Source organism: Nicotiana sylvestris, chromosome 11, assembly GCF_000393655.2.
Source record: "Nicotiana sylvestris chromosome 11, ASM39365v2, whole genome shotgun sequence".
NCBI lineage: Eukaryota > Viridiplantae > Streptophyta > Magnoliopsida > Solanales > Solanaceae > Nicotiana > Nicotiana sylvestris.
In genome coordinates this window covers 58,953,474-59,097,652 of record NC_091067.1, presented here as the reverse complement: position 1 = coordinate 59,097,652, position 144,179 = coordinate 58,953,474, and the positions used below count along the sequence as shown (strand labels likewise).

The 144,179-nt window shown below is 39.9% G+C and overlaps 4 protein-coding genes and 2 long non-coding RNA genes across 11 annotated transcripts in view; all 6 read right to left on the bottom strand.

The window, feature by feature from the left end:
* The window catches only part of LOC138882101 (uncharacterized), an 8,800-nt gene extending 5,351 nt beyond the window's left edge, over positions 1-3,449 (bottom strand). Inside the window, exon 1 of the long non-coding RNA XR_011403602.1 lies at positions 2,914-3,449. This is a non-coding gene — a long non-coding RNA (uncharacterized lncRNA). The remainder of the gene's footprint in view (positions 1-2,913) is intronic.
* A 39,347-nt stretch (positions 3,450-42,796) lies between these two features.
* LOC104245330 (subtilisin-like protease SBT2.4) lies at positions 42,797-68,047 on the bottom strand. 6 transcript variants are annotated; one of them, XM_070162524.1, is made up of 10 exons: positions 66,769-68,047; positions 66,559-66,651; positions 65,540-65,934; positions 64,990-65,085; positions 64,763-64,832; positions 51,372-51,654; positions 49,697-50,034; positions 49,343-49,610; positions 48,992-49,264; positions 42,797-43,422 (listed from the first exon to the last, which is right to left on the bottom strand). In XM_070162524.1, exons 2-10 carry the CDS (start codon positions 66,568-66,570, stop codon positions 43,013-43,015), a joined length of 2,145 nt encoding a protein of 714 aa, XP_070018625.1. In that variant the 5' UTR covers positions 66,571-66,651; positions 66,769-68,047; the 3' UTR covers positions 42,797-43,012. The 6 variants fall into 6 exon arrangements, with proteins under 6 accessions (XP_070018625.1, XP_070018626.1, XP_070018628.1 ...); XM_070162525.1 differs by having other exon boundaries at positions 67,611-68,047; XM_070162527.1 differs by having other exon boundaries at positions 66,282-68,046.
* A 19,001-nt stretch (positions 68,048-87,048) lies between these two features.
* On the bottom strand, positions 87,049-87,939 carry LOC138881081 (uncharacterized). Its single transcript, XM_070161281.1, has one exon. It carries the CDS (start codon positions 87,937-87,939, stop codon positions 87,049-87,051), a length of 891 nt encoding a protein of 296 aa, XP_070017382.1.
* Positions 87,940-89,626: 1,687 nt separating this feature from the next.
* LOC138881080 (uncharacterized) lies at positions 89,627-90,751 on the bottom strand. The gene has a single exon (XM_070161280.1). The coding sequence runs from the start codon at positions 90,749-90,751 to the stop codon at positions 89,627-89,629; it is 1,125 nt and encodes a 374-aa protein (XP_070017381.1).
* A 41,314-nt stretch (positions 90,752-132,065) lies between these two features.
* On the bottom strand, positions 132,066-134,345 carry LOC138881079 (uncharacterized). Its single transcript, XM_070161279.1, has 2 exons — positions 134,051-134,345; positions 132,066-133,981 (listed from the first exon to the last, which is right to left on the bottom strand). Exons 1-2 carry the CDS (start codon positions 134,343-134,345, stop codon positions 132,066-132,068), a joined length of 2,211 nt encoding a protein of 736 aa, XP_070017380.1.
* Positions 134,346-134,748: 403 nt separating this feature from the next.
* LOC138882310 (uncharacterized) lies at positions 134,749-136,530 on the bottom strand. The gene is made up of 3 exons (XR_011403840.1): positions 136,236-136,530; positions 135,822-135,878; positions 134,749-134,972 (listed from the first exon to the last, which is right to left on the bottom strand). It is a non-coding gene; the product is annotated as an uncharacterized lncRNA (long non-coding RNA).
* Positions 136,531-144,179: the final 7,649 nt, after the last annotated feature.

Genomic DNA, 144,179 nt, shown 5'->3' with positions numbered 1-144,179 from the left:
AAACAACAAGCATGTTAGAATAAACACTCACTTTCTTTTTCCTTTTTTCTTCTTTTTTTTTTTGTTTCTTTCCTTTCTCTTTTTTTTTTTGTTTTTCTATCTTTTTTTCTCTTTTTTTCTTTTTCCCTTTTTTAAACCATTCGATCGAACCTGAAGTGGGTTTCCTACGTATCATGTGAGAACATGAATCAGATCTTGCGTAGTTCGGGAAGATCAGGAATAAAGTAAATAAACTAAATCTTTTTTTTTTTGGATTTTGATTTTTTTTATTTTCCGAAAGAAAGACTTATAAAGAAGAAAGAAAATATTTTTTTATTTCGATTTTTCTTCAAAATTTTTGCAAAGAAAGACTTCTAAAGAAAAGAGATATTTTTTTTGAATATCGACCTTTTTTTGAATTTCGAAAGAAAAACTTCTAAAGAAGAAAGAAAATATTTTTGGAATTTTATTTTGAACTTATGAAAGAAATGTTTCAAAAGAAAAAGAAAATATTTTTGAACCTTGAATTTTCTTTTTGATTTTTTGAAAGAAGAATGAAAAATATTTTTTGAATTTTGAGAAGAAATTAAAAGAAAATATTTTTGTATATTTTTTTTTTAAAATTGGGGTCTAAAAGAAAGACTTTCTAAAGAAGAAAGTAATGAAAAATATTTTTGATTTGTTTTTTTTTTAAATTGTGGGCCGAAACCGATGAGGGTTGTCTACGTATCTCACATCCGGTGAGAATCAGACCCGTGTAGTTCGCCAAGTTTTGACGGAACAAATGAAAATATGACTTATTTTGAAATAACTTTTCTTTTTTTTTCAAAATTTCAACAGAATTTCAGGGTAATTCAAATACCTACATCTCACTCTCTTTTCTTTTTTCTTTTTTTCTTCTTTCGATTTTCATTTTTTTCATTTTCTTTCTCTATTCTAGAAGCCAGTCAGTATGCAAGCTTAAATAGATAGATACGCAAGTAGCACATAAGATGTATCAGGATGGTCTTTTAATTTAGGTGCACCTGTCCTAGACGGACCCAATCCCTGTGTTGAGTCCCCAAAGTCAAATGCAAATGATACAAACAAACATTCCTACTAGGGATCCAGCATAAGGCCGAGTTATTCTAAGCTAAAAACTTGGGTATATTGTTCTATACTTGTATACCCGAGCAGACAACTCGAGCCGAGGAGGGGGCTACGTACCAGGAACCAAAAGGCCATCCGGCTTTGTAACTTGTCCGAGCCTCTTTCTTATTTCAAGGTATGACACTAACAGAAGGAGGAGTCACGTCAGCGTGCACATACCCGAAGATGAGAAGAGAAGGGTTTCGTTACAGTTTATATACAGTTTAAATAATATCAAAGCGGTAAAAAGTGACATTGAGCACATTAGGCTCAAACAAGCAAAAAATCAAATAATAAATAAAGCCAGTTATAACAATTATTCTAAGCTTTAATTCTGGAACCCTAAACCAAAAGTTATGGGTTCTTATCCCCAGCAGAGTCGCCAGAGCTGTCACACCTCCTTTTTCCTACACCCCCGAGAAGGGTATAAGGGAGTTGTTTTCCAACTTAAAGTGACAATTGAAAAACGGGATTACTTTTTAAGTTCAGAGTCGCCATTTGGGATAATTTATGGTGTCCCAAGTCACCGGTTTCAAATCCCGAATCGAGGAAAAATTGACTCTGTTTTACAGTCTGCGAACACAGAAATTCGGGTAAGGAATTCTGTTAACCCGGGAGAAGGGGTTAGGCATTCCCGAGTTCCGTGGTTCTAGCACGGTCGCTCAACTATTGTAATTGGCCTATTATCTGATTTTTAATACATGTTTTTACCTATGGTTCGATTTTAACTTTATAACCGCTTTTATTTAAATATTTTTTAGAAGATTCAACGTCACATAAAATGCGTCATGAACCACGTCACATAAATACACCCGCAGTCCGCAATACATTTTATCTAACGTTGTTGAGATTTGGATTTAGGTCACATAAATGTGCACCCGAGTTTAGGAAGGTAAATTATTAAAACAACGCGCCTAAAGCAACTCCGCACTTTCAAGTTTGCGAGGGCCATGGAAATTCAAGTAAATGGCACGACTCGAGTTCTAAGGATTTAAAATTAATTAAGTGAGAGCCATGGATTTTGGGATTTTAATTGGCATGGCATGCCTCGAATCATTCCAAAGGGTTTTATTATTTGAAGCTGTTATAATCGGGTTACATGAAATGCACCTCGAATTGAGATTCACTTATTGTAACCATGTCATGGGAACCATACTCATGGCCACAATGGTTTATGACTAAACAAATGGAATAGTAAACCAGCGTGAACTACAAATTAACATGGGAAAACAGATTATTATTTTTTCCTACAACACACTCATTTTAAATTTGTTGTAGCTGTACACAGTGAATTGATAACAGCTATGACTATGGTGCATTATCTATGCAAGTTCCTTTTCTTAACCTTATCCAATTATTAATCTAAATTCTAACAATCATTACCCTTTAACATTGAATAGATCAAAACCCACATTGGTCCAAGCAAAAGTAACACCTAGATACAGCAGCTATTACCGTGAAAATAAAAAAAGAATACACAGCCGCAGTACCCCAAAATACTTCGATGATCTCTTTTCAAAATGAGAACCAGTGACAACTCAATTTCATTGAACAACTCCGACTTTGCAAAACTAGTATTTTTCCTACTAGTGGACTAGAAAATTCATATTTTCTTGAGCTCTTTTACTAATTTCAGCTTCTGGGTATTGCTCAACTTGACCGAAAAACTTTCCAAGTTCAACACATAATAACACAGAATTAACTGAACAGAAAAAGGAAGGCATTCGAATCATAGAAAATATCTCTTTTCTTCATTTTTCTTATACTTTATATATCTTAACTGAAAGGTGAACAACAAAAACAAACCTTAATTATTGAAACCACTGCCTTGGTCACAGATATAGTATCTCCTCCAAATGGATAGCGTGCCGACAGAATTGAATGTAACTGTTCGTTAACAAAAAAGACACCAAACTTGGCCGCGATCTACAGCTACGACCTCGACGGAACCGGATTCGAATGAACGAGAACCTCTCGAAATCGCACACGAACAGCTCGTCAACTTGACTCGCACCTGTGGTGTCGTTTTGGACGATTTTGAGGCTGTTTTTGGGGTGGTTTTCAGCTGATTTAAGGATGGTTTTGGGGCTGATTTCGTATGAGTTTTCAGCTGTTTTTCAATGGTTTCATAGCTGATTTTCCTTTGTGTTTTGGCTGGTTTTTGTAGATGGTTAAATGGTGCTTACAAGCTACAATTTAATGGCTGAAAAAAATGGTGTAACAATGGCGATTTTGAAGAGAAAAGGGAGGTGTTTTTGGTGGTGGATTGGCTACTGTGAGCTGATTGCTTTTGTTCTCGCCAAAGTAAGAATGATATGTAATTGGTGATTTCTTTTTTGTAAAACGGCGGATTCCTCTAGGTGTTAGGTCTAGGTTGGTAAGTACTATTATACAGGGGTAGGGATTAGGTTAGGGGTATGTGCGTAGGAATTATGGGCTTGGGAATTATGTGCTAGGTCCAAAATTAGGCCTAAAAATGGGTTGCTCGAGCCCAAGTTTTATTCTTTCCCCGCGAACGAGATTAAAATATGATATCATTTATTAATTAGTTTTACTTAAGTAAAATAGCTGTTAAAATAAGATTGACCATTAAAATAAATTATTTTTTGGTATTTTTCAACATTAAAAATGACTACAAAACATTAATGGAATAATTTTGTAATTTTCGTTTTTCTTGTAATAAAATAAAGTAAAAGAGTCAAAATTAATTAAAATAGCTATATTATGCCTAAATTAAATATGTACGTGCTAAAATATGAAAAATCTTGGGGAGAGTCAAAAATCACATGTCTACACTCGTCACTATGCCTATATGTCGTACTCCACAATTAACACATAGCAAATAAGACACAACTCCTAATCCCTCATGCTAAGGTTAGACCAAACACTTACCTCAAACTTTCACGGCCAAATCAAGCCTCAAACACCGTTTTTACTTTAGAATTCGCCTCCAAATTACTTGTATCTAGCCCAAATTAATTTAACAACATCAATAAATGATAAAGAATTCATACCCAATGGTTAATTATAGGTTTTCTATCATTTTTTCCAAAATGCCAAAAATCAGCCCTGGACCCGCTTGGTCAAAACTCGAGGTTTGGACCAAAACCTGATCACCCATCCACCCATGAGCCCAAATATGCAATTAGTTTCGAAATCCGACCCCAAAATGAGGTCTAAATTTCAATTAATCAAAAAGCCCTAACTCTACCCAAATTTCTAATTTCTACCATAAAAACCCTAGATTTTTGGATGAAAATTGATGAAATGTAATGGGAAATCGAAAGAAAAACATTTAGAATCATATACCAATACTTTGGGGAAGAACTTGTTTTTTGAAAATCGCCTCAATGCTCCCAAATTTTGAAAATATGAAGTAAACGAGTTCTGCCCGTTTTTGCTACTGTTTTAAAAATGACTGGGCAAGCCTTCATCGCGTTCGCGATGGGCCAGTCGCGTTCGCGATGGGTCAGGCCCAGCTGACCATCGCGTTCGCGTTCGCGGAGCTTCAGCTCCTAGAGCCTTCGTGTTCGCAGTCAGATGACCGCGTTTGTGTAGAACAAATGTGAAATCCCTCCCCCAGGCCACTAACCTTACGCGTTCGCGAGTGCCTTAACGTGTTCGCGAAGGGTACTCCCCCCACAGCTTCGCGTTCACATCCTAAGCTATGCATTCGTGAAGAATAAACTGGCACCTGAGGAAGTTTGCCTTACGCGTTCGCGAGTGGAACCACACGAATGCAAAGAACAAAACCTCTGTGCACCTGAGACAGCAAAACCTACAACTTTTCTAAGTTTAAAAACATCTCGAAATCCATCCGAAACTTACCCGAGCCCTTGGGGCTCCATACCAAACATGCATACTAACCCAAAAATATCATATGGACTTATTTGTGCGATCAAATCACCAAATTAACACCTTTAACAACGAATTTAGCATCAAAATCAAAGGAAATCCTCAAGAACACTTAAGTTTCAAATTTCACAATCGAGGGTCCGATTCACATCATTTCAAGTCCGTTTCTTACCAAAATTTAGAGGCTCAACTTAAATCATATATAAGACCTGTACCGGGCTCCGGAACTAAAGTACGGGCCTGATACCATCAAATTTAATTACGTTCAAATTTCCAAAAACTATAAAAATTTTAGTTAAATAATTTCCTTCAAAAATTTATTTCTCGGGCTTAGTACCTCGGAATTTGATTCTAGGCATACGCCAAAGTCCCATATTTTCCTGCGGACCCTTTGGGACTGTCAAATCACGGGTCCGGGTCTATTTACCCAAAATGTTGACCGAAGTTAACCTAAATTTTTTTAAAATGCAAAATTCATCATTTTTCACAAACTTTCACATAATGGCTTTCCGGATACCCGCCCGGACTATGCACGACAATTGAGGTGAGACAAAAAGAAGGTTTTATGGCCTCGAAATATAGAATTTAGTTCTTAAACAAGTCATCACATTCTCCACCTGTAAAACAATCGTTCGTCCTCGAACGGACATAAGAAGGAAGTACCTGAGTCAGAGAAAAGATGGGGATAGCGGCTCCGTGTATTGGGTTCGGACTCCCAGGTCGATGCCTTAACAGGCTGACCTCTCCACTGAACACGAACAGAAGGGAAACTCTTCGATTTCAATTGACGAACCTGTTGGTCTAGAATAGTTACCGGCTCCTCCTCATAGGATAAGTCCTTGTCCAACTGGACAGTGCTGAAGTCTAACACGTGGGATGGATTGCCATGATACTTCCGAAGCATGGACATATGAAATACTGGATGCACGGCTGATAAGCTCGGTGGAAACGCAAGTTTGTAAGCCACCTCTCCCACTCGATCAAAATCTCAAACGGACCAATGAACCTAGGGATAAGCTTGCCCCTCTTCCCAAAAGTCATCACGCCCTTCATGGGCGACACCCGAAGCAATACCCGCTCGCCGACCATGAATGCCATATCACAAACCTTACGATTAGCATAACTTTTTTGCCTGGACTGAGCTGTACGAAGCCTATCCTGAATGATCCTGACCTTGTCCAAGGCATCCTGCACCAGATCCGTACCCAACAACCGAGCCTCTCCCGGCTTAAACCATCCAACCGACGCCGCCTACCATATAAAGCCTCATAAGAAGCTATCTGGATGCTCGACTAGTAGCTGTTGTTATAGGAAAACTCCGCTAAAGGCAAAAACTGATCCACGAGCCTCCAAAGTCAATGACACAATCTCAGAGCATATCTTCCAAAATTTGAATGGTGCGCTCGGACTGCCCATTCGTTTGAGGATAAAATGTTGTGCTCAACTCGACCCGTGTGCCCAACTCATGCTGAACTACTCTAAAAAAATGTGAGGTAAACTACATACCTCAGTCCGAAATGATAGACACGGGCACACCATGAAGATGAACAATCTCCCGGATATAGATCTCAGCTAACCTCTCAAAAGAATAAGAGACTGCCACATGAATCAAATGTGCTGACTTGGTCAGCCTATCAACAATAACCCACATTGCGTCGAACTTCCTCTAAGTCCCTGGGAGTCCAACCACAAAGTCCATAGTGATACGTTCCCACTTCCACTCGGGAAGCTCAATCCTTTGAAACAAACCACCAGGCCTTTGATGCTCGTACTTTACCTGCTGATAGTTTAAACACCGATCCACATACGCAATAATATCCTTCTTCATCCTCCTCCACCAATAATGCTTCAACAAATCCCGATACATCTTAGCAGTGCCTAGATGAATAGAGTACCAGGAACTATGGGCCTCCTCTAAAATTAACTCTCGGAGTCCATCCACATTTGGCATACAAACTTGGCCCTACAACCTCAAAACCCCATCATCTCCTAATGTAACCTGCTTGGCACCACCGTGCTGCACCATGTCCCTAAAGACACACAAATAAGGATCATCATACTGCCGATCTCGGATATGCTGAAATAAAGAAGAACGAGTGAATGTGCAAGCTAATACACGGCTGGGCTCAGAAACATCCAACCTCACGAACTGATTGACCAAAACTTCAACATCCAAAGCAAGCGCTCTCTCACCGACCAGAATATACGCAAGACTGCCCATACTAGCTGACTTCCTACTCAAAGCATCGGCCACCACATTGGCCTTTCCAGGATGGTATAAGATGGTGATAACATGGTCTTTCAATAGCTCCAACCACCTTCTATGCCTCAAATTTAGCTCCTTATTCTTGAATAAATACTGTAGACTCTTGTGATCCGTAAATACCTCACATGCCACGCCATAGAGATAATGCCTCTAAATCTTCAACGCGTGAACAATGGCTGCTAACTCCAAATCATGAACAGGATAGTTCTTCTCATGAATCTTCAACTGACGTGAAGCATAAGCAATGACCTTGCCATCATGTATCAACACCACACCAAGTCCAATACAAGATGCGTCACAATAAACTGTATATGGCCCTGAACCTGTGGGCAAACCCAACACTGGTGCCTTAGTCAAAGTTGTCTTGAGCTTCTGAAAGCTCGCCTTACACTCGTCTGACCACCTAAACCGGGCACCCTTCTGGGTCAACCTAGTCATAGGGGACGCTATAGATGAAAACCCCTCCACAAACCGATGGTAGTAGCCTGCCAAACCCAAGAAACTCCAGATCTTTATAGCTGATGCGGGTCTAGGCGAGTTCTTGACTGCTTCTATCTTCTTCGGATCTACCTGAATACCCTCTGTTGATACGACATGACCCAAGAATGCAACCGAACTCAACCAGAACTCACACTATGAAAACTTAGCATACAACTGACTATCTCTCAAAGTCTGAATAACCACTCTCAGATGCTGCTCTTGCTCCTCCCGATTGCGAGAATAAATCAAAATATCATCAATGAAGACTATCATGAACAAATCCAAGTAAGGCTTGAACACTTGGTTCATCAAATCCATAAAGGTTGTTGGGGCATTTGTCAACCCAAATGACATCACCAAGAACTCATAATACCTGTACCGAGTACGAAAAGCTGTCTTAGAGATATCGGATGCCCTAATCCTCAACTGATGGTAGCCAGATCTCAAGTCAATCTTCAAAAATACCTTGGCACCCTGAAGTTGATCAAACAAATCATTAATCCTCGGCAATGGATATTTATTCTTGATTTTAACCTTGTTCAACTATCGGTAATATATACGCATTCTCATCGATCCGTCCTTCTTCTTAACCAACAACACCGGCGCACCCCAAGGCGAGACACTAAGTCTAATAAAGCCCTTTTCAAGCAAGTCTTGCAACTGCTCCTTCAATTCTTTCGACTCAGGCGGGGCCATACAATATGGCGGAATAGAAATGAGCTGAGTGTCCGGAGCCAAATCAATGCAGAAGTCAATATCCCTGCAGGTGGCATACCCAGCAAGTTTGAAGGGAATACCTTAGGAAACTCACGAACAACAGGCACATAATCCATAGAAGGAACCTCAGCACTTGAATCACGATCATATGCCAAATAAGTCAAACACCCCTTCTCGACCATACACCGAGCCTTCACATATGAAATAACACTAAGGGTAGAATGACCATGAGTCCCTCTCCACTCTAAATGAGGCAAACCCGACAAGGCTAAGGTCACAGTCTTGGCATGACAGTCCAAGATAGCATGGTAAGGTGATAACCAGTCCATCCCCAATATGACATCAAAATCAACCATATCCAAAAATAACAAATCTACATGAGTCACAAGACCCCCAATCATAACTATACATGAATGATGGATATGATCTACCACAATAGAATCACCCACCGGTGTAGACACATATACAGGGCACTCAAAGAATCACTAGGCATGAACAAATACAGTACAAAATAAGATGACACATAGGAGTATGTAGACCCTATATCAAATAGCACCGAAGAATCTCTACTATAAACCAGAACAGTACTTGTGATAACTGCATCAGAAGCCTCAGCCTCAGGCCTGGATGGAAGAGCATAACATCGGGGTTGGGCCCCACCACTCTGAACTACATCTCTAGGATGGCCTGCTGCTGGCTGGCTTCCACCTCTAGTGGCCTGAGCTCCACTTCTAATACCTCTACCTCTACCTCTAGCACCCCTACCCTCACCTTTAGCTTGCTGCACGGGCGTTGGAACACTCGGTGCCTGAACCATGACACGGGAACCCTGGTGCTGAGAACTACTCGATGCTCGAGGGTAAAATCTAGCAATATGCCTCATGTTTCCATAAGTAAAATAAGTCCTTGGCTGCTGCTACTGACGACCCTAAAAACTCTGAAGCGGAGGTGCACTGATAGGAGCTGGCGATACACTATAGGACTACTAATCAGAATACTGCATGTGAGAACCACAGCCACTTGGGGCACCATGAGAAGCCTGAAGTGCTGACTGAAATGGCCTGGGAGAATGACCCCTACCAAAAGAATCCCTACTTCCAGATGAGGCACCACTGAACCTGCCCGAATGATGAGGCCTCTTATCAGACCCTTGACCACTCCCCTATGATAGAACTATCTCAACTCTCCTGGCCACATTGGTCGCATCCTGAAAAGAAATCTCATTCCCCGTGTCCTTAGCCATCTGCAATCGAATCGGCTGAACGAGTCCCTCAATGAACCTCCCATCTCTCTCTCTCTCTCTCAGTAGGAAGTATAAGAAGAGCATGTCGGGCCAAGTTAATAAATCTGGTCTTGTACTGAGTAACAGTTATAGAACCCTACTGGAGACGCCCAAACTGCCTCCAATAGTTCTCCCTCTAAGTGATAAGAAGAAACTTCTCCAGAAATAGCTGAGAGAACTGATCCCAAGTCAAAGCTGGTGGCCCAAATGTTCTAGACAAACAGAAATCTCTCCACCAAGTCTTGGTGGATCCAGATAAGCAAAAAGTAGCAAAGTCGACCCCATTGGTCTCCACTATTCCCATGTTCCTGAGAACCTCATGACATCTGTCTAAATAATCTTGGGGATCCTCAGAAGATGCATCGCTAAAAGTGGTAATGAAGAGCTTGGTAAACCTGTCCAATCTCCACAAGGAATCATCAGACATAGTTGCTCCATCACCGGTCTGAACTACCACACCTAGCTGAACTGCTCCAACTGGCTGAGCTGTTGGAGTCTGAAACTGGAGAGCCATCTGCTCCAGAGTGCAAGTAGCAAGAGTCTGGGCTCCTCCTCCAGCCTAAGAGATGGATGGTACTACAGGAAGCAAGCCTGCCCAGGTGACACTCTCCATAAGGCCCACTAGACGGACCAAAGAATCTTGGAGTACTAGGGTAGCAATGAACCCCTCTGGGACCTGAGCTGGGCCCACCGGAACTGCCTGAGCTGGAACCTCATCATCAAACTCAACCTGAGGCTTGCCGCTGGTGCTGCTGCTCTGGGCTGAGCTCTGCCCCTACCTTGGCCTCTAGCATGGCCTCGGCCTCGCCTTCAGCCCCTCGTGGAAGCTACTACTGGGGGCTCGGGCTGCTGATTAGTTGATGAGGAAGTGCGTGTTCTCGCCATCTACGAAAGAACAGAGTAGAAATTCAATTAGCATAGAGAAACCAAATCGCACGACAAAAAAAATTGATGTGAAGTTTTTCCTAACTCTGTAGCCTCTGGGGATAAATACAGATGTCTTCGTACCGATCCCTCAGACTCTACTAAGCTTGTCCGTGAATTATGAAACCTAAGTAACATAGAGCTCTGATACCAACTGTCGCACCCCTTTTTTCTCCTTTTTGACGGGGAGAAGGTCCGGGTATCGACATTACATGGGGGTAATAACTCATTTCCTTTTGGGAATTTGGGTTTTGAAGAGTCACCACTTAATGAATTATGGTGCGTTAGGGAACCTAGAGCGATTAACTCACGGATTGGTTTGCATTACCAGAGATTTAGGGTAAGGGTTCGAGATAACCTCGAGGGGAAGGTGTTAGGCACCCCCTCTTGGTCCACAACGGTGGGTCTCGGTCAAACATATACTTGTGAACTAGTCCATTAACAAATAAATAGTTTTAAACACATAATTGCAAATAACAACAGGTTTTGGACATTACATGACTCAAATAATGAGACAACGTATTTGAACAAGTTATGTACATATAAAATTTTAATCAAAAGGAATTTGGGAAAGAGGGGTCCTAGGTTGGTTAGCCTATAGGATCACCCCACGCAATGCCCGGTAAACACTCATCAATGAGGGGCTACACATGAGATTAGCACGTAGTCATCATATCCCATATCTATCCTTTCCCACCACTTAGCGGTTATTAAAGCGAGTGTTGGTTAGCGATCTCTATTGTGTGCTGTTACCCGTCCCTTCTTAATGGTCCTAGAGGAATTTAAGACCTCTACCTATAGGCAGTTCTGGACAGGCCCCTAAGGTTTAAAGGAGAAAATACTAAGGCGACAAGCAAGAACACATAGGACTTCAACAGATAAAAGCATGAAATAGCAGATAAGAGGCTCAAGTTCACCTCCATAGATAATGCATGTAAAAAACACGACTCAAACACAAATAAGGGCAATATTATTAAACATTATCCTAAGACATGTTGTCTAGGCGAATATCAGAACATATGAGATATGCAGTCTTTATTTTGTAACCCAGAAGCAGGGCCCTAATCATTTCACCTACTGATTTTAAGCTCATTAATCATTAGGCAGTACACAGAAATAGCAGTTTCCAGTTTTATAAGAGTTGAATACCTAAGGCTTGCCTAGGCGTGGGATAGTGCACAGTCGTTACCAGAACAATTAGAAGTTCAGAAGTCGTTTTTGCCCAAGAGCATGTTGTTCTAGGTGTTACAAAGATACTGGGTTATTACTAATTTGTTTAAAGCAGGATGAGACTGTTTATATTCCTTTTCTTGTATTAGTAGTTTAACTAGGCGTAGCTGAGTGAGGATGAACGTGAACCTATACATGGTATCTAATATACACACATAAGGTATAGAATGATTGATATGCAAGAATCCTAAAGCAGGATTTCTAAATGCATAACATAGTTGTAGAACTTCCTAGAAAGCAGGATTTCTACATGCATAAAGGTCATAGCATTGTAGAGCATGCTGTCAAGTGTGCAGGAGCAACAATTTTATGTTAGTGCTATTATTTAGCCTAAATCAGGGTTTATAAGTGATAAAACAACGTCAAGCGAAATGCTGAAATAGTAAACCTAAGAACATGATATCTAATACATGGCATGCTTGGAATATATTTGTCCTAAACATGGATTCTAATGCACATATGGGAAATGTAAACTTAAGCCACTGTTTCTACCAATTGATATTGATAACATATATGACTACCCTCCTCTTTTCACTAGCCAACCCCCAATATTTATTTACAACAAATTATTACAGACCAATACTGCATGAATTACATAAGTAGAAAAGAAAACAAGAAGTAAAGCTATAGGAAGCCTGAAATGGGCCCAAATGATTTTTCCAATCCTCCAATAGCCTCAAATGCCAAATTCCATAGACAATATCATTATCTAGGTGCATCAGAGTTCCCTAGAGACCTTAAGGATCCCGAGCAGTGCGCACACTTAGACTTTATAACCAGAATTGAGTAAGTGCAGTGTGGAAGAGACAACTCTAGTATATCAGAGTTCAGAGGGATCTCATAGGGATCCCAAGGCAGTCACACACTGGAGGGGCAAAACTTAAGGATCTAAGAATGGAGTGAGAGTGTGTGACATAGTTTTGAAAAGGTTTTAGCAAAAAGGCAGTGTAAAAAGAGATTTAGTGAAATAATTTTGTAAACAAGAGAGTTGTTTAGTAAAACAGCTTTTAAAAACAGTTGTGTAATTAAACAAACAGCAGGTCAGTCAAACAAGTTCAGCAACACTCAAATAATAGTCCTTCACACAGAGGAATGGGAATTGGGGACACATAGAGCACATAGTATATAGGAGCATAACATTTCTTGTGGGGGTTTAAGGGATTAGGGGATAGCTATTGGTACCAACACAGTAGGAATTTCAGAAACAATCATAGAATCAACCATTTAAAGTGACAGATCAGCTTGCATATCAAAACTGGATAAAAAGTAGACAAGCATTCAAAACAGGGTAGAGTCATGTTGAGATAGACCACTAGGGGGGGGGGGTAGAACATGTTCTGAAAGGCCCTAAGAAGGTTAAGCATGCTAGATGAAGCAGTAATATAAACATGTCAATTGCATGTTGAACAATAGAACCATAGATAAAAACAAATTAGAAACATGATAAACTGAAGCAGTAAAAGAAACATATTGGTTTTGGGACTTGAATTGAAATCAGGACATACCAGTAGAGAGATAGTAAACACAAAGTAAGGAATATGAGAGCATAATAATTAGCCTTGGCTTGCAGCTGACTAACTCAGAATAATAACAAGTAACCAAAGAGAGAGAGCAGAAAAGTTTTGAGTGTGATAGAGTTTTGAACTAATGTGTTCGTGTCTGTAATGAAAAGAGAAGAGAGTATATATAATAGTAGCTTGAAACTAGATAAATTAAGGCAAGAATAACAATTGTACAGTAATTATGGAATTCAGAACTAATTAGAGCAAAATCAGTACAAGTACTCCATTAATTAAGGGAATTAGTTCAAACGATAAGAACATGTAGCAAATAAGGAAAGAAATCAATGTGTAAATGGAGCATATCAGACAAGTAAATAATTCAAACATAGTAGGCATAGAGTAAACATTAGTGCCAGGTTCAGAAAATTCTAATTAAGGAGATAGTCGGTAAGAATCAAGTAACAATGTAGACAAGGTAAGGGAATCAATCAAATTGAGTAGAAATGTAGGAATCGAAGGTTTAAAGGAAGATGTTCAAATCAGACAAAGAAACAGGGAATTCAGAATCAATCAAAGAGAAAGTCATGAAAAGAGTTAACATTTAGCATATAAATAAAGTAAGACATGGATAGTCAAGAGTCGACATACAACTCTAGTAAACATGAGAGTCAAACAATACTAATTCAGTGAGAAAGATGCAAGTATTGATGTGAACAGTCAAGATGACCATAAGCATATAGAATCAGTGTAAATTCAGGCTAAGAAACTCAGTAGAAACATATCAAGGCAAGATAGTCACGAGAAATCACAGAAACTCAAAAATGAGAACCAGTCAGTCATGCTGATACACAGAACCAAACAAAGAACCTTAAAAAATTAGGGCTTTTAACATAGACGAGTTAAAGATGTAGTAAACTCATAGAATCAGTCAAGATGTGTGAGAAATAGAAGTTTAAACACAAAGAATCAGTTAAACAAGGTTTTTTAAAAAGAAGTTTCGAAAACCCTAGTTTTAGAAGAAGATGAAAAACACTTGAAATCACATGATTCTTGTAAAGAACCTCAAGGACAGTGTAAAACATTCAAGAAACAAACTTAGATCGTCCTAGATCTGTACAGATCTTGGAGGCATAGAAAAGAAATTAGGGTTTCGGAAGAACTCATATAGAGATGAAGAAACCTATCCAGAAACTCAAAGATCGTAGCAAATATAGAATGATTTTGCTTGAAATCACACTGGAATAGCCAAGAACAGGCAGGAATGAACCCTAGATGCAAGTCGGCATGGCCCTGGGCCCTTGAAGACCTTAGAGAAGGCAAGCATAGCATGAGAGAAGCCATTGGAGGCTTAAGAGACGATGAAAGGTCACCGGAGATGACCGGAGATGGGAGGTCGACAGTTGAAGATTTGGGTTAGGTTGAGAGTATTTTGAGAGAGGAGAGGATCTTAAGGCGGCGGATGTGGAGAAATGATTAGGGTTAGATGGTCGTTGGAATTAAAAAGGAAAGAACAAACGAGGGTCTTTGATCTTTTAGATCAACAGCCAGGATCTGATGGGTTTTGGGTTGGGTAGGATGTGTTTAGGGCCTGGGTCAGGTAATTCAATTAGGAATTGGGCTGGGGTATTGGGTTGAATTTAGGCTAAAATTGAAATACAATTTGGCTAAGTTTTAAATAGCCAATTTAACACTATATAATTTATAATAAATAATAGATGATTTCTAAAAATATAATTTCATGTACTAAAATGATTTTAAATAGATATTTAATATTTTAAAAATATAGAAGATCATTTTATGCATATAAACGTAATTATGCATTAATAGGGCTATTATTGCAAATATATGCAAATTAGTTTTTAAAAATACAAATGCAATTATAAAAAATGTACAAAAAATATTTAAGCACTATTTAGGCCTATATATAGGATTTAGATGGCTAAATTACTACAAAAATAATTTGAAGGATAATTATTGGAAATTTTATAAGTAAAAGGGGAAGAATTAAATCATTTTAAAGCCTTAAAAATTATAGAAAAAATTATAAAAACCTCGTGCATGCTTATATAAGCATTTAAATGCTATTTTGAAAGTATATATGTCTATTAAAATATATAGAGAAAAATTAGGTATCAACAGCTGCCCCTCCTTACCCGGGAAGGATGAAAGAGTTTTCAGGTAAAGAAATGATGGCCAATTTTGACCGGACGGGATGTTTGGAAAGACCTTCGGACTCCTGTTTTTGAGTTGCCTACATATCCCTGGTCTTACAGGAATCAGGCCATGTGTAGTTCTGGATTCATCGGCGGAATATGCCGATGAAGTCATTGCAAGAACGGACATGAGATGCTGAAGCGACTATGGTGAGCAGTTAAGGTCCGAGACGGTTGAAGGAACTAGATCGAGATCTCTCCTGCTAGGATAGCGGTTGCTTACTGGTTACCTGCAGATAAAAGATGCTACAAACATGTATTTGCAAAAATTTAAACATGATGCAGATTCCCTTCGGACCATGAAGGTTGTCTTTAGACGGTTAAAGATGACGCCCTTGGACCATGACGTCTTGGGCCATGAATTTTTTAGTGAGGGATTTACAGGCCATGAAATAATGTTCTCGGTCTATGAAAATGGTGCCTCCGAACTATGACGCCTTTGAATAATGATAAGCAAATTTGAGAGATCCTCAGGCCATGGCATGGTGTCTTCCGGCTATGAGGATGATGCCTACGGATAGATTGGCGATATTTCAGCCCATGATATGCAATACTATGATGTTAACAAGACAAGGCTTAGTTTTGTGAAATGGAGGGCATAGTTTAGCCCGCTTGGAAAACAAATAGATAGTAAAATAGAGCAATATTTGTGCGAAAAGGGATAGTGCTTAGTCCCATGCGAATGTAGAGGCAGGAATTAGCCTCATGCAGATATGGAGGCAGGGATTAGCCTCATACAAATGGGGAGGCAGGAATTAGCCTCATGCAGATATGGAGGCAGGGATTAGCCTCATGCAAATGGGGAGGCAGGGATTAGCCTCATGCAGGTATGAAGGCAAGGATTAGCCTCATGCAGGTATGGAGGCAAGGATTATATGGAGGCAAGGATTAGCCTCATGTAAATAGGGAGGCAAGGATTAGCCTCTTGCAAGTATGGAGGCAGGGATTAGACTCATGCAAATATGGAGGCAAGGATTAGCCTCATACAGGTATGGAGGCAAGGATTATCCTCATGCAGGTATAGAGGCAAGGATTAGCCTCATGCAGGTATGGAGGCAAGGATTAGCCTCATGCAAATAGGGAGGAAAGGATTAGCCTCATGCAGGTATGGAGGCAGGGATTAGCCTCATGCAAGTATGGAGGCAGTGATTAGCCTTATGTAGATATGGAGGCAGGGATTAGCCTCATGCAGATATGGAGACAAGGATTAGCCTCATGCAAATAGGGAGGCAATGATTAGCCTTATGCAAGTATGGAAGCATGGATTAGCTTCATGCAAATATGGAGGCAAGGATTAGCCTCATGCAGGTATGGAGGCAAGGATTAGCCTCATGCAGGTATGGAGGCAAGGATTAGCCTCATGCAGGTATGGAGGCAAGGATTAGCCTCATGCAGATATGGAGGCAAGGATTAGCCTCATGCAAATATGGAGGCAAGGATTAGCCTCAGGGATTAGTCCCATGCAAAGAGCGAGTAGCAAATAAGAGTAGTGTATTTCTTAGCTGGAGATATATTCAATGTCTGATGGCCGGATGAATAGTGAATTTGCTTTTGCGAGCGCTGTTGTTACGTCAAGTGTGCATGCTTTCAAAGAAAAATTGTAAGTTTTGTCGGGGGAGGTTGGTTCGTGTTTCTGTCCACTGGCTTTGCTTTGCTCTGTTCTGAAAGCCTTTCGAGTTCCCCTGGGTGACACCTGACTGTTATGGAAATAGTGTTTTTGAGATATGCAATTATTGATGAAAATAGAGTTATTTAGAAATATGTTGATACATTAAGTTATTTTTGATGAAACAGTGACTATAACATATGTCAAAGGCATTGCAGCTCTCTTATATCGGAATTTGAGGGTCCTCCTCAAAATTCTGCCCCAGTTCGGTAGATGATATTTGACTATTTGCGGATAATAGGCCTTGTTGAATCTTCTTTAGAATTTTGAGAATCCTTCTCAAAATGCTACCCTAATTTCTTAACTGACTTTCTGGCATGCGATGGCATTGGTTGTACTTGCTCCGGAATTTTGAGGGTACTCCTCAAAATTCTGCCCCAATTTCTGAACTTGGGGGGAAATGAAAATTTTATTATGATATGACCGGACCCATAAGGCTTCCTACGTATCCCCTTTTAAATGGGAATCAGGTCAAGCGTAGTTCAATTACATTATATGAAAAAATGTAGATAATCTAAACATAGTATCTCTTGACTGTGTCTCAATTGATTGATTTTGGCCATATTTCTCCGTCCATTTCTGCAAGTATGAGTGCTCCTCCTGTTAGTACCCTGTGAACCATGTACGGACCGTGCCAGTTGGGAGAGAATTTCCCTTTGGCTTCATCTTGATGCGAGAAGATTTTCTTCAATATCAGCTGCCCTGGTGCGAACTGTCTTGGTTTGACTCTTTTGTGGTAACTTCTCATGCCATTGTTTGTGGTTCTCTACCATTTTCCTTAGTATCTTCTTGATGTTTTTGTTGGCGTCTTCTATGGCTCCATTCATCTGCGGTCTATAGGTTGTGGAATTTTTGTGCTTGATTTTGAAAGTTTCACACATAGCTTTAATCAAATCTTTGTTGAGGTTGGCGGAATTATCAGTAACAATGGACTCGGGGACTCCGAATCGGCAAACAATTCGATCCTTGACAAAATCTGCGATAACTTTCTTGGTTACAGCTTTGTAAGATGCAGCCTCTACCCATTTTGTGAAGTAATCGATGGCTACCAGAATAAACCTGTGTCCGTTTGAAGCGGTGCGCTCAATCGGACCAATAACATCCATTCCCCAAGCGGCGAATGGCCAAGGTGAGCTTGTTGCATTGAGCTTATTCAGCGACACTTTTATCATATCGGCATGCACTTGACATTGAAAGCATTTGCGAACATACTGGATGTAATCTGTTTCCATGGTCATCCAAAAGTAATCGGCCCTAAGTATCTTCTTAGCCAAGAAAAACCATTCATGTGCGGGCCACATGTCCCGGCATGTACATCCTCAAGTAGCTTAGAAACTTCCTTTGCGTCTACACGTCTTAGTAAACCTAGATCATGAGTTCTTCTGTATAAGTTCCCTCTGCTGTGGAAGAAATGATTGGACAATATCCGGAGTGTGCATTTTTGAGTGTGGTTTGCATGCTCCGGATATTCTCCCTTCGATAAGTACTCCTAGATGTCATGGAACCAAGGCTTTCCATCCGTTTCTTCTGCAACATGAGCACAATATGCCGGCTGATTATGGATCCTCACTGGAATGGGATCAATGTAATTCTTATTTGGGTGTTGTATCATAGACGACAAAGTGGGCAATGCATCAACAAACTCATTCTGGATTCTGGGCACATGCCGTAATTCTATTTTTGCAAACGTCTTTCTTAATTCCCACACATGGTGCAGGTATGGCAATATCTTGGAATTCTTGGTAGCCTACTCTCTTGTACCTGGTGCATGAGCAAATCTGAATCGGTGATCACCAACAACTCCTGAATGTTCATGTCGACTGCCATATTGAGTCCTAGTATGTAGGCTTCATACTCTTCCATGTTGTTGGTGCAGGGAAATCTGAGTTTAGTAGACACCGGGTAATGTTGACCCGTTTCTGATACCAAAACTGCTCCAACGCCTACTCCTTTAGAATTTGCAGCTCCATCAAAGAACATCCTCCAACCGTCATATGCTTCGGTAGTGTCTTCACATACGAATGATACTTCTTCATCAGGGAAATATGTCTTTCAAAGGCTCGTACGCTCCTTCTATCGGATTTTCAACAAGATTATCTGCCAATGCTTGTCCCTTGACCGCCTTTTGAGTTACATAGACGATATCAAACTCACTTAATAGTATCTGCCATTTAGCTAACTTCCCAGTAGGCATGGGTTTCTGAGATAAGTACTTCAAAGGATCCATCCTGAATATGAGGTATGTAGTGTAGGCGCAGAAGTAGTGCCTCAATTTCTGAGCTATCCAGGTCAAAGCACAACAAGTGCGTTCAAGTAGAGAATACCGTGCTTCGTAAGGTGTGAACTTCTTGCTCAAGTAATATATGGCTTGCTCCTTTCTTCCTGTCTCATCATGTTGTCCCAAAACACATTTGAAGGCTCCATCTAATACAGATAGATAGAGTAGCAAAGGTCGTCCTAGTTCTGGCGGGACCAAAACTGGTGGGGTGGACAAGTACTCCTTGATCTTGTCAAAAACTTTCTGACAATCCTCTGTCCAGCTTGTTTCAGCATCTTTCCTCAGCATATTGAAGATGGGTTCACATATGATCGTGGACTGTGCTATAAAGCGACTGATATAGTTGAGACGTCCTAGAAATCTCATCACGTCCTTTTTGCTCTTAGGTGGTTGTAACTCCTGAATAGCCTTGACTTTAGACGGGTCCAGCTCAATCCCTCGATGACTGACGATGAATCCCAATAATTTTCCTGCGGGAACCCCGGATGCACATTTTACAGGATTCAATTTTAAATTGTACCTCCTTAGCATGTCAAAGAACTTTCTCAGGTCCGCTATTTGATCTGTGGCCCTCTTGGATTTGATAATGACGTTGTCCACATACACCTCTATTTCTTTATGGATCATGTCATGGAAGATGGTTGTCATGACTCTCATGTAAGTAGCCCTGGCATTCTTCAGACTGAATGGCATCATCTTGTAACAGTATACACCCCGCGGTGTGATGAAAGCTGTCTTCTCTGCATCGTCTTTATCCATCCAAATTTGGTGATAACCCGCGAAGCAATCTACAAAGGATTGGAGTTCATGCTTGGCGCAATTATCGATCAGGATGTGTATATTTGGCAGTGGGAAATCATCCTTGGGACTTGCTCTATTTAAATCCCGATAGTCAAAACATACTTTGACCTTCCCATCCTTCTTCGGAACTGGCACAATGTTAGCTAACCAGGTTGGGTACTCAACCACCCTGAGAACTTTGGCTTTGATCTACTTGGTAACTTCCTCCTTGATTTTCAGGCTCATGTCTGGTTCGAACTTTCTGAGGTTTTGTTTTACCGGCAGGTACATGGGATTAGTAGGCAACTTGTGAGCCACTATAGACGTGCTCAAACCGGTCATGTCATCATATGGCTATTCAAACATGTCCTCATACTCTTTTAGGAAATAGATGTACTCTTTCCTCTCTGTTGGTGACAAGTGAATGCTGATACAAGTCTCCTTGACGGTTGCGACGTCTCCCAAATTTACTGCCTCAGACTCGTCCAGATTGGACTTAGGCTTGTTCTCAAAATTTTTAACCTCCCTGACAATTTCCTCAGGTATCTCATCTTCTTCCTCTGAATCACTATTCTCATGTTGCATTGCCTCATTATATGTCACAGTCACTAGTTCATCAGGAAAAGTAATAATAACGTTGTAGACAGGAAAAATGTACAGTTAGTAGTGAATAATAAAGAGCAAATGCATTTGATTAAAACTGAAAAATCATCCAGACAAAGTACGGCTCGATGAATCGAGCATTTATTTTGAAACAAGTAAATCTTAAAACAAAATTACGGGAAATCTTAAATGCCTAGAATGGCTATAGAAGTAAATTCTGCCAAGCCACCCAGGGACTCGACGGGCTCGGGATGGTGTGGCGGTCCAGTTTCTAAGAACAACTCCCTTCTTCACGGTCTGAATAGTGAGGCCTTCTTCTTCTTCTTCCTCCTCCTCCTCCTCCTCAATTATGTCATTGCAATCCATGTCTTCATCCTCCAAGAACAAATTCTTCAACCTAGTGAGTGCTTCTTCTTCTGCGATCCCCCATATCGTATTAGCCTGGTGAAAAGCTTGTTCCAAACGTGGCACTGGCTGCTCAAGAGGGTAATACATTCCACTCCATGGGGGTGACCAATCATGTACTCTTGCCATGTGTACTAGTATCCAAGTCCAAAGGTGGTACCATAAGTTTTCAGCTGTATTGGTTTAGTGATACCTTGAAGGTTCTTTCCCAACCCTTTGCCAGGTTCATATCCAAACCATGCTAGTGTGCTTTCTATTTTTATACTTCGCCACTTATCCTTTACGACGGCATTGACCTGTTCAATATGATGATAGGTTTCCCCTCCTAGCCTTCTTCTATGTCCAATGGTCGGGATAGTTTGACTAGTATAGATGGGGTTACTTCCATCTCCGTGGATGATTACCTCCTGGCGGTTCCATTCAAACTTCACAACTTGATGTAGTGTGGAAGGCATGGCTCCAGTAGCATGGATCTATGGTCGGCCCAACAAAAGGTTATATGAGGCTGGTATGTCGAGTACCTGAATTTAGACATCGAACCAAGTTGGCCCCATCTGCAAGCAAAGGTTGATTTTCCCGATTGTGGCCCTTTGGGACCCATCGAAAGCTTTCATGTTCATGCTTCCTACCCGTATTTCATGGAAACCTTTGTCCAACCTTTTCAGAGTGTCCAATGGACAAATATTTAGGCTTGAACCTCCATCAACCAAGACCCTGGAAATGAATGTCTTCAAATTGCACTGTAATATGCAATGCTCGATTGTGATTCAGCCCCTCAGGTGGTAGCTCATCCTCATGGAAGATGATCTTATGACTTTTTAGTACTTGCCCTACCACATTGTCCATTTCTCTACCAGTGATGTTATTGGGTACATAAACCTCGCTCAACACTTTCATTAAAGCATTCTTGTGTGCCTCTGAATTCTGCAATAGTGTCAGGATAGATATCTGAGCGGGGACTTTGTTCAGATGGTCGACAATAGAATACTCCTTTGCCTGTACTTTCCTCCACAGTTCATCTGGCCCGGTCTCAATGATAGGCTGCCTAGTAGTGGCATCCTTACTTGATCCTCCCAAATGTTCCGGTGTATAGACTCTTCTAGTTCTAGTCATTCCTTGTGCGGCATCAGATTCCTCTACCTTGGCCTTCCCTTTTCACCAAGCCTCAACAACATAATCTCAGGGTATTGCTTTTGAGTTGAATGGGGGTGTGGTTGATACTGTCATGGTGAAAGGTGTGACCACTTCTACTTCAAATGGAGCGGGGGTGACCGCGGGCGGAGCCACCTCTACCTTGAATGGAGCTGATGTAGTTACCTCAACCTCTATTAGTTACTGAGTCTGTACCACATGTACACCATCACCTCTGTGATCAGGGAGGGGATTGTTGCAGACATTAGGTGCGTTTTCCTTCGCCTATATGACCTTATTATCAATTAACGTCTGGATCTTATTCTTCAATGTTCGGCACTCAGCCATGGTGTGCCCCTTCATACTGGAATGATACGCACAAGTTTTGTTTGGATTGACCCATTAGGATGGGTTTTCTAATGCCACAATAGAAACAGGAGTGACATAACCCGTGTCTTTCAACCTTTCATATAGATGGTCGATGGGCTCAGAAATGGTGTTGTATAGTCTAGGTGGTTTGCGGTCGAAGTTAGGTCTTGGATAATTTGGGCGAGTTGGTGGTGATTGGAAGTGGGATGGTTGGGAGTTATAGGTGTGATGGACAGTGGCTGGTTGGGAATATCTGGGAGATGAAGGTTGATATGTAGGCGGTGATGCTTGGTATGTGGGTTTTTGATATGTGGGTGGAGGTGTTTGATATGTGGGTGGAGGTGTTTGATAGACAAGTGGAGATTTTGGACCCTGGGCCATTGCCCCAACATCTCTTTTCTTCGATATGCCACCTGATTGTAGTGCCTTATTGTGGCTTGCAGTGCCTCAAAGTTCGTTACCATCCCGCTTTTGATTCTTTCTTCGATTCTTTCTCCAAGTTTGATGATGTCAGAGAATTTGTGATTTTCGATAACCATCAACCTCTCATAATATTGCGGATCTTGTGCTCTGACAAAGAATTTATTCATCTGTTCTTCGTCCAAAGAGGGACTGACCTTGGCGTCTTCCAACCTCCAACAAGTATTATATTCACGGAAAGCCTCAGTAGGTTTCTTCTTAAGATTCTAAATGTAGAAAACATCGGGTGTGTTCTTTATGTTGAACCTGAACCAGTCCATAAAATCCGATGCCATACTTACCCAATTGTACCATTTCTTGGGATCTTGGCTGATATACCAAGATAAAGTATCCCCAGTAAGACTCCTCATAAAGAGCTTCATCCGGATCTTTTCATCTTTCTCGACCCCGACAAGCTTGTCATAATAGGTCCTTAGAATTGGTTGATGGTGATGTTGTGGCGGAGTTGGTAGTGGATTGAGATTTTGGGGTGGAGTTGTGTATTGATTTGGCGCGGGAGGATTTTGGTTTTGTGTGTTCTGAGAAGGTGCTGGGTTCTTTGTGTTTTGTTGGTGGATGTCGGGGATATTGAGGGTGAGTGACAAGTTTTCCAAGTTGCGAACTTGCTCAAGTTCTCCTTGCAATTCCAATATCTTTTGTTCTAGTCTCAAGACTAGATCATTTGGGGCCGGAGTACTACGACCATCTGAGGTTTCTGCGTTCTCAATATTCTCCTTTCGGGTGCCACTTAAGTCGTCCATTTTTACGTTTCCTTTGCTTTTTGTGTTGCTCGGAGGAGGAGGAAGTGGAGGGCCTCTGGATCTGGTATGATACGCTGATGAGGCCAGTATGAGTGAACCAACCTAAAGGGATATGAATAATAAAATATAAGCAAAGACAAAAGGTAACAAGTCAGTGAGGATCCTAAAATGTTTGTAGTATTTAAACACATATTGCGGAAATGTAAATTCGTGTCCTACTTTGGGAACCTTGTTGTGCCCGAAGTAGGCCTAGCGATAAATAAATTTGGAAAACTTTTAATGCCAATAAATGCTTCATTTCATTATATAAAAATAGACGAATCCCAAAACAACACCACGACAATAAAAATAAGTCACTACTGCCACTTGGCCTTATTACATTTTTAGGAAAAAACAAATAAATCTAGCCTATTTGGTCCTAGAAGGACCTTTCCCAGATTCGATCTTCCGGACTCCATCATATAGATCCCCCAGTTCGTGCAGCCCCAGCAGCAAGTAGGCTCTGGCCAGATGTCCTCCTTCAGCTCCTTCAGCGTTCTGGCAATTTTCAATCCTCTTTATGACTTTACCTTCCAGCTCCACTATTCCTCGCTCCAGATATTCCAGTTTCCTGTTGGAAGTGACTGCCATTTCTTTCCATTCCTCGATCAACCTTACATTCTTCTCATGTATTTTCCGGTGCTCATTCTCAGAGTCGTGGACCCTCTTGCGCAGCCTGTTGTATTTGACTTGAGCTTCAACTTCTTCATCTATGATTTTATTCCCTTGACCGGCCCCTGGTGTCACCATTCCTTTCAGATTGTCCTCTAACCATGCCGGGTAGAGAGGCTCGCACCCTGCATGATACCTGTCCGGCTCAATAGTGTTTTTCTCCACAATGATTTTGCAGTGCCACATGTGCTGAGCTTGGCATTTGTAAGGGACGTCTTCATCTTGAAAGTCTGCCCTGAAATGACTCATCTTGACAACCCTTGGTACAACCTGTTTCCTGCCTGATTGCCTCATAACTTGGATAGGGACATAGGGGTATATCCCCCTCAACCCGATCAGCACCAAGTGCGGAGCATCCCTGGATCTGATGATGAATTCGTCTGTTGGGAACCATTCAAACATCCATTGCACCTGTTTCTCGATCAAATTGTTGAAGAACCCTACCCATTCTTTAGAAGTTTCCGGCTGAGCAAACCTGTCTGGAATGTAAGTCATCCGCTTGGGGTGATGGAAGGCAATATGGTCATTCCAAGCCCTTTGCGGAAATTCTTGGCGATAATGACCCTTTTGGAAATGCTCCAACAACCACAACTGCAGCAACAAGTTACAACCCTCGAAATGCTTTACCCCTCTTTGACAGCACTCCAGAGCCCTGTAGATGCCAGTTAAGATCATGGGAACTATGGTATATGTCTGTCCATTAATCCCTTCCACCAAGTCTTGGCGACCATGGCCAACCTAGTGTGGATTCTTCCCTTTTTTTTATTGGGAACACAATCAGGCCTAAGAAACATACAATGAATATGAACACTCTACAATGGATGTGACCCAGAGAAGTGACAGAGATCTCATTATGGTAGGTACGGAAAGACTTGCTATGGCCATACCATCTCATAAAGGTATTCGAAAGGTATGTAAGATTCCTTCAAGCACACTAGGTCGATATTCTTCTTCAGCCCCATCATCTTTAAAAATCCCTTGCAAGTACAGTTTTCTGGTACCAATAGCCTGGGACTATCCCAAGTCAATCCCGCAAGCCCTTCAATTTCTTCTAGAAGCAATGTCATTTCTATGTCGCCTAAACGAAACACAGCCCTTTCACTATACCAAAATAAAGTGGCAGCCTCGATCAACTTGTTGTTTGGCTCAATATCTAGCAAGGAAGGCAAGTTACCCAGATACTTTCTCATATGTTTCTTGTCACTTGAGGAAAGGTCCTCCCACCAATCTAGCAGCAATGGTGGGATGTTGCTAACCGTACTGAATCTGGGGACCTCGTGCCTCATTTTCTGCAAAACAAAAGGGTTAGACCTTACCCCCACTAGACTCGACTATTTATACATTTACGATTAGTATATCGGCATTTAGTTCTTTAAATTAATGCACAGAACGTGGTTGTGTCCGTTGGGATTATGGAAAACCCGATGGACTTTTGGATAAGGCTTATCTTAAAGGATCATTATATGGACATCATATTGATCCGGCTATGTTTGACCATGATGCATGCACAATTTTAACCAGAGTAACGCTACTATGGGGTTTTAGACTGGTACCCTCAAGCGGATAAATTGAGGGGGAAGGCACGGAACCGCGACTGCACCACTGATCGATTGGTTTTACCACAAATAAGCCTTTCCGACTTTAAGGGTAATAAATAGGAAGAGCGCAACCACTCATTTAAGTGTTGCTATAGGATTTGATACGCATGAGTGGAATATGATATGGAGCATGATTTATGCAACAATTAATAACATGTAGTCAAGTATTTGCACGTAGAAAAAATAAATACGGTATTTAAATAATTGAAAGATAGTAACAGGAAAAGAAATAAAAAGACAAGTCAGTTTCATGGATAAAGAATCATAAATGTTTAAAAAATGGACAGTTAAATTCAAATAAGGGAGAAGGGTACGGGATAAAGCATGTTTGGACTAATTCATTAAAAAATAAGTTCATTATGGTAAGAGCCTAAAGGTATCCCCAGCAGAGTCGCCATGCTGTCGCGCCCCCTTTTTTCTCATTTTTTACTGGGAGAAGGTCCGGGTTTCGACATTACATGGGGGTAATAACTCATTTCCTTTTGGGAATTTGGGTTTTGAAGAGTCGCCACCTAATGAATTATGGTGCGTTAGGGCACCTAGAGCGATTAAGTCACGGATTGGTTTGCATTACCAGAGATTTAAGGTAAGGGCTCAAGATAACCTCGAGGGGAAGGTGTTAGGCACCCTTTTCGGTCCACAACGGTGAGTCTCGGCCGAACTTATACTTGTAAACTAGTCCATTAACAAATAAATAGTTTTAAACATATAATTGCAAATAAGAGCAGGTTTTGGACATTACATGACTCAAATAATGAGACAAAGGATTTGAACAAGTTGTGTACATATAAAGTTTTAATCAAAAGGAATTAGGGAAAGAGGTGTCCTAGGTTGGTTAGCCTATAGGATCACCCCATGCAATGCCCGATAAACACTCCTCAATGAGGGACTACACGTGACATTAGCGCGTAGTCATCATATCCCATATCTACCCTTTCCTACCCCTTAGCAGCTATTAAAGCGAGTGTTGGTTAGCGATCTCTATTGCGTGCTGTTACCCGACCCTTCTTAGTGGTCCTGGAGGAATTTAGGACCTCTACCTATAGGCAGTTCTAGACAGACCCCTAAGGTTTAAAGGAGAAAATACTAAGGCGACAAGCAAGAACACATAGGACTTCAACAGATAAAAGCATGAAATAGCAGATAAGAGGCTCAGGTTTACCTCCACAGATAATGCATATAAACAACATGACTCAAACATAAATAAGGGCAATATTGTTAAATAGTATCCTAAGACATGCTGTCTAGGCGAATATCAGAACACATGAGACATGCAGTCTTTATTTTGTAACCTAGAAGCAGGGCCCTAATCATTTCACCTACTAATTTTAAGCTCGTTAATCATTAGGCAGTACACATAAAAGACAGTTTCCAATTTTATAAGAGTTGAATACCTAAGGCTTGCCTAGGCGTGGGATAGTGCATAGTCGTTACCAGAACCATTGGAAGATCAGAAATCATTTTTGCCCAAGAGCATGTTGTTCTAGGTGTTACAAAGATACTGGGTTATTACTAATTTGTTTAAAGTAGGATGAGACTATTTATATTCATTTTCATGCATCAGTAGTTTAACTAGGCGTAGCTGAGTGAGGATGAACGAGAACCTAAACATGGCATCTAATATACACACATAAGGTATAGAATGATTGATATGCAAAATTCCTAAAGCATGATTCTAAATGCACAACATAGTTGCAGAACTTCCTAGAAAGCAAAATTTCTACATGCATAAAGGTCATAGCATTGTAGAGCATGCTGTCAAGTGTGCAGGAGCAACAATTTTATGTTAGTGCTGTTATTTAGCCTAAAGCAGGGTTTCTAAATGATAAAACAATGTCAAGCGAAATGCTGAAATAGTAAACCTAAGAACATGATATCTAATGCATGTCATGCTTGGAATATATTTGTCCTAAACATGGATTCTAATGCACATATGTGAAATGTAAATCTAAGGCATGATTTCTACCAATTGATATTGATAACATATATGACTACCCTCCCTTTTTTCACTAGACAACCCCCAATATTTGTTTAAAACAAATTATTACAGACCAATACTGCATGAATTACATAAGTAGAAAAGAAAACAAAAAGTTACGCTATAGGGAGCCTGAAAATGGGCCCAAATGATTTTTTCAAGCCTCCAATAGCCTCAAATGCCAAATTCCATAGACAATATCATTGTCTATGTGCGTCAGAGTTCCCTAAGGACCTCAAGGATCCCGGGCATTGCTCATACCTAGACTTTATAACCAGAACTGAGTAAGTGCAGTGTGGAAGAGCCAACTACAGTGTGACGACCCGGCCAGTCGTCTCAGGAGTTACCGCTCCATTTCCCCCATTTCTGCTTTGTTATCCGTGTTTTATGTGGTTGATTTGAGTGGTTTTCGTTTGGTGTGGTTTTGGTAAGAAATGAGACACTTAGTCTCTTTTAAGAAGGCTTAAGTTGGAAAAGTCAACCGGATGTTAACTTATGAGTTAGAGGGCTCGAATGTGAGTTCTGATGATTCGGTTAGCTTTGGGAGGTAATTTATGACTTAGGAGTGTGATCGGAATTGGTTTTGGAGGTCCAGTGTAGAATTAGGCTTGAATTGGCGAAGTTAGTATTTTGGCGATTTCCGGTTGATAGGCGAGATTTTGATGCGAGCATTGGAATGGAATTCCGAGAGTTTCTATAGCTTTGTTATATCATTTGTGATGTGTGTGCAAAATTTCAGGTCATTCGGACGTGGTTTGGTTGGGTTTTTATCGAAAGCATATTTCAGAAGTTTTTAGAAAACTTAGGCTTGAATTCAATATGAATTGATGAATTTGGTATTGTTTGAGGTGTTTTGATGATTGGAACAAGTTTGAATGAGGTTTTAGGATGTGTTGGTGCCTTTGGTTAAGGTCCCGGGGGCCTCGGGTGAGTTTCGGGTGGTCAATCGGACCATTTTGGAGTTTGGGAAATTGCAGAAATGCAGGTTAAGTGTTGCAGGGATTTATCTCTTCGTGTTCGTGAAGAAGGAATTGTGGAAGGCCAGGGTTAAGCCTTCGCGTTCGAGGGTGGAGCTTCGCGTTCGCGGAGGGTTGGCAGGTTGGGCATCGCGTTCGCGAGAGGGTACTCGCGATCGCGTAGTGTAATTTGAGATTAAGGCCTTTTTGTTCACCGCATTTGCGTAAGGGGTTCGCGTTCGTGAAGGTATATGAGGAAGAAGCATCGCTTTCGCAATGGGTGAGTCGCGTTTGCGAAGAGGAAAAGTTGGTCAACGCGAACTTGTGCTTCATGAACACGAGAGGTTGACCGCGTTCGCGAACAAGGAATATCAGAATTGGGCAGTAATTTTATAAAACATTTCATTCGCGATGTTGAGCCATTTTTCCACCATAGTTGATCATTTTGAGAGCTCTTTGAGGGAGATTGAAGAGAGATTCAAGGAGAATTGATTGGAGGTAAGATTTTTGAACCTAAAACGTGATTCTATTGTGAAATTAACCTAGAAATTCATGGAAATTTAGCTAAAAATGGAAGAACTAGGGCTTGGGATTTTGAGATTTTAAATTGGGATTTGAAGGGCCATTTGAGGTCGGATTTGAGAACTCTTGATATGTATGGACTCGTGGAAGGATAAGGAACCCGTTGATGTGAAAATTTTTCAGTTTCGAGAAGTGGGCCCGAGGCTCAGGTTTTGCTAATTTTGGGATTTTTGATATTTTTCGATTGTTTTCGCTTGGGCTTTGTTCCCTTAGCATATTGTGATGTATTCGTTCTGATTTTGGATAGATTTGACGCACGTGGAGGCCAATTTGAGGGGCAAAGGCATCGCGAGCTAGAGATTTTGCTGGTTCGAGGTGAGTAATGATTGTAAATGATGTCTTGAGGGTTTGAAACCCCGGATTGCACATCGTAATGCTATATTGAGGTAAGGCACGCGCTGGATGATGAGCGTGGGGTCTTTTACTACTAGGGATTGTGACTTGGTCCGTCCCGATTGGTGATTTTACCGCGTATTTGATTGAAACTTAAATGATATTTCTACATGATGTTTTGGGCTAAGAACTACTGTTTTACTAATGCCCGAGGGGCTTGTGATGATTTTCGGACTAAGTGAGGCCGAGGGCCATATGTGAGGATATGCTGAGTGATATGTGGCCGAGGGCCTGAGATACTTTATATGCCACGAGGTGGCTTGAGTGACGTGAGGCCGAGTGCCGAGGGCCTGAGATACTTTATATGCCACGAGGTGGCTTGAGTGACGTGAGGCCGAGTGCCGAGGGCCTGAGATACTTTATATGCCACGAGGTGGCTTGAGTGACGTGAGGCCGAGTGCCAAGGTATGTGAGGCCGAGTGCCAAGAGATGATGCCACGAGGTGGTTTGATATAGCGCTTGGGCCGTAAGGGGGCCCCTCCGGAGTCTGCACACCCACAGTGAGCGCGGTTACCCATTTGATCTGAGAGTGAGCCCGAAGGGCTGATACTATACTGAGAGTGAGCTCGAGGGGCTGATACTGGTCTGAGTGATTAATACTGTGCCCGAGGGGCAGATTTCTACTTGTTATTTACCTGCTAAATTACCTGTTTTACTTGGTTTAAAGGGATTTCATTTGACTTCCTCACTGATTTACTGCTTTAAGTGATTTTACTGCTTGATATAGAATTGCCTTGTGCATTTACGTGTTTTCTTGCTTTCAGCCATTATTTATGATTATTACTTACCAAGTCGGAGTACTCACATTACTCCCTGCACCATGTGTGCAGATTCAGGCATCGCAGAGTCCGCTCCTGAGTGCTGATCCTCCCAGTCCAAGCAGTATTTTCGAAGACCACGAGGTAGCTGTTGGCGTCCGCAGCTCCCGTGCCTCCCTTATCCTGCTATTTTCATGTTCTTGAACTTTTGTATCGGATTTCGTATCTAGTAGACTGGTATCCGGATTTATTAGTTGCTCATGACTTATAACACCCCGATTTGGGCTGTGTCGGGATGGTTTCTACAGTTGTTATCGTTAAATTCTGTAATTTATGGATATTATATCATGTTTTATTACTGTTTATGATAATTAACTGTTTAAAAGAGGTGTTCTGTTTTGGTTTGGCTGGCCTTGTCTTCACGAGAGGTGTCATCACGACCGGGTTCGGGAATTGGGTCATGACATACAGTGCATCAAAGTTCAGAGGAATCTCATAGGGATCCCAAGGAAGTCACACACTGGAGGGGCAGAACTTAAGGATCTAAGAATGGAGTGAGAGTGCTTGACATAGTTTTGAAAAGGTTTTAGCAAGAAAGCAGTGTAAAAAGAGACTTAGTTGAAATAATTTTGTAAACAATAGAGTTGTTTAGTAAAACAGCTTTTGTAAACAGTTGTGTAATTAAACAAACAACAGGTCAATAAAACAAGTTCAGCAACACTCAAATAACAGTCCTTCACACAGGGGAATGGGAATTGGGGACACATAAAGCACATAGTATACAGGAGTATAGCAGTTCTTGTGGGGGTTTAAGGGATTATGGGATAGCTATTGGTACCAACACAGTAGGAATTTCAGAAATAATCATAGAATTAGCGATTTAAAGTGAAAGATTAGCTTGCATATCAAAGCTAGATAATAAGTAGACAAGCATTCAAAACAGGGTAGAGTCATGTTGAGACAGACCACTGGGGGGGGGAGAACATGTTCTGAAAGGCCCTAAGAAGGTTAGAATAGCATGCTAGATGAAGTAGTAATATAATCATGTCAATTGCATGTTGAACAACAGAATCAAAGATAGAAACAAATTAGAAACATGATAAACCGAAGCAATAAAAGAAACATATTGGTTTTGGGACTTGAATTGAAATCAGGACATACCAATAGAGAGATAGTAAACACAAAGTGAGGAATAGGAGAGCACAATAGTTAGCCTTGGCTTGCAGCCGACTAACTCAGAATTATAGCAAATAACCAAAGAGAGAGAGAGAGCAGAAAAGTTTTGAGTGTGAGAGAGTTTTGAACTAATGTGTTCGTGTCTGTAATGAATGGAGAAGAGAGTATATATAATAGTAGCTTGAAACTAGATAAAATAAGGCAAGAATCACAATTGTACAGTAATTATGGAATTCAGAACCAATTAGAGCAAAATCAGTACAAATACTCCCTTAATTAAGGGAATTAGTTCAAACGGTAAGAGCAGGTAGCAAATAAGGAAAGAAATCAATGTGTAAATGGAGTATATCAGACAAGGAAATAATTCAAACATAGTAGGCATAGAGTAAACAATTAGGGCCAGGTTTAGAAAATTCTAATTAAGGAGATAGTCCGTAAGAATCAAGTAACAATGTAGACAAGGTAAGAGAATCAATCAAATTGAGAAAAAAGGCAGGAATCGAAGGTTTAAATGAAAGTGTTCAAATCAGACCAAGAAATAGGGAATTTAGAATCAATCAAAGAGAAAGTCATGAAAAGAGTTAGCATATAGCATATAAATAAAGTAAAACATGGATAGTCAAGAGTCGACATACAACTCTAGCAAACATGAGAGTCGAACAATACTAATTCAATGAGAAAGCTGCAAGTCTTGATGTGAACAGTCATGATGAACATAAGCATATAGAATCAATGTAAATTCAGGCTAAGAAACTCAATAGAAACATATCAAGGCAAGATAGTCACGAGAAATCACAGAAACTCAAAAACGAGAATCGGTCAGTCATGCCGATGCACAGAACCAAACAAAGAACCCTAAAAAAATTAGGACTTTCCACATAGATAAGTTAAAGATGTAGTAACCTCATAGAATCAGTCAAGATGTGTGAGAAATAGAAGTTTAAACACAAAAAATCAGTTAAACAAAGTTTTTTAAAAAGAAGTTCTGAAAACCCTAGTTTTGGAAGAAGATGAAAAATACTTGAAACCACATGATTCTTGTAAAGAACCTCAAGGACAGTGTAAAGCATTAAAGAAACAAACTCAGATCGTTCTAGATCTGTACAGATCTAGGAGGCATAGAAAAGAAATTAGGGTTTCGGAAGAACCCATATAGAGATGAAGAAACCTGTCCAGAAACTCAAAGATCGTAGTAAATATAGAATAATTTTGCTTGAAATCACACTGGAATAGCCAAAAACATGAAGGAGATGAACCCTAGATGCAAGTCGGCATGGCCTTGGGCCCTTGAAGACCTTAGAGAAGGCAAGCATAACATGAGAGAAGCCATTGGAGGCTTAAGAGACGATGAGAGGTCACCGGAGATGACCGGAGATGGGAGGTCGGTGGTTGAAGATTAGGGTTAGGTTGAAAGTGTTTTGAGAGAGGAGAGGATCTTAAGGCGGCGGATGTGGAGAAATGATTAGGGTTAGGGGTTCGTTTGGAATTAAATAGGAAAGAACAAATGAGGGTCGTTGATCTTTTAGATCAACGGCCAGGATCTGATGGGTTTTGGGTCGGGTAAGATGTGTTTGTGGCCTGGGTCGGGTAATTTAATTAGGAATTGGGTTGGCGTATTGGGTTGAATTTAGGCTAAAATTGAAATACAATTTGGCTAAGTTTTAAATAGCCAATTAACCCTATAAATTTATAATAAATAATATATGATTTCTAAAAAAATAATTCTGTGCACTAAAATGATTTAAAATAGATATTTAATATTTTAAAAATATAGAAGATCATTTTATGCATATAAACATAATTATGCGTTAATAGGGCTAGTATTGCAAATATATGCAAATTAGTTTTTTAAAATGCAAATGCAATTATAAAAAATGCACAAAACATACTTAAGCACTGTTGGCCTAAATATAGGATTTAGATGGCTAAATTACTACAACAATAATTTGAAGAATAATTATTGAAAATTTTATAAGTAAAAGGGGAAGAATTAAATCATTTTAAAGCCTTTAAAATTATAGAAAAAACTATAAAAATCTTGTGCATGCTTGTATATGCATATATATGCTATTTTGAAAGTATATATATCTATAAAAATATATAGGAAAAAATTGGGTATCAACATCAACTTGTCACGACCCGGATTTCCCACTCTTGGGAGTCGTGATGGCGCCTACTAGTGAAAGCTAGGCAAGCCAACTATTCCGTTTTAATTACCCTTTTCAAGTCATTAAGTCTTTATAATTTCAAAACAACATATCAAAATAGTAATATCAATAACAAAGCGGAAGACGAAATCTGATAATTTAACATAATACAAACTGTGGAGGTCTAAATACAACTCTACCTAGAATTTGGTGTCACAATTCCACAGACTGTCTAAGATTACTACAAATAAGGTCTGAATATAAATACACGAATCTGTCTCTGAATAAGTAAAAATAGAAAAGAAATGATAGAAGGAGACGCTAAGTCCCGCGGACGCCTGCAGGAGTACCTTGGGTCGCCTGTTGGACTGAAGACAACAACCTCACTACGGTCCAAACGCTCCGGTACCAGTATCTGCACACAGTGCAGAGTGTAGTATCAACACAACCGATCCCATGTGCTGGTAAGTCCCTAGCCTAACCTCGGCGAAGTAGTGACGAGGCTAGGACCAGACTATCAAATAAACCTGTGCAGTTAAATCATATACAACAGAAAGTAAAAGCAGATAATCACAGTAAAGCTGGGCGGGGGAAACATGCTGCAGGGAGTAACAGATAACAACATAATACTCAAGAGGAATGTATAGAAACCAAAATCCAATTGCTAACAAGGATAAGGAAAACAAACACAGAATTCACTTTCATTTCTTCCTTGTTGCAGGTGTGCAACCTGATCTCATTTCACATATCTCGTTGCAGGCGTGTAACCCGCTCCCATTTCATATATCTCGTTGCAGGCACGCAACCCGCTCTCATTTCATATATTTTCGTGGCGGCGTGTCACCCGATCCCATTTTCGTGGCGGCGTGCCACCCGATCCTATTTCATATATTTCCGTGACGACATCACAAAAGAATCCTGACAAGGGAACAAGAGTATAACAATAACATCCCGGCAAGGGAGACAATATCGTAAATAATAATATCCCGGCAAGGGAGACAATTTCATAATAATAATATCCTGGCAAGGGAGACAATATCATAATCAACATATTAAGCATGAATAAATCTCAATAGAGTCACACAATTACAATAGTAGACCCACGAGCATTCTTGACACCGATGTATAGATACTCGTTACCATGACTATACGTCGTACTCCACAATTAACACATAGCAAATAAGACATAACTCTTAATCCCTCAAGCTAAGGTTAGACCAAACACTTACCTCAAACTTCCACGGTCAACTCAAGCCTCAAACACTGCTTTTCCTTTAGAATTTACCTCCAAATTACTTGTATCTAGCCCAAATTAATTTAATAACATAAATAAATGCTAAAGAATTCATACTCAATGCATAATTATAGGTTTTCTATCATTTTTCCCAAAAAGTCAAAAATCGGCCCCGGGCCTGCTTGGTCAAAACTCAAGATTCGGACCAAAACTCGATCACCCATTCACCCACGAGCCCAAATATGCAATTAGTTTTGAAATCCGACCCCAAAACGAGGTCTAAATTCCAATTAATCAAAAAGCCCTAACTCTACCCAAATTCCTATTTTCTACCATAAAACCCCTAGATTTATGGATGAAAATTGATGAAATGCAATGGGAAATCGAAAGAAAAAGGTTTAGAATCATATACCAATGCTTTGGGGAAGAACTTGTTATTTGAAAATCGCCTCAATGCTCCCAAATTTTGAAAATATGAAGTAAATGGGTTCTGCCCGTTTTTGCTACTGTTTTAAAAATGACTGGGCAGGCCTTCACCGCATTTGCGATGGATCAGGCTCAGCTGACTATCGCGTTCGCGTTCAATGACTCGCATTCGTGGTTAGATGGCCGCATTCGCGTAGAACAAATGTGAAATCCCTCCCCCAGGCCACTAACCTTACGCGTTCGCGAGTGCCTGAACGCGTTCGCGAAGGGTACTCCCCTCACAGCTTCGCATTCGTGTCCTAAGCTCCGTGTTCGCGAAGAACAAACTGTCACCTGAGGAAGTTTGCCTTATGCGTTCGCAAGTGGAACCATGCGAACGCAAAGAACAAAATCTCTGTGCACCTGAGACAGCAAAACCTGCAACTTTTCTAAGTTTAAAAACATCCCGAAACCCGTCCGAAACTCACCCGAGCCTTCGGGGCTCCAAACCAAACATGCATACTAACCCAAAAATATTATATGGACTTATTCGTGCGATCAAATCGCCAAATTAGCACCTTCAACAACGAATTTAGCATCAAAATCAAAGGAAAATCTCAAGACCACTTAAGTTTCAAATTTCACAATCGAGGATCCGATTCACGTCATTTCAAGTCCGTTTCTTACCAAATTTTACAGGCTCAACTAAGTCATATATAAGACATGTACCAGGCTCCAAAACTAAAATACGGTCATGATACCATCAAATTTAATTACGTTCAAATTTCCAAAAATTCTAAAATTTTCAGTTAAATAATTTTCTTCAAAAATTTATTTCTCGGGCTTGGGACCTCGAAATTTGATTCCGAGCATATACCCAAGTCCCATATTTTCCTACGGATCTTCCGGGACCACCATATCATGGATCTGGGTCTGTTTACCCAAAAATAGTGACCGAAGTCAGCCTAAATTTATTTTAAAAGCAAAATTCATCATTTTTCACAGATTTTCACATAATGGCTTCTCGGATATACGTCCGGACTGCGCATGCAAATCGAGGTGAGACAAAAAGGAGGTTTTAAGACCTCATAATACAGAATTTAGTTCTAAAATAAGTGATGACCTTTTGGGTCATCATACTCTGTGACGTTGGGTGTTCAAACCATGAGTGCATTATGATATTAAGTCAGTTTTAGAGGCTAGGATTGTTATGAACATGTTATTTTCATTGTGAATATTTCTTTTGAAGAATGGCATAAGTAAAAGGGAAGTGTATGTGATTGCATATGCTCTAGCTTTATTGTTGCTATCAACTGTGGTCATTTGTGTAGTGTGCTTCAATTGTGTAAATGTAAAGTACTCAAGAATAGTATAATCTATTGGTTGACTCGAGGACGAGCAATGTTTAAGTGTAGGGTAGTGATATTTGGCTATAAATGTATATCTTTAGTGCATTGATTACCTTACATTTTAATGTTTTAATTATTAAATATGCAACATGTGAGCTTAATTGTGTCATTTTTATGTGTAGGATTGTTGAATGATGAAAATGCGTGAAGATTGTACACATGGATGTCAAAGATACACAAAAAGAGAACAAAAGGCAAAAAGTCGGACCGAGCGTCAGAGTGGGCGACGCCAAGTCCCAGGCGTGCTCCACCAGGCAACAGAGTGGGCGACACCAGCTCCCAGGTGTGCTCCACACCAGGCCTCGCGAGCTCTAAGGTCTGGTCCCTTGCCAGTCCATGAATTAAATATTTTCTACTTGGAATTGGACTTAGGGATCCCGACCTTAACCAATAAATACCCCCCCAAACGTGATTATTGGGGGGCTAGTCAATTTTGGAGGCGAAAAAAGGCAAAGAAACACAAAAGGAGCACGGAATTTATCGATTTTTCCATATTTCATCTAGTATTCATAGCTTTTATGTTTAAAATAATATTTTGATTATTGTCATGAACATGAGTGGCTAAGTACCTCATTATTTTTGGGCTATGAGTCGTTATTGACTATTGTAATTTGATGGTTGATTGTTTTGCTTGACTTAGCATATGAATTTGTTTATTCAGTCTTGTACTTAATTATTCTATTGCATAGCTAGCAATAAATTACTATCTACGAATTTATAATTGAACTCGAAAGTGAAAACTATAGATTGCATATAAGATTGAATAGAGTAAGTTCTTGAATCCGGGCATTGGAGAACGGATTCACGATTAGGATAAATATATTCTAGTTGCCTTGGTTACTTTTGCAGGAAATACACATGCATTCACATTAATTCTAATTTTGTATACATATAATCTTAGGTTGTCTAGAAAAGGCGAGTGAAGCGTCGAAAGAACTTCACGAGTAAAACAAACCATGTTAATTAACAAATAAGATAAATCAAGTGATTAAATCAATATGAGAATGTAATAAGAGAGACATTAATCCCATAACCCCAGAATATTCACATCTCATTGAATTCTTTCTATGTGTTTGTTTGTTTGTTTTGCACCTTTAATTGTTAGCTTGTTTAGTAATTTCGTATTAATTTTTAGCCATAAAAATCAAAATCACCTTCTTCACAACCATTTAAGTAATAAATTTATAAATAGTTTAGATTGGACAATAATGATGATAAATCCTAGTGGAAATGATACTTTCTCATCACTTTATTATTTGTCGATCGCGTATACTTGTGTGTACGTTTGTACCCAACAGTTGATTATTGTAATGTGATATTGATGCACATGCGGCGGTATATGAATAGGAGTTGATGTGCATACGATAATATAAGGTGAGATTTATACGCGTGTTGCTAGCAAGGGAATTACTTGAAGCCACATGGTGAGATAAGAGGGCTAAAACGCGTGTAGCTATTTCGGAAAAGATGTTTTTAAAAATAAATGCAAGGCTCGCCCGGCGACATTAGAAAGATTGTGATTGTGACTTGTGAAATGTGATTTTGAGGCATGGTACCTCGGTTGTGATTCTTATTGTACATTCTATATTGGAACGACTCGTTGATTGGATGGTTATTGTTTTTCCTTAAAATATTTCACTTTATTTTGATTGTATTTGTTTCTTTGTTGATATTCTTGTGTTGGAACCATTGTGACTTCTTGTGCGAGTTATGCATTCAATGTAATTTGTTGTGTTTCTTTAATATGCCAATTTGTGCCTCAGTTGTTACTTGGTAAATCGATTGTCAAGATAAATTTACTTGCGTGGAGTCATTATCGCATATTCTATTGAGTTGTTGGTAGCATAATGACTTTAAATAAAAGAATTATTAATATGCTTTATTTTATGTGACTCTTAATATAGAACTCATTATCTCTCTCGATGCTTTACTATTTTTAAATGGTTATCATATTTTACCTTAATTGAGTTCTCAAATTAAATTCACTACCCCATTTGATGTTTTACTTTACCTAAAATTGTTATCACGCTTTACGTTAATAAATTGTATATTTAATTCATTAACTCATTTGATATTTTACTTTATTTTTAAAACGTTATTTCACTTTGCCTGATTGATTTCTAAACTAAACTCATTTGATATTCTATTTTTGTATAAATTATACTTTATTTTACTTTATCTAATTTTAAAATAAACTCATTATCTCACGCCTTACTTTATTCAAGATTGTTTTTATGCCTTATTGTATTTAAATAAATCTCTCGAACATTTTATTTGGTATTTGACATGGATACAATGAACATGGTTGCACATGGACTTTGTCATGCGAAGGTGACTGATAATTTGGGCACGATATGCCATGTGTGTATGATTCGGAATTGTGGCTTATGATATATGATTATGAGGTGTGGTGCCCCGGGGTAATTCTTGTTGTAAGTCATGTTTTGAGAAGGATTTGGTTACTTGAACAGTCATTTGCTCCCTTAATTGAGTTCATTCATATTTCATCTGCATTATGATTATGTTGTCGCTTTATTACTCGTCTACTTCTTGCTGCCATTTGTGTTTCTATTATTCCATTATTGATTGTATATCAATAATATTTCCAATGTTAGCATTACATTGATGTTATTTCCATTGTTAGCTTTATGTTAATATCTTGTTTAAGTTTCTATGTCTAGTAGATGTCTTAACCTGGCCTCGTCACTACTCTAATAAGGTTAGACTTGATACTTATTGGGTACCGTTATGGTGTACTCATGCTACACTTCTGCATTTTTTTTGCAGATCCAGGTACTTCGAATCGTGTTTGATTTAAGAGTTGTGTCTGCACGGTTGGAGACTTCAAGATATACTTATCGTTTCATTCGCAGACCTCGGAGTAACCTCCTGATATTATCTTTGCTACTATTTATCTTCGTTCCAAAGCAGTATTGTAGATTCTAGTGTATCTCAGTATAGCTTATGACTCTGTACTACCGGTTTTGAGGATTGTATAACTATTGTTCGGCTTTACTTACGTTATTTTATTTATCAGTTTACTTCTTATATAGTTGAATTGGTTATTTCTGTTAGATCTCTTCATGAATTAGGCTTGCCTAATCTTAGAAACTAGGTGCCATCATGACATCCTAAAGTGAAAATTTGGGATCGCGACAGTTCACAAGTTTGACTGGGGGTTGACTTTGGGGCTACCTGGGGGTTATTGTTCTGGGAATTGGAATAGGTCATTTCATCATTTGGTATTTGTGTGCAAAATTCGAGTTCATTCTGGATTGGTTAGGCTTGAATCGGATGCTTGGTTTGAAATTGAAAGATTGAACTTAAGATATTGTTCTTCATCGACGATTCTTTGTTTTGATGTTATTTTTAGTATTTTTAGCCTTTGGATAAGTTTGGAATATGTATTTATATTGGTTGGTATAATTAGACTGGGTCTTGTAGGGCTCAGGTCATTTTTGGGAGTGGTTTATTGCTATTTCGGAGTTTGCATTAATTGTTGGTTCTGGTACACCGCATCTGCGGAGGATTGGTCGTAGATGCGAAGTCGCACTTACACATGAGGTATTCAGCTATTTTATTCATTGCTTATTGATGATATTCCATTTGAGTTGTGTTATTTGTTTTTTGGCTTACCTAGCGAGTTGAATTAAGTGTCATCATGGCTTGGCGGAATTTGGATCGTGACAAATTGTGCAAGTGCATTTTTTTAGTTTTGTCTGTTACTAAAAAAATTATTGATACTAACATTTTTTATTTTAATTTTTTATTCTGATCGATCGTCTCTTTCATTATTCAATCTTATTAATTTGTATGCTTGATTAATGATACTTTTTTTTTTCAATTAGATTTATTTGTTATATAGTAAGTCTATGAACCCAAATTTAAAACTGAGAAATAGTACATGATATTAAAAAAAAGTCAAGAAAGATACGAACGTTGAGAATATAAAGGTGTAAAATAAGCATTTTAAAAAACGCAATTGAGATAGGAGGGGAATAATGGTGCTATTTGTACATCATGACCCTTTACAATTTTGAATTTAAGAAAATGACTCTTTTAAATCTCTTATGTGTAAAAGACAAATTTCTTACGTGTAAAAGTAAATCTCTCATGTGTAAAAAAAAAATAGGCTCATAAAACTAAAAACAAGTTTGTAAAAAGTCAAAAAACCAATTGTCTATTATTCAAATTTGGAGCGAGGGTTTATGTATTAAAGCAAAGTTCGAGATTATAAATTATTTTCACCCATTTTCTTTTTCCTTGCTCATAAATACTATTACTTGTAATAATATGACATTATTTGTTAGCAACAATTGACGGAAAGCATAAACGTTTTAACGTGGTTTATAGACGCGTGAATTAATTTGACCCAGAAATATGAAATAAACAAGAAAAGAAGTAAGATTATGAATTAAATTTAAAGAAAATACAAGTCTGACTATGAACTTAGCCTCTCCGTTAACAGAAGTGAGAACAATATTCAAGAATAAAGATGAAAAATAGTATTATGAGATGAGAGCTGACTTAAGCTTTTGTGTACCGAATATTTTGTGTCCACAATGGATGCTAATTCTCCTATTTATAGCTTTATTTTGGGAGACAAGATCTCCTAATCAAGCTCCTCTTAAATGAGAATAAAACCGTCACTGATGAATGCATAACAATTGGTTATAAATGCAAATATTCTCTGTAACGGCTGCTCATTAAATGCTAATCGATGTCCATTCTTTGAATCTTTATCATCGGCTACACTGTCTTCGGGATTCATCTAACATCGGTCACTTGCTTGCAAACTGGTATTTACTATTTGCTGACTCACGTCCTACTTATCTTCAGTTCCATGTGTCACCTCTTTATTCCTCCAACTGGCATTAACTAATTTTACCACATACAGTTTCTAATTATGAATAATATTTACTTCTAATTCTGATCACTATATGATGAGCCTTTCCAATTGAAATGACTCCTCATTGCGAGGCAATGCTTATTTTTTGCATATGTATTTAATTAGTGCTTAAACATTTTATTTTCCAACTTCTTTAGTACTTTTCCCCGACTTACTTTAATTGGGTATAGTTGATATTGTTGTATGACTAACATTATATAATTTTTTATATTATAAACTATATTATAACTTTTAATTACTAAATTTAATCAAAGAATATTTGATCGCACCTATTAACTAGTTACTAAAATATTCAAAAGGAAAGCTTTCATGGACGCAAAACTGCACTTTTGACCTTTCTTTTTTTTTTTTTTGGGGGGGGGGGGGGGGGGGGGTTGACGGAGCTATTCGACCGATTCACGCGTTTGCCATTTTGTTCAGGAAATTCAATAATTCACAAACCCAAATTATGATACACTCATATATGCGTACAATTCCAACAAAGAACCGATATGAAGTTGGACAGACGGCAATTCATCAATTATGGATTTGACTGTTTCACTCAATAAATTGCATCTCCTAATGGTCAATAACTGGAAAATACTAGTAATAGAAAGACTTAATACAATGTCTTATTTTTGAAAGTATATAGGTAATGTCGACAATGAGAGGCAAACTACAAAGGTACTTGGCACAAGATAAGAGTATATAACTATATGATCGACTATCAAGTTAGTCATTGCCTCTTCTCATATGACGTTGGGGAAAATTGATAGTGGCATCTTGACGACGTGATCTAAAGATCCCGTTAAAACAATTTCACCAAAAGTAAATTCATCAAGAGGTTGGGTGACATTGAGTGTAATGTGCAAATGTTGGGTTTCTTGTGGAGCTATTTTAAACCAAGATGGTTGTATATCAACCATCACTCCTTTCGGTGCCAACACTGCACTAACATACGTCTCTGCTTTGCTTCCAACATTCATGACTGTCCGACGTACTAGTCGCGATCCATTAAGGGATGTTATTGTAATCGAAGGCAAATTTAGGTCCGATGGATTGACAAATAACTCACCACAAACTCCTCCTGTTGCACTTTTGACTATTGCAGTATCAATATTTGGTAAAGAACACAGGAAACTGATGTAATCCTCGTACCCTGTCTCAATAAGAATAAATAAATGAGATGAAAGATTAGCACTTTTGGTAACTCAACTTAGAATTTGTCATGTCAAAATGTTCCTTAAAAAAAAACCATCAACTTCAAATTGTTTACGTTCTAACTAATAAGACAACATAATTATTTCTGTAATATTTGATCCCTCATCTTCAGCCAATTAGTGGTTGTGAATTGTAATTTTCTTTTGCAAATTAGTACTTAGAATCTGTATTGTCCTTTTCTATCTTGAGCAGCTTCGCTCGTACCATCCCTGTCTGTTATCATGACTATTGACGAAACTTCCGCAGTCAAGACCTCAGCCCCAACCAGCCATGGCGTGATCAATCATATCACTCAAGGTGGACAGTTGGTCACCATTAATCCAGCCACTGCTCATGCAGCTTGGACGAAACTTGCTCAACAATACGCAAATAAGTGCCAATCACAAGTCTATAGATTTCAAAACTCTCTTGCTCGCCTTACCAGGTCAATAGCTCAATATCTCAATGAGATCCACACTATTGATGAACTAGCCATTGCTGATTTGAGAACAGAAGCACCTCTAGCTCAAGGCCCGAATAAAGCTCAAGCGGGGCATTTGCATCTATACCCGCTTTTTGTGTCACGTTTTAACTTGTGCCTGCTTTGTAAAAAAAATTGCAAGCGTACCCGTTTTTCGCATAACTTTAGCATACGAGGCTGAAGTAGCAAAGACAATCACGCAAAACTTCAGCATTCTAGTAGCCGGGCCTGAAGAGTTTTTGTTTTGTAACTGGCGAACTTCAGCTCTAGAGCTGAAGCACCACAATTAGCAGTGATTTTTTAAGAAAAATAGTGTACATCTTCTCAACTCAAACACGAATAAACATACAAAAACTCCAAAATTTTAAAGCTCATCTTACTGGTAACTTAAACTTTTTCCTAAGACTAATTTGCTGTAAATTTGGAGCAGAAGTACAACTGCCGAACTGTTCAATTAAAAAAAATTGACCTTATAACTAAAGCACCGTTGCTTCTGGAGATAAATACCAGTTTGTTTTGTAACTTGAAGAAGAAAACGAAGGAGGAGAAGGAGGAGGAGAAAGGGGGCTGGAGTTATTTAAAAAGTGGGTACAAGTTAAAAGTTTTAAAAAAAATGGGTATAGGTTAAACGGGGGCGATCAAATAGGGCGCCCCGTGCAATTTTTACAGCTCAAGCTTAGAAATGGACTGGATCCTCACCACATGCAGCCTACCTTGCTTCTACATCCACTCGTCCTTCATTTACACTTTGGCATCGTCGTCTCAGACATCCTCATTTAAAAATTCTGAAGTTTGTTATTTCACAATTTTGATTACTAGTTTTCGATTTCTATCAAGATCATTGTAACTCATGTCTTTGTAATAAAAGACATCGTTTGCCATTCAATCAATCTACAATAAGAAGTTCAAGACCATTTGAACTTTAATATACTCATGTATGGGGATCCTATCCCGTCAATTCCACCGAAAGGTATCACTACTATGCCATCTTTCTTCATCACTTCACAAAATATACATGGATTTTCTCATTGAAAAAGAAATCTAATGTTGTCTCCATCCTTGCTGCCTTCAAATTATATTGCTTGTTAAAAAGTTTTTTAATTGTTTAATCACTAGTTTATATTCAAATGGCGGTGGCGAATATTAGAGCTTTACAAAGACACTTTCTATCAATGGGAATTCAGCATCTCTTCTCAACACCACACGCCTCAAAGGGTGAGTGTTGCAGAAAGTAGTGCCATAGCCACCCTATACCAAGGATGGTCAAGCGTACACCGTTCGCCGAAAAATTATATTGTGTATATAAGTTGAATATTACTTTATATGGCTATATATTATATTTTAAACACCCTTAACACAGTTGAGTGAGTCCAACGCTCAGGGTGTTCAAAGTGACGTGTTGTTCACGGGTTTAAATTACAGCTCATTTTATTTGCCAAAATAAACGGAGACCACCATATATGGTCTATTTGATTCTTTTTCACTATAGTTTTTTTTTAATAAAATAAATGTTAAAACTTAAAACTTGTGTAGAAATAAACAACTAATCTTAAAAGTAATCTTTTAACTAAAAGTTATTTCTTAAATAAATTTTATAAAGTTCTACAAAAATTTCTTCAACAAAAGCTCTCTACACAAAATCCCCTCGACTCTCTCTTTTCTTTGGTTTTATGCTTACTTTTATTAGTAAAATTTCTAATGTTGTGTAAAGTTTTTTTTATTGTTTAGTTAAATATTGCGTAGTTTGATCTTAAAACTTTGGTACACCATTCATCGACAAAAAATTATTGACTTGTTTAAAGTTTGAACACCCTTGACGAAATTCCTGGCTACGCAACTGGCAAAAAGACGTCATTGTCATATCATGGAAACGGCCTTAACCCTCATGCATGAAGCCTCAGTACCCCTAATTTACTGGCCTTATGCTTGCTCTACGGCCGTTTACCTAATCAATAGAATGATCACTCCCATCATGAAAGGAAAGTCATACGAGTCCCTTTTTCATACCTCACCACATTATAGTACACTTTGTACATTCGGCTATTTGTGCTATCCTTGGCTACGTCCCTATTCTAGTCATAATCCTGATCTTATGTCCAAGCCATGTGTTCTTTGGGTATTCCACAAAATTACCAGTGTTTTGATCCATCCACTTCCAAAGTTTTTTCTTATCTCGCTATGTTGTTTTTATAGAAAATAATTTTCCCTTCTCTACTATGTTTCTTCTCCTACCTCGGGTTTCCGAATCCACTCTTCATTCTTCACCTGTACCTAATCAATAGAATGATCACTCCCATCATGAAAGGAAAGTCATACGAGTCCCTTTTTCATACCTCACCACATTATAGTACACTTTGTACATTCGGCTATTTGTGCTATCCTTGGCTACGTCCCTATTCTAGTCATAATCTTGATCTTATGTCCAAGCCATGTGTTCTTTGGGTATTCCACAAAATTACTAGTGTTTTGATCCATCCACTTCCAAAGTTTTTTCTTATCTCGCTATGTTGTTTTTATAGAAAATAATTTTCCCTTCTCTACCATGTTTCTTCTCCTACCTCGGGTTTCCGAATCCACTCTTCATTCTTCACTTGATGTTATACCTATTGACCACACTCCACCCTCATCATCAAACACCACTACACCTATACCCACTCTTGATATCTCCCCAGTTCCCGTAATATCTACTCCCGTATCCATGCCATTGGATGTCATAATTTCACCACCCACTACTCCAGCTCCGCTCACTACAACAATATCAACAGTCTCATGTCCAACTGCTCCTATTTTGAAATTGAGCGAAGATGCCTCAAACTATTCTTTGCAACAGGTAAATAGTCCACTTCATCCGCCAGCTCATGTAGTCACTCGGTCCCAGCACAATATCTTCAAACTGAAGAAACCACTTAATTATTCAGCTCTCTTAGAATCAGCAGATCCTATTTGTTAGGATTTTGCCCTAAATTTCTAATCTATTAGGATTCCCTTTCTTGAAGGAAGGAAAAAAAACTCCTAGAAGGAATAAATCTCATTCATATGCATTATTCTTTTCTTGGAGAAGAAGTTTTGTACTTCTACAAATTGACGTTTTCTTCTCACAACAAGAACAACAACAATAGCATCCACAATGTAGTCATTAAAGAGTCTTGTTTAGGGGAGATTTTTCTCTCAATAGTTTTTATATTTTTATACTAGTTTGCATTGTTAGCTTCCGCATGCGTCATGTTATTTAGATCCCAACACTATTGTGGCTCCTCGCACATATACAGAAGTACGTAGTCCAGCATGGAAAGATCCAATGCATGAAGAAATTGATGCCCTTGTCCGCAACAAGACTTGGTCCCTCGTTCCTCCATCTGCAAACCGAAATATCATTGGCTACAAGTGGGTTTTCGGGTCAAACAAAAATCAGATGAAATCTAGATCGATTCAAAGGTTGGCTAGTTCCAAAAGGATTTCATCAGCCCTCTGGTATTGACTTCACCTCAACTTTCTGTCCAGTGGTAAAATCAACTACTATCCGTCTGATTCTCACTTTGGCCACATACTCCAAATGGTTTCTTTATCAACTTGATGTGAATAATGCATCTCTCCAAGGTAAACTAGAGGATGAGGTTTACATGGAGCAACCCCCTAGTTTTGTCAACTCTAAGTATCTTACTTATGTTTGCAAACACCATAAGGCAATTTATGTTCTTCGCCAAGTCCCTAGTGCATGTTACAATGAATTCAAGAAATTTATTTGCTCGAGTGGGTTTGTTGGTTCTAAGTCGGATACTTCACTTTTTACAATGCATGGTCTGACCTATGTTGTGTTTCTACTTCTCTATGTATATGATATTATATTGACAGGTTCTTCTGATGCAAACGTACTTGAAGTGAATACAGCTCTAGCAGCCCGGTTTTCTCTGAAAGATCTACAGCCTCTTAACTACTTTGTGTTAAGGTTTGTCATACATCTGCTGGTCTTCTCCTCTCGCAAAGAAAGTATATTGCTTATCTTCTTCATCGATTCAATATGCTTGATGGCAAAGGAGTAAATTCCACTTGCAGCATCGCTCCACTCACACTTGATGATGGCACTGCACCCACGGATCAAAAGCATTATCGTCAAGTTGTTGGTGCTCTTCAGTATCTTTCTATTACTCGTCCAGGTATATCCTTTGCAGTAAATCGCCTATCTCAGTTTATGCATCGTCCCACTCATTCACATTGGCAAGCTAGCAAGAGGGTTCTGTGCTATCTGAAAGCAACTGATTCTTATAGTCTGCTACTAGCACCTCATAAACCTCTCAATCTAGTAGCATTCTCTGACTCTGACTAGGGAGTTGATCCAGATGGCTGGTGCTCCACCGGATCGAGCTTATATCGTGTTTCTTGGGGGTTTTCCATTTATATGGTCATCCAAGAAGCAACTACAGTAGCTCGTTCCTCTACTGAAGCCGAATATAAGGCGCTTGCAAATGCTGCAGGTGAAACCAATTGGATTGTTAATCTCCTGAAAGAACAACACTTCTCCATTTCAAACATTCCCATGGTCTGCTGTGACAAATTAGGTGCAACCTTTTGTCTCAAACCAAATCTTCCACAGTCGCATGAAGCATCTTGTTCGGGAGCAAGTCAGGGACAAAACACTTGTTGTACGACATGTTCCTTCTTTCTCACAACTTGCTGATTCTCTTACCAAAGTGGTGCCTACAACAGATTTTCGTTGTGATCGGTCCAAGATAGGCGTCGTTCCCTCACCGCGTATCTTGCAGGGGGCATAATAAGGAACCATAATCACCTGCAGATTCTTTTTCTCAACATTATTTTCTGCAATCTGTAATTCCCGATCTTCAGACAATTAGTGATCGGGAATTGCATTTTTCTTTTGTCAATTAGTGATTAGGATCTGTATTTGTCTTTTCTATCTTGAGCAGCTTTACGATAGTGTAATGGAATAGCATAACCGTTTTTATCAAACTCTTTACTAACCAGTTAATAACGGTAGAAATTTACCATTTGCTTTCTTCAGATGGAAATGAATAAAGTACTACACTTATACCTGCTGAAAAGATGAGACCGGGATCGAGAGCATGAGAGGGATTGACAAGGCCAGCACCAAAACCAAAAGGAGCAGAAGTGTATAAGGTGTAGAGATCAAATCCATGAGCCATAATGGGGTCCCCAAGATTGTCATAAGTGGTGGCTGTGGTTGACATTGCTGAAGCTACCATTGATGGTGTCCATGATGGATTATATTGCTTTATTAGTGCAGCTACTCCAGCAATATGAGGTGTTGCCATGCTTGTACCAGACAATAGGGCAAAATTATGTCCTGCATATATGATTATTAACTTTATACTAGAAGAGTAGTTATAAAAAAATTTAGCTAGAAACATATATATATATATACCCGAAAGAATGGGATTTAAAACACTCATGGGACTCCAAGCTGCCCAAATTTGGTGTCCAGGAGCCAAAATATCAGGCTTGAGTACATCAGTAGGATTTTTACTTTGATCAATGTAATCAGGACCCCTTGATGAAAATCTGCTAACTATAGGAGCTCTACCCTTGTAAGAAGCAATTCTTCCTTCACTTATGGCTGCTCTACCACCATATCTTACCACAAAACCATTCTTGTCCCTTACAGTTACTCTTTCATAGTACTGCAATATATTCTGCAAATACAATAGATGAAGTTATATATATATATATATATATTTGAAAATCTATTTGTTATTTAATTAGGTACAGACAGACAGACCTGGGTATCAATAGTTGTTGGTATCATAATGCCAGGAGTAGCGAAAGGAATAGGCTCCGCTATGAAATCTCCATAACTTGGATTTGCAACAAAAACAAATGCTTTGAATCGAAGAAGATTGGCAGTATGTATGATGCCCATAAGACTGGAATTCCCATTGTAGAAACCAGCTGAAAACGTGCAAATCACAACACTGTCTTGCACAACAAGAGGGTCAAATGCCTCTGGGTATTGGCATTCATCCGCATTGAAAATTCTTGGAAATGTGCTATTTTTTTTTACTGCATCCTTAGCCAAAACCAGCTTATACTGAATCAACCCACCTCCAAATGTTGGTCCTACAAAAATACATACTAGTTAATGTGAAAACATATTGTTTACAAGCCCTCAAACAAAAATCATACTTTTTCTCTTTAATCATCTTCGAATTATATATTCCAACGTTAAATAAGCTATCCCACTAATTTTTCTTTTTTAAGTATCAAGTACGTCGCTGAAGTGACCAAATATAGACTATCCAACTTTTTTAGAGCAATCACTATGTCTACAAGTAGAGGCATATTCCGTATTTGGAACATAAATATATGATCTTTAAAGTTCTTAATATTAAACTTGTACGAAATTATGAGTTAAAGAATCTCATATACGGTGTTGCAAAAACTAAATTTAATTGTACCCATAGTGAAGCACATAGGCTCCATCTGCCTTGTTGAAGTTTTCTCGAATTAGCCAGTCTCCTATTTCAATCCTAGTTTCTTCTTTTTCTTGCTGTAAAGGTGGCCGGGCCGGTATGTGGGATCTCACATCTATATATATAAAAACATAACATAACCCTAACTTTCTCTTCAAGTTCCTAGAAAATAGGCCTACACATATTACAACATTTATTTACCGTATTTGCTATATACGGTCAATACCCCTCCTCATGTTGTGTAATGATGATTTCGAATGCCCAAAAGTGTTCATACTATGATTTCCTAATGCCTTCGTAAAGATATCTGTCAACTGATCATGAGAAGGAACATAACTGGGATGTATACTGCTGGCGACTAGCTCATCTCTAACAAAATGGCAATCTACTTCAAGATGTTTGGTCCGTTCATGAAAGACTGGATTCCGGACTATATGCAATGCTGCTACGGTGTTGGTTGGGATACATCGACCAATATTTCTTTCTCATCTGATTTCAGTGTGATCTGAGGTTTAGTTCGTTAAAAATTATTTACGTTACCAACAGTAAAAATAAAAGAATAAACTGTAATTCGTGGAAACAACAAGTTTATAAAGACATCATCAAACTTAACCTGATCGGTCGCGGGGACAACTACTGACATAACCCTTGTTTATGCCCTAGCCTTAAAACATTACTCTCAGTAATGCCGTAATATATTTTAAAAAATAAAGCGATAAGCTAAAATCATTTTTCTCAATCACGTTTAATTAATAATCGTTCCAATGACTGCGTGAACATTTTACTAAACTTCGTTAGCGGTTAGCTTTTGCCTGGTGAAATTTTTGAATAAAATAATTCCTAAGAAATACGTTTATACTAGTTCGGAAATTATTTAAAAAGTTGTATTATTTTCGTAAAATGATTGAAATAACGAGTTACTTCGACAAAAATGCCATAAAAGTAATATAGACTTTTAAATAATAATTATGTAGCAAAACTAACCTGATAATCCTACACCCCCAATTTTGAGACCGTTACCAAGAATAAGAGTGGCAGGATAGGTTCTATCAATGTCACAAGCAGCAACACCTACAGCCCATGGACTATAAGAGATGACAGAGTAAGGAGAAGGACCCTGGTTCCCAGCTGCTTGAACAACAAACGTTCCAGCCTTGTGTGCAGCTAACATGAATATCTCAAACAGGCTCAAGAAAGTCAGTGTGCCTTCTGGTGGTTCATCTGGTCCTATTGACAGAGTCAAGATATCAACCCCATCTAATACTGCCTGCAAATTAATTTGTCAAACTGGGTCAACCTCTTGAAAATTTTAGAATTTGGTTGAATGAGAAATGCTAAAACGATATTAATTACTTCTTTCTAATAGTCGTGGTGTTCGAGTCAACTTGCACGCATTATACTAAAACAATAATTACTTATATAATAAGGGTGAAATTGCAAAGGAAAAATAACTACTCCCTCTGTCCCAAAAAAAGATGACACTTTTCGAACTTCGAGAGTCAAATGAGTAGTTCTTTGACCACGACTTTTTCATATACCTTTCAAATATTTTGAATCGTTAAATATTGTGATTCACAATATAATTTATATAATATTTAAATTTTACATAAAAAAACATAAAGATTCTATGTCTAAATTCATCGCCAAATTTAAGAGGTTTGACTCTCAAGATCCGAAAAGTATCATTCTTTTTCGGACAGGAGGGAGTAATACTTCTAAAGGATTTTGAAAACCCAACCTCTTAAATTATGTATTTCTTTCCAAATAATGTTTTGAGCATGTGTATAAGTTGCTAATACTACTTATGACTTGTTGGTATTGTTTAGGTTGAGACTCGAGGTGTCAAAGCATGTTCCAAATCAGTTTTAAGTTAGAGGAATTACACCAGTAATTTTCTAGTGATCATGATCGACCGGATTGACTTGTACAATTGCAAAGGAGCTAGTAGTGATCGTGAAGAAGGATTCACAAATGCAGTTACGCTATTGTGAGGATTTATCCGCGATGTTCAAGCCCAATGGAGTCCGCAATTTCGGAAGAGATATTGCGATCACAAAGGGCTTTAGTATTTAACTAAGTTGCTCGGACACGGGTGCGGGTGTCCGACACGGGTGCGGATCTAGAGGTCGGATCTTTCGAGATGTAAATTCTAAGATTCAGGAATACGGATCCTAGTACGGATACGGGTGCGGGGATCCGGCTAAAAATAATTCAAAAAAATAAAAATATCTCTACTTTATGAGAAATTTTGTGGAATACTTAAGTATAGCTTGTAAAGTATGGATTTCTTTTTTATTCTTAAATTGTAGATAAGTAAATGATTGATTTCCTAGATAAGGTATGCTATTTTCTTCAACTTTACCCCAAGTTTGGTTTTAATTTCGGGAATCAAATTGTATCTCGCCTCAAATTTTTCCGTCCATCGTGGTAAAAGTACCCAAAATTGTTTGACCATATCCGGTATGGATCCCATACCCACACCCATACTAGTGCCGTGTCGACACGGGTGCGGCACCTAAACTGCCATGTCGGAGCAACTTAGGTATTTAAACCCTAGAAACGAATTGAAGAATCAATTTTGAGACTTCTGAGGCAAGGAACCCTCGGGTGGATTGATCATCCACATGAGTCACGGTTTACAATCGCCTCATATTCCAGTGTGCATCATGTTAGTGTACACGGAGGCCTATTGTAACAACTCGATAAGTCCGGGGTGGTGGTCAGGCCATTAAAGGCGGAGTCCTGCCAGGGAGAGGCCATCCGAGAAGTGGAGGTCAGATTGGTAGGGCTCAACCACGTTGCTATGCATTTTCAGCTAGAACTAAGGCGGAGTCGTCTGATGCGGTCATCACAGGTATTGTTCTAGTTTGCCATAAAGATGAATTAATTTTATTTGATCCGAGTTCCACTTATTCATATGTGTCATCCTATTTTTTTTTTCATATTTGGATATATCTCGTGATTCTTTGAGTGCCCCTGTTTATGTGTCTATGCTTGTTGGGGATTCTATTATGGTGGGCCGGGTCTATCGCTATTGTTTGATCACGATTGGGAGCTATAAGACTAGAGTTGACCTTCTATTACTTGATATGGTAGATTTTGATGAGATTTGGGACATGGATTAGTTGTCACCATATCATGCTATTTTGGATTGTCACGCCAAGACTGTGGCGATAGCCATGCTTATGTTGCCTTGATTGGAGTGGAGAGTGACTCTTGGTCAATCCACTAGCAGGCTCATGTCATATGTGAAGGCTCGGCGTATGGTCGAGAAGGGGTGTTTGGCGTATTTGGCTTATATCCGTGATTCTAGTGCGGAGTTTCCTTCCATGGATTCGGTTCCGGTTGTGCGTGAGCTCCCAGAGGTGTTTCCTACAGATTTCGGGGCATACCACCTGACAGAGATATCGACTTTTGCATTTTACTTGGTTCTGGGCACTCAGCCCATTTCTATTCCACCATACCGTATAGCCCCAATTGGGATTAAAAAATTGAAGGAACAGTTGCAGGATTTCATTGATAAGGGATTCATTAGACCTAGTGTCTCGCCTTGGGGTGCACCGGTGTTGTTTGTGAAGAAGAAGGACGGATCGATGTGGATGTGCATAGATTATCGGCAGTCGAACAAGGTCACTATCAAGAACAAGTATCCGTTCCCGAAAATCTTGACCGGCTTCAGGGGGCCAAGGTGTTTTCCAAGATTGATTTGAGGTCTCGCTAGCATCAGGTAAAGATTATGGCATCGGATGTCCCAAGACCGCTTTTCGAACTCAGTATGGTCACTACGATTTCTTGGTGATGTCATTTGGCTTGACTAATGCCCCAGCAACCTTCATGGATTTGATGAATCGGGTGTTCAAGCCATATCTGGATTCCTTCGTGATTGTATTCATCGATAATATTTTGGTTTACTCATGCAGTCAAGAGGAGCATGAGCAGCACCTACGGATCGTACTTCAGACTTTGAAGGATCATCCGTTATATGCCATATTTTCGAAGTGCGAGTTCAAGTTGACACGGTTGCCTTTTTAGGGCATATCGTATCTTCTGAGGGCATCAAGGTGGATCCTAAGAAGATTGAGGCGGTTCAGAACTGGTCTAGACCTACTTTAGCTATAGAGATTCGGAGCTTCCTAATCGCCGATTCATGAATGAATTTTCATCTATCTCAACCCCATTAACCAAGTTGACCCAGAAGGGTGTCCTTTTCAGATGGTCCGACGAGTGTGAGGTGAACTTTCAGAAGCTCAAGAATGCATTGACTACAGCCCTAATATTGGTGTTGCCTACAAGATCGGAATCTAACATTGAGTATTGTGATGCATCACATATTGGGCTTGGCATGGTGTTGATGCTGGACGGTAGGGTGATTGCATACGCGTCTCGGCAGTTGAAGGTTCATGAGAAGAATTACCTTGTGCATGATTCAGACTTGGCAACCATTGTTCATGCGCTAAAGATTTGGAGGCATTATCTGTACGGTTTTCAATTTGAGGTCTATACCGACCATCGAAGTCTCCAACATATGTTCATTATAGCAGAAGGACCATAATTTGTGGCAACAGAGATGGTTAGAGTTGCTGAAAGACTATGATATTACCATATTATATCATCCGGGGAAGGACAATGTCGTGGACGATGCATCAAGTAGGAAGGTAGAGAGCATGGGCAGTTTGGCATATTTACCGGTAGTGGAGAGGCCACTAGCCATGGATGTTCAAAATTTGGCCAGTCAGTTCGTGAGGTTGGATGTTTCGGAGCCTAGCAGGGTTTTTGCTTGTGTCGTGGCACAGTCATCGTTGTTGGAGCGTATCAAGCCTCGCCAGTTTAATGATCCTCACTTGTTGGTGTTGAAATACACGGTGCAACGGGGTGGTGCTAAGGAGTTTGTGATTGGAGATGATGGTGTTATGAGGCCTCAAGGCCGGATTTGTATTCCAAATGTTGATGGGTTGAGAGAGTTGATCCTTGAGGAGGCTCATAGTTCTCGCTATTCCATTCATCCAGGTGTCACGAAGATGTACTGTGACTTGAAACAACAGTATTGGTGGCAGAGGATAAAGAGAGATATTATTGATTATGTCTCTCGATATTTGAATTGTCAACAGGTTAAGTATGAGCATCAGAAACCGGGTGGATTGACTGAGAGATTGGAGATACCGGAGTGAAAGTAGGAGCGCATCACTATGGATTTTTATTTTTTTGGTAGGCTTACCATGGACCTTGAGGAAATATGACACAGTCTAGGTTATTATGGACCGATTAACTAAGTTTGCACACTTTTTTTCCGGTGATGACTTCCTATTCTTTAGAGTTGTTGGCTCAGATTTACATTAGGGAGATTATTCGCTTGCACGGCGTGCCCATTTCCATCGTTTTTGACCGAGGCACACAGTTCACATCGCATTATTGGAGAGTCGTATAGCATGAGTTGGGTACGCGAGTCAAGCTGAGTATCGTGTTTCATCTTCAAATGGATAGACAGTCCGAGTGCACAATTTAGATTTTGGAGGACATGTTGTGGGCATGTTCTATGGATTTCGGGGGTCAGTGGGACCAGTTTCTACCTCTAGCGGAGTTCGCCTATAACAACAGCTATCAGTCGAGCATCTAGATGGCTCCGTACGAGGCCTTATATGGGAGGCGATGTCTTTTGCCGATTGGATGGTTAAAGCCCGGTGAGGTTAGATTATTGGGTACTGATTTGGTCTGTGATGCTTTGGAAAAGTTTAAGGTGATCTAGGAGCAACTTCGTATAGCTCAGTCCAGGAAAAAGAGTTATGCATACCGGAAGGTTCGAGATGTGGCTTACATGTGGGCGAGAAGGTTCTTCTCCGAGTGTCGCTTATGAAATGCGTGAGTTGATTTGGGAAGAAGGGCAAGTTGAGCCTGAGGTTTATTGGACCGTTTGAGATCTTGGAGAGAGTTGAGAAGGTTGCTTATAGGCTTGCATAGCCTTCTAACCTAGCAGAGGTACATCCGGTATTTCACGTTTCTTGCTTCGGAAGTACCATGAGAATAGGTCAAAGTTTTAGACTTCAGCATGGTACAGCTTGATGAGAACTTACCTATGAGGAAGAGCCGGTGGCTATTCTAGACCGACAAGTTCGAAAGTTGAGATCCAAGAGCTTTCCTTATGTGGAAGTGCAATAGGGAGGTCAGCCGATTGAGGAGGCTACGTGGGAGTCCAATTCCGATATAAGGAGTAGATATCCACATATTTTTACTAGTCCAGGTACATTTCTATGTCCGTTCGAGGAAGAACGTTTCTTTTAGAGGTGGAGAATGTGACGACCCAATAGGTCGTTTTGAGTACTAGCCTTAATTTCCATGTTCCAAGATCTCTCATAGCTTCATTTGACGTTTATTAGTTTGCGTGCATGGTCTGCATCGTTTTTCAGAAAGCTTTTATGTAAAATTTTGAAGAAAAGGTGATTTTTGACTTAAAATGAGGTTTGAGTTGACAACGGTCAACGTTTTAGATAAACGACCTCAGATCGGTATTTTGACGATTTCGATAGATTCGTATGATGTTTTTGGGCTTGTACGGACGTTTGGTTGGGGTCTCGGGTGAGCCAAGCGGATTTTGGCACATTATGTAAAATATTTGGAAAAATGAATTTTAAGGTTGAAATTTGTTTTGATGAACGATTCTTGTTATTAGATGTTATTTTGACGATTTGCGGTAGCGAGATAAGTTTGTATGATATTATTACACTTGTGTGCATGTTCGGTTTGGGGCCCGAGAGGCTCAGGTGAGTCTCTAATGCATTGTGGATTGATTTGGAACAGTTGATGCATAGTTGTTACTGGTGTAAACTTGCAGGTATCGCAATTGCGAGCATCGCATTTGCGATGTAAGGCTCACAAATGCGAACATGGGCTGGGTTTGGGACTTTGCAATTGTGAAGCAAAGTTCTCTTTTGTGAACAGAGCCGGGATCGCATTTGCGATCACAGTGTCACATTTGTAGAGTATTGCCCGCATTTGCGATTGGGGGGTTATTCGCAAATGCGATAATTTTGTCGCATTTGCGACTTTTGCACACTGTGTGATGCTGATTGCAATTGCGATCAGTGGTTCGTATTTGCAGACATCGCAATTGCGACATCTGCAGCTGTGTAAAATGTGGAACTTTCGGGATTAAGCTCATTTTAAACCCATTTTCAACCCTAGACACCATAGAGGCGATTTTCTTGAGAGCTTTTCTTTACAAATTCATTGACAAGTAACTTTAATTTTTTATTCCATCAATCCCCAATACTTTTCCATGAATTTTAACATCAAATTCATAAATTTCAAGGTAGAAATTAGGGGTTTTAGGTAGAATTTCAGGATTTTACAAAAATGAGATTTAGACTTCAAAGGCCGGATTTCGAAATAAATCACATAATCGGGCTTGGGATGAATGCGTAATCGGGATTTGGTCCGAATCTCGAATTATGACCAAGCAAGTCCGGGGTTGACTTTTTCAAAAATGATCAAAATTGAACCTTTTTCATTCGTGGGTAGCTTCTAAAACTTATTTTGGGTTGTTTGGTTGATAATATGCCAGATTTGGTTGGTTTGAGGCTTGTTCCAAGGGAAAGGCCATGGTTGATTATTTTATTGATTCCGCGAAGAGGCAAGTATCGTGGTTAACCTTGACTTGAGGGAATTAGGACTTGATTGGTCCATTTGCTACTTGATTTTATGTGTGAGGACAGCCTATGTACAAGGTGACGAGTGTACATACATTGTCATGGGTTAAGCATGCAGAAGTGGGCTTTTAACTGCGTATTTTAACTATATTATGTCTTTTTTACTTTGTTCTACTATTCATGTCATGCCTTCATTGTTACTTGTCCTTATTTGTTAATTACATATCCCATGCACCCAATTTTTACTTGTTGTCCATTTTAGCTGTGTTATGCCTTTAATTATCTATTTTCCTTCCCTTGTTTCTATTCGCTCCGGTTTGTTATGTTGGTTTGCTTTAGAGTATTTACTTATTTTGGTTCCTTTCTCATATGTTGAGATCTACATCGTAGTTGTTTGTAACATTGATATGTTGTTTGGGGATCGGGTTGCACACCACAATGGATATTGATATGTTGTTTGGGATTGGGTTGCACACCACAATAGATATTGATATGTTATTGGGATTGGGTTGCACGCTGCAACGGTGTTGGTATACATATATGTGTGGATCGGGTTGCGTGTCGCAACGGAGAAGATATGTTATGACTGTTCTTGACTGTTGGTTCTGCACCCATGCAGTATTGTGAGTTTGAGCATAGATGATATTCTGAGGCCCTTTGTTATGTATTTTTTGTTCTGATTTTCATGTTAGTCGTTACTTCCCTATTCTATAATTGTTTTTTCTTATACTAATTCTTGTTTATAGTGAGTGCCTTGTTATAGCTTCGGTACTACTTTGTCGAGGTTAGGCTCGGTACTTAGGGAGTACATGGGGTTGGTTGTACTCATATTACAGTTTTCACTTCTTGTGCAGATTCTGGTGTTGGTCCTAGCGGTGTCTAGTGGAGGCCTGCTTCGGACAATTACTAGCTAGAGACTTGAGGTAGAGCTGCATGACGATCGAAGGCCCTGAAGTCCCCTTCTTATCTTATTATTGTTTATTTTATTCAGACAGTTGTATTTTTATTTCGGCCTTTGATTATAGCACTTTTAGCAGCTCATGCACTTGTGACGCCTGATTCCGGGATTAGACTAGACAGCGAGTTTGGAGCTTATTATATATTTGAAGTTTTACAACTTTACCTTCTTATTAATATGCATTTTTAAAATTGTTAAAATGAATAGTAGAGTAACTAATATTGGCTTGCCTAACAAGTGGATGTTAGGTGCCATCACGGCTCTACAACTGGAATTTCGGGTCGTGATACCTACCATTTAGGTTTGGCAACCCTTCATTTTCTCCAAGCCTACCTCTTTTTTCTTTTTTCCTCTAACTCTTCATTGAAGAAGCCCAACACCTATACTAATATGCCACTTTTCTTTTCTCATTAAACCCAAATTTTATTGCAAAGAAAACTTATTTTCTACCCCTCGAAGAAAGGTGTGTATTTTATTTTCAAAAGTCAAAAGGGGTTAAGGATTTGCTTGAAACCCTAAGTTTTAGTTTGAGAAGGTTTGTTTCTTGCTGTTGTGGCAAGCTTCTTGCTCTATCTATATGTGAATTACTTAGCTTTTGGATGGTAAATTTAAGTCACTGAAATAAAGAAATTGATTACATTTTTGAGCTGGATAGCAGTTAGTATTTTGAGCATAACGTTTTGTCTAAACTTCGGATTGTAGTGCTTCAAAATTCTGTAGAAAGCTAAGACATAGACCTACAATTGTTATGACGACCACAATATCCAGTTTTTCTATCTACTATGTGAAAAGGGGGCTGAAATGCAGTGTAGAGTTCCTGCCAAATTTTTATTAGAATAGTTGTGACCCTATTTTGTCCGCCTTTTGGTATTGATCATGATTTGCTTTAAACATCTTTAAATTTCAGACCTTAAGTGATTGTTTGATTACGTGTTTAAGGTACAATAGACATTCGTTCAAGCTAAGAAGAACAATTCAGGAAAAAGTTTTGATTCTTGGCTTAGAGGATTTTTACGTCCTTGTGGTTGTTTGAGTTTTAGAAACACTCTAAGGTTTGCACATAATCTTTAAAACTATTTATCTAATTTATTTTCTTGGGATACTTTAAATAGTTTAAGCCTTGTTAAAATTTCTTTTAATTTAAGTTGTGGTTATATTGGTTGTTGTTACTTCAGTACCCTATTTGCTTACTAATTGAGGAAGTATGTTTTGGTATACTCGAATTTATTTGGTTGCCATGGAGGATACAATATACTTGGGTCAACAACATGTTAAATTCTTATGGATATTAGTTAAGTAATACATATTTTTTTAAATGCTTTAGTTTGCCCACATATATGAATTGCATGAACATTATTGCATTCTTGTTAGGATTTTGTCTTCTTGTGATAGTGACTTTGTCACTAATTTTGGCATTGCCTCTTGATATTGTCCGGATCTTGCCCATCTTAGACTTTGGATTCACATTTCATCTTATTATGGACCTTTGTCCATTTTAAGTATGAATAGAAAAGCCACTTTCAAAATGGTTTTTGATTCTCTTGATTATTGGGGTTCGACCCTACTTGATTTAGGGCCTCAGTCCTTCTTGTTAATTGATCATGTTTGATGTGATTGCATGACATATATGTTGGAAGAAATTAACTAATTGACGGACTTGATGAAATAACTTTGGGAAGCTTTCTTGGCACCTGGGATATGAATGTTAGTATCTTGGACTACTTCTTGTTGATATTTATTCTCTTCAAATATTGTATCATCATTATGAACTTGATGAAGATTTGATGAACATTTATGTGCAAGTTCTTTCTTGTATTCTTGTTTAGACACGAGCTAATGATGTTGCACTGGAGGTGCAGTATTTCCCACGAGGTGGGAGTAGGCCTAGAGAACAAGCCAGATACAGACCGCAACTTATACATGGGAGAGACCATTGGATGGGCACCACCATACCCATAGATACATCTTATTTTGTGCTAATCAGAATGTTATCCGCCGCATTTCACTTTTTATTCTAAGACCAAACATATAAATAGAAAGTATCATTGGATAAAAATGGTCATGGAAGAGAAATTATTTGAGGAGCGGTGGTTGCAAATAAGCATGAGTTTTGCAGAAAATTGGTTTAATGAAGCCTGTCAACAGTTCATTTACTTGAAGACATATTTGGCTCCTTGGTTAGAGGGGGAGTTTGTTGGACTCATGCCCACGTTGTTCAACCAAAGGCTCAATAGCCTAATTCTATTCTCTTTTGGTTTCCATTCCTATTTGGAGTTGGTTTTGGTTTTGAGAGAAAGCACCACTCATTATCTATAAATAGAGCAAACTTGGAGAATTGTTCTTTGCTCATTGATATTAGTCTTTGAAAGACTTTAGCACATAAGACTTTAGCACCACTCATTTTTGAGACTTTAGCAGATTTTATTCCGACCAACCAGCTCCAAATCACGTATTCCGATTCATTCACCGTTGGATCGGGCTGAAATTTTCATTGAGTGTTCCTAACATCTTAGTCTTTGATTTGAACGGTGGAGACCGGATTTGGAGGCATGTAGTATCCAATTTAGAGCCCTGAACAACAGCTTCGTTTTTGCGATTTCTCATCTTTCTTCAATTGATTTGTTGTCTTTTATTGCTATTGTCGCTCCGTGTTTGGTATTTGTTATGTATCCAATTTGGAGAACTTTTGTAATACTCTTACTGTTATAATGGAGCTTTTTGGATTTTTATGATCCCATGATTTTTACCTTTAATTTGAAAAAAATTTCACGTTAAAATTTAGTATTCTTTATCCTTTCTATTTTTGGGTTTGCCTCTTCCTCAACATGACACGTTCATTGGGTGAGGAATAGTAAATACAAAATTTCATACTTTATTTCTCACTTTTGGGGTACAAAACGCGCATATCATAACCTGGTTTTGAAGGAGGATCATTGAGAATTATTAAGGTAATGATCCTAAACCTTTTATTGAGTTCTTTACATGATTATATACAAATTTAGGCTTCCAAAACATGGAACTTAGCATGAACTATACGGAACTTAGCCCTAAAAGCCCCAAATGAAAAAGTAAGAAATTGGATGGATAAATGAAGCCCGATTGAGAACTAATTACATTATTAGACTCCATGGATTATGTTTAGTTAAAAAATTTATCAGGTCCTAGGATTTAATATTTTTAGCCGAGAGTTAATTTTGACCATTGACTTTGACTAAACCCAAAAATATTAAAGTGACTCCTATTGGGTAGTTGATTACGTTATTGCATATTTGTATAGATATGAGGTGTTCATTCGAAAAGGAACACAAAATTCAATAGAGATGCTTTGTGCTTTGACTGCTTTTGAAGTAGGTGAATTTTTTAACTTTTTAATTGCTTGTTTTTCTAAAGACATGTTTCGTAAGAGTTGCACAAATGCATTGAAATAATTTTAAATGCCTAGTTGGTGTAGGGATGAGCAAGTGCTAAATATAGCATTTTACAGCTATATTATGATTTACCTTAAGATGTGTGTGATTTTAGGATCCTGCACTCCTAGCACTTGGCATTGACTTGCTTTGAATATAAGACATGTGGCTTTTTATTGCACATTTACAAAGCTATGGCTATGCGGGTAAAACATGTAGGATTAGCGGACCTTAATGAGTTACTATTATATGCATGCATCGTGATGAGTTCTATGGTTTCATTTGTACTGTGGATACTCTTGTGAATGTCGTGGATGTGTGTATGCTTTTTATACTTGCACGTAAGTTTATTTTGCGTATAATTATGCACAGTAAACTTTTAAAAGACTTGTCCCCATGGGCATGAAAGGGGGTGAGTTGATGATCTTATTAAGTCCTCATGGCTCACAACTCAATGCTTCTTGTAGATATCGCAGCTAACAAAACTTGAGGATTAGTTGATCTTTCCACGCAATCAGCTTTGGTGGGCCATCCACTTGGTCCGTGAAGGCTAGGGACTTCTTTTTTGGAAATGACACCAGGTAGCCATTTTTAAGGATACTATTTAAAATATATTAGCAGTATACAATGTATTTAAAGATTAGTCAATTTGCTTAAATTTCAGAACCTGAAGTTTAACCCTCAAAATCCAAACTTCAGGACATCATATCGTAAAGTTCTAAAATTGTGTTCAGAAACTCAAATTTTATGTACCAAATTTTAATTAGCAGTTTAGAAATATATGACACTTAGTCCTGAATTTCAAATTAGCAGTTTAGAAATTCATGACACTTAATCCTGAATTTCAAATTAGCAGCTCAAAAATTTAGGACACTAAGTCCTGAATTTTAAATTAACAGCTCAAAAATTCATGATACTTAAATCTATTATAAATTGTAAACATATTTTAAATGCATGCTTAAAAGTGGTTACTAGTACACTTCATCCTCTTTTTCCTGCAGTATACTCTCTCCGTTCCAATTTATGTGAACCTGTTTGATTGGGCACGGAGTTTAAGAAAAAATGAAGACTTTTGGAATTTGTGGTCCTAAACAAGTCAAAAAGGGGCCCAGAGTATTTGTGTGGTTACAAAAGCTTCTCATTAAGGGTAGAATTGTAAGTTTAAGCTAAACTGTTACCAAATTTAGAAAAGGGTCATTCTTTTTTGAACGGACCAAAAAAGAAGAAATAGGTTCACATAAACTGAAACAGAGGGAGTATGATTTAAGGTTATGTCCCTACAACTCATTTGTACTCTTATATTTACTAGTCTCAGGGTACGCGCTTTGCGCGTGTACCCATACTTCTTAAGAATCACGTAAATATTAGACTATGTATTGAGTTATATAGGCTTATAAAATGAAATTCAAAGAAAAATTCCTAAAAATGGATATTGTTCTCATTAATTAGCTCAATAAATGAAAAAATTATGTCTCACCAAAGTTTTTAGATGCCTAAATGTAATTTAAGGGGACATCTGTCGGAATATTTTACAAAAATTATATTGTTCATATGACTTGAAAACAAAAAATAAAAATGCTTTTAGCATGATTTTTAAATATTTATCAAACAATACAAATAAAAAATCAAATATTTTGGTCTTTTAAAGATTGGGAATGAAAAGATTGGCCATACACGCACCTCCTAAAAATATTAGTAGCAGGTACTTAGAGTTTTTCCTATTACATATGTTTATATATTTTATTTGTATTATGTAGAGTTGTTTGTATTTTGCCGATGATTATTTAGTTATATTGCATTGTAAAGAAACCTTAGATATTAGATCTTTTAGTGTCCGTAGAATAATATGAAATGGTACTATTTTAAAATAAAAGGGATCATTTCCTTATTTGAAGTAAAATCTCAATTGAATTTAAACTCCTAAATATCAGGACCTAATTCAATAAGGAAAGATATAATAACCAAAATTTATTGATTTTAAAGTCCTAAATATTAGAAAAGTAACTTAAATTACTATTTTGTTCATTGTAAAATTAAATTTTAAAGGGCAAAAAAGGCGAACGATATTTCGCTAAGGGCCTTCGTACTTTTAATATAGTATAGATATAGATAGATAGATAGATAAAAAATGCTTCTTGATTTAGCTTGTGGGTTTCCTTTTGAGATTCCTGATCTTCTAATATTATTATTATTATTATTATTATTATTGATGTGCATTTGGATATTAAAGCTTTATCTTATACTAACTGCTTATGATTTGTTGTGATGATAAGTTATCCAGTTCACTTGGCCGGATATATGCTTGCTAAGTGGCGGTTGCAACCTTTGAGAATTGTGTAGTGACCGGTGCAAAGTGCAAGTAATACTTACTTGATCAATTGCCGCTAATACATCTGAAAGAGTTCCTATGCTTGGATAAATAGCTTTATAAACTGCAATCCTGTTTGTCATAAGCAATTGCATAGCATTCCTTTAGTGAAGACCCACTTGTCATCATATATATATATATATATATATATATATATATGTGTGTGTGTGTGTGTGTGTATGTGTGTGTAGTCCTTTGCCTCTGTGTATGTTTTTCTATATGTACCTACCTTGCCCGCGGCGCCATTCCAGTTGCTCGTCCGTAGTACAAGCCATTCACTACCACCGGAACTCCAAAATTTCCAGCTGCAATTGAAGCTACATGACTGGAAAGGAAAAATCAAAAATATAATAAAAAGGTATAGGCTAACATAAACTTGAAGACAAAATCATACTCTAGACATCTCAAACTAAAATTTCCTTTCCTTTCTCTTTTCTGCTTTCTCGAGGAATATGTTTTCCTAAAGTTAATTTATTTTCCATAAACTATATCTAAAAATTCGTTAACATAAGCCCCATAGGTAGCACGAGGTTTATTTCTTTGGGGATTAGAAAATGACCATTTGCCTGAAATTTAACTACTGATTGATTAACAGATTGCTAGCACGATAGAGAAGTATTAAAATTGATACTTACAACTGATTTAAGTTAACCTAAATAAACATGTAAAGTTCAATCGACCAATCTACAGAATAATATACTAGATAAATACTAAGGAAGTACGTATATGATGGGTGGAGAATTTGATAAGTTTGACCACCAGAGTATTATGAATTTTACCTGCCATGTCCAACAGCATCAAAGGGTGAGAGAATATCCACAGAGGCATTAAGAATAGCAGTAGCTTGAGCTCCATTTGAGAAAAACCTAGCAGATACTATCTTACCATTGCAGGAAGTTTCAGGAAATAAAGGACCTTCCTCACATGCTCCAGAAAAATGTTGAGAAGTATAATTTGTAGTAGTTGTGGGATCATAAGAAAAGCTGGGGTGGTCTGGGTTAATGCCAGAATCAACAAAGCCAATCACAATTCCTTCCCCGATGTTTCTATCCCCTCCTTCTTGCGTCCATACCGCCGGTATCCCCAGAAACTGCGGAGTGTAAGTAGTCATCAGTTTAACCCTCCTGTCTTCCTCCACCAACTTCACTCTTGGAGCATTCTTCAGGTTTTCAATCTGAAAATTTATCGAATTCATAATTTAATATTAGTTTATTGAAATTCTAGTAATTTTTCACTACATATCTATGATTGATACCAAATTATTGGTATCAAAGAAAAGGGAAGAGAATAAGAGGGGGAGGTCAGAGGAGAAGACAAATTCAGGGGATAGGGATAGAGACAGAGAAGAGAGGAGATACAAGAGGAAAAATTCATATTTATCATTACTCAATGAAATTACAATTTAGTAGTAGTAGCCTTATACTCCTAACTAGTTTCATGTGAAATATGCCAAAAAAAAAAAGGAATTGGAAATTAAATCGAAGTCTAACAAACTTTTCCGCCAGAATGGCTCCCACTCACTTAAGCTACTTTCGAACTAAGTCCCTAATTTTTATATCAATACGCTCCTGTTAAACAACATTCTTGTCCTCAAGGATGGTAAATGTAGAACTGGAGCCACCAGGATCAAAAGGAAATTTCAAAAGATGTTCTCCAAGCATAGCACACAGAAGTCAATATTTCTGGTTATATCTTGTAACAAGGAGAATGGATAATATGTGTTCCATCTAAAAGCTATGCTCCACTCCTTAATGGTTATCTCAACAGTAAAGTGCACCTCTTGGTGATATGAATATACCTTCCAGCTCATTTATATAATCATTTGGTGTAGAAACATCAAAGTTGCTCTAGAATATATCACTCAAGTAACAGAACTTCATTAAGGAGCCGCCTGGAACAAATGAAAATTGATGTGGAACACCTTGAATTTCAGGATAATACAACAAACAAGTAACTCAATTTCATAGCAAGAAGACAACACTCCACTTCATTAGTACTAAGCATATACCAACAGTTGTCTAGTTGATTATGTAGAAGGTGTGGTGCACGTTCCTCCACCAAGAGAGGAATGATAATCGCATGAACATCATTAGAGCTGAATTTGCTTCCATATGCTGGACTCCATAATTGAGTAGAGAAGAATGATGACACATATCCCTTGAAGTTGCATGTTTGCTGGTGCAAATTTTTTAAGTGGTTCAGGTTTTGAAAATGCAACTCAATAGCTTGGTTCTCCAAGCCAATAAATATACCACCTGAGTCAAAAGTGAATTGCAAATTATTCACCATATCTCTGACTTTTGCAGCTCCATTCCTTAGACTGGCAGAACCAGAGAAGTTAAGAGCACCAGAACACATTGCAACAGGAAAGATAAAATCAAATAACCAGTCTCCAAAGCTTGCAAACATGTACTTCTTCCACCTCCTTGTCAGTTATAACCTCTTTGTAGTGTTGATTAGTAGTCCCTCGAATGCTATCTCATAGTTTCACACTACCACTAGAATCCATGGATAAGAGATGTCCTTTGTAACTTAAAAACCCATGCTGCACTATTCATGGAGTTGTAGAGATGCTGAAATATAGTGCATGTAGATACATGTCTTCTAAAGCATCCAAATCACTCTCATCAGAATTATAATCTAGCTTTGGCATTTTACCAAGCACATTGTGAGCATTATTCTCGCGTTCATCTTCCACAAAATGTTTAGCTAGGAATGTGTCTCCCAAAGCATCTATATCATTATCACTCTCGTTTTCCATAAAAAGTACATTTAAGAACATATCTTCCACAACTTCAGCACTTTCTATAAGGACGGAACCTAAAGGAGAAGTTTCGAGGTTAAACTTACCATTTTTGTACACAAGCAGAGATCTTCATGTTTAGGCAATAGTACCTCCCACTAGAGCAAACAACATAGCATGGCTCTTCAGATTTTAGCTCAATTTGTCTTTAAATTTTCTGAAAAAGCCTTTGAATCTCAGCCAATAGAGTCATTGTTTGGTCGGCTGATGCGTCGCATAAATGCGATATGTTTTCTATTGTAGAATCTTCAACTAATGCTTTGTTAATATTCAGTCCACATGCCGAGAGCAACCTGGCTCTATACCAATTGATACCAAATTATTGATATCGAAGAACAAGGATAAGAAGCAGAGGGGAAGGAGATCAGAGGAGAAAGAATTTCAAGGGATAGAGACAGAGAAAAGAGGTTTGAGAGAGACGGGAGGAGATACAAATTCAGAATTATCATTACAATATTGTAGCAGTAGCGCTTTTATACTCTTTAGGCGGTTAAAACCGGCCTACCCGATTATGCTATTTGATCAAGACAAGGAAACTTCATCGCAGAATAGCCTCGTAATGAATCGGATTAAAGCACGAAGACGAGACATCGAGTCCGAGGATCAAGGTACATGCTGAGATCGAGGCCAACAACAACCAAGACCAAATGTGATAGACTTCAAACAGCGTGTAGTAACAGAAATGATCATGTTGCAAATTTCGGAACAGATCAAATCAAGAACGGTTATCTAGTTAATCATGGGATTTACTTCCATAATTGTAATTGTATCTTAAATATGATTCCTCTAATATATAAAGGGGGTCCTAATCATCTTGTAAACAACTTACATTCACGAATATCAAAGCAATATAATATTTCTCAGCTTACTTTCTTGTTCATCAACCTATTGTGCCTTTAACTATTCTTGCATAACTAGCTCGAGGGTATCTGAGCTCGAAAGCTCTGTCCAAACGCTGGTTTGCTTTGTATTATTGTCAATTTGCATCACTTATCTTTACGTTTATTAATTGGTATTAGGCGAAATCACATATCCTTAAAACCACATTATAAATTTAATTGTTATCCAATTTTTAGGGTAAACAATTTGGTGCCCACCATGGGGCTAAGGATAATAGTGATTGCCTAGTATTAATCCTCACAACACACACTGCTTTTACGCTTGTTCTCGTAAGTGTTTTTGATTTCCGGAATCGACATGTCGAACTCTCAAGCAGTATCCACTCACACAGATACCGGCCTTGGTCTTCATGGAGAGAACGAACATGTGGTCGCCCCGGGAAACAGAGTACCTCCAATCAATCCCGACGTTCCAAAAGCTGTAGATCTGGTCGATGTCAGTTCTCGTGTTGCCATTCGTGAAGATTTAGGCGCCGACTTTGAAAATAACATCCACAAAGATGCTCGGGCAGCCGATCAGAACGCACAGAGTGGTGAAGAGGGCGGGATTAGCCTTCGAATGATATTTGACATGTTACAAACTTAGCAGGATGCGATAGCGCAACTCTAAAATCAAAATTGGGCACCAAGCAGAATCAAACTTGATACATCATAGGATGTTGCTCATAGGGTCGATCATGTACAGGAGAAATTGAATGACAATGGATCGGGAATTGACCCCGCCATCATGAAGATGCTCGAGGAGCTCACTAAACGGATTGAATCAGGAGAAAAGAAAATCGAAGCTAATGATAAAAAGGTAGAAACGTACAACTCACGGGTTGATCAAATACCGGGGGCACCCCCAATTTTGAAGGGTTTGGATTCGAAGAAGTTCGTGCAGAAGCCTTTCCCACCAAGTGCGGATCTGAAGCCCACTCCAAAGAAATTTCGCATGCTAGAAATTTCCAAGTACAATAGAACCACTAATCCTAATGAGCATGTCACTTCTTATACATGCGCAATATACATGCGCAATAAAAGGAAATGACTTAGAAGATGATGAAATTGAATCTGTTCTGTTGAAATAATTTGGAGAAACTTTATCGAAGGGGGAAATGATATGGTACCACAATTTGCCGCCCAATTCCATCGATTCTTTCGCGATGCTTGCCGATTTGTTCGTAAAGGCACACGCCGGAGTAATAAAGGTCGCGACTAGGAAGTCGGACCTCTTCAAAGTAAGACAAAAGGACAATGAAATGCTAAGGGATTTGTATCTCGGTTTCAAATGGAAAGCATGGACATACCCCCGATTACCGATTATTGGGATATCTAAGCCTTTACTCAGGGTTTGAACGAGCGAAGTTCGGTAGCATCACGTCAACTAAAGCAGAATTTGATTGAATATCTAGCGGTGACCTAGGCTGATATGCATAATCGATATCAGTCAAAGATTAGAGTCGAGGATGATCAGTTGGGAGCCCCTTCCAGTTTTGTTTACCCAAATAGATCTGAAGGTAGGATTCAAAGAGACATCGACCGAGAGCCCCGATCGAACAAAGATTGGTACCAACCCTATAGTGCAGATAGTAGAAATAATGGACCGAGACGTAATCCCGTTCAAAATGATCTAAGGAATGATTGAGGTTAAAATTCTCGAGGGCTCAAGAGTAAGAGTGGCTTCGATAAACATGTCGAGCCTAAAGAAGCACCACGGTTGTCGGAATACAACTTCAACGTCGATGCTTCAGGTATTGTGTCAGTCATTGGACGAATCAAGGATACTAGGTGGCCCAAACCCCTACAGACCAATCCAGCTCAAAGGAATCCGAATCGAATGTGCAAGTACCATGGAACCCATGGTCACAGGACCGAAGACCGCAGACATTTAAGGGAGGAGGTAGCTCGTTTATTCAACAAGGGTCACTTTCGAGAGTTCCTAAGTGACCGAGCTAAAAATCATTTCAGAGATAGGGATGCAAACAGGAAGAACCACAACACGTGATCCATATGATCGTTGGTGGGGTCGATATTCCCCAAGGCCCGATATTCAAATGCACCAAAGTGACATTCACATGGGAGAAGCATACCCCAGACTACTTACTAGAGGATACCTTATCTTTCAACGATGAGGATGCGGAAGGGATCGAACAGCCTCACAACGACTCACTGGTAATATCTATCCTTATGAATAAAATTCAAGTTAAACGTGTGTTAGTTGATCCAGTAGCTCGGCAAACATTATCCGATCGAGGGTCGTAGAACAACTCGGCTTCCAGGATCAGATCGTGCCTCAGCTTGATTACTCAACGGCTTCAACATGGAAAGTAAAACCACCAAAGGGGAAATTATGTTGCCAATAAACGTGGCCGGAACTATCCAGGAAACGAAGTTCCACGTGATCGAATGTGATAAGAGGTACAATGCGCTGCTCGGAAGATCTTGGATCCATAATATAAGGGCAATACCTTCAAGGCTTCATCAAGTCTTGAAATTCCCAACACCGAAAGAGTCAAAATGGTGTACGGCAAACAGCCGGCAGCCAAAAAGATGTTTGCAATTGATGAAGTAATACTAGTATCAGCACTAATATCAATAAAGGGACCAGAATGTAAGGAAAATCAAGAAGTCAAATAGCAACCACAATTGTCAGCCTCGATTTGATCGGAACAACAGGAAATTATCGAGGATGATGATTCTATGATACATCAAACCTTCGTAATCCCCGATGATTCCGACGCCACAAAGTAAACGGTCAAAGAGATGGACCAAGTCATACTGATCGAGCATCTGCCCGATCGAAAGGTATACCTGGGCACGGGGTTAACTCCCGAGCTCAGGGAAAAACGCATTAAATTCCTTGTTAAAAATATGGATTATTTTTCTTAGTCCCACCTTGACATGACAGGGATCCCACCAGAGATTACCACTCATCGATTGAGCTTGGACCCAAAGTTCAAACCAGTAAAGCAAAAGAGAAGGCCACAGTCTGAGGTAAAGCATGAATTCATCAAGGATGAGGTAACCAAACTTCTCAAAATAGGATCCATCCAGGAAGTAAAATATCCCGAATGGTTAGCAAACGTAGTTGTAGTCCCCAAGAAGGGGAATAAACTTAGAATGTGCATAGACTACAAAGACTTAAACAAAGCATGCCCTAAGGACTCATTTCCTCTGCCAAATATCGATCGCATGATCGATGCCACGGCTAGCCGCGAGATCCTCAATTTTCTCGATGCCTACTCCGGGTACAACCAAATACAAATGAGCCCGGAGGATCAGGAAAAGACTTCGTTTATTACTAAGTACGATACTTATTACTATAATATAATGCCATTTGGGCTAAAAAATACTGGTGCTACTTATCAACGCATAGTAAACTGAATGTTTGAAGAATAAATAGGTAAAATAGTGGAAGTTTATATTGATGACATGCTAGTTAAGTTCCTGCGCGCAGCGTAGAGGACCATTTGACACATTTGCAGGAAACCTTCAACATATTGAGAAAATACAACATGAAGCTCAACCCCGAGAAATGTGCATTCGGGGTCGGTTCAGGTAAGTTCCTCGGCTTTATGGTGTCAAATTGGGGAATCGAGATCAACCCCAATAAAATCAAGGCAATCAAAAACATCACAGTCGTGGACAGCATTAAGGTCGTACAAAGATTAATAGGGCGGATAGCCACCTTAGGCCTGTTCATCTCGAGGTCTTCGGATCGAAGTCATAGGTTCTTATCACTGCTCAAGAAGAAGAACAATTTTGCCTGGACCTCGAAATGCCAACCAACATTGGAAAAATTAAAGCGGTATCTTTCGAGCCCGCCATTGCTTCATACTCCGAAAGCGGACAAGCAACTCTACTTATATTTGGCAGTCTCAGAGGTCGCGGTAAGTGGTGTCCTAGTTTGAGAAGAGCAAGGTATGCAATTTCCAGTTTACTATGTTAGTCAAACTTTAGGTGAAGCCGAAACTCGGTACCCACAATTAGAAAAATTTGCTCTTGCTCTAATAAGTGCCTCTAGAAAATTAAAACTGTATTTTTAATGTTACCCAATTTGTGTTGTAACCACTTACCCCCTTTGCAATATTTTGCACAAGCTCGAACTCTCGGGATGCCTTGCCAAATAGGCCATCGAAATCAGTGGGTACGATATCGAGTATCAAACTCGAACAACCTTAAAAGTCTCAAATCTTAGCAGATTTCGTGGCCGATTTCACGCCAACCCTCGTACCCGAGGTTGAAAGGGAACTATTACTAAAATCGGGTACATCCTTGGGGGTTATGGACCCTTTTCATAGATAGAGCTTTGAATGTGAAGGGGTCCGGTCTAGGTATCGTTTTGAATCCACCCACAGGCAATACAATTAGACAATTTATCAAAACCCCTAAGTTGACTAACAATGAGGCCGAGTATGAGGCCATGATTGCAGGTCTCGAGCTGGCTAAAAGTTTGGAAGCAGAGGTCATTGAGGCCAAGTGTGATTCCTTACTCGTGGGTAACCAAGTTAACAAAACCTTCAAGGTTCGAGAAGATCGGATGCAGAGGCACTTGGACAAATTGCAGGTAACCCTACACTTGTTCAAAGAATGGACCCTACAGCATGTACCTCGAGACCAGAACAGTGAGGCCGATGCCCTCGCAAATTTAGGGTCATCAGTCGAAGATGACGAAATTAGCTCGGGATTGTCATACAACTTTCAAAGTCGGTAGTCGAAGAAGGTTATGCCGAAATAAACTCCACAAGCCTGACTTGGGATTGGAGGAACAAATATATCGATTATCTAAAAAATGAAAAGTTTCCGTCGGACCCTAATGAATCGAGGACTCTGCGAACGAAAGTTGCACGATTCACATTGGCCGAAGATGGAACATTGTACAGAAGGATGTTCGATGGGCCGTTGGCAGTATATTTAGGTCTAGAAGACACCGACTATGTCCTACAAAAAATTCACGAGGGTACTTGCGGGAACCATTCCGGTGCCGAATCAGTGGTTCAAAAAGTCATCAGAGCAGGGTATTATTGGGACAGCATGGAAAAATATACTAAGGAGTTCATTCGAAATGCGACAAATGCCAAAGACATGCATTAATGATCCACCAGCCCGGGGAGCGGCTTCATTCAGTCTTATCCCCATGGCCATTCATGAAATGGGGAATGGATATCTTCGGCCCTCTGCCGTCGGCCCCATGTAAATCTAAGTTTATTTTGTTTATGACTGACTATTTCTCTAAGTAGGTTGAAGCACATGCCTTCGAGAAAGTCAGAGAAAAAGAAGTTATAGACTTCATCTGGGATCACATCATATGTCTATTCGGGATACATGCCAAGATAGTATGTGACAATGGAAAATAATTTATCGGCAGAAAAATAACAAAGTTCCTCGAGGATCACAAAATAAAAAGGATATTATAGGCGCCGTATCATCCTAGTGGGAACGGACAGGCCGAATCAACAAACAAGACCATCATTCAAAACATAAAGAAAAGGTTGAACAACGCTAAAGGGAAATGGAGAGAAATTTTGCCTGAAGTCCTCTGGGCATATCGGACAAAGACAAAATCTAGTACGGGGGCAACGCCATTCTCCTTAGTATATGGCGCCGAAGCTCTGATCCCGATCGAAGTCGGGAAACCAAGCGTCAGGTTTTGATACACAACGGAAGAATTAAATCACGAGGCTATGAAACCAAGGCTCGAATTGCTAGACGAAAAACGGGAAGCCGCCCTTGTTCGGATGGCCACCCAGAAACAATGAATCGAAAGATATTATAATCGAAGAGCCAATCTTAGAAACTTCAAAATAGGGGACTTAGTTCTGAGAAAAGTCACCATCAACACTCGAGATCCAAACGAGGGGAAACTCGGCCCAAATTGGGAGGGACCATATCAGGTCCTCGGTATCATTGGAAAGGGATCTTACAAACTTGGCACGATGAACGGCTAGAAATTACCAAATAATTGGAACATATCACTCCTCAAACGGTACTATTGCTAAGGTATGACTCTTTCCTTTTTCATTTATATTTGACACTAACTTATTACAGGTGTTTGATCGAAGACATCGGGAAATTCTTCAACACGAAGACCTTAGGTTTTAAAGCACGCGTTGCACTTTTTTTCCTTAGATCGATTTTTGTCCCAAATGGGTTTTTCCGGCGAGGTTTATAACGAGGCAACAATTATATGTGCTACCTGGGGACAATTCAATAAAATCCGAGGCTTCTTTATAATCAACCTCAAATACTGGGGGGCATCACCCTTGGATGTTATGTTTTCAAGAAAAATATTTCGTGTTGACAGGGTCTCGATAGGTAAATTTTGTAAAGGGCTAAATGGTCAAATGAACTGTGTCTGCGTAGATTACTCGAGCCCTAATGGCAAAACATATACGCATGAACAATCTATTAAAAGAAGTATCTTTTCCCCACCAAATGTTCCATGCCTTAGTGAAATTTCTACTTTACAATTTCATACTTACGATCTATTGCGGTAACCAGCTCCAGAGCCAATCGCAACTAAAGCTCGAGCAATTATTCCCGCACTCAGAGACTACCATCCGAAAATTGACATGCTCGAATTATTAAACTTCTAACTCATAAGACCTTAAAAAGGCAATTATAGGCCACGACCACCCTAATCGGGGACTGACACCTCGAACAAGTTCGAAGTATAATCGAAAAATAAGCCCAAAGGGCAAATCTCAAGTTAAAGGCTACGACCAAACTAACCCAGTTTGGAGACGTCCAATTCCATAATCAAATAGGCCTTCAAATATTTTCATAAAACTGGTTAGAAAGGCCACCCTCGGCAAAGTTACAAATAGCTTCGATAACATCAACCCTCAAAAACCTTAAGAGGTACCAAATTGTTCGAACTCTCGAACAAACTTATTCTAAGGCATAACAAAGTTTTTCGATAACACTGAATCCTAATAGGTACAGATTTATTTCATGCTAAGGCACAACGACTTTTTATATGATTAAAACTTTTTAAGCTGAAAAAGGGAAAAAGCCACTCTTTTAAGGCCATATCGGCCCGATTCAAGAGCCTAAAGGCCATTATATTGTTAAGTTCGAGGATTCACCTTCGCTCAACCAAAACCTAAGGGTTTTTCTCTTCTCCGAGTTCGATCAAATACTCACTCTATTATAGAGACTATACCAATCTAATTTCGTCGAAATTTTCGCAAGGCAACGAAGTGAGTCAAAATTCTCACAAGATCTGAAGTATATCAGAATTATCATAAGGCAAAAGCAAAACAGAGTTTTCATAAAACATAAATCAAAGAAAAATCGGAAAGAAAAAGGATCTTTCATATATACAAAAATATTTACAAAGACCACTCAGGGTCTTACATAAAAATCCAAAAAAAGAAGAAAAAGTTCTAAGTACCTAATATTTCCGAGGAGCCTCATCTTCATATTCTCTACTCTCAGACTCGCTCACGCTCCCGGAGTCATCATCATCGAAAGAAAGTAGCATACCAGCATTGGCCTTAAGTATTTTTGTGTTCTCGATATCGGCGGCAAGGTCGAAGCCACGAGCATGAATCTCCTCGAGAGTCTCTCTTCGAGATTGAAACTTGGCATGCTCAACGACCACTATGATCGATTCTAGGCTGTGTCAGCCGCTGCCTTTGCTTGAACTTGAGCAGCTTCAGCATCAGCTCGATAGAAAGCCACCATCGCCTCAGCTTCATCCTTTATTCTTCCTGCCACAGATGTGGCCTTTGCAAGCTCAGCGGCCAACCGAGTCTCGAGCTCCTCAATTTTTTTTGTCTCGGGTAGGGGTGTGCATTTGAATTGGTTTATCAATAAATCGAATCGATTATTTGTTATCGGTTTATCGATTTCTCAATTTCGATTTTTCTTATCGAGTTATCGATTTCGATTTCGATTTTGTCCTCTTCAGTTATCGGTTTATCGATAAACCAATAAGATACTAAAAAGAATTTTTTTTACCCTTATTCTATAATACCCTTTCCTTTACCCTAAGTCCCTAACCCTATTATTTCCTCTACCACATTTAAGGAATGATCATATTTAAAGCTCAAGGGAATGAAGTTCTAATTAATGAAAAACAGAATTAGCCGTGATGATGTATTTTGTTTTTTATACCGTTGGAGAGTTGGTGGCATACATTTGATCCCTTACTTTAGTTTCGTTGCATGTACTTGTTGACATAATTTTTATGTCATAAACAGTGTTCGTCTTATTTTAGCTTCTTTTTATCCATATTAGTTAGGAGCGTTTATAGCGATATCTTTTCGTGGAATCCCGCAAATTTTCTTATTGGTGTAATCGATAACCGAATCGATAAGCCCCAAAAATCGATAAATCGAAAAAATCGAAAACTTATTGAAACGATAACGATAAGCATATGTACAAATCAATAATCGATAAGGGTCAAAATCGAATCCATAAATCAAATGCACATCCCTAGTCTCGGGCCACACTCTCCTCCTTCATGCTTTGGCGTTGACGCTCAGACGAAGATATCCATCCCAATGTCTCTGCCTCCTTCATCTTGGCCTCCTCGCAAAGCTGCTTGGTCTTTTCGGCGTTCTGCTGAACCTGCAGGATGAAAGTATTAGTCATCATCCCCGAATCGATACATCGAACTTCTAAGAAAACTTTTCATCAACTGTTCGATCAGGTCTGTCTGCTCTTTGTGAGCTTTGGCCAGTTCAACTTGGAGGTCTTTGATTTCCTCTTCTTTTTGCCCACTGAAGAGTTTAAGGGCATCTCTCTTCTCTGAGAGCCTTTTGAGATCGTCTTCACACAGGTTTAGCTCGGCCTGGGATTTAGAAAACGCATCCCGATGAAGCGTCATGGCCTATGGAGAAAGAAAGTAAATAAGGCAAAAGGAAATAAAGGCAAACATAAAACTAATAACGGGAGCTGAAGTCTACCTGGTTCAGGATTCACTAAGCCTCATCGAAAATGATCGATGCATCCATATCGGAAACATCTTCGACCCCTGTGAAGCAACCACAGAATAAGTCCTCCCCTTCGTGGGTCGTTCCCACGTCGAGGGTCTCCAGAGCCTGGGCCTCCTGAATTTTCCCCTCAGAAAATGTGGGGAGGGGCGGTGAATCACCAATATCGATTACCCCAAGCAAGGCACTTGGGGCGTTCTCTCTTTTTCGGAGGGCCTCGGAACCCGACCCTTCCAGCACACCCGCCAATTGTTTGTCACGACAGGAGACATCTTCAGCCTGTGATGACTCGGGGACTTTGCTCAGACCATCTTCCGAGATCTCCTCGGTCCGAAGCTGAGCCTCCTCGACCATCACCGGCTCAGTTGCCTTTGAGGCTTCGGGGCTCCCCCTCTTTCGCTCAACCAATTCATAGTTAGCATCTTCTTTCTCCTCCTTTTCATCTTATAGTTGGCAATCCTTGCAATGCTTGGGCCACTAAATCGTCTTCTGAAACTGGTTTGCCAACTGCTCCAAGTGAACAAGCAAGAGAGTGCAGTTGTTGGAGATAATCCTCCATGGAAAGCGATTTTTTCTTAAAATTATGAAATTTTGATTTCAGATGAATTGATGAAGATGAAACTTGATCAAGGTAGAGGGAAGCAAGAACATCCCATGCCTCTTTGGATGTTTCGCAAGCACAGTTAAGAAGGGAATCAAAAACTGGAGGTGAAAGACTGACATTGATCCAACTGAGAGTTACAGTATCACATTGAATCCACAAGCCATACTCATCATGGGTTGATGGTGGACATGGAATAGAGCCATCAACCAATGGAAGAAGGTTGTGACTTTTTAGAATAGTGAAAAAACCTTTTTCCATGTAAGGTAATTAAGATATGTTAATTCAATGGGTACATAACCTTTAATATTTGAAATAGTTGTAGGAGGTTCGGAAGACCCAAGGAGGACTGAGAGGAACTGATTTGATTTGGAGAAGAAGTTTGGGAAGCCATTGGTGCTCTTGATACCAAGTTGAAGTTTAGAGTGTAGAACTACAAAGCCAGTAAATTGCAAAGGCTCATAAGTTACAAAGGCTAGAATGAAGTCGTATTTATACAAAATACAAAATTAAAGATGTAACTGACGAACAAATATAAAACTAACTACAACGTGTGTATATGAATACTATTTACAATAATATCCTTGTTAGTCTCATAGACTCAAAACCATAGTTGTAGTAAACTTCCTTGGCTTGTGAACCAACAGATGTGATGATCACGCTAAATTCATGAGAGATGGCTCATGTGATCTTTGTTGGCCTGTTACAAAATGATTTCCTTCTCTCTTCCTGAATTTGAATCCATGTATTTTCCATTATCTTCAAGGACAAATTCTAAACACCACCTCTCAAGTCGTGCCAAGAGGAAAACTCTCTTGTCTCATCACTCTTCAACACATGCAATTTCAGTATTAAACAAATTTTGGGCCACAAATCAAACAAGCTGTTGAGAAAATCTATTTACTTTACCAACGATTAAAATATTTTTGGCAACAAGATTGAGATGTTTGCTAAAAAGTTTTACTATATACCAACAGTAAATATAAGTTATTGCCATTTATTGAAATAAACCAATTTATAGTTGTTAAATTAGTTAGTATTGATGGGTTAGCACTTAGCTTTTAAGAAGAGGAAACTTATTCCTCATTGGAAAAATAAAGAAAGAAAGAAGTGCTTATAAACACTTCTTTGTCATATGAAGAAGAAGAACAACTACCAGTAAAGTCCCACTAAGTGGGGTCTAGGAAGGGTAGTGTGTACGCAGATCTTACCCCTACCTGATAGGGCACAGATGCTGTTTCTCTGTCTTATATGGTTTGAATATTTTGAGGAATATTTTGGAGGGAAACTAGAATTCAGCTATATTATTTATAGTCAAGATTGGGTCTTGGGGGAAATTAAGTAGTCCGAAATTAATATTTTCAGTCACCTATTATTTTTATTTAAAAAAGATTAATTATTAAAACATTTTTAACAGTTTTATTTCGAATTGAAAAGGTGACTATTGATTTTTAAAAGGTACATGTTGGCAAGGGTAATTCTAACATAAACCTAAAGGGTTTATAAATACCCCTTACCTTTCCAAAATAAAACACAACACATAAAGTTCTCTTGCTACTATTTAAAATTCACGGAGTTCATTCTAGTGGAAATTTGAGTTAGTTGGTGGTACTTGAATTTCATAGACTTTATAGAATCCTGGAAGAATTCTGCCATAATTCCTGCAGTAGCAATAATGAGAGCTTAAATTCCTTAAGAACCATGACTACACTGATTATTTCGTCTCCGTAGTAATATTTTTCTAACAATAGTTGATGGTAAAGATTTGTTGCTACTACCATATTTAGTTTGGTAAATATGGCTTTCTTCAATGAAGTGGTAAGTGAAGATGATGTAGAATTAGATAATTAATAATACTACTAGTTTGAAGATGGGAAGCACCTGAGATGGAGTAGTGTGGATTGCAACGCCGTTGACGATGTGTTTGAAGCTGTAAAGCTTGTGATAGCTCCCTCTCTCCAAATTACTTTGTAGAAACTCATCATGGGATTTTGTCAACTCATTTGCATATGCTTCACTATATGTAAACAAATAATCCTCACTTATGGCTTTTATGTATGCAATTTTACTTGTCACATCCATTAATAAAGTATATCTAGCTATCCTAAATTACGCATCACATATTTAAAAGAAAAAACAATTAAAAATAAGAATGAGTACTTTCATCGAATGTTAGGCATAAACACTATTTTTTGAATTCATATAAGTAGCAAGCAATATTTTTTTGGGCCAATGTAAACACACCTCAAGCAATTAACTTGAAAAGGGTATTTAAATTTTGTAAATACCTGTTTGGATCAAGTTTGTTCCCTTTTTCTGAAGATGTTTTAACCTGATGAAATGCGACAGGATCACCTTCCATTAGAACTAAATATATTTTTCTATCTTCGCCATTGCATGAAACAAGAACTATAAATATAAGAAGAAAGTTTTTGAGGACAGAATTCATTGCTAGCACCAATATGAGAAGATAAGAAACGAGTTCAAGTGAAGTTTAATTAAAAGAAAATTCACTAAGCATGAAACAGCAAGTATTAAGAAACACACACATTTTTTTCATGAACAAAGTCAAGCTTTCGAAGAGCAAAATCTGCTATTTTTAACCGTTACTTTTTTTTCTTTTTTTTTCTTCCATTTTATTTGTCTTGTTTCACATCCACAAATTTGGTGAATCTATAATGCAAGTGTAATGTTCACCATGTGAAATTAAAGCATTATCATAGAAGCGCCTAGTACAAGGAACGCAAGAAGTATCTTCATCTTACAAAACAACAATTAGAGTGGAAAGAAAAAACCATGCATCCAAATCATAGTTCATATAGTAGACCTACTTATCACGTAATCGCATTTGAACTGTATATTACTCCTATCGTAATGGCATTCTTAATTTAATCATTTTCCACTTCTAAAATTTAACATGATAATCGATCCAATGACCGAAAACCAATAGAAACAAAGTGAACAGTATAGGATTGGTCGGTCAAAGTTAGCAACAGTCTGCGGTCGATAATACCGACCGCAACCTATTGGAAAAGCAAACCTTTTTTAGTCTAAATTCTAACAATTTCGGTCAGTAAATATATATTCTTTTTAAAATACAGTTATATTTTTCGACCAATATTATCGTTCGAAAAGATAAAACAAATTTTTCATGTAAAATAATATAACTAACCAAAGTTGATCGGTAATTATATAAAAAATAAAATTATAATTTCGACCGATGTCGGTCGGTATATTAATACATTTTCGGTAAAAATAAAGATACCAACCGATATTGGTCAATAAATTATAATCTCTGAATTTTTTTACTGTTTACGGATTGCCTTCGATTGGAGATTAACAATTTTTAGGAATTTTTTTGGCACTTACCGATTGGTTTAGGTCGCTAAATTACAATTTATATTTTTTTTAAAAGTATATGAAAAAATCTGGCAGGTAATACTTGTTTTAAAGCTGCACCATCTGCCAAAAGCCTAAATTCAGTGTCAAAATGCTGCCAATCAACCAAAATAAACATATAAAACAATCTCCAACACGATTACAGCATGCACAACTTAATCCGCCAACCAAAACATAACACCCACTACAATAATCAGACTATATTCAATTTTCAACCAAAACTCCCATTACTACAATATTAATATTCACAAATAAACTATAATATTCAACAAGAACTCACCAAAACATTAGAACTAAAACAAGTCAATAAAATGTTAGCAATACAAACCCCACTATTCAAAGAGTGTTTTGTAATTCATCTCCTCCACTATCTGAAGAACCCTCATCTTCCGCAAGGGCAAAAAGATCACGTGGAGGAGGAGCATCCGGGGATGACTCGCGAGACTGGAAAAATAAAAGAAGGATAGCTGCTAATTGAGCTTGAAGACAATAAAATCGTTTATCGTTACGCCTCTCTCTGGGCTTTGCCGCTTCAAGCTCGGCTGCTAGCTGTACGACCTTCTTCTCCACAGATGAAAGGGCCTCCTATCAAGTGACTCGACCAGTACGAAAGTCCCAATACCTTGCAATCCATACGTGTAGAGGCGAAATGAATTCTTTGGAAGGTGGAGCTTCTGTAACTGATAACGCCAAACTATGCCTTATACACAGACACACACGGACGTAGCAAATATAATCTGAGTAATTTTTGCCTAGAATCAAACCACAGAAAATTAACCTATCAATTACTTTTGTCGGATTTACTAAATTCACAGAATCAATTCCCCCAAATTTTGTAATTCACGATTGATGATATTTCTAACAACTAAAAACTGAAAATAATTAACAACTGAAAATTAACTATGCTTGATGTGTAAACAGTTGGAATAAGGTATAAGGTAATGGTTTCCCCCGTTGGTGATTTCCTTGGTTGTATGTTCTTATAGCGATGCCTTAGTTGACTCTATCAATCAAGAACTCTCCAGTTATCATAAATCTCTCTCGAGTAATTATGATCATTTACTAAACGCACTCTCTCAAGCTACGCTAGCTAGATTCACATCATTCTTTTATATTGCACCCGAGGTATCGTTATCTCTAATCCAACCTCTAAACCCTCGGTTATGACTCTCGTCTATACTCCGGGAGTGATGTTGTTCAAACAACTACCTAAATATGCACTCTCTCTCAAAAAGATACATAATAAATAGGAACGGATAATTGAGGGCCCTTTCAACTAACCACAATCAAAACGTAGATGAACAAATAAAGATTAACAACCAATTCAAACTATATTACTATCACAACCAAGTCATCCCCAACGGGTTTCACCAAAACCTTAGATTAAAGTATTTAGCTACTCATGACAACGTAAGAATAAACTACGAAAATATTCATAATGGAAAATTGCAAGAAAGATAGAAGAGAATAAGAACTATGATGTTTTTGGGTGATATCTCACACTTCTCTTGCAAAGGTACTCTCAAAAAAATAATAAGCCCCCTTTCTTGGGCGAGTTTCCTACATCTTATAAGGGTTTTACAAAAACTTTCCCGAATTGACACTTTGGCCCCTTAAATTTCTGGACTGTGAATATGCTGCCGCGGCCGCGGCGTCAACCGCGGCGCTGACCGCGGAGGACACTGACTCCAACCGCGGCGCGGACCGCAGTGGCAACCGCGGTAAGTATGCTGGGCCTTTTTGTCTCCGCGTTACTTCTCTTTTTGCTCTTTTTGTGTCTGGGTACTTCTTGAGTGGGTGTTTTCTTCACGTTATTGCCTCTAAATACTTCATGTTGCTTCCTCACATCTTATATTCCCTGCGAAACCAAATAGCATTAATTAAAGCATTTTATTGGCAACTTACATTATAAAACAACCACAAAACATGGGCAATTATGGTGTACATAACAACTATATAGCCTATTATCAACACCCCACACTTAAATTATTGCTAGTCCTCGAGCAATTCACCACACTCCATAAAAATTCATTCCCTATGCTTTTCCCTCAACGACTCACGCCAAGAACATTTCACAGAGTTACACCTAGTAGTGAGCATCTTTTACCTCAAGAATCAAGTTTTTCGTACCCTGTAACATTTGCACTTACTCAAACCACTCTACACAATAGTCAAGATGCACCTTTCCTTTGTGAATCATATGCCCTCACATCACACAAAAGAGTAGTTCCATATATATAATGATAGTGATAACAATTAGGAACTCAAATAGACAGAATTCGCTCACTCTCCAAAAAGAACATTCACATGCCACAAAGATGCACCATAGGCTTGCCCCTAGTGTAGTACTCGACAAATCGAGCCCCACTCAGTCTAAGATTAATAGGACTTTATTTGGTTGTAATGTAGGCTAAGAGACGGGTATAATACATTTGGATATAGTGACTAACCTCCCTAAGCACTTTTAATACAATTACGTTGAACTTAAAAAATCATCATTTTGTAAGCCAACACTCCACCACATTTATTTAAACATCCCCATACATTATGTGCAATTTGTACAAGCTACCACTTATTAATCACTACAAAATATATGAACTTTTTTTTTTCGTGGTGCTTTTCTTTTTACGCTCCACATTCTGCACCTTTTCTCTATTTCCATGGTTCCACTTCAAAAACCAAACTACCACCCCACACTTTTGTTTTTACATAATCTCAATACCAATCTAGTGCTTAGTGGAAGAAAATTAGTTCAAACAGCAGGCTATTCAAACAAGTGGTTAAGGTTCACATTGTGGTTGCCAAAGAAACAGGCTTATAGGCTCAACAGGGTTAACTAAGATGTAATGCATTCAGGTGGGTTCACTTTATATGTCTGACTCAACAAAGAAATATCTATATCACTTCTAAAACCGAATGAAGCTACTATTTCGCTTTGCAAACACACAGGGCAAGTTCTAGGCATCAAATGTACAACATGGAATACAATGATACTCACACCCACATGGCACATGACTCACTCCGGATTAGTTTATCAAAACATTCTCTTTTGAGTGTTCAAGTTAGATACAAACATACAATTTTTAAGGCACTTAAACAAGATTCAACCCTTGAAGCTAAGCGCTACACTCTAGCGTCTATCGTGTTCAGGTGTAAGAACGCTAAGGGTTTTTTTCTTCAATTTTAAGCTCGTCGCCCATTAATCCTAACCTAAAACAAAAAATCTACCTATACCCGGTTCAAGTTAAAACCCTTGGAAAAGAACCGTGGCCCAAAGAAAACCAAGGGGGAGTTACTACACTACCTAAGACATAATTTTTTTTTCTCGACTTGGTCCCTCAAGAACCCCGCCGAAAGAGATCCATCGCCGGGACAAGTCGCTTCTATTTTAACTTCCTAAAAAAACTGTTACTCTATTTCTAAAGTCACTAACACAAAACAAAACCAAGAACAACAAGTAGATAATATTCACAAGTACAACATACAACGAAGTCCCCCACCCCACACTTAAAATTAAGACATGTCCCCATGGCTTGACAATATAAAAAGCAGTGAGGTAAAGAAACTTCCCTGAAGGGTCACTCTTGATCCGAAACTGTATCTGGGTTCACGTTGCAGGCGCGACCCAGTGCTCTCAACCAGCCGATGAACTTTTTTTCCAACTTCACCTGTTGGTCAGCCACAGCATCCATGCGGGACCCCAAGTCAGTGATGGAGGTCCGCAGTCCAGTCATTTCCTGCTCCAGAGCATCCATCCGAGTGCTCCGGCGTGGCTATGATGATCCTGCCTCGTCCCCTCTAGGAGGGGCTGTGATCTCAGTAGCTTCAGCAGCATCAGAATCATCCTCAGACTCAGACTCAACAGACGAGTCATCATTGCGTCATGATGCTCAGACTCAGACTCAACAGACGAGTCATCATTGCGTCGTACTGGCTCTCTTCCCTCTTGCCCAATTTTTCTCGCCCGGAAAGGGGTTTTTATAGGTAATTTCCCATCAACTCGGGAGTTCTCAGGAACCATAGCAAGGCGGCATAGACGGGTGACAAGCGAAGGGAATAGTGGCCTTTGCTTAGTTCGGGCGATCGGATGAACATTTCTTCAGAGAGGACTCGGGCGACATAAAACCCTTGGTGAGTCATAAAGTAGTAGATCATAGCGGCCCATGGCCCATTTACATCGGTGGTATTGCTGGATGGTAGCAACCGAGTGGTGATGGCAGTGAGCCAACATTTGGCCTCCCAAGTAAGCGACTTAGAGTGTAGAGTCGTAGGTTGTGCTACCCATTTGGGCTGTCTGCCAGGTATACAAATGACCTCCAGAATTCTGTCCCAGTCAACCATCGGGCGGCTAGCCCTGATGTAATGATCATCACCCGTGAATGCGGGGAGGCGACACACTCTACGGATGACCTATATAGAAGCATTAACCGGGGTGTTGCGCAGAGTCACAACCTTGTCCTCGTGTTCTGGCAGGTTTGCATAGAACTCCCTCACTAGCTAAATATTGGCTTCCTCAGGAGCCTCAAAGAAGATGTGCAGTTGACACTTCTGTAGCTCATCAAACATATTGGGGCATTCCTTCACCAATGCCTTCCTGTCAATATGGACCTCATGGAGTAGCTTCTTGGCAAGTTTATGATTGTACCTCGCCTTTGCTTCTTCAGAGACAAACCGAGATCTATCAAACCGTGGTGTGCTGGATTGGGCCCTAGCTCGTGAGGAGCCTCCTGGGCCACTCGCAGAGGACCCGGTGTTTCATCTCTTACGGGTTGAACTCATAATGCCTGTCAAAACAGAGAAACACGTATTAGGATGAGCATAAAATGGTGACTATGGGTGGTTACTCAGACTTCACCACTACCATGTCACAACATCTCCTTATATCTCCATTGAGGCGATTTCACAAACACATTGTGGGCAAGGCATTTTTTATTTCATATTCATGGCCAAGGGAATCAAGAAGACTTCCCCAATTCACTACACCCACACATTCCATACTTCTTTTTTTTAACAACCATCACCCACCAACAACACCATTCCACATATTCAAAACACATCCCCTTCACCAAACATATGCTAAAAATGAAATTACACTAAAAAGAAGAAGAAAAACTAAACAAAACAAAATCCTATCACTAACACTACATTAGAACAACACTAACAAGCATAATACAACAAAAAAATAGAAGAAAAGGAGAAGGGTGGGGGGTAGGAATCATACCTTGGGGGGAAGAAGATAAGGGGTATTGTGAAGGAGGAAGAAGAAGAAGAGAGTATGGAGGGGATTGTTTATTTTGATATAGGGAAGGGTTTTAAAATTAAAAGAAGAGTGGGAAAAAGAAAAAAAAATATCAGCGGTTGTCGCCGCGGTCGACGCTGCGGTCTGAGACAGAGTCTCCCGCGGTAGTCACCGTGGTCAGAGCCGTGACCGCGGTGAGAAATTCAACGTTCAGTGATTTCCGCGGTTCTCACCGCGGTCCGCGGTTGCGACTGGCAATTTGTTTTGTCTTCTAAACATGAAGTTACATACTACACTTACAACACATTCGTGGGTTGCCTCCCACGCAGTGCCTGATTTAACACGACGCAAGTGGTTGAGCCTTCACTCCTCATTCGCGTACTGGGGTTCTTTCAAATTGATCACCATTGTATTCCCTTTTTCTTAAGCTATTCCAAGGTAATGTTTCAAACTTTGCCCATTTATTGAGAACTTGTTTGTCACATCTTCTGACTCAGTCTCAACAGCTCCACTTGCAAACATTTGCACCACTCTAAATGGCCCTGACCATCGGGACTTTAACTTACCCGAAAACAATCTCAGCCTTGAATTATACAATAATACCTTGTTACCGGGTTTGAAATTTCTGTCCACAATGTGCTTGTCATGCATCTTCTTCATTCTTTCCTTGTAGAGCCTCATGCTTTCAAAGGCTTGATATCTAAATTCTTCCAGCTCATGCAACTCTGTCAATCGATTTTGTCCAGCTGCTTCGAGATCCATGTTCAATTGTTTCAGTGCCCACCAAGCTCGATGTTCTAGCTCCACAGGCAGGTGACAGGCCTTCCCAAATACCAACTTGTATGGTGACATACCTATTGGTATTTTGAACGCAGTTCTATAGGCCCAGAGTGCGTTATCAAGCTTTTTTGCCCAATCAGTTTGTGTGGCATTCACCGTCTTGGTTAGTACACTTTTTATCTCCCTGTTAGACACTTCAACCTGCCCACTGGTTTGCAGATGGTAAGGGGTAGCCACCTTGTGGCGTACATCATACTTTGCAAGCAATTTCTCGAAGGCTCTGTTACAGAAGTGAGTGCCTCCATCACTGATGATCGCTCTTGGTATCCCAAATCGGGTGAATATATTCTTTTTCACAAAACCTATCACCATTCTTGCATCATTAGTGGGCAACGCTGCAGCTTCCACCCATTTAGACACATAATCCACAACAACAAGTATGTATTTATTGCCAAATGAGCTGACGAAGGGGCCCATGAAGTCAATCCCCCAAACATCAAACACCTCTACCTCTTGAATCGGGTTCAAGGGCATCTCATGGCAACGGGAAATGTTCCCGGTTCACTGACATTCATCGCATCACTTCACCCATAGGTGTGCATCTCTAAACACTGTTGGCTAAAAGAACCCGGCCTCTAGAACTTTCGCAGCTGTCTTGGCTCCTCCAAAATGTCCTCCATATGCTGATGCGTGACAAGCCTGCAAAACAGAAGATTGTTCTATCTCGGGGACACACCTCCGGATCATATTATCAACACAGATTCGAAACAAATAAGGCTCGTCCCAATAATACATGCGACAATCACGATAAAACATTTTCTTTTGGACAGATGAAAGGTCATAGGGAATAATACCGCAGGCCAGGTAGTTTGCAAAATCTGCATACCATGGCGCATCCTCAAGACTGGCTGCGAGCAGCTGCTCGTCTGGAAAGGTTTCCAGGATCTCTTCGACCTCGACTGATTTTTCAGCTCCTTCAAGTCATGATAGATGATCAGCGACTTCATTTTTTGTGCCCTTACGATCACGAATTTCGAGGTCGAATTCTTGCAACAGTAGCACCCAACGAATCAGGTGTGGCTTAGACTCCTTTTTCTCAATTAGGTACCTGAGAGCTGCATGGTCAGTATATACAATTACCTTGGAACCAATCAGATATGATCGGAACTTGTCAAAAGCAAACACCACTGCCAACATCTCCTTCTCCGTCACTATGTAATTGAGCTATGCATCGCTTAGCATTCTACTTGCGTAGTAAATCGGGTGCATAAACTTATCTTTTTGCTGCCCCAAGACTGTTCCTATAGCATAGTCGCTGGCATCACACATGAGCTCAAATGGTTGCTCCCAGTTGGGTGCAACAATGATGGGTGCCGTTATCAATCTCTTCTTCAGTTCCTCAAATGCCAAGCTGCAATCATTAGAAAATACAAAGGGCTGATCCTTTTCAAGGAGTTTGCATAATGGGTTAGCAATTGTAGAAAAATCTTTTATGAAACGTCGGTAGAACCCGACGTGACCGAGAAAACTTCTCACCGCCTTGACTGAAGTGGGCAGTGGTAGCTTCTCAATCATGTCAACCTTAGCATGGTCAACCTCAATTCCTTTACTGGACACTCGATGCCCCAGGACTATACCTCCTTGTACCATAAAATGGCACTTCTCCCAGTTTAGCACTAAGTTTGTCTCCACACATATTTTAAGCACTCTCCTTAGGTTGTGAAGACAGTCTTCGAATGAATCTCCTACCATGGAGAAATCATCCATAAAGACCTCCATAATATCCTCCACCATGTCTGTAAAGATGGCTAACATGCACCGTTGAAAAGTCGCGGGTGCATTGCAAAGCCCAAAAGGCATTCTCCAAAAGGCAAAGATGCCATATGGATAGGTGAATGATGTTTTCTCTCTATTTTCGGGGGCTATTGATATCTGATTGTACCCCGAATATCCATCCAAGAACAAAAGTGCGATCACCCAACTAGCCTGTCCAACATTTGGTCAATGAAAGGTAAGGGGAAATGGTCCTTCCGGGTGGCTGTGTTCAATTTCCTGTAATCCATGCAGATACGCCACCCTGTGACTGTACGAGTTGAGATCAACTCATTGTTCTCATTTTTTACAACAGTCATTCCCCCTTTTTCGGTACACATTGGACAGGGCTGACCCAATTACTTTCAGAGATGGGGAAGATGATTCCCACATCTAACCATTTGATTACTTATTTCTTTACAACCTCTTTCATGTTTGGGTTCAGCCTTCGCTGGTGTTCCCTGGAAGGTATGTGCCCCTCTTCCAGGAGAATCTTATGCATATAGAAGGCTGGGCTGATACCCTTTATGTCTGCCATGGTCCAGCCAATGACAATCTTGTTTTCCTGCAGTACCTGTACGAGCCGTTCTACCTGCACATCTAGCAAACCGGATGATATGTTAATAGGCAAGGTCGAATCAGAGCCTAAGAACACATACCTGATGTGATCTGGGAGTGGCTTCAGTTCCAACTTGGGTGGTTCCTCTATTGATGGCTTTGCTAGAGGAGTGGCCCTTTTTTCTAGCTCAAGGGACTCGAATTGATGTTCCCTTGACCAAAATCCTCGGCCTTCCAGTGCCATGACCCATTCAGCTAACCCTTCACCATTCATTTCTTCTAAATTTGTCAGACATGCCTCCAATGGATCTTTTACAGTTAGGGTCATATCATCTTCTTGTAGGATTACATCCACTGCTTCCACTAGAGAGCAATTAGCATATTCACTGGGTCTCCTCATAGATTGTTGAACATTGAATATGACTTCTTCATCGTTCAATCTCATTTTTAATTCCCCAGTTTCACAGTCGATCAGTGCTCTCCTAGTGGCTAAAAATGGTCTCCCTAAAATAAGGGGTATCTCCTCATCCACCTGACAATCCAAGATAACAAAGTCTTCAGGGAACACGAACTTCCCCACTTGCACCAACACATCATCAAGAATACCATTGGGCCTCTTCACTATGCGGTCAGCCAGCTGTAGCAGCATCGAAGTTGGCCTAGCTCGACCAATGCCCAGTTTGGTGTACACAGCCAGTGGCATCAGATTTATGCTGGCTCCCAAATCACACAACGCCTTTGCAAAGGCATAACTTCCAATTGTGCATGGAATAGTGAAGCTACCTGGGTTCGACATCTTTTGAGCCATTGGTTTTTCCACCACTGCGCTGCAGGTCTGTGTCAGAGTTACAGTGGATAGATCCTGAAAATCAAACTTCCATGACATTAGATCTTTCATCATCTTAGCATAACCGGGCATCTCCCTCAAGGCATCCATCAAAGGAATATTCAACTGAATTTGACGCAGCATCTCCATGAACTTCTTATATTGGTCTGCCTTCTTTTGTTTGACCAACCTCTGAGGGAAGGGTGCAGGTATCACCCTTTGTGCATTGCTTGCTGGCTTCTCTCTGTTAGAATTTTCTGGCACAAGAGGTGCCACCTATTCTGCAACTTGCTCATTCATCTTTTCTTTGCCTTTTTCCTCCTGACTCTGCTCAACCACCACTTCAGTAAGTTCTGTTGGTTCCTCTACCTCTAATTGAACTGGAGTGGATGGTGTAGTATCCTTGCTGGCTTGTGCAATTTCCTGCTCTCTGTCTAAATCTCTCCCATTCCGGAGACTTACTGCCATCAACTGATTCGGGTTTTGGTCCTTGGGGTTTATGTTTGTGTCTGCAGGCAAAGTTCCCTGAGGACGGTTGTTCAAAGCCATGGACAGCTGACCCAACTACGTTTCAATATTCTTTATGGCTGAATCATGCACTGCCAATTTTTCCTGCACTTTATTATTTGTCCCAATGAGTTGCTGAAGCATACCCCTGATTTCCACCATTGTTATCTTGCTGCTGAGGGGGTGGTTGGTACGTCAATTGTTGCTGATTTTGCTGTGGATAGCCCTGTGGTTTTTGATATGGTACTGGCACCAATTGGTTTTGAGGGTGCATACCCCCAGGTTGCTGCATATTAGGCCTGTACTGCTGATTTTACTGCGGTCTCCACTGCTGTGCTCCTTGCCTCTGACCCCCATAGTTGGTGACATAATTCATATCTTCCCTTGTCCCTTGATTTTCACCTTCTCCGCTCCATGAACACACATAAGACTGATTAATACAAGGTGTACACAGTACCCCATTTGTTGTATCAACAATGTGCACCTGTTTTGTACCCATCTCATCAATCTTCTTTGTCAATATGCTCATCTAGGTCATGAGTGTGGCCATGTTCTCTGCATGCGAATTATTTGGGTCAAGAGGAACTGAATGCACTATGGGTGCCAGTGTTGTACCTCTGGTCATCCACCCCGAATTTTGTGACATCTTATCAAGAAGGATTTTGCACTCAGTGAATGTTTTACTTAAAATTCACCTCCAGCTGAAGCATCCACATTTGCTTTCAAATTGTCAGCTAGCCCCAGGTAGAATCTCTGGCCGAGCATCTGGTCTGGAATTCCATGGTGAGGGCACTTCACTAACATCCCTTTAAATCTTTCCCAAGTTTCTTGCAAGGACTCAGTAGGCTGCTGCCTATACTGCAATATGTCATCAATCTGTTTTGCAGTCTTGTTAGGCGGATAGAACTTGTTCAGGAACTGCTTGACTAATTCCTCCCATGTGGTAATAGAGTAGATAGGGAGCGAATTTAGCCAAGTCTGAGCTTCCCCGGTTACCGAGAATGAAAACAGTAGCAGCTTGATAGCTTCCGGAGTCGCATTTGGCTGCCTTTGGGTCATACAAATTGACAGAAAATTTTTCAAGTGTTGTTGTGGGTCTTCAATGTGTGAACCGGAGAACAGTCCCTTATTTTGCAGCAGATGCAACATGTTGTTGGTGATCTGGAATGTCTCCGCTTGAATTGCGGGCACAGCTATGGTAGTGGCCAGATTATCAGCTGTGGGCTGTGACCAGTCATAAAGTGCAGCTTCGGGCATAAGAGGTGCCACCCCTCTGACATTTAAGTCAGCTGGCTCATTCCTGACGTTTCCATTAACGTTATCTACGTCACCCATGTCAAATTCGAGTTGGTGTGATTGTTGAGATTGTTGAAGTCTTTTGTTGGCACGGTTCAATGCCCTGAATGTTTTCTCAGGGTCTGAGAGTCCTTCTAGCAGTTCTCCAGTCTCGAAGAACTTCTAGGCATACACCTGGTTTCCACAAGAGTTCAAACGTTAAAATTTTAATGAAAAGATTATGTATAGAGAAAACTGACTACACTTAGAATTTTATTTTGTACTTCTCTCAATTGTAATTGATAAAACCGTTAATTCCCCGGTAACGGTGCCAAAATTTGACAACGCCAAACTATGCCTTATATAAGGACACACACGGACGTAGCAAATATAATATAAGTAATTTTTGCCCAGAGTCGAACCACAGAGAATTAACCTATCAATTACTTTTGTCGGATTTACTAAATTCACATAATCAATTCCCCCAAACTTTATAATTCACGATTGATGATATTTCTAACAACTAAAAATTGAAAATAATTAACAGCTGAAAATTAACTATGCTTGATGTGTAAATAGTTGGAATAAGGTCTAAGGTAATGGTTTCCCCCGTTGGTGTTTTCCTTGGTTGTATGTTCTTATAGCCATGCCTTAGTTGGCTCTATCAATCAAGAACTCTCGAGTTATCATAAATCTCTCTCGAGTAATTATGATCATTTACTAGACACACTCTCTCAAGTTACGCTAGCTAGATTCACATTAACATTCTTTTATATTGCACCCGAGGTATCGTTATCTGTAATCCAACCTCTAAACCCTCGGTTATGACTCTCGTCTATACTCCGGGAGTGATATTGTTCAAAAACTACCTAAATATGCACTCTCTCTCAAGAAGATACATAATAAATAGGAACGGATAATTGATGGCCCTTCAACTAACCACAATCAAAACGTAGATGAACAAATAGAGATTAACAACCAATTCAAACTATATTACTATCACAACCAAGTCATCCCCAACGGGTTTCACCAAAACCTTAGATTAAAGTATTTAGCTACTCATGACAACGTAAGAATAAACTATGAAAATATTCATAATGGAAAATTGCAAGAAAGATAGAAGAGAATAAGAACTATGATGTTTTTGGGTGATCTCTCACACTTCTTCTTCTTGCAAAGGTACTCTCACAAAAATAATAATCCCCCTTTCTTGGGCGAGTTTCCTACATCTTATAAGGGTTTTATAAAATCTTTCCCGAATTGACACTTTGGCCCCTTAAATTTCTGGACTGTGAACATGCTACCACGGCCGCGGCACGACTGCGGCGCTGACCGCGGAGGACACTGACTCCAATCGTGGCGGCAACTGCGGTGAGTATGCTGGGCCTTTTGTTCTCCGCGTTACTTCTCTTTTTGCTCTTTTTGTGTTTGGGTACTTCTTGAGTGGGTGTTTTCTTCACGTTATTGCCTCTAAACACTTCATGTTGCTTCCTCACATCTTATATTCCCTGCGAAACCAAATAGCATTAATTAAAGCATTTTATTGGCAACTTACATTATAAAACAACCACAAAGCATGGGCAATTATGGTGTACATAACAACTATATAGCCTATTATCAGTAACCTTAATGAAGTTCTGAACCCTCTTCCAGATTGCCTCACCTAATAATATTGGAGATGGAAAATTATATTCTAACTTTATTCTTTCTGAATGCATTCTTCATGTAACAGAAGTCATGATCCTCTAGCAAGAACCGGCGGTGACAATTAAACCATTATTGCTTGCGACCATATTTTAAAGTGAACGCTTTACTATTTTTCATACAGTAAGGGCAGACTAACTTTCCAACCGTCATCCACCCAGACAATATTTCATATATAGAAAAATCATTAATAGTCCATACTAAAGAAGTACACAAGTTAAAATTTTGCTTAGTTGATATGTCATATATTTCTACACCATCATACCACAACTATTTTAGATCATCGATCAAAGATTGAAATATACATCAACCAAAATTTTAGATTATGGAGACCGGGTATAATACAATTTAAAAATATATATGGACTTGCCATACACATCTTAGGGGGAAGATTACGAAGTGTAAGGTGTCGCAAAGACAGGAAACAATGTGAATCCATCGGTACACAAACCTAACCGAATGTTCCTTGATTCACTTGCAAAATCCCAATACGTCCTATCAAAATGCTTCTTCTAACTAAAAATCTACTCAAAAAATTTACAACTTTCTAACTCTACATCATCTTTATAGTATAATATGCAACCATCTTCACAACATTCAATTCTCAGGCGATAGTCCTAACTTAGAAATCAATCGTTTTTCCTTGTAGAGACCAACATGTAAGTTAATATTTGGTTCAACTAGTTCACTTATAAGGCCAATAAAAGAGTTCATGTGCCGCTTGAGAAATATTCTAGTGATTTTATACTTAGTAATCTAACTGCAACAGAAAACTCAAAGTGCGTACTCTCTACACTTAGTAGGCGACTAACAACCTCTAATTGTTTATAAAAACGCTTTGCTTCTTCATTTGGATCTTGTTCAACACTTTCATCGGGTTCAAACAAGGATTGCATCACAAAAGCATACACAACCATATCATGAAATCTAGAATCTTGAACAGTATTCACCAACAACAATATTTTGAAATATTCTATTACTTCCATCGATCAATATAACCGCTAAAGAGTAGCAAGTTTGAGTAAACTCTTATTGCATATCATTTTCTTCCACTTATAGAATTTTACGTTCTCGTATGACGCACATGCATGTCTTATTCTCACTTGGTCAGTAGTCTGTTTGAGAACTTGAGTGGATCTTGTCAAAACAATTCTACTCGAACATAGGATAACATATCCAATCACTTTATTTTGATTTAGACTATGACTCATTCTTGAGTTTAAGTGACTAGATGATTCGGATTATTGAGTTCATTAGTAAATCTTGAGATCAAATGTCTACGCGATTGAGTGTCTGTCTCTAAGACGCCTAAACACTAACAAATTATTTGCATTATTTAAAGATGAAGGTTTTTAAGTACTTTTAAAATTAGTATTACAAAATAAGAGTGCTATATTTTTATTTAGAATATAAATTATATTAAGTAGAATGTAAATTTCAATGTAATATGAGTTTTTAACCATGTTTGACCGATAAACCGACTAAAATCGGTCGGTTTACTCAACATTAAATTAATTAAATTTCCAACCAATATCGATCGGTAAACTAAGAATTAATAAATACTAATGTATATATATAAAAAAAGAACCGACCTTTTTGTCCAAAGGATTGACTTGTTAATCGACTGAAAGCGAACAATTACCTTAATTGTTTTTCAGATTTTAGTAACCGGCCAAAATTGGATGGTTTATTGTTAAATTTCATTGCAAAACTCAAGTTTGACCATCTTTGGTCAAAGTTTGACTAACTTACCATCTGATATCGGTCAATTTTTTGAAAATTATGTCAGAAATTATTGTTCTTGCTTTTAGTGCTATCGATCGATTTATTTATTTTTCTAAAGAAAAATATAATTTTTGAGTTTTCCAACCGACTTGATCGATAATGTACGGACGGTTTTTGCCGAATTTCTGAATTCTGCATTAGAAAGAAAAATAGAAGAGCTAAGCTAACTCAAACTCGACTAGGACTCGGTTGCATAACTCCTTTTCACTTGGTTCAATTTGGTGTGTAATAAAGCTTAATTTGATTGATCCAAATTTAACTCAGCTGAGTACTATAACAAATTTTGATTGAGTTCAGCAAACACACAGAAAAAAGGTTGGAGGAAGGACTTTTTTCAACTAAAGCTTTACAAATGCTCTAGTTGGCCAAGTATTTTTTTATTAGTTGGGCCACCAGTAAACACTTAAAAACAAATACTCCCTCTGTTTCAATTTATCAGAATCAATTTCCTTTTTAGTCTATGCCAAAAAGAATGATCTTTTTTCTTATTTAGAAATAATTTACCTTTATGCAATGATTTATAGCCACACAAAATATATGTGCCTCATTTTACACCATAAGTTCAAAAGTCTCTATCTTTTCTTAAACTCTGTACCTAATCAAATAAGTTCATATAAATTGAAACGAAACTACTTAGTTTTGTTTGCCTTTTTGGACCATCTCAACGCGTATTGTTCTCTCACTCCAGAGCTGACTCCCTAAGTCAACTGGGCCTCATTCTCTTTTCCCTTTTCCCTTTTCTTATAAATTCTCATTTCCCCTCTACTCTCTCTTCATTCACTTCAATGATCCACTTCTAAGCACTAGTTTATTAATTCTTTCAGTGTATTTACCTCGAAAATACGAGTAACAATTAAATTTGATTTGTGATTTTAAAGATATGTGATTTAGTTCAATACCAATTAATAATCAAGAAATATGAAGTAGAAATAAAAGAGACAAGCGAATCAAACCAATGTTACTTAACAGCGGTGGCTTCGAGCTTAGTGACCTCGAGATGGGCATAGAGCAATAAGAACAATTAAGTAAGAAAAGTAAAGTAAGAGCAGTAAAGCTAAGGACAATTCTGATGGCAGTAGGCAAAAGGGAGAGAGTATATATATTCTTTTCTCAATGATTAGATGATGTTAGAAATGATTGATGTCCCTATATATAATAGGGGAACCTCTAAATAAGGTATATTTCTATTTACAATAAGGAATTTTCTTGGTACATGTATACGGTAGAAATCGGCGGTTCGATTTTACGATCATCAAGGCATCACGAGGATTTTTAGTGATCAACTTCGAGGGTTCTCAGTGATCGACATCGAGGTAGTGTAAGTAACGACCGACCTCGAGGCAATGTAAATTAGTGGTCTTGGTGGATCAAAGTGAAGTACCCAAGGCGCGTACATATAGCTGGCCAAGTCTAGTGGACTAGTCAAAAAAGCGAATCAAGGCATTAAATAGCTGTACCAACCCCATATCTTTGTAATCAATGCATTTGTACTATGTTGGAATTCCCCCTCATATATAAAAGGGATCCTTGTCATTTTGTAGACACCTTTTGCTCAATACTAAATACATAAGAACATTCTCGCTGCCCTCTAACATGTTCCCTCGATCTCATTGCTTCCATTTATTGCTTACATTCATTGTGTTCTATTTATTGTTCATCATTTATTACTTATCATTGATCATAAGGAGCTATCATTTTAGCTCTCATAACTGTTAGTCTTCCCACGGTTGCCTTGAGCCGGCCTCTAGACTCAACCTCGAGGCCTCATATACGGCAGCTCAAGGCCCCGACCTCCAGCCGCTCGGTTCGATTATCACATCGTCTCTAAGATTTAATCTTGATTTCTAGTCATTTACTTAGCACCCATTGCCTAACAACTAGCATAAAAATAGATCACGTATTTTTAGAACCACAAAATCAAATTTAATTGTTATTACCATTTTCACGGTAAATAGTTTGGTGCCCACCGTGGGGCTAAAAATAATAGTGATTATTTTCTTGCTGGTTTTCCTACATAACGCAAGTTATATTTCACACTTTTTCTTACCCAAGATCTTTGATTTCAAGTCAAAATGTCTGACTCAGTAAACAACAATCTTGAGAACCATGGAGAGAATGGTGTGGATGTTCCAGGTGTTGGTGTACCACCACAAAACCCTGAGAACGCACCAGAACCAATTCCCGTGGACGCGGTCTCACGCAATGCCCAACACGTCGATATAAGCTCCCACACTAACAGGAGCATGCACCAAGGAGACCAACAAGAAGCTCAGAAAACCCCAACTAGGAAAGAACGGGAGGTTAGCCTTCACGTTATTTTTGAAATGTTACAGGCACAATAGCTGGCGATTACTCAGCTGCAAAGTCACCAGAAAACTCCCAGCACGGTAGCACCGGGGATGCCCCCCCAGCCGAGCAAGTACCAGAGAGATCAAGCAACAACGGGTCGGCAGCCGACCCCGCCATCGTAAAGATGCTCGAGGAACTCACAAAGAGGATCAAGTCGGGCGAGAAGAAGATAGAAGCCAACGACAAGAAGGTAGAGACCTACAATTCCAAGGTCGATCAAATTCCGGGCGCACCCCCGATTCTAAAAGGGGTAGACTCGAAGAAGCTCGTGCAAAATCCTTTTCCGCAGGAAGTGGCCCCAAAACCCATTCCATAGAAGTTCAGAATGCTCGAGCTTCCGAAGTATAACAGAACCTCGGACCCAAACGAGCACGTCACTGCCTACACTTGCGCAGTGAAGGGCAACGACCTAAAGGACGACAAGATCGAGTCCGTCCTGCTAAAGAAGTTCGGGGAAACACTCTCGAAAGGGGCCATGATGTGGTATCACAACCTAGCTCCTAACTCTATAGACTCATTTGCCATACTGGCAGATTCTTTCATAAAGGCACATATCGGTGCCATCAAAGTAGCAACAAGGAAATCTGACGTCTTCAAGATCAAGCAGATGGCGAATGAGATGTTGCGAGAGTTCGTATCTCGCTTTCAAATGGAATGAATGGAACTAAAACAAGTATCCGATGACTGGGCAGTACAGGACTTCACTCAAGGTCTGAATGAACAAAGCTCGGTGGCTTCGAAGCAACTGAAGCAGAATCTGGTTGAATACCCCGCTATGACCTGGTCGTACGTTCACAACCGATATCAATCAAAAATCAGGGTCGAGGATGACCAACTAAGAGCCCTCTCGGGCTTGGTATATCCCAACAGGCTTTCGGCAAAGGAGCCAAAGCCAAACAAGAAAAGATACTAACCCTACACTGAAGATAGAAGAAACGCCCCGAGATGCAACATTCCCCGCAATGATCGAAGAATGGACCAAGGGTAAACCCTCAGGGACTCGTCAGCAGAGCCGGGTTCGATAGGCACGCAGGGCTGATGGAGGCACCCGCTTGTCGGAATACAGTTTCAACATCGATATTTCAGATATCGTGTTTGCCATCAGTAAAATCAGAGACACCAGGTGGCCAAGGCCTGTACAGTCAGATCCTTCACAAAGGAACCATAACTTAGTGTGTGAATTTCACAACACACACGTTCACAGAACCGAAGATTGTCGGCAACTCCGGGAAGAAGTAGCCCGACTACTCAGCAAAGGTCACCTTTGGGAATTCCTCAGCGACTGAGCCAAAAATCAGTTCCAGGAAAGAGAGGCGACCAAAAAGAATGAAGCAAATGAGCCACAACATGTCCTCCATACGATCTTTTAAGGTGTCGGTCATGCAGGAACCCACGGTCAAGAGAACGAAAACATCCCTAACCAGGAAAAAGCGAACTCGAGGCTCTATCTCAGCCCCATAACGACGCACTGGTAACTTCTTTTCTTGTGAATACATTTCAAATTAAACCTGTGCTTGTGGATCCAGGTAGCTAAGCCAATATTATCAGGTCAAGGGCAATAGATCAGTTGAGAATAATTGACCAAATTATACCCGCCTCTCGAGTCATCAATGGATTTAACACGGCGAGCGAAACAACGAAAGGGGAAACCATCCTACTAATCAATACGGTCGGCATGACCCAAAACGCCAATATCTCCACCATCAAAGGAACTAAAGTATAAACAAACAGTGAAATAGTGGCCACGAGGCATGTTCTCGGCTATAACCGAATGAACAAACAAAGGGCCGTATCGTGTCCTCAAAGCAAATACTGGAGGCTTACCAAGGCTCAAAGCGCCATCATCACAAAGGTATAACCATCTCCCTTTTAATTTACACCTCATACTAACCTTTATGCAGGTGTCTGACCGAGACAGTCGAAGCACTAGTCCAACTCGAAGACCTTACGGTTTTAAAGCACACGTTGCACTCTTTTCCTTCTACCGAGTTTTTATCCGGAAAAGGGTTTTACTGGCAAGGTTTTTAACAAGGCAACATCCATATGCTACCTAAGGAAGACTCAAAAAGTATTCAAGGCTTCTTTTGCAATCAACTTCGAATATTGGGGGGCATCCCCCGGAAGGTCACCTGCTCGGAGAAGACAAGATACGCCAAATGGGGTTTCGATAAGAAAATAATGTACCGGGCCAAACAGTCGAACAAATCGTGTCCGTATAGAACAACTGAGCCCTTAACAACAAAGACATGTATACTTGTACCAAGTAATCAATGAATACTTCCCAAAAGCATTTTGCGTTTTAAGGAAGCTCGATATTTTTGCAAAAATGGCCCCAAAGACAAAAAATGCCCCAAATACTCGGGGAATGGCGTCAACAACTCGAAACAATACGACCCCTGGGTCGGAGCTTCAAACCTGTAAACCCTCAATGAGGCAACACCAACAAGATCACAAAACAGCTCCAAAGCCAAAAACATCCCGAACATTCAGGGACTGGCGTCGAAAACTTAAGGCCACATGACCTCCAGGTCGGAAACTCCGAAATCGTAAGCCCTCAATGAGGCAATACCAAGTTTACAAGTAATGGATCCCGAGCCGAGAAATCCTCGATGACTCGGGGACTGCCGTCAATCGCCATCTCCCTCGACTTATCAAAAACTGTAAGACCTCAAAGGCATGCAAAACTGTAAGACCTCAAAGGCATGAAAAACTATAAGACCTCAAAGGCATGTAAAACTTGTAAGACCTTATAAAAGGCATAATACCGATCTTAAAGTTAAGGCTATATATCGAACTTATAAGACCCCTAAAAAGGCATACCCTCGATATAGATGCCGAAACTACTTCACTCGGGAACTGAAAGGCTCCGGTCAAACACAATGACTACGGTCACAAGGCTATACCAGCCAAACTAATGCAACTCGGGGATGCCCCACCGTCACTATAAAATCAAAGGCCTTCAATTACCTCAAATATACTTCGAAAAGAACTAGCTAAATAGGCTACCTCGACATAGGAAAATGAGCTTCGACCATGTCAGCTCCTAAATACAAGCTTCGAGATACTCAGCCGCCGAGCCAAACCTCCCGAGGTGCTCGATCATCGCCATATAAACGACTCACAATTGAGGTTTTTATCAAACCGTCGAAGAGTCAGGCAAGCACAATTTCAAAAATCCTTAACGAGGGAAAAATAAAGCCTATATAAAAGGTCGCATCGACCCAAAGCGTAAGAGCCACTGACGCTAGCTCATATAAAATGTCGCATCGACCCAAAGCGTAAGAGCCACTGTCGCCAGCCCACACAAAAGGTCGTACCGAACCAACACGTAAGATCCTAAGGGCCAACTTGAAATTCAAAAACTTGAGGGTCGAATGAGCTCGAGTCGATACCCGATTCGGAGACTGAACCCAAAAAAGTTGACCAAACATGCCTTAGAGCACAAGCATAAGAGCTCGAACGCCGACTTATACTAAAAGGTCATATCGACCAAGCGCGTAAGAGCCTACGGGCCAGCCTAGTGAGCCTCAGGGCCATGCTATGAATCTAAGGATTACTTTTAACTTAAAGACCAGTTCATCTGGATAAAATCAAGGCAAAAAGAAATGCAAGAGAAATAAAACCGCAAGGTTTCCTTTTATACATATATGCGAGAAAATACAAGATGCATTTACAACATACTTTGAAAGTACTATATATAAAAACAGAAAAGGAAATTTACGTTCCCCTTGGGGACTATGGCCCGTCGGCCTCATCATCGCTATCCCCGACATTAGACAGAAGGAATTTAGCATCATATTCTTCTGCCTTCGCCTGCTTTATCTCTTTCAAGAGGTCGAAGCCCCTGACATGAATCTCCTCGAGGGTCTCCCTTTGAGATTTACACCTCACATACTCTTTATTACTATTCTCACGGCCAAGAGCCCTTCTTAGCTCAGCTCTAGCATCAACAACGCCCTTCAAATAGACCGCCACTTTCTGGTCAGCCTTAGTACGACCCATTACAGCCTCGGTCCGGGCATCCACAACTCAGCCTTTGCCTTCAAAATCTCAGACTCAAGCTTTGTGTTGGCCCAAGAATAGGTGAAGTTTTGAAGATTGACAAAAGAACTCAGACATGGACCAGGTCCATCTTGTGAAGCACAGTCATGATCAACTTGTACATATGAGATACACGTGAAGGAGATAAATGTAACTTATCAAGAAGTAATATCTCCTGATCTGATAGAAAAGGTTGCATATTGGATAAGGAGAGAAAGACTCCCTACATGAAGAGAACACAGTTTAGGAAGAAGATAGTGTTAGAGTTTGAGATCACCTTGACCTCTTCTACGATAGAAGAGTAGCAGTTGAATCCCAGTCAATCTCTAATTACTAACCCATTAAATATCAGTGTTGTTCTCTTTTACAGGTAATGCACATAAGCATACGTTAAACTTAAATTGAGAGCAAAAGAGTAAGGAGATTTTGCAAGCAATTTATGTGTGATTCGAGTGTGCAATCCTGAAGCTACTTGAACAAGATAAAAGAACCAGTTCCAAGCGTCTATCTTTTATTCTAGTTCAATTGTAGTAGGTGATTTTACATTGTACCTTTTAGCTTTCATAGAAGCAATTTTAATAGGTACCTAGAGTGTTCAAGTTAGAGTTAACTTGACGTTTTCGCAATAGTTGAGGCTGTGTGCTACAACGAGATTAGAGTTAATCCTTAGGTTTACAAAGAGTTTTGTAAATGCTATTTTGAATCAGTGATTTTAGTGGAAGTTTGGGAAAATCCTACTGAGTAGTAGGTCGTGGTTTTTTAACCTTTTGATCTAGGTATTTTCCACGTAAAAATCTCTGTGTTCTTTATTTTGTTTACTTATTATTCCACAAATAGTAGTAGTTGGAACACATAGAAGAACTAGGTCCTTCTATAGTTCAATTAAGTGCAAATTGGGTACCACACAAATCACCCCCCTCTTGTGTGGTATTGACGTTTAAAATATCAATTGGTATCAGAGCGGATTATCCTTGAAGAGTTTAACACCTTAGGGAAAGATCAAGATGAGTGCACCACCTGGAAACTGGGAAGGGCAATCCACTGCTAGGCCTCCACTCTTTAATGGTCAGTACTATTCTTGGTGGAAGAACAGGATGAGAGATCACATCATAGGAGAAAACTATGAACTTTGGGACATAGTCACTGATGGTCCCCTGGCTACTACAAAGAAGAATGCTCAAGGAGTGGACATGCCAAAGACAAGAGCTGACTGCACTGCTGAAGACTTGAAGAAATGGGAAAAGAATGCCTAGGCCAAGAAATGGCTTGTGTGTGGACTGGGTCCAGACGAGTACAACAGGATTCAAAGCTGTACCACTGCTAAGGAGATATGGGACACTTTATAAGTGGCTCATGAAGGAACTCCTCAAGTAAAGAGATCAAGAGTAACACTGCTATATTCTCAATATGAGAATTTCACTATGAAGAAAGGAGAAACTATCTAGGAGATATACACAAGGTTCACAACACTAACAAATTAACTTAAATCTCTTGGGAGAATTATCTTTGAAGAAGACAAGGTTGAGAAAATCTTGACAATGGTCTTACTAGTGACTTGGGAAAGCAAAATCACTGCTATTCAGAGCTCTCAGAATAGCTGAAGGTATAGGTCTGGAGGATGATGAAATGGCCATGATCACAAGGGATTTCAAAAAGTATCTAATGAGAGGAAAGGGTTCTTCAAGAGGTACAACCTTCAACAAACCAAGGGCTCCTGATAAACAGACCAACGAGGGTTACTACAAATGTGGCAAGACTGATCACATGATCAAGAACTATCCTTAGTGGGAAATTGAATGGAAGAAGGAAAGGGCTGAACGAAGGAACATGAAGAAGGAACAGGTTCAACTCAAAAGGAACGAAGGATCAACAAAGGCTATGGTTGCTGCTTGGGGAGAAACATCAGACGAGGATTCAAAAGATGAAGCTGGAGATGAACAAGCACTTATGGCCATCAGAGAATTAGATGATGAATAAGAGGTAAGTGTGCTTCATCTCAAAGACAAGATTAAATTTCTGTCTAAAGAAAGGTTGTCTGAACTATTGCTAGACTTCATCGATGAGTCTGAGATAATTAACAATGAGAAGGAAGAGCTGTCTAGGGAGTGTGTGATCTTTAAAGCAAAGTGCAAAAATCTAGAATCTAGAGCTAATGAGAGTGACGGTAAAAATGCTGAGTTAAAGAACCAGGTTCTTAAACTCGACACCAGTGTCCTAGAACTTAGGTCTGAAAATTTAAAACTGAAATTAGGAACAGGTGAGAAGAAAGCTGATCACATACATCTCACCTTAGAAGAGAACCTAGGAAAAATGAAGGATGAGTTGTACTGGAAAGATGAGCAGATAAGAGTTAAAAGAAGATCTAGAGAAGGTAAAACATGAACTATACAGAACTTGCAAATGGAATAAGGCTTCTAATGCACTATCCTGGCTAAAAGAACATCACAGTAGCAACAAGAGAGGACTTGGCTATGGGGCCCAAACACCTAAGTGGGACCCCAAAAGCAAGTACCTTACTCTTCCTGAAAACAAAATCTACACACACTGTGGCAAGACTGGTCATTACAAAAATAAATGTAATGCAAAAGAAAATGCTAGTCAAAAGAACAAAACCTTTGTTCAAGAGAAAAATAGGTTGCCTAGGTGGGCCAAAAGGAATTTAATTTACCCCTTTGCCTATAGAAAGGGACCCAAACTAGTTTGGGTTCCTAAGACTAACCCCTGATTTCTTTTTATAGGTCTAAGTGAAGGGAAGTAGCCAAATATGGTACATAGATAGTGGCTACTTAAGACATATGACTAGAAGCAGGAACCAATTGCTTTCACTTGAGGACTTAAAAGGAGGTAATGTCTCCTTTGGGAATGGGAAGAAAGGTGAGATTATTGGGGTTGGAAAGGTAGGTAAGACAGACTCACACTCCATTGAGAATGTCTACTTGATAGATGGCTTGAAATATAGCCTAATCAGTGTATCACAACTGTGTGACAGAGGTAACCTTGTAGCATTTACCTCTACCAAATGCTTTGTGATTAATCTTACCACTAACAAGATTGTTTTGCAGGGAAAAAGAGTTAGCAATATTTACATTGTAGATTTGTCCACTCTTTCAGAAAATGAACTCACTTGCTTGAGTGTGTTGGACAATGATCCCCTCCTGTGGTACAAGAGACTTGGTCATATAAGTCTGAATCAACTCAACAAATTAGTCTCCAAGGACTTGGTGATAGGGTTACCTAACATCAAGTTCAAGGAAGACAAAGTTTGTGAGGTTTGTGCAAGGGAGAAGCAGGTAAGATCATCCTTTAAAAGCAAGAAAATGGTAAGCACAACTAGGACGTTGGAACTGGTTCATATGGATCTCTGTGGTCCAATGAGAACATTGAGCAGATGTGGTAAGAAATATGTGATGGTACTTGTTGGTGATTATTCTAGATTTACTTAGGTACTATTCTTAACATCTAAGGATGAAGCATTTGACATGTTTACTGCCTTTGTTAGAAAAACTCAGAAATAACTAGGTAATCAACTTGTATCAATCAGGTCTGATCATGGAACTGAATTTGAAAATGCTAAGTTTGCTAAATTTTGTAATGAGCATGGTATAGATCATAATTTCTCTGCTCCTAGGACTCCTCAACAAAATGGATTAGTTGAAAGAAAGAAAAAGACTCTTGAAGATATGGCTAGGACTATGCTTCTTTCTAGTAAACTGCCCCATAGCTTCTGGGCAGAGGTTGTGAACACTGCATGTTATATCATTAATAGATGCATGACTAGACCTCTTGTAGAGAAGACTCGCTATGAGTTACTTAAAGGGAGAAAACCAAATATATCCCATCTTAGGGCATTTGGATGCAAGTGCTTTGTGAACAATAATGGAAAGGACTCCCTAGGCATGTTTGATCCCAGCAGTTATGAGGGAGTATTCTTGGGATATTCTTTACATAGCAAAGCTTATAAAGTTTTCAATAAAAGAACCTTATGTGTAGAAGAAAGTGTATATATAGTTTTTGATGAAACTAACATTCTCTCTGAGAGACACGAACATGAAGATGAAGCTATTGGGCTAGTAAAAGATTTGAGTGAAGTCTTAGCTCAAACTAAAGTGGCACCAAAATAAGGAACATGAGATGGAATAGGTTCTTCCATCCAAGGCAACCTGACAGGAGGAACTGACTAAGGAGGAACTGAAACCAATCCCCTAAAGGAACCTGTTCATGGCCCTATTCCTCAGCAACAGAACATAGGAGAAACATAAAGCAGAAATCAGTTGGTTGTGAAACCTTACAAGTATCAAAGTTCTCATCCCATTGAGAACATAATTACTGATCCAACCTCTGGTGTTAAAACTAGATCACAATTAAAGAATCTGTGTGCCTTGATGCTTTCCTATCTCTTATTGGATCTAAAAATGTTGTTGAGGCTTTGCAGGATGCAGATTGAATAAATGCAATGCAGGATGAACTCAATTAGTTAGAGAAAAGTCAAGTTTTGCATCTAGTTCCAAAGACCCAAGGACAGACAAGCTTGATGAAGATGGAACAGTTACAAGAAACAAGGCAAGACTGGTGGTCCAAGGTTAAAACCAAGAGGAGGGTATAGATTATGATGAGACCTTTGCTCCAGTTGCAAGACTGGAGGGAATAAGACTCCTCATAGCCTCTACAACACACATGGAATTCACTCTTCATCAGATGGATGTCAAAAGTGCCTTCCTGAATGGCTACCTAAAGGAAGAAATGTTTGTTAAACAACTTCCAAGGTTTGAGAGCAAGGAATGTCCTGAATATGTGTACAAATTAGACAAGGCTCTCTATGGACTCAAGCAGGCTCCTAGAGCATGGTATGAATGATTGTCCAAATTCTTGCTTTAACATGGCTACAAAAGAGGTAAAATTGATAGTACTCTATTCTTGAGGGAAAAAGGTAAGGATCTTCTTGTGGTACAAATATATGTTGATGGCATAATTTTTTGGGCAACCACTGACAAACTAAGTAAGGATTTTGCCAAATTAATGGGGAGTGAGTTTGAAATGAGTATAATGGGTGAGCTTAACTTTTTCTTAGGCTTACAGATCAAAAAAACCCAAATGGAACCATGATCCATCAACAAAAATATGCAAAAGAGTTAATCAAAAATTTTAAAATGGATGAATCAAAGGAAATGGACACCCCCATTGCAACTGCCACTAAATTAGACATAGACGAACCTGGTTCATCTGTTGATCAGAAGTTGTATAGGGGTATGATTGGTTCACTTTTATATCTTGCGGAGCCCGCCTACACTATGAAAAAAGTGATAAAAATACAAGTATACCACTTACATGTGAAATTCCATTTCTCAAGAAATGGAAAAAACTCTCTCAGGGATAATATCGACTATCCGTGCTCGAAAAATCGGCTCATCCACCCTTGGTACTTGTCCTTTTCATCATTAACAGCAGGGGACTGGGTGGATCAACGTCGCAGAGTAATCAAGCCCCAGTAATGCAGAGACCGATATAACATAATGAGATGGTTAAGGGTGAATTCGAGCCCAACCTTATCCGCAAAGTACCTTATCATCAGCACTATCTTCCAAAGGGATGAGTGAGCTATGCCAGGGTAACCTGATACCTCCTATAGAATTCAAGCACGACCCTGTTAGGGGGTCCCAACGTAAAAGGATATACACGCGCAAAAACCCCTCGACATGGGTCATGATGCTCTCCTCCGGGGAAGGTACCTGTAGTACTACTCCTTCTCCCCATCCGCAGTCTTTCCTAGTCATCTTGAGGTGTTCCTCCCATATTGAGGAGATGAACCTCGATGCATGCTCCCGATTCCCTTGAACATTGAGAGGTCTCTCCAACGTAAAGTCTCTTCTCGAGATAAAGCACCTCGAGGTCAGCTCACCGGATACCAGCAGTGTACCACCAACCACACGCAAAATAGAGGCAGAACTCTCCTCCCATTAATGAACGGGTTTTGAAGTAGCAGCCATGGCTACGATAAAATAGGAAGAGGAGGATGAAAATTTGGGCAATAACTGTGAGTTGAAATGACGAAAGAGCTAGCACAAAGAACAAAAGCTCAATGAGAGGGATTATTACCCAGAATAGCAGAATCTCCAGTTAAGAAATGAGCAAATGCATATATAGAGGCAAGAGGCTACTGTTCGGCTATCCAAAAGACCAATTAGGTCTGAACATGACATCACCGCTTTTTGGAAATGTACTAGTGGGACGGGGGTCCCACTACCGTGTCGCATGAATAATGTTGTCACGTGGTGCTCGGGAAATATTGAGACCCCGAGGATTTCTGCTATTACAAGCATCGGCTCCAAAGAAGTCATCAACCTAACCTTGAGATGGTGCCCGATCTCGAGGGCCCCGATTACTCCGAGTATGGACTCCGAAGAGCCAACATCAAAATTCAAAGGCTAACTCCGCATGAACGGTGGAATATAAGGAATTCAAAGACTTGAAGCAGAAAAATTTTCTTGCATTGCCAAAAAATATATTTACAAGGGGGATTTTTACATGACCTGTTTCCCCAGGAATACATACACAAAAAGAAAAAAGAGAAGGAAAGGCGAATCAAGCCTACTCTCCATCGTCACTGCCCTCTGAACCATCTCCGGGACCTTCGTCCAAAACGACTAAGAGCGCCAATTCTCCCTTCGACTCTCGGGCCTCCTTGATCTCAGTTGAGAGATCGGCACCTTTAGCACTAGCTTCCTCTAAGGCTTGCCTCCTCACCTTTGCACTAGCGTGAGCAACAATCGAGTTAGCTTTTGCTCGGCCTCGATATATCTCGGGCTATTTGATTCGCAGTGGCGGTATCTCTTAGATAAGTAGCGGATTTTTCTTCGACCTCAGACTTGGCCGCAGATAGCGCAACAATCTCTTCTCGAGCATTTTAGAGAAGACCCTGGGTCGATGCCAATTCCGAGGTCACGACCTTGTTTCGCCTCCTCAGCTCAAGGATCTTCGCATTCTTCTGCCCAATTTGCAAAGGAAAAGATAAATCAGTGAACATCAAATTATGATAATGACGAACGGATTTACAAATAACAAGTTACCTGCTCAACAAGGTCAGCCTTTTCTCAGAGCACTCCCTCCAAATTCGCCCAAAGCTCGCTTAACTCCTTCTCCTTTCGGGCAGAGGAGGCCTCCGACTCCTGCAGTCCTGAGGTGAGATTCTCGAGCTCCTTTTCACCACATGAAAGCTCGTCTTGGAGACTAGAGAAGGCATGATCATACATCTTCTTGGCCTAGAACAAAACAGAAGAGTCAGAAAAATGAGGAAAGGAACTTGAATCTAGAAAAGTGCACATAAAAAGCTATCACCTTCTGTTGGAACTTCTCCGCTTCCTCGATATCGTTGGGAGCGTCGAGATCAATGTCTTCACTAACATCATCAATACCATCAGGAAAGTTGTCAAGCCCATCTCCCCCCTCGGAATGACCTTCCACATTGGTAGTCTTTGGGTCTTGAGCGTCCCTGAGTTCCCCGTCTGAGAATCGAGGACCCAAATTAAGGCCGCCCAGGGCATCGATATCGCTAAGGGGCAAGCTCCGTCCATGAGAAGCTCTGGGTCTGGGCCCTTTGGAACCAGCAACAACGGTCTTCTCGGAAGGGGCTGTGTCATGCGCGGCCAGGGGCTTGTGGACCGTATCTGCGCCCTCCTCGAGATCCTCCAAAGCTTGAGTTGTCGAATCAGCTATTCCCGACTCGATGACCATCGGCACGGTCACTTGGGGGACATCCATGCCCGACCTCGTCCTTTGTACCAAATGGTACTCATCCTCATCATCATCTTTATCCCCAATACTGGGGCTTGCTCCGGAAGCTGAAGCCGAGGTCCTGGCAACAACTCGAGGCATGCGTGATTTAGGTTTCTTTGCCACAGGAGAATCAGCAGCTGCCTTTTTCTTCCTCTTCTTGACCTTATCAGGCTCGAAGTCTCCACCTCGCTGTTGGGAGGCAGTCTCATCTGCACTCTGTCGCCAAGGCCCGCACAAATATCATGGCCAAAATTTATCAGCCCGGAGGATATGGGGAAAAAATATAAAAATATGATATAGGTGGCAAGAAGGATTTTACCATGATTCTTGGCCACCTACCACGTTTTAGCCAGTTCGGGCCAAGACCGCCCGAGAAATGGAAACGAAGCATCCAATTGCCTAATCCATCCCGACAGATCCTGAACCGCTTCAGGATACCAAACGGTAGCTGCAAAAACCAAGGGGAGATAATTTTTTGGAAGAAAGGTAACAATAAAGCATGTTCGAAGGAGAGGTACATACGCTATGTGTTCCACTCCTTCGGGAATGGCATCCTTTCGACCGGGATGATGTCCAAGGTCCCTACTCGGAAAAACCTACTCATCCACCCTCGATCTTTGTCCTTATCAATGCTCGAGAAAAATGGCTTCTTGGACCAAGGGTGAAGCTTAATCAAACCTCGATAAAATCGAGGGATATGCAATCTAATCAAATGGTCAAGGGTAAAGGTCGTGCACTTGACCTTGTTGGAGAAGTGGCGGAGCATGTAGACTATCCTCCAGAAAGATGGATAGATTTGGCCGAGCGTCACTCGGTACTTGTCGTAGAAGTCGAGAATAATCGGATCTATCACCGGGGAAGAAGGGTTTGAAGAATCGATCAGACTTAAAGTGAATGGGTATGTATGTATATAAAGGAAGCCAGCCTTGTGGTCCGTTATGCTCTCAATAGAATGGGGGATCTCAACCACCACTGCCTCCTTCCATTGACAGTCTACCTTCACTTTCCCTATATCGGTCACGATGCTAATATACCGTGACACATGTTCTCATCGGACCGGTGTAGACGAGGGTCTATCGACGGAAAAAACCTTCGCCGTATTGAACTCGATAAGGGTACACTGTTCTATGGTGGGTATCACTTTGCGATTTCCTTTGGATGTTCAAGAGGATGAGGCGGTATCCTCTTTTGAGGCACTGTTTTAGAGGTTCTAGCCATGGTGGTGGAAAGGCTTTTCTGAGAAAGTAGGAAAATAATCAAGAACGGAAGAAGAAAGAATGTGAAGGGGGATGGATTTGGCCTTGAAAACTTGAAGATGTTGTAAAAGTGTGAATTATCAAACGACTAATGCATTTATAGAATCCATATGGGCAGCGGAAAGGATGAACCAATAGTGGTTCATGGGCTTCTCGATAGTCGCATTTGACAGCGACCCTTGTGTAGCTTTTGAGTTATGGCATTTAATGCTCTGATGGACTGACGTCATGATGATGATGCTTAAGGAGTAGGAGTTCAAAATCGTTTCCTATTACTTTGTTCTAGGAAACGCGGGGTCTATCTGTATACGGTAGAAATTGAAGGTTCAATTTTACGATAATCAAGGCATCTCAAGAATTTTAGTGATCGACTTCAAGTGTTCTCGTTGATCGACTTTGAGGTCATGTAAGTAACGACCAGCCTCGAGGCAATGTAAATTAGTAGTTTTGGTGGATCAAGGTGAAGTTCCCATGGCGCGTACATATAGTTGGCCAAGTCTAGTGGACTAGTCAAAAAAGCGAATCAAGGCATTAAATGGCTGTACCAGCCACAAATCTTTGTAATCAATGCATTTGTACTATGTTGGGATTCCCCCTCATATATAAAGGGGATCCTTGACATTTTGTACACACTTGTTGCTCAATACCAAAAACACAAGAACATTCTCTCTGTTCTCTAACATATTCCCTCGATCTCATTGCTTCCATTTATTGCTTACATTCATTGCGTTCTATTTATTGTTCATCATTTATTGCTTATCATTGATCATAAAGAGCTATCATTTAAGCTCTCATAAATGTTAGTCTTCCCATGGTTGCCTTGAGCCGACCTCCAAACTTAACCTCAAGTCTTCATATACGGCAACTCGAGGCCCTGAGCTCTAGCCGCTCGGTTCGATTATCACATCGTCTCTAAGCTTTAATCTTGCTTTATAGTCTTTTACTTAGCACCCACTGCCTAACAACTAGCATAAAAATAGATCACGTATTTTGAGAACCACAAAATCAAATTTAATTTTTATTACCATTTTCACGGTAAATAGTACAGTTGTCTAACCGCCTAGTGCGGAATCGTACAATCCTATTTCGGTATTTGCGTCATGACTTTGGGGACGTGGCAGTAATATAGCTCATTCTGGTACAAATCCATAACAGTACTATTTTGGGGTCTAGCACACTTGGCCCCGATATTCGTTCGCACTCCTATCTCGGGGAATCACTCTCTGTATTCGAGCTCAAGTCTGGTCAGCCGGTCTCGATCTCGACCTCGCCCGGACTCGGGCCTAGGATGGACCCTCGAGCCTATAAATCTGAGGCATACAATTTTGACTGTATACAGATAGTCCCCGCATTTCTTAGAATAAGATGATAAGAAACGATTTGATCCTCATTTTCCCTAAGTCTTTAGTGATGATGTCATTTTCGTGATGCAGACATTCGAAGTGACTGAAAAGTCTCGTCGGTCTACTTCCCCAAAACATTGAATACACGCCAGTATTGGTTGGCCACTAGCGCCAGTGAACAGTCGTTGCCCTTCTATAAATACGAAGCTATTCCTTTGAGTAAAGAACTTTACCCTTTCATTACATCTTTTCCTTCTTTATCTCTTTCTCTAATCACCTGTTTCCACCGCCTTCTTAAGCGCCGAAAAACGCCTGGTTCTTGTAAAAATACCACATTCCAATACAATCTTTATTCTTTAGCTTGAAATCATGGCTAAAACTTCCAAAACAATCCCTAAAAAAGATAAAGTGTCGTCTTCTTCTACCTCCCGGTCAGCTAAACCGGTGGTGCCGCTGACTCTTGAAGAATCACCCTGACCCTTGTATGATTAAGAAGGATTTTAGTATTGAAAATCCCCCCTAACGTCCCAGGCCGATGCGAGCATGAATCTCTATATCTTAGCTTGATATCGGAGAAACGCCTTAAGATATGCAGAAGGACTGTGGCTGGGGAGATGAGTTCATGGTTCAGATCCCGAGCCCCGTGGAAAGCATTACTACCCATGTGGAGGGGTTTTTAAGTGTTTACACTTATCCCTTCACACTAGGTCCCCTTGATCCGGTGGTGATCGACTTCTACAAAATGTACAAAATCACCCTCGGCCAGATACACCCCTCTTTTTGGCGCATCGTGATTATGTTGCGCTACTTTTCCGAAAAGGCCGAGGGGTTGGAATTCACCCTCAACCACCTGATTCGACTGTACCAGTCCCAGCTGTTTCGAGGGCTTGTCAAGTTGCAACGTCGCACGAAGAAAGCCTTCTTTGCTAGTAACGACGAAGCCAAGGATCGGGGCTGGATGAGCTGGTTTGTCAGAGTAAGGACTTCAGACGTCATTCCCCGGGACAAAATACCATTCTCGGAGAGATGGAATTATAATCGTAAGTAGAGTCCTTCTCCCTAATATCTATATATATATAGTCAACTTCCACATCCCATAATAATATTTTTATCTTTTCTGCAACTGTTGCTGAGACACCTCACGCTATCCCCGATTTCGAGGACTGGGTCCGAAAGTTGGCCGTGACCTCCTCGTATGAAGAGCGCAAATGGCATGATCTATCGAGGGGCAAATGGGAGGCCAAACATCATGGTAAATTTTCTTCTCAAGTTTTAGATGTTTTCCATTCGTTGGTGGCATCAACGTTTTCACATTTACTTGTGCAGGCATCGGAGATGTCTCCGAAATGAGACCAGCCCCACCTGGGGAAGGGACCAAGTCTTTGATCCTGAAGTCTGAGAAGGACAACAAAAGAAAAAGGGTTTCGAAGCCTGAAGACCCTCAAGGCAAGAAAACCCCTGCTCGAAGGCTGTAGAAAATATTTGCTCAAGCGAGCGCAGATTCGGACCACGATTCCCCGGATGGCGAAGAAAATAATGGTGAAGAGCCGGTGTTGGTGCCTCGAGCCAGGAAACCAATCGAGGCCACCAAGCCCTCCGAACTAGAGACCTCATCCCGTGGTGAGGGAACCCCAAAGAAAGATACGGGCAAGGCCCCCGTGTCTCCGGAGGTTGAGATTGTTCCTCCGCCTTGAACAAATATACCGGAAGGGGAAAATGTGGAGACCCCTGAAGCTAATGAGAGCACCCCGAGTGAAGAGCTCTGGGCCATGACAATAGGTCACTCCCTTTATTTGGCAACTTATTCTTAGGAGGCAATCGAAGAAGCTAACGCTTTGCGTATGCCTGATCCAAGCAAGGTCCTCAAAGAAGATCCCTTTCAGAGTTGATTCATTGGGGTCGAGGATACTACTGACCTCAATGATGCATCCACCATTTTAGAAGAGGCTCAACATCTCCTCTCTTGGGTAAATACTAACTTTCATTGTTATAATTTTTCCTTTCTTCCTTTTCCTTTGATTGATATATCTTCATTTCATGTATAGGCCATCGTCAAGTTTAGAGCTGAGTTGAGCCAATGTGAGGCCGAGCTTAGGAAAGTTTCAGGCAAATAGAAGGCCTTGAGGATCCTCTGTAGCCAAAAGGAAGAGGAGCTTAAGGACCGCCGGGCTGAATTGGCCAAAGCTCGGAAAAATGAGTCTGAGCTAGATGAGCAGGTAACTGTTATTTTAACAGAGCATGGCCTTCTTGGCCCTACTTTTGAGGCTATCACTTCGATATCTCAGTTGCAGCAAAATTTAGAGATGATTGGGTAGCTCCGAGGCGAGGTTGATCAAGTTAAAGCTGATTACCATCGATGGAAGGAGAGCATGGATCAGCTTGCTGCATATAAGGAAGCTGTTACATCCCAATTGGCCTCGGCTGAAACTCAACTCCGAGGTATTAAAACGAAGGGTCTGGCCCTAGCCAAGAAAATTGAGGAGTTAGAGGCATAGCTCGCTAGAGCCCGGGCCGTAGTTGTATATGCTAAGACTGAAGCTAAGAAGATGAAGACTGCGGCTGATAAATCCATTGTCATATACTTAAGGGACGCTGAGGTCGTTCAAGCTGAGTTGAGGGAGGCCTCCGACCGAGAAAAATAGAGCAATGATTTGGCCAAGTGCCAAGCCTAGAGGGAGACTCTCGAAGAAATCCATGCCCGAGGGTTCGACCTTGCCGAGGAGATAGCCGAGGCAAAGGCGTGGGAAACCGATGCCAGGTTTCTTGTCTCTTCTAATGATGAGGATGTAGCGAGTGGCTCTGGGGATGGGGACGGTGAAGGTGAAGGTGAAGAATATGTTCCCGAGGGAGAGGAGGCTCCCGAAGATAGAGCTGCCGAAGGGGCAGTTCCTTTGGATGGCGCTCCCAGGGATATGACCCTGAAAATAGATTAGATTCTCTTTTCTTTTTCTGTGCAATGGCCCCTTGTGGGCATTGTAAATATGTTTTTTAAAACAACCCTCATGAATATAAAGTATCTTTTCGCTCTATCCTCAACTTGTGCCAAATTTTATTTTGTTTTCATTTGCGGAAGATTTCGATAATTCAAACAATTAGTCCGAGTAATGATTGAAACTCAGAACATAATAAACCCTTAGGTTTTTATTGATCAATATAATACCCCTTAAGGTTTTGTTAATCCTCGAGCTAAGCTTAAATCAATTCAATATGAGCTCGGAATAATGGGACTCTTGAGTCCGGTTGAGTGAGACCGAGGTCTCGAACTCTATATATTTTGGCCCTTAAGCTCTTTTAAGTTGGCCATTTGGCTCTTATATATCGGCCCTTAGACTCTTTAAGTCGGCTCTTAGGCTCTTTAGGTTAGGCCAATTCGGCTTTTAAAGTGGCTATACTCTTTCCCTCCTTTTGGCTAAAAGACTTAGTAAAAATTTTATATGTCCGGCTAAAAGATTTAGTAAAAATTTTGTATGCCTTAGCATGTGTTTTTTGTACCCGTTGGGTTTTTTGAGGGTTCGACGTATCAGAACCTTATTAGTAACTTATTTGTGTAATAATAATCGAATACCTCTTGAGGTTTTTCTGAAGGCTGATGTTTATCGAAGCCTTTAAATTATTCGAGGGTTCAATTTATCGAAGCCCTTTAAATTATTCGAGGGCTAAATTTATCGAAGCCCTTTATATTTTGCTTTTGCCGAGGGTATCCTGATTTAACTGGTTTTTCAATATTTGAAGGCCTTTAATTTATGGTGGAAGTCGGACATCTTCGAGCTGCATTATTTTGGCCGTAGCCTTTATATAACCATAGTCTTTAATATGGCTGTAGCCTTCGGGTATGTCACTTGGACTTGTTTCCGGATAACTTTTTGAACTTGTTCGAAAAGTTAGTCCCTGAGTATATTGACCTTGGCCTTTGAGTTGAGGGGGTGCCTCTTTGAGGTCTTATGAGTCCGAGTTTTCGATAACTCGGATGTATTGACTATCGATGACAGTCCCCGAGTATTCGGGGGGTGCTTTTATGCTTTGGCTCTTGAGCCATTTCTCGTAGGATTATAAGTGTAGCGCTCGTACAATAGTAGACTTCTTTGAGACACAAAGTGTTTTTGATATTAATAGAATGCTTCTTCAAATAATTGATACATGCGTACATGCTTTGCCATCGGGCTCGACTATTTTATATCGACACGGTTCATCTGACCGTTTGGTCCATTAAAAAGTTTTCCTATCGAGGCCCTCTTAGGCGTGAAGTATTTTCCTTGAAACTATAACCTCCGAGGGTTATGCCCTATAGTATTCGAGGTTGATTGAAAAGAAGCCTGAGATACTGTTAAGTTCTCCTTAGGTAGCACATATTTGTTGCCTCGTTAAAAACCTTGCCGGTAAAACCCATTTGGGACAAAATTCGATCTAAGGGAAAAATAGTGCAACGCATGATTTATAACCTAAGGCCTTCATGTAAACAAGGTGTCTTCGAGATCGCGTGCCTTTGATAGCTTTGATCGAAAATCTATAATAAGTTAGTTTTAAACTCAAATGGACAAAAAGGATAAAGTTATACCTTAGCAATAGTATCGTTTGAGTAATGATATGTTCCAATTGTTTTGTAGTTGTTCACCTCCCATTGTGCTAAGTTTGTAAGATCATTTACCGACAACTCCAAGGACTCGGTACGGTCCTTCCCAATTCGGGCCTAGTTTCCCTTCATTCGGGTCTCGAGTATTGAGGGTGACCCTTCGTAGAACTATGTCCCCGATTTCAAAGTGTCGAAGATCGGTCCTTCTATTGTAGTATCTTTCGATCCTTTGCTTCTGCGCGGCTATCCGAATAAGTGTTGCTTCTCGCTTTTCATCTAATAACTCGAGGCTAGCATTCATGGCCTCGTGATTTGAATCCTCCGATGCATGTCAAAGCCTGGTGCTTGGTTCTCCAACCTCGACGAGGATGAGGGCCTCAGAGCCATATACTTGAGAAAACGGGGTGACCCACGTTCTAGACTTTGATGTCGTCCGATATTCCCAAAGGACCTCGGGTAAAATTTCTCTCCATTTCCCTTTCGCACCGTCCAATCTTTTCTTCAAGTTTTGAATGATAGTTTTATTTGTTGACTCGGCCTGTCCGTTTTCAGTTGGATGGTTTGGTGTCGATAAGATCCTCTTGATTTTGTGTGCCTCGAGGAACTCCGTCACCTTGCTGCCGATGAATTGTTTTCCATTGTCACATACAATCTCGGAAGGTATCCCGAACCAACATATGATGTGGTCCCAAATGAAGTCAATAACTGCTTTTTTCCTGACTTTCTCGAAGGCATGTGCTTCCACCCACTTAGAAAAATAATCAGTCATAAACAGAATAAATTTAGCTTTACCTGGGGCCGCTGGCAGAGGGCCGACTATATCCATTCCCCACTTTATGAAAGGCCACATGGATAGGACCGAATGGAGTCGTTCTCCAGGATGATGGATCATCGGTGCGAATTGTTGACACTTATCACATTTTCTGACAAATTCCTTAGTATCTTTTTCCATGCTATCCCAGTAGTAACCTGCTCTGATAACTTTGCAAACCAAAGACTCGGCGCCAGAGTGATTCCCACAAGTGCCTTTGTGGATTTCTTGAAGGACATAATCGGTGTCCCCTAGCGCCAAACATACCGCCAATGGCCCATCGAACGTTCTCCTATACAATTGTTCCATCTTTATCCAATGCAAACCTAGCAGCCTTGGCTCGTAGGGCCATCGATTCTTTGGGGTCCGATGGGAGTTTTTCATTCTTCAAATAGTCAATATACTTATTCCTCCAGTACCACATTAGACTTGTTGAATTTATCTCGTCATGGCCCTCTTCAACCACAGACCTTGTTAATTGGACAACAGCACCCGGGACAGTGTCATCTTCATCGACTGAGGATCCCAGATTGGCAAGTGCATCGGTCTCGCTATTTTGCTCTCGAGGCACATGATCCAGAGTCCAATCCTTGAAGTGGTGCAAAGTTACCTGTAACTTATCCAAGTACCGTTGCATTCTATCCTCTCGAACCTTGAAGCTTTTATTTACTTAGTTTACCACCAATAGAGAATCGCACTTGGCCTCGATGATTTCTGCCCCCAAGCTTTTAGCTAGCTCGAGACCTACAATCTTAGCCTCGTACTCGGCCTTATTATTAGTTAATCTTGGAGTTTTGATAGATTGCCTAATAGTATTACCCACGGGGGCTTCAAGACAATGCCAAGCCCGGACCCTTTCACATTTGAGGCACCGTCCATGAAGAAGGTCCATACCCCCGATGTTTTACCTGAGCTTAACAGGAGTTCTTTCTCCACTTCGGGTACGAGGGTCGGCGTAAAAAATCGGCCACGAAGTCATCTAGGATTTGAGACTTGATGGCCGTTTAGGGTTGATATTTGATATCATACCTGCTAAGTTCGACGGCCCATTTGGCCAATCGACCCGATAGCTGGGGCTTATGCAAAACATTTCGAAGGGGTTAAGTGGTTAATACACATATATGATGACCTTGAAAATATGGTTTTAACTTTCGAGATGCGCTTATCAATGCAAGTGCTAATTTTTCTAAGTGAGGGTACCTAGTTTCAACATCTCCTTGAGTTCGTCTAATGTAATAAACAGGAAATTGCGTACCTTGCTCTTCTCTAACTAGTACCCACCTATCGCTATTTTGGACACTGCCAAGTATAGATAAAGCCCTTCATCTACCTTTGGGGTGTGAAGCAAAGGCGAGCTCGATATATATCGCTTTAATTCTTCTAAGGCTTGCTGGCATTCACGGTCCACACGAAATCCTTTTTCTTATTGAGCAAGGAAAAAACCGGTGACTCCGATCCGACGACCTCGAAATAAATCGACCAAAGGCAGTTATTCCCCTATTAGCCTTTGCACGACCTTCATTCTATCCACGATCGTGATATCCTCGATAGCCTTGATCTTATCGGGGTGGATTTCGATACCTCGATTTGACACCATGAAGCCGAGGAACTTACCCAAGACAACTCCGAAGGCACATTTCTCCGGGTTAAGCTTTATGTTGTATTTCCTCAAAATTGCAAATGTTTCCTGCAAATGAACTAAATTGTCCTCTACGCATAGGCACTTAACCAACATATCATCAATAATGACTTCCATTGTTTTACCTATTTGTTCTTCGAACATTTTGTTAACTAGGCGTTGGTATGTAGCTCCTGCGTTTTTAGCCCGAAGGGCATTACGTTCTAACAATAAGTTACAAACTTAGTAATAAACTATTACACCCTGCAATATTACATCTCGTCGTATTATATTGCGATGATGTTACACCTTGCAATATTAAATTACGACGATGTTGCACCTTGTAGTATTGTACGTTGAATTTGTCGTAAGGTAATTGATATCAGTCCAAGAAAAAGATTATTTGAAAATTATAAGCATTATACTATTTTAAAGAAGTGTAAAGTAAATTCGTGAAGGTGAGAGGAGAAACAAGTCAAAGAAAATGAATTTTCGTCCAAGTTTGGCATGTTGGGATAAAATACGGTCCGAGCAAATACCCGATGTTTATGGACTAGTTACTAGTACCATACAAGGTATCACATGGTCATGATAGTAAGGAGTATAAGGTATGTAAAAAGTGAGTAATATTTTAAGTAAGTTGAGATAATTCTTAATTATGTAGATATTTGGTTAATTGCGGATTTTTGGTGGAAGATTAACCATGTAATTAAGGAAATGGGTGGATAAAATTTGGATAACCTTAAATACACCATATGTGGTAGTGATCCAATTCTTGGACAATGACTCATTAGTAATTTGGTATATGTGTCACATTAAGGAGTATGAAGTGGCAAACTAATGAGAAAGTTTACACATTCATTTCATTTCAAAACATTTCCATATCAAAGGTTACCATCAGAAGTGTGGGGGAGGGAAACGTTAGAGTTCTTAAAGACATAACTATCAACCATTTATGATCCCTTCTAACAAATGGATTCCAAAAGTAAAAGTCAAAATCAAGAGTTAAAATACTCAGTTTTGGAGGAATATCCTTTTCTTTCTGTGAATGTCCAGAACCTTACATTATAACATGTTTTGCCACATCTTCTTGTATCGCCTTTGTTGCTTATAATTTGTTCCAACGTGTTATGCTAATTCAAAAAAAAAAGCCCGGTACAATCTTTCTCAAGAATATTATATGGATTTTTCCTTACTTCGATCCGCCGTTACGTATTTTCGCAAAAGCAAATCGGTTCAGGTATGTTAAAGCTATCACTTCTTTCCTTTTGGCATGATCTATACGACACGAACGAAATGAGCAAATACACAACTTCCATAAATGACTCTATTCATAGAAATACTAGAGATGCTTACGTTCTTTATTCCATATGTGTCATATTATTCTATCATCTGTTCATGTGTCTCAAAAAATACGTAAATTGGTAAAGTTTATTTCATGATATTAGTCGAAAGCATAATGGTCTTATGACACTCTGAAAGATTTTATTGACGTACTTCTCATGCATTACATTCATTTACATTGACCCAGGACCAGATGGCATTATATACACGTATATATGTATATGGGATTTGGGAAAAGGTTACGGCGTTATATACACACCACCGCCTGATCAGCTGGTAGACGTTGATGATTTGCCCACAGTGGCCGAAATGATATAATGGGATGACCTCAGAGGCTTGATGATGTTATGAACGCATATACCCATGCATGGTATGACATTTATACATATATGCATGACATTATAATATTAAATGATTCACAGAGATATTCAGATACACATGTTGAGTCTTTTACTCCATGTTTCTGTCATGTCTACTCTTTACTGATTTTCATTCCTTACATACTCGGTACATTATTTGTAGTGATGTTCCTTTTGCTTGGGGACGCTGCGTTTCATGCCCGCAGGTCCCGATAGACAGGTTGAGAGTCCTCCAAGTAGGATGTCAGCTTAGTAGAAGGTGTTGGTGCGCTCCATTTGCTCCGGAGTTGCTTATTTGGTTAGTATGATTTAGATATGTATTGTTTGGTATGGCGGGACTCTATCCTGACCTTTATAAAAATTATGTATTCTTAGAGGCTTGTAGACAGCTGTCATGTACATAAAAGATTATATGGCCTTGTCGGCCCATGTTCAGTACCCGAGTGGCCATTTTTGTCTTATAGGCCCGTACTTCATATGTTTAAGTTTGTATTCCCTCATGCTTTACTCCGGTCCATTTACCTATGATAGAATGATATGAAAGATACGTTACATTGGTACTCAGTTGAGTAAGATACCGGGTGCCCATCGCGGCCCATCGGTTTGGGTCTTGACAAAAGTTGTATCATAGCAGTTCTGTCATAGGGATTCTACAAGCCGTGTCTAGTAGATTCTTATTTATGGGTGTATCATGCACCACACTTATAAGCAGGAGGATACATGGCATTTAGGACTGTCACTCTTTCTTCTTACTCTAGATCGTGTGGTAGAGCTCGGTTGTAAGAACTCAATTTCCTAAATTCTATTTTATTCATAATACGACGATGCCTACATCTAGAAAGACGTTTAGTAAGGGATTGAATATAGCTGTGGAAGAATTGAGTTAGAGGAACTCAATTTTGCATCATGCTTATGATGTATATAAGGTATCTAGCAGAACATGATGATACTAAGACATGCAAGCTTCTTGATAAGGATCCCTAAGGCAAGAATGTCTATCCACTCTTATGGTAAGGAATAAGAGAATCAGAAGGTAGATACAAGTTTCAACAAATAGAAGAAACAAGGTGAAGAAGGGTATGAGGTACCTAATTAGTAGAGGTGAACATTACATACAATAAAGGAAGAGAAATATAAGCATTTTGAGATACCTTCATTAATAACAGAGGTATGTACAATTGGCCACACCATCTCAGCTATGCCCTATGGGGGTTTGTAGTTTAAGAAAAGGACAGAACATCAGAATCCGGTTGGGGTTAGAGTAACCCAAAATGGTGAATGAATTATTTGTATTAGTTGACATTTCCAAAGGATATTACAGATGTGCTAATAGATCTCCTTGTAAGGCACCCAGGTGATGCAATCTAGAATATTACCATTATATATGAATACTAGCATGATAAAAAAATTTAAAAAATTCCGAAGGTAGGCACTAAAATGCTTGGAAAGGATAAATATTACCTTAGTGTGACTCTCGTCCCTAGTAGAGCAAGGACGTTGAGCAACCCGAAGAGCCAATGAATGAAGCAAGGAGAGATAAAAGCGAAAGAATGTCTTATTGAAGTTTTCACAAGAAAGGGATAGGCTAAAATATTAGCAGAGTACTGAGAAGAGAGATAAGGAAAAATTATGAGTGAGATGTGATACATGGGTGAAAACGGTAGAGTGTTACAGAATCTATAGTCAAATGAAGAAAAAAAGACGAGATGTGACAGGCCTTGAGGTAACAAAAGAATATAGGCCATAAGGTCATATCCTCATTTCGAGAAATAAGTTTGTGCAATGCGACTACCAGAAGGAAAGGTTAGACCCAGAGTAATAGAAATCAGTATAGACTGGTGAACAAGGTAAACTAAACATGAATTAAGGAATGAGTGATTTGATAATGATCGGCATCATGATAATTTCAGATTGCGTTTCGGCCATAATAGGATGGACAACAGAAGAGGATTCATAAGAAATTCAGAGAAAGGTCATTCAGGAAGACGCTTCCCTAAAGCAAGCAATGTGAGCAAAGTTAAGCTTAAGGGACTGTATGTGCCAGTTGCGCTAAGTGTCATCATCTCGAGTAAGGTAATTTGTTATCCTTGGTACAGAATGATTGTCGCAAGGCAAGTAAGGATCATTAATATTGTGAAACGACGCCAAAGATGAAGAGGTAAAACATCTATAGGTAGATTCTCGTGGCTTCAGCTCTTAGTACTCCCCTAAAGGAGGGGGGGATATGGAGTGATATGGCATTAAATCGGAATTAAGTTGTTCTAGTGACTATGAAATGGTAAAGGAAGAATACGATAAAAATGAAAAAGGAATGAGATGGCACTTATCCAAAATCCTACAGATATGCTAAGATTCCGGAATATTGTGCAAGAACAACGTCAAGGAGAGAAAGTAAAGGTTCCTGCCTGAGCTGTTATTAATAAATAAGGAGCCAGTGTGAGACGTAAGTTAAGACAAAGGAAATAACTCAAGAAAGATTATGCGGAATATTTATATAATAATGGGTCAACGAGTAATTAGTAATTGATCAGGAAGAGCCCATTTATGGCTAAACAGTAGGTTACAGACGAGTCAGTAGATTGTATAAGATAAACTTAGTAAACCCCAACATGGAGAATTACTTAGTAAACCCCAACATGGAGAATTTAGCTCCGCAGTAATGTCATTATAATACTGGAGATATATTCAAATAAGAGTCGGGATAGTTAAAGGTACCGTATGAGTGTTACAGAAATAAAAAAGAGTGCCACTGGGAAGACATTTAAAATATTAGTTTAGAAGCAACCCTACAAGCACAAGGGCGTGGAGGTAAGTAACTACGGATAAGTATAGGTAAGGAAGGACATTAGAAGGCCCGTCGAGTATACAATGTAATAGGCTTACAACTTTACAAGAGTTAGAGGGTCTTCCTTAAGTACTACAATGAAAGACTGGCTGAGGAAACAAGGAAGAAGGCTTCAATCTAAGCACAACAACCTAAAGAAGAAATGGACATATGACAACAGTTTCCAAACAACATTGTATGCACTCCCTAAGAAAGTGGCACCTACTGTGGCTAATGAACAAGGAGTAAAATCAGAAGTAATATTCAAGATCATATGAATTGTATGGAATTTCAATATGTGTGGGCACTAAGATAAACTAAGTATGGACGCAACAAGGGGTAGAAGGACCAAGAAAAGTAATAGCTTACATTTAAAGAAAGCTAAGATGGAAAGAAAGGAATTATTCGATCAATGATCCAGAGTTGGTTACGTTATGAACTCACTTAAGGGTTCGAAGTTTTATACATACAACATATACAACCGTAGAAGATTCTGGTATATGTTAAAAGAAAGAATTGAGCCCAGGTCATAGACAAAGGATTGAATTATTAAAGGATTGTATCATGGATATTCCTCAGCGCCCATGAAAGGCTAAAGTAATAACTAATGCCAGGAGTCGCAGATCGGAAGATAGCTTAAGCCTACATAAAGGCTGATTAGAAAGAAGGGGAAACTAAAGAGTTACATCGACTAAGTAAAACAAGAGCGGACCAAGAGAATTATAGCCCTCAAGATCACTCTTAAATAGCAAAGGTATAAGAGAGATGGTACAATCACCATATTTTATAACGGCTTTACGATGAAGCCAATTGAAGACTATCAGCCTCATAAGAATTTAGTATGGAGCTCCCACCGAATTGTATAGGCACCAGTGGTGCAAGTATTATAATAAAGTTTTAAATGGTGGATGTGATTTATACCTATGTGGGAGGGAGGTTATGAAAGAAATAGAAGAATGTGAGGTGATATTTTAAAGTAAGTAAGGTAAAAGTAAAAAACGTAGGAAATACTCAAGTATAGAAGGATGAGAGTGGTCCATACTTTAGGTAAAAGACTAGAAGTGCTGAGATTCAGTATCCAGGAATGATAGCAGCGTCATCAGTGGCATACCTTCCAACCTATGGTTTCTAAGTACCAAAAGGTCTAATTAGAGAGTAAAAGAAGAGTTAGAGATGATGCGATGTCTCGCTTGATATTCCGGAAAAAGAAAAAAAATATAAGGGAATCGATCGCAAGCTAAAGTATGATAGAACAACCAGGTTTTAGAAAGACAAGAGTAAGGATAAGAAGAAGGCAAGCGAAAAGGTGACGAAAATGGATAAGTCCTCGGGATTAAGCCCGTGAAAATAAAGAGGCTGATGGTTCCTCTAAGTTATAGAAAGTTCAATATAGCCTGAATGAACTAAAAGGTGTCTGAGACTAGTAGTATTCAGAAGAGATAGGATGCTGCCCTAATAACATAATTAGGGTGTAATTGTGATAAATAAAGAATGACATTTGGGACTTCGCTTAAGTAATGATTTAAAAAAAAGGGAAGAGGGGTTCATGAATTGTAAGGGACTAAATACCCATATAAGGTGAGTCACATTGGGATGCTATAAAGTACGGTTATGGAAGTATAGTATCACCCTGAGGTGGATCAATCTAATTACTCTAGATGTCCCTGATGAGACATGAACCCTAGCGGCAGTGTTACATAAAAGATCAAGTTATCAGTGGTAGATGATGAATCAACATTAAGGTGAATCAACAATAGATGGATAAAAGTCTAACAATATGAGGTGAGATTACACCATCAGTCTTAAGGATAAGCAACTAGAGTAACCTGGAGTTGGTTGCAGACCTCAGTAACGATAAATTGAAGTAAGAATTATGATATAGTATGACCTACGTAGAGGCAGTAAAGTCATACGAATGGATAATCAGGTCGATGGAATAAGATATAGCCATATTTGCAATTTTACAAAGTATCGAGCGAAGAACTTCAGTACATCTATAGATGCCCAGAGAAGGCTTCCTATTAAACCTTGTATATATTTACAAAGTAAGTCCTAGAGATTGACTAAAAGCTAAGAAGAAAAAGGAGAGAAGAGTTACATAGGCACACTTACAAGGTCAATATCGTAGAGGCTACATGATAGAAGGTAGCAACAATTACGATATTGGAAGGAATTCGATCATAAATCATGGCGTGAGAAAGAGGCCTAAATGGCAAGGAGAGTATTAAGGTATTCACAAGAGCTATAAGATGAAAATGATAACAACATCAGTCAACATTTGAGGACGAATGTTCCAAAGGGGGAATGATGTTACACCCTGCAATATTACGTCGATATTACGTCTCGTAGTATTATATTATGATGATGTTACGCCTTGCAGTATTAAATTACGACGATGTTGCACCTTGTAGTATTGTACGTTGAATTTGTCGTAAAGTAATTGACATCAGTCCAAGGAAAAGATTATTTAGAAATTATAAGTATTATGCTATTTCAAAGAAGTGATAATTAAATTCGTGAAGGTGAGAGGAGAAGCAAGTAAAAAAATGAATTTTCGTCCAAGTTTGGCATGTTGGGATAAAATACGGCCCGAGCTAAAATACCCAACACTTATGGACTAGTACCATACAAGGTACCACATGGCCATGATAGTAAGGTGTATAAGGTATGTGAAAAGTGAGTAATATTTTAAGTAAGTGGAGATAGTTCTTAATTATGTGGATATTTGGTTAATTGCGGATTTTTGGTGGAAGATTAACCATGTAATTAAGGAAATGGGTGGATAAAGTTTGGATAACCTTAAATCCACCCAACGTGGCAGTGAGCCAATTCTTGGACAATGACTCATTAGTCATTTGGTATATGTGTCACATTAAGGAGTATGAAGTGGCAAAATAATGAGAAAGTTTACACATTCATTTCATTTCAAAACTGTTACATCTCGCGTTTTCGTACGTTAAAAGTTTTGTCTTCAGTTAATTGATGTAGACTCGGGGATGAGGTCATCTTGACGTTAACGTACTTACGCTATTTATAACAAGCGATGAATAAATATTATGAAGGATAAAGGGGTACACGGATTAACGAAAACGAGTTTCATTGAAAGTAGACAATTTGGAATAAAATACAGGTCGAGCGATAATACCCGATATTTTTGAACTAGTACCATGCAAGGTACGACCACGGTAGTATAATATATAAAGTATATATGAAGTATTTTAAAAAAAAATAGAATTTTAAGTAATTTGTGGTAATTTTTAAATTATGCGGGTAATTGATTAATTATCGGGTAACAGAACATCACCCGATTAACTAATAAGTGGATAAAACTTAATTAATTATATCCATAAAGAAATGTGGCAGTAGACCACAGTCATATGTGCTTGGTATGATGAAAAGTGTAAATCATTTTGGTCTTAGTCAAATTTAGTCATATACATTAGAGAGCAAATTCAATCCCTTCTTCAAGTTCAAAAACGCTATAGAGCAGAAGCAATTTCTTAAAATTCAAATATGTTTGGAGAAAAATCAATTCCTTCTTAAGTTCAAATAAGTTTGGAGCAGAAGCAAAAATTAGATTCTGAAAACTTCCAACGAAAATTTGTTGAAATAATAGCAACGTAAAATTTTGCGGTTCTAAAAGAGTACGGTGCAATCTTCACCAAGAATATTATATGGAGTTTTCTCTATTCCAGGTATGTTAAGGTCTTCCCTTCTTTCTTTTGGCATGTTCCAAATTATACTGAAGAAACGAGCAAATACACAGTTTCTATAAATTTCTCTATTCATAGAAATAGTAGGGGTGTCTATATTCTTGATTCCCCATAAGAATTATTATTATCTTCTGTTCATGGGTCTCAGAATAATAGGCAGTTGGAAAAGTTTATCCTGAAGAAATATCGAGATTATTACGTATTTTTCATGCATTTTACTCATTTATACATGTGCATTGACCCATGACCAAATGATATAATTGTATACGGCGAAATTAGAAGACTTGATTTCTCACTGTCAAGACATTTCAGAAGCATGCCCCGGGACCCCGAGGGTGGGAGGCCGTGATCGAGTTCTAGACCTTGGGACTCGTCGAAGCACGACTCGAAGGAAACAAAGAACAAAGTCAGGACAGAGGGGGAAGCCCCCTAGGCACATGGCTACATCTCACAGGATTGGCCTATTTGGAGCCTATGCTGAGGCATCACGTCAAGCCATCCCATCGCCGTACTTTGTAATTAATCTCCACTTGCTTGTAGCCGAGTCTCCCCTCCTATATAAAAGAGACTCGCCCTACCTTGTAAAGGGCTGATGTTACTCCATTCTCTCCACAAGTGCAATAATATCTCTCTCTCTCTCTTTTCTTCTAAGTTGTTCGCTCTCACTGGCCCGAGGCCGTTTTAGTATTTATCATTCTCTTATTTGTTCCTCACTACTTTGCTCAATATTGGAAACATAGAGCCTTGATCGATCATATCTCTGACTGTTAGCCCATTTTTGACTGCCCCTGATAGTTCGAGATCGATATTAACGCCGACGCCGAGGTCCCATCGACCATATATGCACCCGGGCAACAGCCCCCCTTCGGTTTGGTTACTGCCTCTTTTTAACTGGAGCTCCATCGTTAAACTTAACATTCTTAGCATCAACTGCTCTAAAAACTAGCTTGGGAATAGATCACGTATTTTTAGAATCCCATTTACAAATTTAATTGTTGTTACCATTTTCACGGTAAACAGTTTGTCACCCACCGTGGGGCTAAAATAATAGTGATTATTTTCTTGCCGATTTTGTCACACAAACGCACGTTATCTTTCACATTTTTCCTTGCCCAAGATCTTTATTTCAGGATAACGCACAGCTCGGTAAGCAAAATCGAGAATGACTACCCCGAAAGTCACAACGAAGATAGTATGGCTGCTCCAAAGGTTGGCGCGACACCGCAGGACCCTGATAACACATTTGGATCGATTCAAGAGGACGCAGGCTTGCAAGGCGCTCAACAGGTCAACAAAGCCTCGCACACCAATGGTAGCACACAGCGTGTTGACCAACAGGAAGCTCAAAAAACCCAGGCCTGGATAGAATAGGAAGTTAATATTCATATTATTTTTGAAATGTTGTAGGCACGACAGTTGGTTATCGCACCACTGCAAAGTCGCCTAGAGACTCCCAATGCAGTAGCGTCGGGAACATCTCCTTACGTCGAGCTAGTACCCGAGAGATCAAGTAATGACGGATTGGTAACCGACCCCGCCGCAGTGAGGATGCTTAGCAATCTCTTCCAAAAGAATCGAATCAGGTTCGTGGAAGCTCTTACAACAACTGTCTCCCGAGGAAACGATCCCAGAACTCGCTTCACAGAAATCCGGAACGCCGAAACTCCCTAGGTGCGACAGGACCTCGGATCCCTATGGGCGCACCACCACTTGCGCGTGCTCATTCAGAGGTAGCGACCTCCAAGATGATGAGTTCGAGCCCGTCTCGCTAAGGAAGTTTGAAGAAACTCTCTCGAAAGAAACCATGACGCAACGCTACTGCCTGACACCTGACCTCACAGACTCGCTTACCATACCAGCGTGGTCCTCTACGAAAGCATGCGCCGATGCCATCAAATTATTATTGAGAGGGCTCGATACACCTGAGGCCGAACGAAGAAGAAATGAAATGTTGCGGGAAGCCGCACCCCATTCCCTGATTGGACGAATGAGATCGCTCCCAGTTTTGGATGATCAGGAAACACAGGCATTCACCCGAAGCTTAAACGAAGCATACCCAACAACTCCAGGACATTGCAAGTGAAGCCTGATCAGATACCCAGCCAAAGTCTGGTTGGATGCCCACACCCGGCACAAGCCCCAAATCGGCACCGTGGAAAACCGTCCGAGAACCTCCTCGGGTCCGATATATCCAAGCAGACTCCCGGCAAAGAAGCTGATGCCAGACAGATGGAGGTATCATCCATACGCCGCAAATGGAAGGAACTACTTGAGATGCAACCTACCTCGCAACAATAGGGAAATAGCCCGAGGGCCACACCCTCGAAGAACCTCCAATAGAACCAGATTCAACAAGGCACAGCTGGCAGGGAAACCCCGCCCAGCCGAGTACGATTTCAGCATTTCTATACCAAACATCGTGATTACCATAAGTGAAACCAGGAATGCCAGGCGGCTCAAACCTATTCGACCAAGACCCCTACAAAAGAACCATGGCCCGACGCAAGAACCGTGGGGCGTGCGGGGGTACCGGCTCAAAAGAACGACAACCATACTATTCGATAGAGATCGCCACTAAGTATCATCGAGCGGTCAGGCTCGAGTCTATCTCCGAGGGAGGAAGGAGATCGGGAAAAATGAAGCTGACAAGCCACAACGTATTGCCACGACGGTAAAGGGGCGGCAGCACCCTTCAAATATCCATAAAGTGTAGAGTAAAAGTGCTCATCGTCGGGAAAAGACCGGTCCGAGGAATACACCCGAAGGACACCCTTGTATCCAAGGAAAGAGACACCGAGATTTCACCTCGGCCTTATATTAACGCATTGGTAACCCCTTCCTTCATTTGACCTATTTCAAATAAAACTTGTTTTCATGAATACAGATGGTTCGATCAATTATACCGACGATGTCAGGCCTAAGCCAATAGGGCAGTTCAGACTAACGAACCTAATCACTCCCACACCTCGCATCTTTGATGGATTCCAGACGTCGATGCCACTACAATCAGGAATGCCGCTCCCTCTATACAGCCCGCTTGAGTTTGTACTGGAATGCTGAGCCCGTGAAACACAGATGTTTCATTCAAGTGACAGCGGGTATATCACCCGGAGGAGACTTTGACCCCATTTAGCCAAAGGGATGAAACTCCCCGACAGAGGTGACACTAAAGCATTCGACAAGGAGCTACACGCGAAGAGAGGAAATCCCTCACCACATGACCCATCGTCGGCATCAATGCCTTCGCCCTCGAAGGGATCAAAGGGTAAGCAGAACCATATCTTCGGCCAAGGATGGTTGAACATAGTCGAAGGCTGTATCAGGGCTCGTGCCTCGAAATGTCGCCTACGCATCCCGCAGCAAGGAAGAACTACTCCGCTCCTTTGCTGTTTCTTTTCTTTTACTAACCTATATGCAGGCAGTCAACCGAGGTATTCAGAAGTACTGAAATCCACTCGGAGATCCAAGGCCTCTGCGGGATGCGTAGGCGACATTCGTGCTTCCGCAACTGCCTTGAAGCATATGCAATAACTTTTCCATGCTGCATTAGAACACATCCCAATCCAACCCTGGATGCATCACAATATACCACATAACCTTCAGATCCTTCAGGAAGTGCTAGAACAGGTGCTGATGTTAAGCGTTTCTTCAACTCATAAAAGCTCCTTTCACATGCATCAGACCATTGGAACTTAACGGCTTTGTGTGTCAATTTTGTCATGGGAGCAGCAATAGAAGAGAAGTTCTCAACAAATCTCCGATAATAACCAGCTAAGCCCAAGAAACTACGAACTTCCGTAGGAGTTGTGGGTCTAGGCCAGTTTTGTACTGCTTCAATTTTCTGACCATCTACCTTAATACCTTTATCGGAAACGATATGCCCAAGGAAAACCACTGAATTCAACCAAAATTCACATTTGGAGAATTTAGCATATAATTTCTGATTTTTCAAAGTCTGCAACACCACACGCAAATGATCCTCATGTTCTGCTTCTGATTGAGAATATACCAGAATATCATCAATGAAAACAATTACAAATATATCTAGAAATGGCTTGAAAACCCGATTCATTAAATCCATAAAAGCTGCTGGCGCATTAGTAAGACCGAAAGACATCACAAGAAATTCATAATGGCCATATCTAGTCCGGAAAGCCGTTTTCGGAATATCTCTCTCCTTAACTCGCAATTGGTGCTAGCCGGATCGAAGGTCAATCTTTGAGAAATATTTGGCACCTTGCAACTGATCAAACAAATCATCAATTCTGGGTAAAGGGTACTTGTTTTTGATAGTCACTTTGTTGAGCTGGCGATAGTCAATACACATTCTTAACGAACCATCCTTCTTACGAACAAACAATACTGGTGCACCCCAGGGAGATGTGATGGGCCTGATAAAGCCCTTATTTAGAAGATCCTTCAACTGGGCTTTCAATTCTTTTAACTCAGCAGGAGCCATTCTGTATGGAGGAATAGATATTGGTTGAGTATCTGGAAGCATATCAATAGCAAAGTCGATTTCTCTTTCTGGAGGAAGACCAGGAAGTTCATCAGGAAATACATCAGGAAATTCATTCACGACGGGAACCGATTGAAGGGTTGGAGATTTCACCTCCATATCATGCACTCGTACCAAATGATAGATGTACCCTTTCAAAATCATCCTTCGAGCTTTAAGGTAAGAAATAAACTTTCCCTTAGGCGCTGCAGCATCACCTTTCCATTCAATAATAGGCTCACTTGGAAAATTAAAACGAACAATCTTTGTCGAGCAATCTACATTGGCATAACAAGAAGCCAACCAATCCATACCCATAATGATATCAAAATCAACCATTTCTAGCTCATGCAAATCAGCTAACGTATGGCGGTCATGAATCTTCACGTCACAACTTCGATATACCCGTCTAACTACAACAGACTCACCCATTGGCGTAGATACCTCAAAGGAATTTTGCAACAATTCAGGCTCTCTATCCCATTTACTAGCAACTAAGGGGGAGATATACGACAATGTAGAACCAGGATCTATCAAGGCATACATATCGATAGAAAAGACAGATAGTATACCTGTAACCACGTCCGGAGATGACTCTAAATCCTGACGACTCAATAAAGCATATATGCGATTCTGCTGACCTCCTGAACCAGAAGCTCCAAATCTTCCCCTACCCCTGCCAGTTGATGTCTGCATACTCTGTCTAGGAGGACGTACCGAGGAAGAAGAAGCCCCTGCAGATGCTGTCGGCTGAGCCATACCCCCTCCACCTGTCATCGGACAATGTCTCATAATATGACCTGGCTGTCCACATGTATAACATGCATCAGAACCCTGGCGACATGGTCCAAAATGATTTCGGCCACATCGATCACATCTAAGAAACTGAGGCCTCATCTGACTGAACTCGCCTCTAAACTGTGGAACTGGGGTCCGTGAACTCTGACCTGGACCAGAATAAGTGGTCCGATCCTGACGCTGTCCCTGAAACTGTGGCGGTGCACTGGCTGCCAGATAAGACTGGCGCCGGGGAAACTGTGGCCTAAATCCACCTCGAAACTCTCTTATGTTACCTGCGAACCGCGCCCTCTTCTGTTGCCCTCTATCATGCTCTCGATTGGCTCGTTGTTGCCTCTTGCGATCCTCTAGACCCTGTGCATATGCTTGAATATGGGCAATATCCATTCCTTGATTTAGAGAAGCTGTAGTGCACTCATTTATCAAGTGTGCCCCCAAACCACTAACAAACTGGTGTACCCGATCACTCATATCAGCAACAATCGTAGGAGCATACCTAGCCAAAGAGTTGAACTGCATGCTATATTCCCGAACGCTCATATTACCCTGTTCTAAGTGTAAGAACCTATCTCGTCGGGCTCTTCGAAGCTCGATTGGCAAATATTGCTGTAAAAATGCCTCAGAGAACTCCTTCCATGTCACTGGTGGCACATTAGGCCCCCGAGTTTGCTTCCAAGTCTCATACCATGTCACAACAACATCACATAGTCTATAAGAAGTAAACTCCACTGACTCAACATCCGTGGCATGTATAATTTGTAAGGTCCGTTGCATAAGATCCAGAAAATCCTGTGGGTCAGCATTATGATCAATCCCTGTAAATACTGGAGGATCCAAGTTGATAAAGTCTCAAACTCTTGCACTCACGGACCTATCAGCAATACCGAAGGTCTGGTGTTGGGCTTGGGAGGCCACTATTCGAGTCAGCAATTGTACAGCACTCCGCATGTCTAGGTCCTGATCAAGAACAACTGGGAGAGGGCCTGGAGGTATGTTAGCTCCTCTACGCTCTTCCGGGGGTGGTGGGGGTACTGCCCCGGAAGCCTGAGAATCAACCTCATTCTGTGGCTCATGTTGATCTACATTAGCAGGTGGCACCTGACTTGTGCCCTCTCCCGCCTCCTCATCCAACCTCTGAATAAATTTCATAGCCACTTGTCGTCTCCTAGTGTTAGGCATCACTGAGAAGGTAAACAAAAAGAGAATTAGGAATGAACACTTATGATTAGGCTCTATTGCACGATCTAGATCAAGAAGAAAGTAATAATCCTAAATGCCCAATAGCCTCATGTTTATAAGTGTGGTGCACAACACACCATAAACAAGACTCTACTAGACACGGCTTGTAGACTCCCTAGGACTGACCTGCTCTGATACCAAGTTTGTCACACCCCAACATTGGGAGGTGTGGCTGGCACCCGATGCCCGAAGGCCCGAGCGAACCAACCATGAGATATGATCTGAAATATAATAACCTGCAGGCAGAAGAGCCCAACACGACATATATATATATATATATAAACTAGGCCAACAAGGCTGTAACAACAGTATAACAGCTATCCAGAAGGCCGATAGGGCGATACGAAAAATATATATATACAATGACCGCTAGTCTGCAAGCCTCTAAGAGTGTAAGACAATCTCAACAGGGCGGGACAAAGCCCCCGACATGCCCAAAACCACACATATACATCTGTAATAGTACCTATGGACTCAAAGTCAGCAACTCCGAAGAAGTGGAGTGCGAAACCCAACGCTGATCCTGGGGGTCCTACTGAGGAGGCACGCCACTCTGTCTATTCGAACCTGTGGGCATGAACACAGCGCATAAAAATGCGTCAGTACGAAATATGTACTGAATATGTAGGGCGACAAGTGTAACATGAAAAATGTAATTAACAATAGAAGAGACATAGAGATAATTTGAATTCTGAAACTAGCCTCGGTAGGAAACTAAAATTCAACATGGATATAAATGTATGCTCGTGACACCGTCGTTCACTATCGCTACTTATAATATATCACATTATATAATAATAAATCCCTCTGTGGGGCTATAATATCCATAACATACCCGGCCATAATAAAGGCTCGGTAGAATCGTACCCGGCCACGTGGAGCTCGGTAATCCCAACTGATCAGTGGTTACACAATATGTGTCATACCCGGCCGTCTATAGTGCGGCTCGGTAATGAAAGTAAATACATACATGTACTAAATCATGAATTATATAGGTGCAATGCGAAACCAACCTTAAAAGACGTATTCTAAGAAGAGTCGAAGTGGCCTATCATCATTATTCCTCAACTATCATGGTTGTTGCTAAAATATATAATTTTTCAACTACGAGCCAACAAGTACTAAGAACATGAGAGTTATGTATTATGAATACCTTTGAAGTAAGTGTTCCTTATTCATGATTTATATGAATGTCGAAATGAGAACGAGTAAAAAGGCTCTAGTTCTTTTTAAGCAAGGAACAAGGAAATCCGAGAATTCATAGATATCCTCTAGAGTAAGCAATCTATGAGAAAAGATCAGGTCTAAGCATCTTTATAAGCTGAAGGTGAAATAACTCGAATCCGACGAGACAATTCGATAAACGTTTATTCGAATTCTAGTCATGCCGAAAAGTATAGCGAAAGCCCCACATACCTTGTCGATGGGGTTATATACTGTTTCCAAGACCTCAAAAGCCTTAGGAATGATTTCCTACATAATACAAACCATTAAAAAATCAAATTCAAGCTCATAGCTTAAATAATTCTTCATTTAGACATTTACGCGAACAACTTGTGGCCATGAATTTGTAGACTCTTTTGTAGATTAATTTCCCCCCAACACACCACCAAATTTTTCTTTACTACATCTCCTCATCAACAGAATTCCATCCATGTCTTCACAGATCAAAACAACACAATAAAACCATATAGAACAGCCCCAACAATCAAGCCATATTAATAGAGGTTTCTTAAGAAAAATCAAGAATATTTCTATAGAGGTTTCAACTATTTCTTAAGAATTCTTATGGTAGAAGTTTACAAAGATCAAAGAGAAGTTAAATCATACCTTACGTGACCAGAATTACTCAAAATTCGAAATTACTTCAAGGCGGAGTCTTGCTATGAAAAGTGAAACACCGAAGAATTCACGATTCCGAAGCTACCATGGTGTTCTCCATCTTGAGGATGACTAAATTGTTGTTATGCTTGGCTAGATGGATGGGAGAAGTTTGAGAGAAAATCCCTAGGTTTTTGGTTCTGTTTTGGAGAGGATAAAACGCAGGGGTTCTGTTTTAAAAATTGACTTAAATAAGGAAATTTTGACTAAACCCGACTAGGCACACTGTTCCCGTAACAGTGTGCACCCCTGTACGAAAATATTAATATCTCTCTACTCCAAAGTCGTATTAATGAACGGTTTGTTGCGTTGGAAACTAGACTCATAGACCTTCGATTCGGTAGGTATAACACACCATAACTCCCAGTATATTGAGAGAAACGCTCATCAACATTTTATCCAAATTTCAGTAAAATTTAAACCCGTAACTTGCGCGCGATCTTTGTCGAATTTTTAATCACAACTCAAATGACTTCCGATCTTAATGTATAACTATCACATCATTTAAATATTTCATAGAAATTATCTTCCTATCGAATTAGCCCATTTACAGCATGATAACGCCGAATACACAAGGTGTAACACATCAACTCCGCCAATGATCATGTGGATTACATGTTGTGGTTGTTCTTGTTCATTTTTCCTTGCATCTCTCTCCCTAAAGTGATTCTTAGCTCGATCACTTAGGAATTCTTGAAGGTGGCCCTCGTTGAACAACCGGGCCACTTCTTCCCTTAGCTACATGCAGTCTTCTGTTCTATGACCATGTGTGCCATGATATTTGCACATCAAGTTCGGGTTTCTTTGAGAAGGATCAGTTTGTATTAGCCTGGGCCACTTGGTGTCTTTGATTCTCCCAATAGCTAAGACAATCCCTGACGCATCTATGCTGAAGTTGTACTCTGATAATCGAGGAGCCTCTACGGGGCCGGTATGTTTATCGAACCCGCTCTTACTCATGAGTACCCAAGAACTTTGACCTCAATTGTTTCTCCGATCACTCCGAGGAGTGTTACGGCTTGGGTCGATGTTCCTTCGATCAGCATATGGCTGATACTGTTCTTTGTTGAATCTTGATTCCCGGTCTGTGTCCCTTGAGGGCTTGGCTGCGAATATGTTAGGATGAACTGAACCCGAGGGGGCTCCCAACTGGTCATCCTCGACCCTAATTTTTGACTAGTAACGATTGTGCACATCCGACCATGTCACAGATGGATATTCGATCAAGTTCTACTTTAATTGTCGAGATGCAATCGAGCTTCTTTCATTCAAACCCTGCATGAAAACTTGTACTTCCCAGTCATCCGAGACCGGTGGTAACTCTATTCGTTCCATCTGGAACCTAGATACGAATTCCCTTAACATCTCGTCGTTCCTCTATTTTATCTTGAAGACGTCCAATTTTCTCGTGGCCCACCTTTATGGCCCCAGCGTCAAACGAATCAATAGAGTTAGTGTCACGACCCAAACCGATGGGCCGTGGCGGGAACCTGGTACCTTACTTGACCGAGTACCAACGTAACGTATCTTTCTTATTACATCATCATATACATGTGACATACAGGCCTAATAGGCTAACATTATCATTTATAAACTCAAAACATAGGCCGACAAGGCCGTACAATCTTTCACGTATACGATATATGTCTACAAGCCTCTAAGAGTACATATATGTCATAAAGGTCGGGATAGAGTCCCGCCATACCAAACAATACACATCTAAATCATACTAACCAAACAAGCAACTCCGAAGCAAATGGAGCGCACCAACATCTTCCGCTGAGCTGATAGCCTACTTGGAGGGCTCTCGACCTGTCTATCAGGACCTGCGGGCATGAAACGCATCGTCCCCAAGAAAAAGAGACGTCAATACGAATAATGTACCGAGTATGTAAGACACATAAATAAGTACATAAGAGACATGGAAGAAATATAGAGTACATGACTCAACCTGTAAGTCTGAATAACTTTTGTAAATCATAAATTACTTTTAGCGTCATGCATATGTGTATAAATGTCATGTCGTGCATATGTACATGTTTCATAACATCATCAGCCTCTGAGGGCATCCCATCATATCATATCGTCCACTGTGGGCAAAATCATCATTGTATACCGGCTGATTAGGTGCTGGTGTGTATATAACGCTATAACCTTTCTCATATACCATTTACATATATATACATACATATATATATGCGTATATAACGCCGTTTGAATCATATTTCAGCATTATGGGCAACATCATCATTATATACCAGCTGATCAGGTGGTTGTGCGTATATAACGCCGTAACCTTTTTCCCGTATCCCATATAAATATAATATACATATATATGTTTATATAACGCCATCTGATCATGGGTCCATACACATGTATAAATGGGTGAAATGCATGAAAAATACATAATAATCTTAATATTCCTTTCGGATAAACTATTTCAACTGCATATTATTGTGAGACCCATGAACAGAAGATAATAATAATTCTCATGGGGAATCAAGAATATAGACACCCCTACTATTTTTGTGAATAGAATAATTTATAGAAAACTATGTATTTGCTCGTTTCTTTAGTATAATTTGGACCATGCCAAAAGAAAGAAGGGATAGCCTTAACATACCTGTTCCTGGAGTTATTGAACGGAATGAAGCTTCTGCTTCCGTGAACTGTGTTGAACGAAATTCTGCCTGAATCCCTTTGAAATTTTGAACGAAATTGTGGTGGCCTTTTGAAATTTCTATCGAAATATTTTTGGCTAAAGGGTGAAATTGTTTGGACGAAATAGCAGTCACATTCTTGGTTTCAAACCAAGAACAAATTGAGGCTAAAGTCATGAGATGTTAAAGACAGCCAAGAATGAAGTTTGCTTCTATTTTTTTGGTTTTTAATGGACTTGATACTAATTTGATGTGTCATATTAGTGGGTTTATCAGATTCCTTGTAGGGATACGATTAGACACCTATTTCAATTGTTTATGAGTTATCCTCTTTAATTAGTGGCCTTGTGCCACGTGGGTGGGGTGATTAGTTTATTAAATTTTTCCACTTATTAGTTAATCGGGTAATGTCCCGTTACCTGGTAATTAACCAATTACCCGAAAATTTGAGAATTATTCTCACTTACTTGAAATATTACTCATTTTTCACATACCTTATACGCCTTACTATTATGGTCATGCGGTACCTTGTATGGTACTAGTTCATAAATATCGAGTATTTTAGCTTGAGCCGTATTTTATTCCAAAATACCAAATTTCAACAAAATTCATTTTCTTCGACTTGCTTCCCCGCTCACCTTCACGAATTTATTCATCACTTACAATCCTTATAATCTCCAAATAATCTTTTCCTTGGACTGATGTCAATTACCTTACGTAAAATTCAACGTACAATACTACAAGGTGCAACACTGTCGTAACTTATTACTGCGAAGCGTAGCATCACCGTAATGTAATACTGCTCGGTAGAACACTATCGTAACTTAATACTATTGGACATAACATCATCGTAATATATTACTGCAGAGGGTAATATTGTCATAATATAATACTGCAGGACGTAATATTGATGTAATATTGCGGGGTGTAACATCATTCCCCCCTTTGGAACATTCGTACTTGAATGTTGTCTAATGCTCTTATCATTTTCATAACTTATATCTTCCGAATACTTTAGAACTTTCCTTTCCATCTAGGCGACTGTTCTGTGAATAAGTTCAAAGTCTAGGGCATCCCCCCTTAGGCCTCCTTCTCACACTACAACTTGTAGTCGGAATCCTTCCAATCTTGTAACTATTGCTACCTTTCAGCATGCAACCTGTATAGTTTTGATCTCATAAGTGTCTTCAATCTCTAGGCTTCACATGTAGAGCTTGATAAGATGTCCCTTTGGGTATTTATGAGTATACTGAAGTTCTTCGCCCGGTACTTGGTTGAATTCACAAATATTGTTATATCTCATCGCATAGGTCTGTTTAACCATTCGTATGAATTTACTTCCATAACTCTTACTTTAATTTATTATTGCTGAGGTCTGCTACCAAATCCCAGCTTACTCTCGTTTCTCATTCCATATGTATAAATTTAAGTCCTTTAATGCTTCCTCATTACTGTTCATCTTTAGAATGATGGCCTAATCTTATCTCATACTTTGTAACTTTTGTCCATCCATTATTGATTCACCTCAATATTGATCTACAATATACCACTGATAACTTAACCTTTTATGTAATATTGCTGCTAGGATTCACGTTTTATTGGGGAACGTCTGAAATGATTAGATTGATCCACCTGGGGCGATACCCTGCTTTCATAGCTGTACCTCACAGCATCCCAATGCGATTCACCTTGCATGGGTACTTTAATCCTGTCCAATTTCATAAGATCCGTTTCTTTTCTTCGTTGAATCATTACTCAATCGAAGGCCCAAATGTCATCTTTTATCTATCACAATTACACCCTCAATCTATTACCAGGGTGGCATTCTCAATGTTAATAGTTTTAGACTCATTTGAGTTCATTCAGGCTATAGTGAGCTTTGTATAATTTAGAGAAACCATCTACTCTTCTTGTTTTCATGGGCTTAATCCTGAGGACTTATCCATTTTTATTACCTTCTCACTCGCCCTTTCTTATCCTTACTCTTGTCTTCTAGAACCTTGTCGCTTCACCATACAATGGCTTGCGACCTACACAACTCTATTTATATTACTTGCAACCTTTCAACTTGCTTGCATCATAGATTTTCTTATGTCATTATGGGACATCAAGCGAGACATCACATTGTCTCTAACTCTTTTTTACTGTCTTAATTAGCCTCCTCGATACCTAGAAACCATAGGCTATGAGATATGCCACTGACTATGCCGCTATCATTCTTGGATATTGAATCCTAGCATTTCTAGCCTTTTATCCGAAGTATGGACTATTCACATATTCTACCTTTGAGTATCTCGTACCCTGTTCACCTTTACCTTACTTACCTTAAAATCTCGCATTGTATCTTCTATCTCTTTCATGACCTCCCTTCTACGTAGGTATAATTCACGTCCATAACTTGAAGCTCTATTATAATTCTTACACCTCTGGTGCATACACAATCCGGTGGGAGCTTCGTACTGACTTCTTATGAGGATGGTACTCTTCAGTTGGCTTCATCATAAAGCTATTATAAAATATGGCTACTGCACTATCTTTCTTATACCTCTGCTACTTAAGAGTGATCCTGAGGTCTATAATTCTCTTGGTCCCTCCTTTTTTGCTTAGTCGATGTAACTCTTTAGTCTCCTCTTCTTTCTGATCAGCCTCTATGTAGGCTTAAGATATCTTCCGACCTGCGGCTTCTGGTATTAGCTATTACTTTAGCCTTTCATAGGCGCTGAGGGATATTTATGATAAAATCCTTTAACAATTCAATCCTTCATCTATGACCTGAGCTAAATTCTTTCTTTTAACATATACCAGAATCTTCTACGGCTGTATATGATGCATGTATAAAACTCCAAACTCTTAAGTGCGTTCATAACGTTACCAACTTGGGACCATTGATCGAATAATCTCTTTCGTTTCTTCTTAGCTTTCTTCAATGTAAGCTATTACCTTTCCTGGTCTTTCTGCCCCCTTGTTGCGTGCATACGTAGCTTATCTTAGTTCTCACGCATGCTAGACTTTTCGTGCAACTCATACGACTTTTGAATATTACTTTTAATTTTTCTTCTCGTTCATTATCCACGGTAGGGGCCACTTTCCTTTGGAGTGCTTACAATGTTGTTGTGAGACTGTTGTTACACGACCCTTTCCTTTTTAGGTCGTTGTGCTTAGGTTGAAGCCTTCTTCCTTATTTCCTCAGCAAGTATTTCGTTATAGTACTTAGGGAGAACCCTTGATTCCTGTAAAGTTGTGAGCTTATTATGAACCTTTTGATGTCCTTCCTTGCCTATAATTATCCATAGTTGCTTACCTCCGTGCCTTTGTGCTTGTAGGGTTGCTTCTGAACTGATATTTTAACTGTCTCCCCAGTGACACTCTCTTTTATTCCCGTAACATTCATACGGTACCTTTAACTACCTTGACTCCTATCTGAATATATTTCAAGTATTACAATAACATTACTGTGAAGCTAAATTCAATATATTGGGTTTTACTATGTTTATCTTGCACGATCTATTGATTCGTCTGTAACCTCCTGTCTAGCCGTAACTAGGCTCATCCTTAATCAACTGCTAACTACTCGTTGGTCCATTATCACATAAATATTCCACATAATCTTTCTTGGGTTATTTACTTTGTCTTAACTTACGTCTCGCACTAGCTCCTTATTTATCTATAACATTCCAGGCAGGAAGGCCTCACTTCTTCTCCTTGACGTCGTGTTTTCATAATGTTCTGGGATCGTAGTCTATCTGTAGGTTTTGAATAGTGCAATCTCATCTCTTTCTTATTTTTATTGCATTTTTTCTTTACCAATTCGTAGCTACTAGAACCACTTAAATCTGACTTAACACCACATCACTCCACATTCCCCCCTTTAGGGGAGTACTAAGAGTTGAAGCCACGAGGATCTACCTATAGATGTGTTACCTCTTCATCTTTGGCGTCTTTTCACATCATCGATGACCCTTACTCGCCTTGCGGCAATCCTTCTGTATCAAAGATAACAAAATTCCTCACTCACGAGGGTGATACTTAGTGTAACTGGCACATACAATCCCTTAAGCTTAACTTTGCTCACATTGCTTGCTTTAGGGAAGCGTCTTCCTGAATAACCATTCTCTGAATTTCTCATGAATCTTCCTCTATGGTCCATTCTATTATCGCCGGAACGCAATATGAAGTTCTCATGATGCCGACCACCATCAAATCACTCAGTCCCTAATTCATGTTTAGTTTATCTTTTTCCACCATTCCAAGCTGACTTCTATTACTCTACGGTCTAACTTTTTCTTCTGAATCACTTTAGCGTCGTGAACTTGTTTCTCGAAGTGAGGATACGACTTTATGGCCTATATTCTTTTGTTACCTCAAGGCCTGTCACTTCTCGTCTTTTCCTTCACTTGACTATGAACTCTGGAATACTGTCATCTTTTTGGCCTACCATTGTCATCCATGTATCACATCTTACTCTTAATGCTTCATTAGCTCTCTTCTTATTTCCTGCTAACATTTCTGTTTATCACTTTATTCTGAATACTTCAACAAGATATTCTTTTGCTTTTAGTTCCCCTCTGCACCATCCACTAGCTCTTTGGGTTGCCTAGCATTATCTCTCTACTAGGGACGGGAGCCATACTGAGATAATATTTATCCTTTTCAGGCTTTCAGTGCCTGCCTTTGTAGTACTCATGTATAGCTGTACTATTTTAGAGTGCACCATCTAGGTATCTCATAAGGAGATCTATTTTCACCTTTTTAATATCCTTTCGAAATGTAAATTAGCGCAAACTATCCATCCATCATTTTGGTTACTCTAACCCCACCCGGATCATGCTATCATATCCTTCTCTTAAACCATATCTGTTAGCTCTCATAGGGCATGACTAAGATAGGTGTGGCCGATTGTACGTACATCTGTTATTGTTAAAGGTAACTCAAAATGCTTATATCTCCCTTCCTAAATGATAAATAATGATAATCTTTATTAACTAGGTACCTCGTACCTTTCTTCACCTTGCTTCTTTTACTTGCTGAAACTTGTGTCTAACTTTCGATTCTGTTATTCCTTTTTACCGTAAGAGTGGATAAGTATTCTTTCCTTAAGGCTCCTTATCAAGAACCTTACACCTTTTAGTACACGCATGATTTGTCGAAGACCTCACATTTGTTCATCATAATCAAGATGCAAAATCGAGTTCCTCTAACTCAACACTTCCACAGTTATATCCCTTATCGACCG

Bases quoted from the DNA above. Each gene is read 5' to 3' on its own strand.
- LOC104245330 (XM_070162524.1), bottom strand. The intron at 49,611-49,696 runs GTCTGTCTGTCT...TTGTATTTGCAG, and splicing joins CAACAACTATTGATACCCAG to AATATATTGCAGTACTATGA. The intron at 43,423-48,991 runs GTATAAGTGTAG...TTATTGAGACAG, and splicing joins CGGTCTCATCTTTTCAGCAG to GGTACGAGGATTACATCAGT.
- LOC138881081 (XM_070161281.1), bottom strand. From the start codon at position 87,939: ATGCCCTTGAACCCGATTCAAGAGGTAGAGGTGTTTGATGTTTGGGGG.
- LOC138881079 (XM_070161279.1), bottom strand. From the start codon at position 134,345: ATGCCTAACACTAGGAGACGACAAGTGGCTATGAAATTTATTCAGAGG. The intron at 133,982-134,050 runs GTATTGCTGATA...CAGTATTTACAG, and splicing joins AGCCCAACACCAGACCTTCG to GGATTGATCATAATGCTGAC.
- LOC138881080 (XM_070161280.1), bottom strand. From the start codon at position 90,751: ATGGAGATGCTGCGTCAAATTCAGTTGAATATTCCTTTGATGGATGCC.